The following is a 144,179-nucleotide window of genomic DNA, read 5'->3' as shown; positions in this document are numbered from 1 at the left end:
TATATATTATTATGGACTGATAGGAACCAATTCCTGCATGGTTGTTGGATACCCTATACTAACATCACGTACCAAATTTCAACCGAATGGGAAGAATTTTGCTCTTCCAAGGTGCTCCGGAGGTCAAATCTGGTGATCGATTTATATGGGGGCTATATATAATTATGGACCGATATCGACCAATTTTTGCATGGGTGTTTGAGGCCATATATTAACATCACATACCAAATTTCAACTGAATCAGATGAATTTTGGTCTTCTAAGAGGCTCCGAAAGCCAAATCGGGGGATCGGTTTATATGGGGGCTATATATAATTATGGACCGATGTGAACCAATTTTTGCATGGTTGTTAGAGACCATATACTTACACCATGTACCAAATTTCACCCGGATCGGATGAAATTTGCTTCTCTTAGAGGCTCCGCAAGCCAAATCGGGGAATCGGTTTATATGGGGGCTATATATAATTATTGACCGATATGGACCAATTTTTGCATGGTTATTAGAGACCATATACTAACACCATGTACCAAATTTCAGCGGGATCGGATGAAATTTGCTTCTCTTAGAGGCCTCGCAAGCCAAATTTGGGGGTCCGTTTATATGGGGGCTATACGAAAAAGTGGACCGATATGGCCCATTTGCAATACCATCCGACCTACATCAATAACAACTACTTGTGGCAAGTTTCAAGCCGATAGCTTGTTTCGTTCGGAAGTTAGCGTGATTTCAACAGACGGACGGACGGGCGGACGGACATGCTCAGATCGACTCAGAATTTCACCACGACCCAGAATATATATACTTTATGGGCTCTTAGAGCAATATTTCGATGTGTTACAAACGGAATGACAAAGTTAATATACCCCCCATCCTATGGTGGAGGGTATAAAAACAGCAACAAAATATTTCTATAGAAAAATTTGTCAAAATGTAATATCTACAGAAAATTTTGTCAAACTTTTATTTCTACAGAAAATTTTGTCAAAATTTTATTTTTATAGAAAATTTTCTCATAATTTTATTTGTATAGAAAATTTGGTCAAAATATTATTTCTAAAGAAAAGTTGCTCAAAATTTAATTTCTATAGAAAATTTTGTCAAACTTTTATTTCTATAGAAAATTTTGTCAAAAATTTTATTTCTATAAAAAATTTTGTCAAAATTTTATTTCTATAGAATATTTTCTCAAAATTTTCTTTGTACAAAAAACTTTGTCAAAATTTTATTTCTATAGAATATTTTCTCAAATTTTTCTTTCTACAAAAAACTTTGTCTAAATTTTATTTCTATAGAAAATTTTGTCAAAATTTTATTTCTATAGAAAATTTTGTCAACATTTTATTTCTATGGAAAATTTTGTCAAAATTGTATTCCCATTAGGGGTGTGCGCGTGACTGAAATTGTACTCACACTCACGCACATTCACGAATCAAAATGTTTATTCACGCACGCTCACGCACGATACGTGTGGTAGCCAACCCACTTACGCACATTCACAAAAGGAAAACCAGTACTTACGCAAGCTCACGTACGAACTACTTTTTAAGACTCACACTCACGCACGATTCACGACAATTCACGTGATTCACGAGACTCACGATATTTTCCAAACGGAAATCAGCAAAGGTAACAAAATTCAAAAATAGAAAATTTTGTCAAAATTTTATTTCTATAGAAAAATTTTTCAAATTTTTTTTTAAAGAAAATTTGTCAAAACTTTTATTCTATAGAAAATTTTCTGAAAATTTTATTTCTATAGAACATTTTTATTTCTATAGAACATTTTTATTTCTATAGAGAATTTTCTGAAAATTTTATTTCCATAGGAAATTTTGCAAAAATTTCATAGAAATTTTTTTCACTCATAACTTCCCATATTTTTCTATCGTAGAGTGCATGTTTCATAATTTCTAAGCTTACTTCTGTGTATGCAATATGCATGCTGTATAATCTTTATTAGCCATTTAATTGATATTTTAACAACTTTGTAATTTTTAACATTTAATAATTGGTTCGACAAGCAAGCCTGTTATAATTAAAGGTAAACATTCTATTGAAATATTGTAAATAAAGCTCTCATTTTCTAAAGTTAATAGTTACAGGTTTGATAAAAACAAAAAAACAAACTTGTATCACAACTTCACCGTCAGTTTAAAGTCATTGCTCCATACATATTCATTAAGTTTATGTGTCAAGATATCAATATGCTGTTTGCAGTTATTATAGAAATTTCTATTCAATGTTGTTGGATAAAAATTGCATTACAGTAGACTGAAATTGCAAAAAGTTTATTTTAAAAAAACTTTAATTTTATAGAGTTGATGCCTGTGAGTTTAAAATTTTATCGTAAATATAAAAATTTGCAGCTTGATTACAAAGACAAAACAGTGCCTTATTCTGAGTGACCATAGGTCTACTCTTAGTACCTTTCTCCTTGACATTTCTTAAGATTGTTGAGTCTGAACACAATGAATATACTGTCCTGTAAAATGTATTCAATCATAGCAAGTAGTTCATTTTCTGAATATCATGCATTAGCATTTAAGCCATATGTTTCTCATTTGCAAATGTTTGAAAGTAATCTCTACGTGATATATGACTTCAAACATTGAATTTAATTTGAAACAAAACGTGACTTGGCTTTGCGAAGTGTCAATCTCATTACATTCAATTCAATTTCCTAGAAACTCTATGATAAACTGGTTTTCAACATAGTGGAAACAATGTCGAATAAATTTCCATTTGAAAAAAAATCCCTTCAAGAGCCATTGTTTGCAATTCGTCGTGATTTTAAAATATTTGAATTTAAGTATTATCTGTATCATGCAATACAAATAATTAAATTAAATATTTTCACAGATCAATCTACGTGGCTAAAGCTTATTTTTTTTTTTAATTTTATTCTTCAAAGCCGAAATACCATCTAATTTTAGAATCAGATTCCAGAGATTTTTATTTGTATAGAAAAATTTTCTCCACATTTTATTTCTATAGAAAATTTTCTGAAATTTTTGTTTAGTTTGTTTATTTCTATAGAAAAAATTCTGAAAATTTAAATTGTACAGACAATTTTCTCAAAATTGTATTTCTATATAAAATTCTTTGAAAATTTATGAAAATGTTATTTCTACAAAAAATTTTTTCAAAATTCCATTTCCAATGAAAATTCTCTGAAAATTAGATTTCATTGATTTGAGTGCAGTTATTCTTATAGAAATTTGTTTGACAATTTCTTTTTTCTATAGAAATTTTTTTGAAAATTTCTGTTTTGTATAGAAAATTTTCGGAAAATTTTAGTTCTACAGAAAATTTTATAAAAATTTTATTACTATATAAAATTTTAGAAAATTTTAATTCTATAGAAAATTTTCTGAAAATTTTAATTCTATAGAAAATTTTCTGAAAAGGGTTTTTATAGAAACTTTTTTGAAAATTTTATTTTCATAGAAAATTTTGTTGAAAATTTTATTTCTATAAATTTTTTTTTGAAAATTTTATTTCTATAGATTTTTTTTAAAATTTTTTTCTATAATTTTTTTTTTAATTTTATTTCTATAGAAAATTTTCTGAAAATTTTATTTCCATAGAAAATTCTCTGAAAATCTACTAATCTACTATATAAAATTTTAGGAAAATTTTTTCTATAAAAAATTTTCGGAAGATTTTAGTTCTGCAGAAAATTTTCTGAAAATTTTATATCTATAGGAAATTTTTTTTCTATAGAAAATTTTCTGAAAATGTTAGATTTTTTTTTTTTTAATTTTATTTCTATATAGAAAAGTTTTTGAAAATTTTATTTCTATATAGAAAATTTTTTGAAAATTTTCTTACTACAGAACATTTTCGGAAATTTTGTTTTTCTATAGCAAATTTTTTGAAAATATTATTCTTATATTAATTTCTTTGAAAATTTTATTTCTATATAGAATTTTTTTTTTTTAAATTTCTTTTTTCATTTTGTTGTTTGTGATCTCAGCTTTAAAACCAATGCGTTGACTATACTACAAGAGTAGCTTAACCAACAGAGGAAAATAATGTTTGTCAAATTTATTTGGGCAAAGCCCTATAGACTGCAAGATGGGTGGATGGACGCACGTTTCGGAATTACTTCATTCCTCATCAGCATCCTCTACTTGCAGCAAAACTATCAACCAATTATCAGAATAAATTCAGGCAGTTCATTAAGCCCAACAATGAACCACACTTGAACCTTCCGAAAAAAGGTTTTGCATGATAGCCGCAAAACCTTGAAAATTTTATTTCTATAGAATTTATTCTCTATAGAAAATTCTGAAGATTTTGTTTTGTTTCTTTATTTGTACAGAAAATTTTTAGAAAATATTATTGCTACAGAAATTTTTCTGAAAATGGTATTGCTATAGAAAATTTTCTCAAAATTTTATTTCTATACAGAAAATTTTTCAAAAATCTTATTTCTATAGAAAATTTTCTGAAAATTTCATTTCATTAGAAAATTTTTTAAAAATTTTATTTCTAAAGGAAATATTCTGAAGAATATAGAAAATATAGAAAATTTTCTGAAAATTTTATTTCCATAGAAAATTTTCCGAAAATTTTGTTTCTATAGAAAATGTTCTCGGAAAATTTTATTTCCATAGAAAATTTCCCGAAAATTTATTTTCTATAGAAAATGTTCCGAAAATTTTATTTCTATAAAAATAATGTTCCCGATAATATTCGACATTTATTTGTGACCTTAGTCCAACAAAATTTTCTTTTAAGAAAATATGTCGAATTTTAGGTCAAATCACTTAAATTCAAGGACAAAACGACAACCACCCCGTATTGTTTTGATCAAAGTGCTTCGATGTATGTTTCGCCAATATCCAAAAATATTCTTGCTTCCTCAAAAATAGAGCGATTTGTTGAGGGTGTATTTATGATTCTAAAATCTACCATTTACAACCAATCTCCTATGAATTCGGCGCTTATTATCTTATGCTTTTTATACCCTCCACCATAGGATGCGGGGTATATTAACTTTGTCATTCCGTTAGTAACACATCGAAATATTGCTCTAAAACCCCATAAAGTATATATATTCTTGGTCGTGGTGAAATTCTGAGTCGATCTAAGCATGTCCGTCCGTCTGTTGAAATCACGCTAACTTCCGAACGAAACAAGCTATCGACTTGAAACTTGGCACAAGTAGTTGTTATTGATGTAGGTCAGATGGTATTGCAAATGGGCCATATCGGACCTCTTTTACGTATAGCCCCCATATAAACCGACGGTCAGATTTGGCTTGCGGAGCCTCTTGGAGGAGAAAAATTCGTCCGATCCGGTTGAAATTTGGTATATGGTGTTAGTATATGGTCTCTCACAACCATGCAAAAATTGGTCCAAATCGGTACATAATTATATATAGCCCTCATATAAACCGATCCCCAGATTTGACCTCCGGAGTCACTAAGAGAAGCAAATTTCATCCGATCCGGCTGAAATTTGGTACATGGTGTAAGTATATAGTCTCTGACAACCATGCAGAAATTGGTCCATACCGGTCTTAACTATATATAACCCCCATTTAAACCGATCCCCAGATTTGACCTCCGGAGCCTCATGGATGAGCAAAATTCATCCGATGCGGTTGAAATTTGGTACGTGGTGTTAGTATATGGTCTCTGACAACCATGCAGAAATTGGTCCATACCGGTCTTAAGTATATATAACCCCCATTTAAACCGATCCCCAGATTTTATTTCCGGAGCTATTGGGGGAGCAAAATTCATCCGACCCGGTTGTAATTTGGTACGTAGTGAAATTTGGTACATCGCGCTAGTATATGGCCGCTAACAACCATGACAAAATTGGTCCATATCGGTGTATAGTTATATATAGCCGATCCCCAAATATAATCTACCAAAATTTTATTTCTATAGGAAATTTTGTCAAAATTTTAATACTATAAACAATTTTGTCAAAATTTTATTACATTAGAAAATTTTGCCAAAATTTTATTACTATAGACAATTTTGTCAAAATTTTATTACTATACAAAATTTTGTTAAAATTTTATTTCTATGAAAAACTTTGTCAAAATTTTATTACTATACAAAATTGTGTCAAGATTTTATTTCTAGAGAAAATTTTGTCAAAATTTTATTACTATAGGAAATTTTGTCAAAATTTTATATCTATAGAAAATTTTGTCAAAATTTTATTACTATAAAAAATTTTGTCAAAATTTTATTACTATAAAAAATTTTGTCAACATTTTATTTCTATAGAAAATTTTGTCAAAATTTTATTTCTATAGAAAATTTTGTCAAAATTTTATTTCTATAGAAAATTTTGTCAAAATTAGATTTCTATAGAAAATTTTGTCAAATTGTATTGCTATAGAAAATTTTGTCAAAATTTTATTTCTATAGAAAATTTTGTCAAGATTTTATTACTTTAGAAAATTTTGTCAAAATTTTATTTCTATAGAAAATTTTGTCAAGATTTTATTTCTATAGAAAATTTTGTCAAAATTTCATTACCATAGAAAATTTTGCCAAAATTTATTACTATACAAAATTTTGTCAAGATTTTATTTCTAGAGAAAATTTTGTCAAGATTTTATTTCTATAGAAAATTTTGTCAAAATTTTTTCAAGATTTTATTTCTATAGAAAATTTTGTCAAAATTTTATTTCTATAAAAAACTTTGCCAACATTTTATTGCTATAGATAATTTTGACAAAATTTTATTTCTATAGAAAATTTTGTCAAAATCCTTTTTCTATAGAAAATTGTGTCAAGATTTTATTTCTATAGAAAATGTTTACAAAATCTTTTTTCTATAGAAAATTGTGTCAAGATTTTATTTCTATAGTCAAAGTTTTATTTCTATAGAAAATTTTGTCAAAATTTTATTTCTATAGAAAATTTTGTCAAAATTTTATTTCTATAGAAAAAATTTTCAAAATTTTACTTCTATAGAACATTTTAAGAAAATTTTATTTCTATAGAAAATTTTTTCAAAATGTTATTTCTATAGAACATTTTATTTCTATAGAAAATTTTGTCAAAATTTTATTTCTATAGAAAATTTTGACAAACTGAATTATTTACGTATTTCATCTGCCTTTTTTTGTTTAATATATAATCCGTAAGGACTAACTTACAATTGAGAACACGGTGTTAAGACGCTTTACGATACCTTGCCATCGGCAAGTGTTACCGCACCCCAAGTAATTCGATTGTGGATGACAGTCTTTAGTAAAGGTTTCTATGTATCCATGGTAGAGGGTACATAAGATTCGGCCTGGCCGAACTTACGGCCTAGGTTAGGTTAGGTGGCAGCCCGATGTATCAGGCTCACTTAGACTATTCAGTCCATTGTGATACCACAGTGGTGAACTTCTCTCTTATCACTGAGTGCTACCCGATTCTATGTTAAGCTCAATGACAAGGGACCTCCTTTTTATAGCCGAGTCCGAACGGCGTTCCACATTGCAGTGAAACCACTTGGAGAAGCTTTGAAACCCTCAGAAATGTCACCAGCATTACTGAAAAACTTTTTGGTGTTCGGTCGAAGCAGGAATCGAACCCACGACCTTGTGTATGCATGCTAACCATTGCACCACGGTGGCTCCCTTACGGCCGTATATACTTGTCCCTCCCTTACGGCCGTATATACCTGTTTTTTTTTTTTTTTTTTTTAATTTCATCCAAATCCGTTCGAATTTATATACATTTTTATAAACGGTGATATTCCAATTGTTCCTTTCAAATCATAAACATTTATTTTAATGTTAAACTTTTGCAATTTTAAATTACCTTGGTGATATTATCGATGTGGAAATTTCTTAAATCATTGCTTAACCACATATGAACTATCTCAAAAATTCCAAAAGTCATAACTTTAATTGCAAAGAAATGACATTTTACCTAACTGAGAATCTATCACAACCACAACGTAATTAACATCATAGACCATAAACTATCTGTGTCATGGAGCAATTGGATGCAATTTAATTTCGGCTTCTAGATATTGCGGTTAGATAAGGTTACTCGTAAATGGTCATAGGTATACACACCGGTAGATAATATATTGGAAGAAATGTCACAATAATTTTTTTTTTTGGAATGAGAAAATCATTATTCCCATTTTTATTAGAAGGATTTTAAATCGATTCTGGAAGATTTATAGTATTAGTTATATTGCCTTAGTTCTCAAATATAATTTAGGCCAATAAAATTATGGCTATAATAGGCTCAATAAACAGCAATTTTGTTTTTAATTTCCTTAAAATTTGACTCAATTTATTTTTAATTGCACTTTCCATTTCTAATTCGAATTTTTCGGATACACTTTTCATCTATTTAAATTTTATTTTTAAATATCAATCAAAGTTACTGTATTTATTTCTTTATTGAATGTAACTACCACCTCTTTCTCTGTTCATCTTTTGTGAGTAGCATATGTGGGTGTTTGTGTTTGCATTCTCATCTATCTATAAATTGGTATGCGTGTCTTTTGCGGTTATGTTGATTAAATTCTTTTATTGTGAAGAGTTAAACCCATGTGTTTGGTGGGTTAAATGCAATTAACCTACACCAACAACAGTAACCATTTAACATTAACAGTGCAAGGCTAAAACCCTCCAATAATAACAACAACAGCGATATAAACCACAAAGTTGAAGTGAAGAAAGTTAATGAAGAGGTTTGTGTGTGCGTGTGTGTGTGAGAAAGAGTAATTCGAATGATGAACTATCAGAGAGAATAAAAATACAAGAGAACGAAACTGTGAAGCGAAACTGCGTCAATAGGTGGCAGCCATGAGGAAAATTTATCTAATATCATGTAGTTTTTGTCGGCGTCACCCAGTTCAGTTCTCTTCTGACTTTACGAAACGTAAAGAAAATAGGATTTAAAACCTACTTTTTAGTAACAAATGTTCATTTTTATAAATGTTTTCATTGCATTAAATTTGTTTGCAGAAAATTTTAAATTATAACTGCCGATGCCTTTATAAACAATTTATCAAAACAGCGCTTCGAACGCAACGTCGGTAATACCAAAGCTGCAGGCATTGTGCGACATTTATACCGATGACATTTGTTGTTTTTGTAGAAGAGAAATTGTCATCCTCTTGTGTTTTTATTCTCTCTGGAACTATATCAAGCAGTGTTGCCACTATAAGGCAATTTTGTAAAATACACGCAGAGAAGGAATATGATCACCTCAACCATGTTTGGAGAGCACAATGTTATTTTTAGACGGTGACCATGGAGCTTTTTTGTCGCAAAAATGTTGTTTTCTCGGCAAACATATACATGGTTGCCGAAGTCAGACATAGTCTTTTTGAGAAAATAACATGGTTGCCGCAAACATGTTACATGTTCTCCGTCCAAAAATAACATTTTGCTCTCGAAACATGGTTGAGGTGATCATATTCCTTCTCTGTGTGCAGTTATGTCAAAATTTTATTTCTAAAGAAAATTTTATCAAAATTTTATTTCTATACAAAATTTTGTCAAAATTTTATTTCTTTGGAAAATTTTGCCAAAATTTTATTTCTATAAAAAATTCTGCCAAAATTTTATTTCTATACAAAATTTTCTCAAAATTATATTTCTATAGAAAATTTTCTCAAAATTTTATAGAAAAATTTATTAAAATTTTATTTCTTTCGAAAATCTTGTCAATATTTTATTTTAATAGAAAAATTTATTAAAATTTTATTTCTTTAGAAAATTTTGTCAAATTTTTTTATTATTTTGGAAATTTTATCAAAATTTTATATCTTTAGAAAAATTTGTCAAAATTTTATTTCTATAGAAAATTTTATCAAAATTTTATTTCTATAGAAAATTTTGTCAAAATTTTATTTCTATAGAAAATTTTGTCAAAATTTTATTTCCATAGAAAATTTTGTTAAAATTTTATTTCTTTGGAAACTTTTGCCAAAATTTTATTTCTATAAAAAATTTTGCCAAAATTTTATTTCTATAGAAAATGTTGTCAAAATTTTATTTCTATAGACAATTTTGTCAAAATTTTATTTCAATAGAAAATTTTGTCAAAATTTTATTTTAATAGAAAATTTTGTCAAAATTTTATTTTATTACAAAATTTTGTCAAAATTTTATTTCAATAGAAAATTTTGTCAAAATTTTGTTTTATTAGAAAATTTGTCAAAATTTTATTTTAATAGAAAATTTGTCAAAATTTTATTTTAATAGAAAAATTTATTAAAATGTTATTTCTTTAGAAAATTTTGTCAAAATTTTATTTCTATGGAAAATTTTGCCAAAATTTTATTTCTATAGAAAATTTTGCCAAAATTTTATTTCTATAGAAAAGTCTGTCAAAATTTTATTTCTATAGAAAATTTTGTCAAATTTTTATTTCAATAGAAAATTTTATTTCTTTAGAAAATTTTGTCTAAATTTTATTTTAATAGAAAATTTTGTCAAAATTTTATTTGAATAGAAAAATATATTAAAATTTTATTTCAATAGAAAATTTTGCCAAAATTTTATTTCTATAGAAAATGTGTCAAAATTTTTTATAGAAATAGAAAAATCTACCAATTGTGGCAACCGTGGTGGCAACACTGATTTTAACTAACAAACCGCAATGTATGCTTAAATAGGAGCATTAATGTATGTATGTGTGTATGCACAAATCAACTAATTATTTATCTCCCCACACCCACTATGTTCTTTAACAACACAATATAAAACGAAAAAAAAAGTTCGAAGACATGCATCAGAGAATTTATTCTTTGCCATAGAGGCAACTATCATACTTTCGTACATACACCAGTATTTTTCTTTAACAGACTCCACTCTCCCTCATTGGGCAATGGGTAGCCCCCTCTCATCATCAGCTAACTCTTAACGGTTAATAACTATGCTAAGATTCTTATTGCAGAGTGTGGTAGTGATAACGATAAACACACGCATAGTTGCAAAGAACTCTCATTTAACATATATGATATCGTTTATCATAGACTAACGCCCACCACTTCCCCTCTCTTGGCGAATAGTTTGTATAGGTGATGAAAAAATAAACAAACCCTATACTTAATTAAATTTCTCCTACATAACAATGTAATTTTACATGTGTAATTTGCTTTTACAATATTGTTCATGGTGTTGTTAGCTACCCCTAAAAAGAGAGAGAGTGTATATGTGTGTTTATGATAAAGAGGCTTCACGTATCTCTCTATTCGTTTAAGGTGATGAAACATCTGTTGAGTTGCACTTAATGATGTATGTAACTTGTTTTTTGTTTTTCACTCTCGCCACCACACACATAGAACATATGGTGAGCATTGTGTAAAATTTAAATGGTTTACACTGTAAATCATCTAACATGGATGATGCAAATTAATTGATAAGAAAGGAAAATAAACTGCTTATGTGTGTGTATGATCTTGTTTTATGTAGCAGGAGCCATGTGAAATATTTGAGGAATATCGTATTTAAAAGGATATTTAAATGTGGCGAGGAAACTCTTTGCAAAATTTTACACCAAAGCCGAAACATTTATTTATAAAAAAACATATTCTTTGTAATTTGATATTCAAAAGTACTTACAGTATGAAAAGGTTTGCCAAAAAAATAAAATTGCTGCTGCTGAATCCCAACACGTCTGGACTTAGCATAATTTGTGTGATACTGTAGTGTAAGGAAGGTGTCATGTCATGTTCCGAAGCTCTAAATGGGACAACAATTTCTGGTTGTTTTTTCTAAAGGGGTCCGGGATTTGTAAGATAATCCCACCTGAATTCTAAACCTGATTCACTCAGGGGATGCCCCTAAAATAATCTTTGCCGACAATCTTAAAACACTTTATAAAATCCTAAAACACTTAATATACTGATGCGTCAGAAGCACGTTTGTCACTCGTATCACAAATAATATACCAAAAGTTAAAGCTAATGTTACCACAAATCTACCAAATTTAAAAATATCTTAATTTGGAATATTGGTCAATTTTTGGAAAGAAATTTTTCATTATTATTTCAGCATTTACAATATATTATTTCTATAGAAAATTTTGTCAAAATTTTATTTCTATGTTATAGAACATTTTGTAAAATTAAATTCCTATAGAAAATTTTTGGAAAATTTTATTACCATAGACAAGTTTTTTTCAATTTTATTTCTATAAAAAATGTTGCCAAAATTTTATTTCTATACAAAATTTTATTTCTAAAAAAAATTTGTAAAATTTTATTCCTATAGCAAATTTTGCCATAATTTTATTTAAATTTAGTCAAAATTTATTTCTATAGAAAATTTTGTCAAACTTTTATTTCCATAGAAAATTTTGTCAAAATTTTATTTCTATAGAAAACTTTGTCAAAATTTTATTTCTATAGAAAATGTTGTCAAAATTTTATTTCTATAGAAAATTTTGTCAAAATTTTATTTCTATAGAAATTTTTCTTAAAAATTTATTTCTTTGGAAAATTTTGTCAAAATTTTATTTCTATAGAAATTTTTCTTAAAAATTTATTTCTTTAGAAAATTTTGTCAAAATTTTATTTCTATATAAAATTTTATCAAATTTTATTTATATGGATAATTTTGTCAAAATTTTATTTCTAAAGAAAATTTTGTAAAATTTTATTCCTATAGAAAATTTTGTCAAAATTTTATTTCTATAGAAAATTTTGTAAAATTTTATTCCTATAGAAAACTTTGCGATAATTTTATTTAAATTTAGTCAAAATTTATTTCTATAGAAAATTTTGTCAAGCTTTTATTTCCATAGAAAATTTTGTCAAAATTTTATTTCTATAAAAAATTTTGTCAAACTTGTATTTCCATAGAAAATTTTGTCAAAATTTTATTTCTATAGAAAACTTTGTCAAAATTTTATTTCTATAGAAAATTTTCTCAAAATTTTATTTCTATTGAAAATTTTCTCAAAATTTTATTTATATAGAAAATTTTCTCAAAACGTGATGTCTAAAGAAAATTTCGTCAAAATTGTATTTCTATAGAAAATTTTGCCAAAATTTTATTTCTATAAAAAAATTTGTCAACATTTTATTTCTATAGAAAATTTTGTCAAAATTTTATTTCTAAAGAAAATTTTGTCAAAATTTTATTTCTAAAGAAAATTTTGTCAAAATTTTTTTTTCTATAGAAAATTGTGTCAAAATTTTATTTCTATAGAAAATTTTCTCACAATTATATTTCTATAGAACATTTTGTCAATTTTATTCCTAGAGCAAATTTTGCCATAATTTTATTTAAATTTAGTCAAAATTTATTTCTATAGAAAATTTTGTCAAACTTTTATTTCCATAGAAAATTTTGTCAAAATTTTATTTCTATAGAAAACTTTGTCAAAATTTTATTTCTATAGAAAATTTTGTCAAAATTTTATTTCTATAGAAAATTTTGTCAAAATTTTGTTTCTATAGAAATTTTTCTTAAAAATTTTTTTCTTTGGACAATTTTGTCAAAATTTTATTTCTATAGAAATTTTTCTTAAAAATTTATTTCTTTAGAAAATTTTGTCAAAATTTTATTTCTATATAAAATTTTATCAAATTTTATTTATATGGATAATTTTGTCAAAATTTTATTTCTAAAGAAAATTTTGTAAAATTTTATTCCTATAGAAAATCTTGTCAAAATTTTATTTCTATAGAAAATTTTGTAAAATTTTATTCCTATAGAAAACTTTGCGATAATTTTATTTAAATTTAGTCAAAATTTATTTCTATAGAAAATTTTGTCAAGCTTTTATTTCCATAGAAAATTTTGTCAAAATTTTATTTCTATAAAAAATTTTGTCAAACTTGTATTTCCATAGAAAATTTTGTCAAAATTTTATTTCTATAGAAAACTTTGTCAAAATTTTATTTCTATAGAAAATTTTCTCAAAATTTTATTTCTATTGAAAATTTTCTCAAAATTTTATTTATATAGAAAATTTTCTCAAAACGTGATGTCTAAAGAAAATTTCGTCAAAATTATATTTCTATAGAAAATTTTGCCAAAATTTTATTTCTATAAAAAAATTTGTCAACATTTTATTTCTATAGAAAATTTTGTCAAAATTTTATTTCTAAAGAATATTTTGTCAAAATTTTATTTCTAAGGAAAATATTGTCAAAATTTTTTTTTCTATAGAAAATTGTGTCAAAATTTTATTTCTATAGAAAATTTTCTCACAATTATATTTCTATAGAACATTTTGTCAAACTTATATTTCCATAGAAAATTTTGTCAAAATTTTATTTTTATAGAAATTTTTCTTAAAAGTTTATTTCTATAGAAAGTTTTGTCAAAATTTTATTTCTATAGAACATTTTGTCAAAATTTTATTTCTATAGAACATTTTTTCAAAATTTTATTTCTATAGAAATTTTTCTTAAAAATTTATTTCTTTAGAAAATTTTGTCAAAATTTTATTTCTATAGAAATTTTTGTCAAAATTTTGTTTCTATAGAAAATTTTCTCAAAATTTTATTTCTACATAAAATTTTCTCAAAATTTTATTTGTATAGAAAATTTTCTCAAAATTTTATTTCTATAGAAAATTTTCTCAAAATTTTATTTCTATAGAAAATTTTGCCAAAATTTTCTTTCTATAGAAAATTTTCTCAAAAGTTTATTTCTATAGAAAATTTTCTCAAAATTTTATTTCTATAGAAAATTTTGTCAAAATTTTATTTCTATAGAAAATTTTGTCAAAATTTTGTTTCTATAGAAATTTTTCTTAAAAATTTATTTCTTTGGACAATTTTGTCAAAATTTTATTTCTATAGAAATTTTTCTTAAACATTTATTTCTTTAGAAAATTTTGTCAAAATTTTATTTCTATAGAAAATTTTGTCAAATTTTATTTCTATAGAAAATTTTCTTAAAAGTTTATTTCTATAGAAAATTTTCTTAAAATTTATTTCTATAGAAAATTTTCTCAAAATTTTATTTCTTAGAAAATTTTCTCAAAATTTTATTTCTATAGAAAATTTTCTTAAAATTTTATTTCTATAGAAAATTTTCTCAAAATTTTATTTCTATAGAAAATTTTCTCAAAATTTTTTTATTTCTATAGAAAATTTTCTCAAAATTTTATTTCTATAGAAAATTTTCTCAAAAATTTATTTCTATAGAAAATTTTCTCAAAATTTTATTGCTATAGAAAATTTTCTGCAAATTTTATTTCTATAGAAAATTTTCTCAAAATTTTATTTCTATAGAAAATTTTCTCAAAAATTTATTTCTATAGAAAATTTTCTCAAAATTTTATTTCTAAAGAAAATTTTGTCAATATTTTAATTTTAGGGAAAATGTTGTCAGGAACAAAACATCACTAATTAATTAAAGGTAAATTAGCCTCCGGTGATATCTCAATTCCAGAATTGTTTACTACCGGTGTCAATACAACATACATGGTAGTCTAAGCGCCTAAGATTATTTACTTGGCCATTTTTTCCAGTGCATCTACTAAATCGCATATGTTATTCATTAATCAATCCTCATATCCATATGTCATCTTAACATATCCAGTTTACCATCCCCTTTATTTAAAATTAAAACAAAATTCATACATTCCAGTGACTTGTGAATTTAAATTGATTTTCCTGACTTTTATTCTCGTATAAATTAATATGTTTAGCAAGATAAGCCCGTGTATATGTTGGTAATAGTTTCACATTAGTTTAATGAAACTCAATTCCACTTTTTCGTCCTATGGAAAAATTTAGTTCCATTAATTTTTTAAATCATTAATAAAATTTCTCTTCCATTTGGAATGTCACGTTTAGATCTTTTAAAAAGACTTATCAGGATAACATGACAGATATGGAAATTTTCAGTTTTTTAGTTTTCGTATTTAAGCCTTTGGTTGTTTTCATTTAGAGCTGATGCTAATTCATTTTGTGTTCAACATAGCTTAGCTTATATCCTTTCTTTTTTATTATATTGCAATGTTTCGCAGGATATGTTCTGAGAAAGATGTTTGAGTGTTAAGACTGTGTAGATGATTTGATAAGTCTTCATTTGCTTTAAGAGAATTGTAGGAGTCTTTTGCATATATTCGTATTTCTTTCATTCATACGAGGGATGATGGAAAGGATTTTATATAAACCATGGAAGGATTTCTGAAATGAATTTAAATATTGGCGAATTTGAAAGACTTATACAAATTAGTATGGACCATTGCGAATAACATAAGATGTGATTTAAATTAAATTAAAATTAAAATTTTAAGTAACTCGTACATATACCAGTATTTTTCTTTCACAGACTCTCTCTCTCTCTCTGTCTCCCTCTCACTCATTTGGTAATAATTAGCCCCCCCCTCATTATCATCTAACTCTTAACGGTTAATAACTATGCTAAGAATCTTATTGCAGAGTGTAGTAGCGATAACGATAAACACACGCATAGATGCAAAGAACTCTCATTTAACATATATGATATCGCTTTTCATTCACTAACGCCCACCACTCTCCTCTCCGGTTGAATAGTTTGTGTCATTTAAGATTGTATAGGTGAAGAAAAAGTAAACAAACCGTAACATAATTACATTTCTCCTACATAACAATGTAATTTTACATGTGTAATTTGCTTTTACAATGTTATTTGTGGTGTTGTTAGATACCCCTAAAGAGAGAGAGAGTGTTTGTGTGTGTTTGTGATAAAGAGGCTGCATGTATCTCTCTATTCCTTTAGTGTGGTGAAACATCTGTTGAGTTGCACTTAATGTTTTTTAAGTAACTCGGTTCAGCTTCCCTCCTTCTTCCACATCAAAATATTAGATGGAGGGATAACCTACTCTTACCTCAAAGGTATTTAATTTCACCTCAATAAGACGAAGGTCATAGTAGCCTTGTTGTGTGCTTTTTGACTCTAAACTAATAAGTGGTCATAGTATGAGACCGAGTGGCAATCGTAGTTCCCACACGATTCAAAAAAAAAATCTACCAAAATGTTCAGAAAATTTTACTAAAAACTACCAGACAAAAAAAAATATTTTGCAATTTTTTGTTTTGAAGAATTTGTCAACATTTCATAGTTTTCTATAGATATATATCTATATCTGATAATTGGTTGATAGTTTTGCTGCAAGTATAGGATGCTGATGAGGAATGTGGTAATTCCGAAACGTGCGTCCATCCAACCATCTTGCAGTCTATATGGCGTCGCCTAAATAAATTTGACAAACATTCTTTTCCACTGTTGTTTAAGCTACACTTGTAGTTTAGTCAATGCATGATTTCAATTTGAAATCAAAAACAAAACTTTATTTCCATATAGAAAATTTGTCAAAATTTTATTTCTATAGAAAATTTTGTCAACATTTTATTTCTATATAGAAAATTTTGTAAAATTTTTATTTCTATAGAAAATTTTGTCAAAATTTTATTTCTATAGAAAATTTTGTCAAAATTTTATTTCGTTGTAAACATTTTATTTCTATAAAACAAATCTTCTCAAAATTTTATTTTTATAGAAAACTTTGTCAAAATTTTATTTCTATTTTTATAATTTTTTTTTAATTCTGTTCTATAGAAAATTTTGTAAAAATTTTATTTTTATAAAATTTGTCAAATTTTTATTTCTATAGAAAATTTTGTAAACATTTTATTTCTATAAAAAAAAATCTTCTCAAAATTTTATTTTTATAGAAAACTTTGTCAAAATGTTATTTCTATAGAAAATTTTCTCAAAATTTTATTATTATTCACAATTTTCTCAAAAGTCTATTTCTATAATTTTTTTTTAAATTTGTTTCTATAGAAAATTTTGTAAAAATTTTATTTTTATAAAAATTTCCTCTAAATTTTATTTCTATAGAAAAATTTGTCAATATTTTAGTTCTATAGAAAAATTTGTCAATATTTTAGTTCTATAGAAAATTTTGTCAAAAATTAATTTCTATAGAAAATTTTGTCAAAATTTTATTTCTATAGAAACTTTTGTAAACATTTTATTTCTATAAAAAAATCTTCTCAAAATTTTATTTTTATAGAAAATTTTGTTAAAATTTTATTTCTATAGAAAATTTTCTCAAAATTTTATTTCTATTGACAAATTTCTCAAAACTCTATTTCTATAATTTTTTTTTTAATTTTGTTTCTATAGAAAATTTTCCCAAAATTTTATTTCTATAGAAAAATTTGTCAATATTTTAGTTCTATAGAAAATTTTGTCAAAAATTTATTTCTATAGAAAAATTTCTCAAAATTTTATTTCCATAGAAAATTTTCTCAAAATTTTATTTCTATAGAAAATTTGTCAAATTACTCTTAGTTTGAGAGGAACATTTTACAAAATCTACCAAAACATCTAAAATTCTACCAATCTACCAAACAGTAAAAAATCTACCATTTTTGGTTCTAAAACCCAAGTCTTTTATCTACCTAACGCTAAGAGAAAGTTCTGAGAACCCCAATGCCATACAAGTCAACCTAATCACTCTTCTCTTAGGGAACTTTGATATACTCTACAAATCTCACATTTTCTCTTTACGAGGTTTCTTTTCTTATGAAGAGAAGTTTTATAATCTTCAAGGGCATATCATCACAATATATTTCAAACGATCACATAACTACCACACCTCACCCTAAGAAGAAGAAAGCCCTCTCCGAGCAAATATCATATAATGTGGCAATACCTAATACCCCATTCCAATAATGTTGGCTCCACATTATTTTTACTGATTGAATTTGTAAAACCCACTTTAAGAAATGTGTCTATATTAAAAATATCCCCTAGTTTATCAACTCTCTCTCTAACTAACGTTATAGATTTAGAATTCTGTAAAGAGAATGCTTGTTTACAATTCTCTTTATTTCCAACTCACACTTTCTCTTCTTCTTATCTTTTGAAGAGTAACTTAAAAATCTCCAAGTACATATCATCGCAGTCCATTCCCACCAATCTCAGCCTATCTTCAGCCTCAACCACTATTGCCAATCTCCTAACATTTTAGAGAAATATCCGATCCTCGTATTCTTGTAATGTCTGCCCGTATGCCATTCCCTATGGATGTTCATATCATAGTTTGGCATTTCTGGTTCTATTAATGGTGTTGTCGTAGTTCGCGTTGTACCCATTGTATTAAAGTATAAAGTAGCTTATATGTCGTGTATATTATTTCCTTTACAAATGACTTCCCGTTTTAAGCTTCTCTGCACCCTGTGTATGTGTATACACGCTCTTTCCCAAATTCATCTCCATATACAAACACTTGGGACAACACCAAATATCCTGAACCAATATACACGAACAGAAACAATAGTGTACGTACAATAATGCTACTCTCATGAGGGGAAGCGAGTGCGGACGAGTTTTTAGTTCTTCATCTGTTGTTGTTGTTGCATGGCTATTCGCCTTGTGAGTCTAGCTCTCCTCTTGAGTATAACTCATGTGGTCTATGTTACAAGATTCCTTTGCCGGTATTCGGTGTCCTCCCCAAAACAGTAGATGTTATTGTTATTGCTTGTATTTTGTTAAATTGTATGGTGATGTGTTAGTTGACATGCTTAACATTATTATTATTATTCATGTTGGATGTTGATGATGTTAGATGTGTGGTAGCAACGTTCCTTATAGTTTTCCTTGGCATAGGAAGAAGGAAGTTGGACGATGAAAACGGAGACGGAAATGGAGTAGAAGTCAACATCATTTGCTAACGTCTATGGTTGGCATGTGTATAGGGATTGCAATCAGAATCAATATGGCCGCTTTTAGACTTTTCTTAACGGCACATGGAGAGATCTCCCATGCACGGTTGCCACAGTTGGTAGAATTCTACCAAAAATGGTAGATTTTTTACTGCTTGGTAGATTGGTAGAATTTTTATTGTTTTGATAGATTTTGCGATTCATAAATAGAAATACAATTTTGATGAACATTTCTATAAAAATAAAAATTTGACAAAATTTTCTACATATTCTATATAAATAAGATGTTGGCAAAATTTTCTATAGAAATAAAATTTTGGCAAAATTTTCTATAGAAATAAAATTTTGACAACATTTTGTACACAAATAAAATGTTCACAAAATTTTCTATAAAAATAAAATTTTGACAAAAATTTTTATAGAAATAAAATTTTGACAAAATTTTCTATAGAAATAAAATTTTGACAAAATTTTCTACAAAAATAAAATTTTGAGAACATATTCTATACAAATAAAATGTTGGCAAAATTTTCGATATAAATAAAATTTTGACAAAATTTTCTATAGAAATAAAATTTTGACAAAATTTTGTATAGGAATAAAATTTTGACACAATTTTCTACAAAATAAAATTTTGACAACATATTGTATAGAAATACAATTTTGACAACATATTCTACAAAAAATAAATTTTGACAACATATTCTACATAAATAAAATTTTGACAAATTTTTCTACAAAAATAAAATTTTGACAACATATTCTATATAAATAAAATTTTGACAACATATTCTATAGAAATAAAATTTTCATAAAATTTTGTACAAAAATAAAAATTTGACAACGTATTCTAAAGAAATAAAATTTTGACAAAATTTTCTATAGAAATAAAATTTTGACAAAATTTTCTATAGAAATAAAGTTTCGACAAAATTATCTATAGAAATAAAATTTTGACAAAATTTTGTACAAAAATAAAATGTTCACAACATATTCTATAGAAATTAAATTTTGACAACATTTTCTATAGAAATAAAATTTTGACAAAATTTTCTATAGAAATAAAATTTTGACAAAATTTTCTATAAAAATAAAATTTTGACAAAATTTTCTACAAAAATAAAATTTTGACAAAATTTTCTACAAAAATAAAATTTTGACAAAATTTTCTACAAAAATAAAATTTTGAGAACATATTCTATACAAATAAAATGTTGGCAAAATTTTCGATATAAATAAAATTTTGACAAAATTTTCTATAGAAATAAAATTTTGACAAAATTTTGTATAGAAATAAAATTTTGACAAAATTTTGTATAGAAATAAAATTTTGACACAATTTTCTATAAAAATAAAATTTTGACAACATATTCTATAGAAATAAAATTTTGACAACATATTCTAAAGAAATAACATTTTGACAACATATTCTATATTAATAAAATTTTGACAAAATTTTCTATAGAAATAAAATTTTGACAACCTATTCTATATAAATAAAATTTTGACAAATTTTTCTACAAAAATAAAATTTTCACAACATATTCTATAGAAATTAAATTTCGACAAAATTTTCTATAGAAATAAAATTTTGACAAAATTTTCTATAGAAATAAAATTTTGAAAAATTTTTCTATAGAAATAAAATTTTGAAAAAATTTTCTATAGAAATAAAATTTTGAAAAAATTTTCTATAGAAATAAAATTTTGAAAATATTTTCTATAGAAATAAAATTTTGACAAAATTCTCTATAGAAATAAAATTTTGACAAAATTCTCTATAGAAATAAAATTTTGACAAAATTTTGTACAAAAATAAAATTTTTACAACATATTCTATAGAAATAAAATTTTGACAAAATTTTCTATAGAAATAAAATTTTGACAAAATTTTCTATAGAAATAAATTTTTGACAAAATTCTCTATAGAAATAAAATCTTGACAAAATTTTGTATAGAAATAAAATTTTGACACAATTTTCTACAAAAATAAAATTTTGAAAACATATTCTATAGAAATAAAATTTTGACAACATATTCTATAGAAATAAAATTTTGACATAATTTTCTACAAAAATTAAATTTTGACAACATATTCTACATAAATAAAACTTTGAAAAATTTATCTACAAAAATAAAATTTTGACAACATATTCTATAGAAATAAAATTTTCACAAAATTTTGTACAAAAATAAAAATTTGACAACATATTCTAAAGAAATAACATTTTGACAAAATTTTCTATAGAAATAAAATTTTGACAAAATTTTCTATAGAAATAAAGTTTCGACAAAATTATCTATAGAAATAAAATTTAGACAAAATTTTCTATAGAAATAAAATTTTGACAAAAAATAAATAAAAATTTGACAAAATTTTGTATAGAAATAAATTTTTGACAAAATTCTCTATAGAAATAAAATTTTGACAAAATTTTCTATAGAAATAAAATTTTGACAAAATTTTCTATAGAAATAAAATTTTGACAAAATTTTCTACAAAAATAAAATTTTTACAACATATCGTATAGAAATAAGATGTTGGCAAAATTTTCTATAGAAATAAAATTTTGACAAAATTTTCTATAGAAATAAAATTTTGACAAAATTTTCTACAAAAATAAAATTTTGACAAAATTGTCTATAGAAATAAAATTTCGACAAAATTTTCTATTGAAATAATAATGACAAAATTTTGCAAAATATGATTTTTTTGTTTGGTAGTTTTTTGGTAAAATTGCCCAATTGGCAACAGTGCTCTAATGGCATGTCCTAAATAGACTGAATTTACCAAATATCTAGACTTCCTACAACATTGTCTACATTACTCGATATTCGACTTTTGTATCCCTATAATGTAATGTCATAGAGGTTTTCTATTTACTCCATCGCAAATGACATTATAGTCATTTGAGCAACGGCTCATATTTTGGCAACTTTAGGAATATTTACATATGACACTCGTAGACTGGAATATAACGAAGAATCGGCGTGAAAAAGACACCTACCCATATATACACCCCACTTGCCACTTTGTCACAATAGTTTCTCTGTTTGTCAGTAATGAGGTGATCACCGCATAACCGCGGTGAATTCAATTAGAATTTACAAAATAACCCACAAAAATTTATGTATATGTGTGTTTTCTTTTGATTAGACAACGCGCTGGTGTCAAGTTAATTTTCTCCCTGCTAAAGAGGTTCATTAAATCGCATAGGCAACTAGAAAAATGTATGAATAACATTCTTGTTGAAATGTTGTGGTTAGTGTAGAAAAAAAGAGTAAATTAAATAAAGTAGCAAATCTAAAGAAATTTAAGAAACTAAATAAATAAAAAAAAAACATAAATTAAAAATATGTAAAAAATTATAAAAAGTTATATATAGAAAGTTTTGTTAAAATGTCATTTCTATAGAAAATTTTGTCAAAATTTTATTTCTATAGAAACTTTTGTCAACATTTTATTTCTTTAAAAATTTTTAGAAAATTTCATATTTATAATTTTTTTTCCCTAGGACATTTTTTCAAAATTTTATTTTAATTGAAAATTTTGTCAAAATTTTATTTTTATAGAAAATTTTGTCAAAATTTTATTACTATAGATAATTTTGTAAACATTTTATTTCTATAGATAATTTTGTCAAAATTTTATTTATGTAGAAAATTTTGTCACAATTTTATTTTTATATAAAATTTTGTCAAAATTTTATTTCTAGAGATAATTTTGTAAACATTTTAATTCTATAGATAAATTTGTCAAAATTTTATTTATATATAAAATTTTGTCAAAATTTTATTTTTATAGAAAATTTTGTCAATATTTTATTTCTATAGAAAATTTTGTCAAAATTTTATTTCTATAAATTTTTTTGGAAAATTTCATATTTATAATTTTTTTTTTTCCATAGGAAATTTTTTCAAAATTTTATTTTTATAGAAAATTTTGTCAACATTTTATTTCTATAGATAATTTTGTCAAAATTTTATTTCTATAGATAATTTTGTAAACATTTTATTTCTATAGATAATTTTGTTAAAATTTCATTTATATATAAAATGTTGTCAAAATTTTATTTCTATATAAAATTTTGTCAAAATTTTATTTCTATATAAAATTTTGTCAAAATTTTATTTCTATATTTTATTTCTATAGAAAATTTTGTCAAAATTTTATTTCTATAGAAAATTTTGTTAAAATTTTATTTCTATAGAAAATTTTGTCAAAATTTTATTTCTATAGAAAATGTTGTCAAAATTTTATTTCTATAGAAAATTTTGTCAAAATTTTATTTCTATAGAAAATTTTGTCAAAATTTTATTTTTATAGAAAATTTTGTCAAAATTTTATTTTTATAGAAAATTTTGTCAAAATTTTATTTTTATAGAAAATTTTGTCAAAATTTTATTTCTGTAGAAAATTTTGTCAAAATTTTATTTTTATAGAAAATTTTGTTAAAATTGTATGTCTATAGAAAATATTGTCAAAATTTTATTTTTATAGAAAATTTTCTCATAATTTTATTTCTATAGAAAATTTCGTCACAATTCTATTTCTATCGAAAATTTTGTCAAAATTTTATTTCTATAGATAATTTTGTCAAAATTTTATTTCTTAGATAATTTTGTAAACATTTTATTTCTATAGAAAATTTTGTCAAAAAAATTTTATTAATATAGAAAATTTTGTCAAAATTTTATTTCTATATAAAATTTTGTCAAATTTTTATTTCTATAGAAATTTTTGTCATAATTTTATTTTTATAGAAAATTTTGTAAAATTTTTATTTCTATAGAAAATTTTGTCAAAATTTTATTTCTATAGAAAATTTTGTCAAAAATTTTTTTTTCTATAGAAAATTTTGTCAAAATTTTATTTCTGTAGAAAAATTTGTCAAAATTTTATTTCTATAGAAAATTTTGTCATAATTTGATTTCTAAGAATATTTTCTTATTTTTTTTTCCTATAGAAAATTTTGTTCAAATTTTATTTCCATAAAAAATTTTATTTCTATATAAAATTTTGTCAAAATTTCATATCTATAGAAAAATTTGTCAAAATGTTACTTCTATAGAACATTTTATCAAAATTTTATTTCTATAGAAAATTTTGTAAAAATTTCATTTATATAGAAAATTTTGTCAAAATTTTATTTCTATAGAAAAATTTGTCCAAATTTTATTTCTATAGAAAATTTTATCAATATTTTATTTCTATAGAAAATTTTATCAAAATTTTATTTCTATTGAAAATTTTGTCAAAATTTTATTTCTACAAGAAATTTGTCAAAATTTCTTTTCTATAGAAAATTTTGTCAAAATTTTATTTCTATAGCAAAACGTGTCAAAATTTTATTTCTATAGAAAATTTTGTCCAAATTTTATTTCTGTAGAAAATTTTGTTTCTATAGAAAATTTTGTCAAAATTTTATTTCTATAGAAAAAATTGTCAAAATTTTACTTCTATAGAACATTTTTTCAAAATTTTATTTCTATAGAAAATTTTGTTAAAATGTTATTTCTATAGAACATTTTAATCATTTAATCACATTAATATTGTTTTTATACCCACCACCATAGAATGGTGACGGGGGTATAATAAGTTTGTCATTCCGTTTGTAACACATCGAAATATCGATTTCCGACTATATAAAGTATATATATTCTTGATCAGGAAGAAATTCTAAGACGATATAAGCATGTCCGTCTGTCCCTCTTTCTGTTGTAATCACACTACAGCCTTCAATAATGGCGCTATTGCCATGAAATTTGGCACAGATTTGTCTTTTGTTTGCAGGCAGGTCAAGTTGGAAGATGGGCTATATCCTGATATAGTCCCCATATAAACCGACCTCCCGATTTGGGGTCTTGGGCTTATAAAAACTGTAGTTTTTATCTAATTTGCCTGAAATTGGAAATCTAGAGGTATTTTAGAACCATCAAATGTACCGAAAATGGTGCCTATCGGTCCATGTTTTGGTATAGCCCCATATGGACTGATTTCCCGATTTTGCTTCTTGGGCTTCTAGAATCCGTAGTTTTAATCCAATTTACCTGAAATTTGAAACCTAGAGGTACTAAAGGACCCTAAAAAGGTGTGGTGAAAATATGTGCGTACCGGTCCATGTTTTGATATAGCCATCATATAGACCGATCTCCCGATTTTACTTCTTGGGCTTCTAAAAATTGGAAATCTAGAGGTATTCTAGGACCATAAAGAGGTGTGTCGAATATATTGAGTATCGGTACAGTTTTTGATATAGCCCCCTTTAAACCGGCCCTCCGATTTGGGGTCGAGATTCTAGAACTACAATTAAATGTGCTGAATACTGTTTGTATCTTTCCATGTTTTGTTATAGCCCCCATTACACCGAACTCCCGATTTCACTCCTAGGGTTTCTAGAAATTGTAGTTTTTATCCGATTTGCCACAAATTGCAAATATACTGGCATTTTAGACCCATAGAAAAGTGTATATCATTTCGTTTTATCGGTCCATTTGGTAAGGCCTCCATATAGAACGATTTCACTTATTGAGGGTATAGAAGGCGCACTGATCATGAAAATTGCTTGAAACTGAATGTAAAATTTCCAGATTGTACTTATCGTAGTCATTTAAATAATTGGGATGAAAATCCACAGATTATAGATTTCAAATCAAGGCGTTATTTCATCATTTTCTTGCACACTTACAAGAGATGTTTATGATTCCTCTAAAACTCTAACAAAAATGGTTCTAATAAATTCAGAATCTGAGGTAGTCTTCATAAGTAAAATCTTTACATTTATCTGTGGAAAGCGTACTGGTTGAACTGATCTGCTTGGGAAAATATGTGTCATCAAACCCCCCTTAAATTTTCAAAGGAAACTATTATATTGGATTCATGGTGGCGGGTATTTAAGATTCGGCCCGGCCGAACTTACTACTTTATATACTTGTTTTACATCAAATATTCATCTAATATCGACTTCAAAAGCTCAAAGCGTAATAAAGACAACGCCCAATATTTGCAAAAAAAAAACTATATTCTACATCAATTTTCATTTCTATTACGCATTTCTCATTTCCACTTCTTTTCCCTCATTTCAATTTTCCTGACGTTGTGACAGATAAAATTTCGTTTTTATTTTATAATATTACAATAAAAAAAAAAACACCTGTTGCCGTCCCATCATCATGACATAGCCAATGTTATCTGTGATCCAGACCGGAAATATTATCAGAGAGTAGCATTTGACACATAATACTTTCAATTTCCGTTTTTTAAATAAACTGTGTCAGCACTTTTTACATTGTTGAAACATAAGCCAATTACTTCATATTCGTACTTGGAATATCCATTGGCTATGCAGTATAAGGTCTGCATAAAGCTCATCATGTCAAATACAGGTGTGGTACAAAGACCTACTCCACCATTAGAATTATCATTGAATTGAATTTGAATTGTTTTGATGGCGAATGGGAGTTATCTTTTTTATGAATGGACACATTTGAGTTGAAATCATGAATATTTCACAAATGTAGACAATAATAGAGGGTGTTAGAAATTAACACAAAAACATTTTAATTACGATATATGAATTAGCTAAAAGGCGGAGATATTGTGTGTTTAAATTAAATTATAGTGAAACATATACCTATTTATACCCTACAGAATGATGTGACCAGGGCATACACTTTTATTATGGTTTTTTATTTTTATTTAAATTTTTATATAATTAATTTACTATCCTACACAACGATGAGACCAGGGTATGAACGTTTATTATTGTTTTCGGTTATTGTTATTTAAATTATTATGCAATTAATTTACTAAAATGACTCTTGTCTGTATTATATTTCGTTTTCTTCAATATTAATATTTGTTTTTAATTTTTTACCTAACCTAACCCACAATGTTTATGTTAGAAAATGTTCTCATCTGCATCGAATTCCCCTTTTAAACCTCCTAGAAAAGGTCGAATTACAATAACGGTTTTTTTCTATCACCTGTCTTAGAGCTTGTTTGTGTAATACGGAGAGCAAAACATTCATGTGACGATTGTTTCCAATCTCTCCTTGATCTTATACTCTTAGTTCGGCGTCTTAGAAGAACTTCCCTTAAGAGCATTTCTCTTTCTTTAATGCTCTTAGGAGTTTATTCGCATGATTTGAAAGTACGAGGTGTGATAAAAATCATAACCGTTATTTAAAAAATTTCGTGAGTTTCGTATATTTGTACCCATTTCTGAGGATATTCCTGCAATCTCTCCGTGGTCGTATTCACATACTTTGAATTGTAGGAGAACTTCACTTTAGAGCATTTCTCTTGATTGATTGATTTCATGAATCTCCAATTCACAATCGATGGTATATAAGCTGATATGATAACATCGGTTTTCCAATGAATATTCTTTAAATTCTCTCAAACCAATACGACAAGCAAAACAAGATGGATACAAAACAATTAGAGTATTGTGTAATTGTGGCAAAAAAATAACAGACATTTCACCATTGTTATATTTGTTACAATAAATAGTACAACAATAAAAAAGTGGCTAAAAAATAAATATTGCTATTGTTTACATGGTCTATCATTTCATTTCTTCTCTCCAGCAGCGAGGCAATTACAATCGGACATTCGAAATGGAAATCGGTTTTCATCAACCATGGATGAATCTCCATTTATGGGTGGGTAACTTTACATTTCTATTTAATCGTAGGGTTAAACATTTTATTTTGTTTTTTATACCCTCCATCATAGGATGGGGGTATATTAACTTTGTCATTCCGTTTGTAACACATCGAAATATTGCTCTAAGACCCCATAAAGAATATATATTTTGGGTCGTGGTGAAATTCTGAGTCGATCTAAGCATGTCCGTCCGTCCGTCCGTCCGTCTGTTGAAATCACGCTAACTTCCGAACGAAACAAGCTATCGACTTGAAACTTGGCACAAGTAGTTGTTATCGATGTAGGTCGGATGGTATTGAAAATGGGCCATATCGGTCCACTTTTACGTATAGCCCCCATATAATGGGACCCTCAGATTTGGCTTGTGGAGCCTCTAACAGAAGCATATTTCATCCGATCCGGCTGAAATTTGGCATATGGTGTTGGTATATGGTCTCTAATAACCATGCAAAAATTGGACCACATCGGTCCATAATTATATATAGCCCCCATATAAACCGATCTCCAGATTTGGCTTACGGAGCCTAAAAGAGAAGCAAATTTCATCCGATCCGGCTGAAATTTGGGACATGATGTTGGTATATGGTCTCTAACAACCATGCAAACATTGGTCCATATCGGTCCTTAATTATATATAGCCCCCATATAAACCGATCCCCAGATTTGGCTTGTGGAGCCTCTAAGAGAAGCATATTTCATCCGATCCGGCTGAAATTTGGTACATGGTGTTGGTATATGGTCTCTAACAATCATGCAAAAATTGGTCCACATCGGTCCATAATTATATATAGCCCCCATATAAACCGATCCCCAGACTTGGGTTGTGGAGCCTCTAAGAGAAGCATATTTCATCCGAACCGGCTGAAATTTGGGACATGGTGTTGGTATATGGTCTCTAACAATCATGCAAAAATTGGTCCACATCGGTCCTTAATTATATATGGCGCCCATATAAACCGATCCCCAGATTTGGGTTGCGGAGCCTCAAAGAGAAGCAACTTTCATCCGATCCGCCTAAAATTTGGTACATGATGTTGGTATATGGTCTCTAACAACCATGCAAAAATTGGTCCACATCGGTCCATAATTATATATAGACCCCATATAAACCGATCTCCAGATTTGGCTTGCGAAGCCTCAAAGAGGAGCAAATTGCATCCGATCCGGCTGAAATTTGGTACATGGTATTGGTATATGGTCTCTAACAACAGTGCAAAAATTGGTCCACATCGGTCCTTAATTATATATGGCGCCCATATAAACCGATCCCCAGATTTGGGTTGCGGAGCCTCAAAGAGAAGCAAATTTCATCCGATCTGCCTGAAGTTTGGTACATGATATTGGTATATGGTCTCTAACTACCATGCAAAAATTGGTCCACATCGGTTCATAATTATATATAGCCCCCATATAAACCGATCCCCAGATTTGGCTTGCGAAGTCTCCAAGAGAAGAAAATTTCTTTCAATCCGGTTGTAATTTGGAACATGGTGTTACTATATGATCTTTAACAACCGTGCCAGAATTGGTCCATATCGGTCCATAATTATATATAGCCCTCATATAAAACATTCTCCAGATTTGACCTCCGGAGCCTCTTGGAGGAGCACAATTCATCCAATCCGGTTCAAATTAGGCACGTAGTGTTAGTATATGGTCGCTAACAACCATACCAAAATTGGTCCAAACACACAAAAATTGGTCCATATCGGTTCATTTCTATAGAAAATTTTGTTAAAATTTTATTTCTGTAGAAAATTTTGTCAAAATTTTATGTCCACTTTGTCAAACTGAATTACATACGTATTGGATCGATCTTTTTTGATTTAATATATACCACGTATGGACTTACATACAATTTAGAAGATGGTGTTAGGAGGTTTTAAGATACCTTTCCATCGGCAAGCGTTACCGCAACTTAAGTAATTCGATTGTGGATGGCAGTGTTTAGATGAAGTTTCTACGCAATCCATGATGGAGGGTACATAAGCTTCGGCCTGGCCGAACTTACGGCCGTATATACTTGTTTTTCCAATAAGTTTTACACAGTTTTTTAACACGAAGAGAAACAAGTATGTTATATACGGCACAAAGATCGGCAGGGCCGAATATTATACATCCACCACCATGGAACGCATAGACTAATTTTATTTTTAATATTAGAATTTTAAGTGATTTTGACGAAAAGGGGTACGTATCAGAGAGAATAAAAAGACAAGTGGACGAAACTGTGAAGCGAAACTGCGTCAACAGGTGGCAGTCATGTTCTCTACCGGCTTTAAGAAACGTAAGTAAAATAGGATTTAGAACCTACTGTGTAGTAAAATATATTCTTTTATATAAATCTTTTCATTCTATTAACTTTTTTGGCAGACAATTTGAAATTATAACAGCCGATGCCTTTATAAATAATTTATCAAAACAGCGCTTCGACCGCAACGTCGGTAATACCAAAGCTGCAGGCATTGTGCGACATCTATACGGTTGACATTTGTTGTTTTCGTAGAAGAGAAATTTTCGTCCTCTTGTGTTTTTATTCTCTCTGTACGTATCACGACCACCGTTGCTACTCGAACAAAAAAAATTACGAAAATTATACCGAAAATTATACCGAAAATCTAACAAATTTAAGAAATGAGTAGAATTTCAAATTTTTTAACGAATTTAGCTTGCGCCGAAAATGGAAAGTTACCACTTCTACAAAAAGGAGAAAATGTTGTCCAAATTTTATTTTATATCAAATTTTGCCAAATTTTTATTTTTATAGACAATTTTGTGAAAATTTTATTTCTGTAGAAATTTTTGTCAAAATTTTATTTCTATAGAAAATTTTGTCAAAATTTTATTTTTATAGAAATTTTTTTATTAAATTGTATTTCTGCAGAAAATTTTGTCAAAATTGTATTTCTATAGAAATTTTTATCAAAATTTTATTTCTATAGTAAATTTTGTCAAAATTTTATTTCTATAGAAAATTTTGTCAAAATTTTATGTCTATAGAAAATTTTGTCAAAATTTTATTTCTGTAGAAACGTTTGTCAAAATTTTATTTCTGCAGAAACGTTTGTCAAAATTTTATGTCTATAGAAAATGTTGTCAAAATTTTATTTCTGTAGAAACGTTTGTCAAAATTTTATTTCTGCAGAAACGTTTGTCAAAATTTTATATTATAGAAAATTTTGTCAAAATTTTACTTCTGTTGAAAATTTTGTCAACATTTTATTTTTAGAAAAAATTTTGTCAACATTTTATTACAGAAAATTTTATTTCTACAGAAAATTTTGTCAAAATTTTATTTCTATAAACAATTTTGTCAAAATTTTATGTCTATAGAAAATTTTATTTCTATAGTAAACATTGTCAGTTTTTTTCAGCATTTTATTTTTATAGAAAATTTTGTCAAAATTTTATTTCTATTGAAAATTTTGTCAACATTTTATTTATATAGAAATTTTATCAAAATTTTATTTCTATAGAAAATTTTATAATTACCACTTCTAAAAATAGGAAAAAGTGTTGTTAAAATTATATTCTATAGTAAATTTTGTCAATTTTTTTTCTATAGAAATTTGTCAAACTTTTATTTCTATAGAAAATTTTGTCAAAATTTTATTCCTACAGAAAATTTTGTCAAAATTTTATTTCTATAAACAATTTTGTCAAAATTTTATGTCTATAGAAAACTTTATTTCTATAGTAAATATTGTCAGTTTTTTTTTTCAGCATTTTATTTTTATAGAAAATTTTGTCAAAATTTTATTTCTATTGAAAATTTTGTCAACATTTTATTTATATAGAAATTTCTATCAAAATTTTATTTCTATAGAAAATTTTATTATTACCACTTCTAAAAAAAGGAAAAATTGTTGTTAAAATTATATTCTATAGTAAATTTTGTCAATTTTTTTCTATAGAAATTTGTCAAACTTTTATTTCTATAGAAAATTTTGTCAAAATTTTATTTCTATAGAAAATTGTATTTATATAGTAAATTTTGTCATTTTTATACCCTCCATCATAGGATGGGGGGTATATTAACTTTGTCATTCCGTTTGTAACACATCGAAATATTGTTCTAAGACCCCATAAAGTATATATATTCTGGGTCGTGGTGAAATTCTGAGTCGATCTAAGCATGTCCGTCCGTCCGTCTGTTGAAATCACGCTAACTTCCGAACGAAACAAGCTATCGACTTGAAACTTGGCACAAGTAGTTGTTATCGATGTAGGTCGGATGGTATTGAAAATGGGCCATATCGGTCCTCTTTTACGTATAGCCCCCATATAAAGGGACCCTCAGATTTGGCTTGTGGAGCCTCTAACAGAAGCATATTTCATCCGATCCGGCTGAAATTTGGTACATGTTGTTGGTATATGGTCTCTAACAATCATGCGAAAATTGGTCCACATCGATCCATAATTATATATGGCGCCCCATATAAACCGATCCCCAGATTTGGGTTGCGGAGCCTCAAAGAGAAGCAAATGTCATCCGATCCGCCTGAAATTTGGTACATGATATTGGTATATGGTCTCTAACAACCATGCAAAAATTGGTCCACATCGGTCCATAGTTACATATAGCCCCCATATAAACCGATCCCCAGATTTGGCTAGCGGAGCCTAAAAGAGAAGGAAATTTCATCCGATCCGGCTGAAATTTGGTACATGGTGTTGGTATATGGTCTCTAACAATCACGCAAAAATTGGTTCATATCGGTTCATAATTATATATAGCCCCCATATAAACCGATCCCCAGATTTGGCTTGCGGAGCCTCAAAGAGAAGAAAATTTCATCCGATCTGGCTGAAATTTGGTACATGGTGTTGGTATATGGTCTCTAACAATCATGCAAAAATTGGTCCACATCGGTCCATAATTATATATAGCCCCCATATAAACCGATCCCCAGATTTGGCTTGCGAAGTCTCCAAGAGAAGCAAATTTCATCCAATCCGGTTGTAATTTGGAACAATGGTGTTAGTATATGATCTTTAACAACCGTGCCAGAATTGGTCCATATCGGTCCATAATTATATATAGCCCCCATATAAAACATTCTCCAGATTTGACCTCTGGAGCCTCTTGGAGGAGCAAAATTCATCCGATCCGGTTCAAATTAGGCACGTGGAGTTAGTATATGGTCGCTAATAACCATACCAAAATTGGTCCAATCACACAAAAATTGGCTCCATATCGGTTCATAATCATGGTTGCCACTAGAGCCAAAAATAATCTACCAAAATTTTATTTCTATAGAAAATTTTGTCAAAATTTTATTTCTATAGAAAATTTTGTCAAGATTTTATTTCTATAGAAAATTTTGTCAAAATTTTATTTCTATAGAAAATTTTCATCATTGTCAAAATTTTATTTCTATAGAAAATTTTGTCAAAATTTTATTTCTATAGAAAATGTTGTTCAAATTTTATTCTGGGGGTTGCCCCTCGAGCCAAAAATATTCTACCAAGATTTTATTTCTATAGAAAATTTTGTCAAAATTTTTATTTCTATAGAAAATTTTGTGAAAATTTTATTTCTATAGAAAATTTTGTTAAAATTTTATTTCTATAGAAAATTTTGTCAAAATTTTTATTTCTATAGAAAATTTTGTGAAAATTTTATTTCTATAGAAAATTTTGTTAAAATTTTATTTCTGTAGAAAATTTTGTCAAAATTGTATGTCTACTTTGTCAAACTGAATTATATACGTATTGGATCGATCTTTTTTGATTTAATATATACAACGTATGGACTTACATACAATTTAGAAGATGGTGTTAGGAGGTTTTAAGATACCTTGCCATCGGCAAGCGTTACCGCAACTTAAGTAATTCGATTGTGGATGGCAGTGTTAGATGAAGTTTCTACGCAATCCATGATGGAGGGTACAAAAGCTTCGGCCTGGCTGAACTTACGGCCGATATACTTGTTTTTCTATAGCAAATTATGTCAAAATTTTATTTTTATACAAAATTTTGTCAAGATTTTATTTTTAATAGAAAATTTTATCAAAATTTTATTTCTATAGAAATTTTCATCAAAATTTTATTTCTATAGAAATTTTCATCAAAATTTTATTTATATAGAAATTTTTATCAAAATTTTACTTCTACAGAAAATTTTATTTCTATAGTAAATATTGTACATTTTTTTCAACAATTTATTTTTATAGAAAATTTTGTCAAAATTTTATTTCTATTGAAAACTTTGTCAACAATTTATATAGAAATTTCTATCAAAATTTTATTTCTATAGAAAATTTTATTATTACCACTTCTAAAAAAATGAGAAAGTGTTGTTAAAATTATATTCTATAGTAGGTTAGATTAGGTTAGGTTAGGTGGCAGCCCGATGTATCAGGCTGACTTAGACTATTCAGTCCATTGTGATACCACATTAGTGAACTTCTCTCTTATCACTGAGTGCTGCCCGATTCCATGTTAAGCTCAATGACATTGGACCTCCTATTTATAGCCGAGTCCGAACGGCGTTCCACATTCCAGTGAAACCACTTAGAGAAGCTTTGAAACCATCAGAAATGTCACCAGTATTACTGAGGTGGGATAATCCACCGCTGAAAAACTTTTTGATGTTCGGTCGAAGCACCCTGGTGGCTCTATAGTAAATTTTGTCAATTTTTTTTTTTATAGAAATTTGTCAAACTTTTATTTCTATAGAAAATTTTGTCAACATTTTATTTCTATAGAAAATTGTATTTCTATAGTAAATTTTGTCAATTTTTTTCAATAGAAAATATTATCAAAATTTTAATTCTATAGGAAATTTTGTCAAAATTTTATTTTTAATAGAAAATTTTGTTAAAATTTTATTTCTATAGAAATTTTCATCAAAATTTTTCTATAGAAAATTTTGTCAAAATTTCATTTCTATAGAAAATTTTGTAAAAATTTTATTTCTATAGAAAATTTTGCCAACATTTTATTTCTATAGTAAATTTTGTCAATTTTTTTCAATATAAAATATTATCAAAATTTTAATTCTATAGAAAATTTTGTCAAAATTTTATTTTTAATAGAAAATTTTGTTAAAATTTTATTTCTATAGAAATTTTTATCAAAATTTTACTTCTATAGAAATTTTCATCAAAATTTTATTTCTATAGAAAATTTTGTCAAAATTTTATTTTTATAGAAAATTTTGTCAAAATTTTATTTCCGTAGAAAATTTTGTCAAAATTTTATTTCTATAGAAAATTTTGTCAAAATTTCATTTCTATAGAAAATTTTGTCAAAATTTCATTTCTATAGAAAATTTTGTAAAAATTTCTATAGAAAATTTTGTATAAATTTCTATAGAAAATTTGCCAACATTTTATTTCTATAGAAAATTGTGTCAAAATTTTATTTCTATAGAAAATTGTGCCAAAATTTTATTTCTATAGAAAATTTTGTCAACAATTATTTCTTTAGAAAATTTTGTTAAAATTTTATTTTTATAGCAAATTTTGTCAAAATTTTATTTCTATAGAACATTTTGTCAAAATTTTATTTCTATAGAAATTTTTATCAACATTTTATTTCTATAGAAATTTTTTTCAACATTTTATTTCTATAGAAAATGCTATTACGTAGCATCCAGTCTAGAAAACAAATCTAAGCATCTTATATACAAACAAAGGCCGGACTAAACTGTTCACCCTTTAGTCTTATTTTAGTTTAAAAAATTCGACAATAACTTTTTATAACAAAACACATTATATTGTAACATAAACAACTCAAATGTAAACAAAACAAAATTTGAGGCATTCTTATTTTCTTATTTTTTACGATAATATATAATCGATTTCCTTATTTTTGCAATTCTGATATGGCAAAACAGGACATTATTCAATTTTACATACTCATAAATATTCGTCATAATTAAGCAAAAACCCTAAAACACTACATTCTTAAATTTTATTGCATAAGATGTCAATTTTGTATTTATAATAAATTAGCATTTAAGCGAAACAATTGGTTGAATTTATTTGAAATTATAACAGCATTTAGATATTAAATCAACAATCAAATGAAAATTATGACAAAACACACACCGATACAAACATTTATTTTTAATTACAAATTCATCATTCAATAAAATTATTAAATGGAACATTTACTCATCCGAAGAGCCTTTTTGGTGAATTTATACTAAACATATTTCCAGGCTACACCCACCCAATTATGACATCATATTTATATGCACATCTGTTATTACCTGGAGTTTCCGTTTATTGTCCAGCTTTTGGTAAAACCGGATATTTTTTGTTTATCAATGATAACATTTAGATTATTATTGATATAAATCTTCAATTAATTTTGTATTGCATATCCATACAAACAATGCAAAATGAATAAAGGGCAAAGTTTTTTAAAAATAAATCTGTTTATTTTTAAAAATTCAGTTATATGTGGTACAAATATAAATAAATGGTCATTGAACTAAACAAAAAAATAAAACAAGTTAGGATGATATGAAGTTCGAATGGAGATAAGATCATAATAAACCCAATCAGAGATGGCAACACTAAAAGTGTTGCCAATACAATAATGTCTCCAATTAATTAACAGTACTGTTGTCTCCCTGCTCACCATAGATGGCGCTTTTACATCTGTAAAATAATAATTTTTTAATATGTCTTCAATTTGATTAATTTCTTTACTCTATTGAAAAAATAAAATTTCCTTAAAAACTTTTTTCTTTGATTTTCGTCGACGTTTGTAGTTAGAGGTCTTTTTTTAGTTTTTAAATATTTTATTTATTTTTCCCAATATTTCGCGAAATTTATTTTTCTTAAAAAATATATAATTGTGTACAACCAGTTCTTAGTTCCCGTTCTCCATAGAGAAATTGAGCAAATCGTATATCAGTTTTGATATTGCCCCCTTTATAGACCGATCTCCCGATTTAATTTCTTCAGGGAATGGAAGCACGGTTACCACTCCATTTTAAGAAAATTTTACCAAAAAACTACCAAACAGAAAAACATATTTTGCAAATTTTTATTTCTATAGAAAATTTTGTTAAAATTTTATTTCTATAGAAAATTTTGTCAAAATTTTATTTCTATAGAAAATTTAGTTAAAATTTTATTTCTATAGAAAATTTTGTAAAAATTTTATTTCCATAGAAAAGTTTGTCCAAATTTTTGTTTTTATAGAAAAAAATGGTCAACATTTTATTTCCACAGAAAATATTGTCAAAATTTTATTTCTATAGAAAATTTTGTTAAAATTTTATTTCTGTAGGAAATTTTGTCAAAATTTTATTTCTATAGAAAATTTAGTTAAAATTTTATTTCTATAGAAAATTTTGTAAAAATTTTATTTCCATAGAAAAGTTTGTCCAAATTTTATTTTTATAGAAAAAAATGGTCAACATTTTATTTCTACAGAAAATATTGTCAAAAATTTTATTTCTATAGAAAATCTTGTTAAAATTTTATTTCTATAGAAAATTTTGTCAATATTTTATTTCTATAGAAAATTTTATCAAAATTTTGGTTCCATAGACAATTTTGTCAAAATTGTAATTCCATAGAAAATTTTGTCAAAATTTTATTTCTATAGAAAATTTTGTCAAAATTTAATTTCTGTAGAAAATTTTGTCAAAATTTTATTTCTATAGAAAATTTAGTTAAAATTTTATTTCTATAGAAAATTTTGTAAAAATTTAATTTCCATAGAAAAGTTTGTCCAAATTTTATTTTTATAGAAAAAAATGGTCAACATTTTATTTCTACAGAAAATATTGTCAAAAATTTTATTTCTATAGAAAATCTTGTTAAAATTTTATTTCTATAGAAAATTTTGTCAATATTTTATTTCTATAGAAAATTTTATCAAAATTTTGGTTCCATAGACAATTTTGTCAAAATTGTAATTCCATAGAAAATTTTGTCAAAATTTTATTTCATTCGTTTTTGTTTGTTATTGTTGGCTTCTCTTCAATCGTTATTGTTGTTTTTTTTTTTGTTTTTTGATCTCAGCTTAAAGCCATGCATTGACTAAACTACAAGTGTAGCTTAACCAACAGAGGAAAAGTATGCTTGTCAAATTTATTTGGGCAAAGCCCTATAGACTGCAAGATGGTTGGATGTACAGCTGTTTCGGAATTACCACATTCCTCATCAGCATCCTCTACTTGCAGCAAAACTATCAACCAATTATCAGAATAAATTCGGGTAATTCACTCAACCCAATGTGAACTACACTTGAACCTCCCGAAAAAGGGTTTGATAGTCGGCTACTGCCTAAACAAATTTGCCAGCATATCTCTTTTCCTTTGCCAAACTCAAATCATCGATTTGTATGTATTTGGCTGGGTTTGTTTTTGAGCGTGCTTCCTCTATCTTCATTCGTTTTGTTTGTTATTGTTGGCTTCTCTTCAATCGTTATTGTTGTTTTTTTTTGTTTTTTGATCTCAGCTTAAAGCCATGCATTGACTAAACTACAAGTGTAGCTTAACCAACAGAGGAAAAGTATGCTTGTCAAATTTATTTGGGCAAAGCCCTATAGACTGCAAGATGGTTGGATGTACAGCTGTTTCGGAATTACCACATTCCTCATCAGCATCCTCTACTTGCAGCAAAACTATCAACCAATTATCAGAATAAATTCGGGTAATTCACTCAACCCAACGTGAACTACACTTGAACCTCCCGAAAAAGGGTTTGATAGTCGGCTACTGCCTAAACAAATTTGCCAGCATATCTCTTTTCCTTTGCCAAACTCAAATCATCGATTTGTATGTATTTGGCTGGGTTTGTTTTTGAGCGTGCTTCCTCTATCTTCATTCGTTTTGTTTGTTATTGTTGGCTTCTCTTCAATCGTTATTGTTGTTTTTTTTTTGTTTTTTGATCTCAGCTTAACACTTGTAGCTACACTTGTAGTTTAGTCAATGCTACACTTAAGCTACACTTGTAGTTTAGTCAATGCATGGCTTTTTGTCAAAATGGACAATTTTGTCAAAATTGTATTTCCATAGAAAATTTTGTCAAAATTTTATTTCTATAGAAAATTTTGTTAAAATTCTATTTCTATCGAAAATTTTGTCAAAATTTTATTTCTATAGAAAATTTTATTTCCATAGAAAATTTTGTCAAAACGAACAGCATCACACGAACTCACATACAAAATCCCAGAAGATGGTTAGTGGCACTAACCGAAATATTGGAAATAAATATTAAAACAAATCAATAATCGATTGTTTCTATGACCTCAAGCCGAACAAAATTAATAATCAGAATAAACATAAAATAGGTCAATAACACTCAAAAATATTTTTAAAAAATTTTATTTCTATAGAAAATTTTGTCAAAATTTTGTTTCCATAGAAAATTTTGTCAAAATTGTATTTCCATAGAAAATTTTATTCCTATAGAAATTTTTGTCAAAATTTTATTTTTATAGAAAATTTTGTCAAAATTTGTGTCGACGCACCGGGATGATCTTGGTCTCCGCATAAAGGTGATCCAGGGGTGTACTGCGGAGATATGCTGTTGCAGTTCTAAGGGCAGTGTTCTGACAGGTCTGGATGTTATTCCACTGCGTGTCGCTTGTTTGAGGTGTCCTCACTGGCGTTGCATACTTTACCACTGACCGGTCAATTGCCTTATAAGTAGTCAGGTGTTGCCGGCAAATGACTTGAGGACTTTGATTCTACCGCGGAGCTTGTTACAGATTGCAATGGCATGGGCAGACGACTTAAAAAGGCTTTCGAATGTGACTCGGAGTATCTTGGGGTAGTTTACTGTCGGAATTATTTCACCATCGACTCTAACATTCAACTGCCTACGTACTTCCGCCGTCCATGTAGTGAGGATTGGCAGATTTACTCACATTTCTTGCAGTGAAATAACTGGTAAGATCAGCAATGAAGACGTTTAAACGATCGCATATGTCATCAACAATGGGCCCGGATGCCATGATTGTACAGTCGTCCGCATATGATACAATCTCGACGCCGTCAGGAGGGGGTGGAATCGAGGACAAGTAGAGATTAAACAGTGCCGGAGATATCACCCTACCCTGGGGAACTCCCTGTTTAACTCTACGGGGTTTCGACTTCTTGTCCCTGAATTCTACATACGACTGGCGTCCGCACAGATAATTCAGAATCCAACGCTTTGACGTACTTTCGATGTCCTCGAATAGTGTGGCATGGTTAACAGTATCGAAAGCCTTCGATAGGTCAAGCGAGGACCGTCCTATGACACGGCTTGGATTGTCGTCTGCGAGTCGCGCCGCTTCAGCTGGGAAGTTGGGCCTCACTTGGGCAATTCGACCAGCGGGTATGAAGCGAGCGGCTGCTGCGTTGATGATGTCCCGGAACACCCTCCGGGCAACATGTCATGAGAGGGGGACGGGAACTCACTGAAGCGGCGATCTGTATATTCTCTGAAGCCTTCGCAGTTGACTTTCTTTTGGTTTATAAACGTCCGGCGTTCAGAGGTTATGAAATTGGAGGGTCGGTTAATGGTGAGAATTATGGGGAGGTGGTCTGATCTCAATGAAATGACGGGTTGCTAGGAAACGTCATTTATCAGACCAGGCGATGGTAAAGATAAATCTGGCGAACTGTTGCAATCACCCATAATCCTCGTGGGAGCCTATTCGTTCATCGTGCAAAATGTGGAGTCTGCCAAAGCTATGCCTCTCTGGTCATTACCCAGGAGAGAATGCCAAAATTCAAGGTGAGCATTAAAGTCTCCCAGAACCAATCGGTTATGGGCTATAACCTGGAGCACAGCTACCAACCGGCGGTATATACACATTGTATAGCTCTAACTCCACAGCCGCAGACTTGACTGCTACCCTGGGATAGGCCTTTACTGCAGGGAACGGTGTAGTATGAAAGCCAGGCCACCACCTCCACTTCTAGTGCGATCCTTACGCAGCACATTGTATCCAGCATAATGGCGCAAGCTACAGGTCTCATTTAGCTTCGTCTCTTGGATTGCCGCGACCCTGATCCTCTTCCGATTTATAAAATCTACTATCTCGCTAATCTTACCACGGAGACCGTTGCAATTAAATTGCAAAAATGAGGATCTGGTACAACAATATTGGGTGTCACATGCTGCGGCGGTGAATATTGTTGTGCGGGAGATGTCGTGGGGTCGAATAGCCTGATGACCCCCTGCTGCTATCACTGGCACGTAGTCAGTATGACTATACTCCCGTAGCGATGTTAAGCCGGAACAGTTCCGGAAGTGCACCCATTCCAAGCACCGGGTACACCTCACCGAAACAGAACGATGGTGCATTTGGTTTCGGCAGACCGATGAGTTGGACCCATCGGGTCAATCCGGTGTCGCCGTCGCCACTCTATAGGAATACCAAATGAATGACGAGACGACTTAAAAGCGACAGACGACAAAAAGCGACGGCGAGAGCGAGGGCGACTTCAGGGATAAGGGTGATTAAAAATTCTACCAATCTACCAAACAGTAAAAAATCTACCATTTTTGGTACAATTCTACCAACTGTGGCAACCGTGAATGGAAGCCTCATTTTTATACCCACCACCATAGAATGGTGACGGGGGTATAATAAGTTTGTCATTCCGTTTGTACCACATCGAAATATCGATTTCCGTCTATATAAAGTATATATATTATTGATCAGGGATAAATTCTACGACGATATGGCCATGTCCGTCTGTCTGTCTGGCTGTCTGTCTGTTGTAATCACGCTACAGTCTTCAATAATGAAGCAATCGTGCTGAAATTTTGCACAAACTCGTCTTTTGTCTGCAGGCAGGTCAAGTTCGAAGATGGGCTATATCGGTCCAGGTTTTGATATAGTCCCCATATAAACCGACCTCCCGATTTGGGGTCTTGGGCTTATAGAAATCGTAGTTTTTAACCAATTTGCCTGAAATTTGAAATCTGGAGGTATTTTATGACCGTAAAGAGGTGTGCCAAAAATGGTGAGTATCGGTCCCCGTTTTGGTATAGCCTCCATATAGACCGATCTCCCGATTTTACTTCTTGGGCTTATAGAAACCGCAGTTTTTATTCAATTTACCTGAAATTGGAAATCTAGAGGTATTACAGGACCACAAATACGTGTGCCAAAAATTGTGAGTATCGGTCCATATGTTGGTATAGCCCCCATATAGACCGATCTCCCGATTTGTGGTCTTGGGCTTATAGAAACCGTAGTTTTTATCCAACTTGTCTGAAATTGGAAATCTAGAGGTATTTTAGGACCATAAACAGGTGTGCCGAAAATGGTGAGTATCGGTCCATATTTTGGTATAGCCCCCATATAGACCGATTTCCCGATTTTACTTCTTAGGCTTCTAGAATCCGAAGTTTTTATCCTATTTGCCTGAAATTGGAAATCTAGAGGTATTTCCGGGTCATAAAGAGGTGTGCCGGAAACGGTGAGTATCGGTCCATATTTTAGTATAGCCCCCATAAGAACGATCTCCCGATTTAACTCCTTGGCTTTCTAGAAACCGTAGTTTTTATCTGATTTGCCTGAAATTGTAAATATTCTGGTATTTTAGGCTCACAAAAACGTGTATCGGATTAAGTTTTTATCGGTCCATTTGGTAATGCCTCCATATAACATAGACCGACTTCACTTCTTGAGGGTGTAGAAGGCGCACTGATCATGCAAATTGCTTGAAACTCAATGTAAAATTTCCAGATTTTACTTCTACAGACGTTATTTTATAATTTTCTTGCACACTTACAAGAGATGTTACACAGAAAAAAATATCACCAAAATATTTCCAATTAAAAAGTTAATTGAAGTTGAAAATTTTTTTAATTAATAAATTAATTGATACAATTAACTTTTTAATCATGATAGAAACATTAAGTTAATTAAGTCAATGATTGAAAATTTTAAAAATTTTAATTAAAAAATCATCATAATGATTCCTCTAAAACTCAAACAAAAATGGTTCTTATAAATCCAGAATCTGATATAGTCCTCATAGGTGAAATCTTTAAATTTATCTTCGGGAAGTGTCCTCAAGCCCTCCTGAAATTTCAAAGGAAACCCTAATATTTGGTTCATGGTGGTGGGTATTTAAGATTCGGCCCGGCCGAACTTACTGCTGTATATATTTGTTTTTTAATTAATTTTATTTTGAATTCATAAAAGACAATAAATATTATTAATATTAGTGTTTATTTCGATATAATCCCAATTTAGACGGATTAGAATAATCCATAATTGTCCACTATATAAATCTAAAGAATTTAGGTTTCAAAACATATGAAAGGTGATATTTTCGTACGATAATAATTTTTGTTATATTAAGTTGCAATTGGTAAAATATTTTATTTAAAATTTTTTAAAATAAAGCTACATTTGCTTTCATGGTCTTTATAACACAGTTTATAAACACTGATATTGCCCACTGAGTTGACACTTTAACGTCACTATGTTTTTCGTTACCCGAGGCAGATTTATTTGGCCAGTGGACGTATTAGTACGTCAACACTAAAACGTCACTATTTGAGTAACAATAAATATTTCTCATTTTTGTTATTCTGCCTCTCTATATTTCTTATATTCGTAATACTAAAGTCATGTTCTGTGTGGACTCTACACTGTAGAGTATGTCTCATTGGTTTGTTTTCGCATCAATTGGTTGGAGTTTAAAAGGCTTTAAGCGTTGATCTTAAACACTCAGTTTCGATCAAGCTTCCACACGGGAGGTTTTAACAGCAATCATTAACGGTAGATTTGATTGCTTTTCTGTAAAAATAAAAAATATAATTTTAAAAAACAAAATTAAATACATTAAAATAAATAAATAACAGCAAAAGAATTAAAAAAACAAAATGAAATTATTAACTTTAGTGTTGTGTGTATTTGGTGTGGGTGTTTTGTCTGTTCAAGCTAAATTAGAGGAAAAATTTCATTGGAAGCAATTGGCATTCGATTGGCCAACGAAAGAAGCGGAAAGCGAAGCCCTAAAATCAGGTCAATATGTGGTGGAAAATAATTTACCATTAGGTGTGGAGAAATGGAATAACAAATTATTTATCACTGTACCAAGGTAAGTCCAGATCAGACGGACAGATATATGCATAAACAAATGTATATGGGAAGAATTGGATATGGCGGGACCGAGGGTAACGGTTAATAAAATGTATATGTTGTTGGTGGGTTTGGTCTTTTTTTTCCTTTACTGAAATCAAAAATATTTATAAATTGAAACAAAATCACATACAATAATGGTTTTGCATTCTAATGGCACCATTTTAAATTACCATAACATTTTTTGTATAATTAGCGGGTATTTGTGATTCTTGATTTCTTCATTTTTTTTAAATGCATATGCTTTTGTATTGAAATCTTGTTTCGTTCATTTCTATCCCTCCAATGAATATTTAATAGTTGGTTCCGACCACCAGCTGCTGGAATAAAGCACACAAACAAAAAGCAACGATGAAACCACCAATTTTACTACGAGTATTCAAGTGACGATGGTCATCTACTGATAGTGGTAAAACAATAAATATTTAAATAATTTAAAGAAAAAGTAAAAGTGAAAACAATATACATCAAATTATAAATGCAAAAAATTAGGCTACCATTAAAAATTCAAATTCTCACAATTTCAAATATGTCGATACTCCAGATTTTGCTCAAGTCGCAGTCGTACAAATCTTAATATTTTGGTAGATTTTGCAATTTTTTCCAATTTTCTGGAGAAATAAAATGTTGACACTTTTTTTCTGTAGAAATAAAATGTTGACAATTTTTTCTATAAAAATAAAATTTTGAAAATTGTTACTTTAAAAATAGAATTTTGACAATTTTTTCTACAAAAATAAAATTTTTACAAAAATTTTTTATAAAAATAAACTGCTGCTGTTTTTAGCAGACTTTTTTCTATGAGTGTTGGAATAAAATTTTTGACAAAATTTTTTATAAAAATAAACTTTAACAAAATTTTCTATATTAAACAAAGTTCTGAGAAAATTTTCTATAGGAATAAAATTTTTACAAATTTTCTGTATAAATAAAATTTTTACAAAATTTTCTATCTAAATACAATTTTTATTATTCTGTAGAAATAAAATTGTTTACAAAATTTTCTATAGAAATAAAATTTTGACAAAATCTTGTATACACCCAAAGAAATTTGTTAGTAGGGTTTAGCAGAAAAGTCTGCTAAAAACAGCAGAAAGTCTGCTGAAAAATGGGCCAGCAATCGGTGTTTGCTGAAATAGCAAACATTTCCTGCTATTTTTAATGCTCGATTACACTAAAACATGTCTTATTTAGGCAAAAACAAATAAAAATGTCAACTTAGGAGCTATCCTAACATAATTAAAACAATATTTTATGAATATTTATAGTATTTGACCAAAAATCCGAATATTTATAGAAGTGAGGCATAACAGCAAACAAAATGTTTGCTGATCGTATTTAGGAGCTTGTAAGTATATTACAGTGCAAAAATATACCAAAAACTACTTTTGGTTCTTAAATATGCTTTGGGGAAAAATTTATAACCTAAAAATTTTATAAATTGTTGTTCATTTGGCCCTGAAGTACAAAACTATAACAGCAGACATCGACTGCTGTTTTTAGCTGACATTTTTCTATGAGTGTAGGAATAACATTTTTGACAAAATTTTCTATAGAAATAAACTTTAACAAAATTTTCTGTATTAAACAAAGTTCTGAGAAAATTTTCTATAGGAATAAAATTTTTACAAATTTTCTGTAGAAATAAAATGTTTACAAAATTTTCTATAAAAATACCATTTTTATTATTCTGTAGAAATAAAATTGTTTACAAAATTTTCTATAGAAATAAAATTTTTAAATTTTCTATAGAAATACAATTTTGACAACATTTTCTATAGGATTCAAATTTTGACAAAATTTTATATAGAAAAAATATTGACAAAATTTTCTGTAGAAAATTTTCCATAGGAATAACATTTTGACAAAATTTTCTATAGAAATAAAACTTTGACAAAATTTTCTATAGAAATAATTCTTTGACAAAATTGTCTATAGAAATAAAATTTTTAAAAAATTTTCTATAGAAAAAAAAACTTTGACAAAATTTTTATAGAAATAAAATTTTGACAAAATTTTCTATAATAATAAAATTTTGACAAAATTTTCTATGGAAATAAAATTTTCACAAAATTTTCTATAGAAATAAAATATTGACAAAATTTGCTATAGAAAAATTTCTATAGGAATAAAATTTTTACAAAAAAAAACAAGTAAGGAAAGTCAACAGTCGGGCGGGCCGACTATATTATAACCTGCACCACTTTGTAGATCCGCATTTTCGATAGCATATCAAATCAGTCCAATGTGTTGGGTGCTATATATAAAGGTTTATGGACATGGCTAGATCGACACAGGGACCCCCCTGAGCATTATTGCCAAAGACGCCATGTGTCTATATCGTCTCCTTCTGGGTGTTGCAAACATATGCACAAACTTATAATACCATGTTCCACATTGTGGCGCAGGTTATAAATATTGACAAAATTTTCTGTAGAAAATTTTCCATAGGACATGTAGACATAAAATTTTGACAAAATTTTCTATATAAATAAAATTTTTATTTATATAGAAATAAAACTTTGACAAAATCTTCAATAGAAATCAAATTTGGACAAAATTTTCTATATAAATAAAATTTTTACAAAATTTTCTATAAAAAAATGTTAACAAAATTTTCTATATAAAATTTTTACAAAATTGTCTATATAAATATAGAAATAAAATTTTGACAAAATTTTCTATAGAAATAAAATGTTGAAAAAATTTTCTATGGAAAAAATTGACAAAATTTTCTGTAGAAAATGTTTTATAGAAATAAATTTTTTACAAATTTTCTGTAGAAATAAAATTTTTACAAAATGTTCTATATAAATAAAATTTTGACAAAATTTTCTATGGAAATAAAATATTTACAAAATTTTCTATGGAAATAAAATATTTACAAAATTTTAAATAAAATATTTACAAAATTTTCTGTAGAAATAAAACTTTGACAAAATCTTCTATAGAAATAAAAAGTTGACAAACTTTTTAATATAAATAAAATTTTTACAAAATTTTCTATAGAAAAAAATATTGACAAAATCTATATAAATAAAATGTTTACAAAATTTTTTACAAAATTGTCTATATAAATATAGAAATAAAATTTTGACAAAATTTTCTATGGAAAAAAATTGACAAAATTTTCTGTAGAAAATGTTCTATAGGAATACATTTTTTTAAATTTTTCTGTAGAAATAAAATTTTTGCAAAATGTTCTATATAAATAAAATTTTGACAGAATTTTCTATAGAAATACAATTTTGACAAGATTTTCTATAGAAATACAATTTTGACAAAATAAAACTTTGACAAAATCTTCTACAGAAATAAAATGTTCACAAACTTTTTAATATAAATAAAATTTTTTTCAAAATTTTCTATAGAAAAAAATATTGACAAAATTCTCTATTTAAATAAAATTTTTACAAAATTTTCTATAGAAAAAAATATTGACAACATTTTCCATAGAAATAAAATTTTGAAATTTTTTTCTATAGAAATAAAATTTTGACAAAATTTTCTATAGAAATTTTTACAAAATTTGCTATAGAAATAAAATTTTGACAAAATTTGCTATAGAAATAAAATTTTGACAAAATTTTCCATAGAAATGAAATTTTGAAAAAGTTTTCTATAGAAATAAAATGTTGACGAAATTTTCTATAGAAATAAAATTTTGACAAAATTTGCTATAGATATACAATTTTGACAAAATTGTCTATAGAAATGCAATTTTGACAAAATGTTTACAAAATTTTCTGTAGAAATAAAATTTTGAAAAAATTTTCTATAGAAATAAAATTTTGAAAAAGTTTTCTATATAAATAAAACTGTTACAAAATCTTCTGTAAAAATAAAGTTTTGACAAATATATATAAAAATAATTTTTTTCAAAATTTTCTATATAAACAAAATTTTCTATAGAAATAACATTTTGACAACATTTTGTATAGAAATAAAATTGTTCAAAATAAGTTTTTTGATAAAATTTTCTCCAAATTTAAAAGATTATTTTTGGTAGATTTTATTTATCGACTTCATGCTCACACATAAACCGATCTTTCAATTTGGGTTCTTGAACGTTTAGGTTAGGTTATGTTCCGATCTTCCAAATAACACCTATATAGACCGATATCAGGATTTTACTTCTTAAACTGCTTAAAGCCGAATTATTCCATCCAAATCCTGAAAATATGGAAATTTTTACTATATAAATTTTTTTGTTGCCCATATCTCCTCAACTAACCATCGTAGAACGAAAATAACTCGTGATCATTCCCGAAAAAATGATAATTCCACCCAAAACCTTAAAAAAATTGAAATGTTTATTATTCTATATATGGTTGTTCGTTCATCCACTTTATATTTCTCTCAACTTATTAAACCCCTCATCGCAAATGCCGCCTCGGCCATAGCAAATGATTCGCTATTTTGAAATCAATTAATTCTGTTAATCTGAATTTTGGCCAAAACGAAAATAACCACTAATCATGATGGACGTCAAAAGTTTTCTTTGTTAGTTTTGGTTGTGGTTGTCACAACAATATGCTACATAGATGACATTATTCCCAGTAGAATTTGTTACTAGTTAAATTTTGAAATATATAGGAATATGTGGAAATACGTGGAATTTTATGGGTATATCAAAAATATACGAATTATAAATGTACATACCTTGAATTCTTGTAGATAAAATTATTAAACTGAAACAATTATTGTTTTTAAAAACGTTTACATAGGAAAATGGAATGAGGGAATTTTTAGTCTAATGTCAGGTATGTAGATCTACCTGAAATTTCCGCTAGAAATGCATTGCTATATTTTGAAATAGGAATATGTGGAAGTACGTGGAATTTTATGGGAATACCAAAAATATACGAATTATAAATGTACATACCTTGAATTCTTGTAGATGAAATTAATAATCTGAAACAATTATTGTTTTTAAAAAATTTTGCATAGGAAAATGGAATGAGGGATTTTTTAGTCTAAATTTTATTAAATTTTATTTTTATAGAAAATTTTGTCAACATTTTATTTCTGTAGGAAATTTTGTAAATTTTTTAATGTAGAAAATTTTGTCAAAATTTTATTTCTATAACAAATTTTCTCAAATTTTATTTTTATAAACAATTTTGTCAAAAATTTTTGTTTCTATCGGAAATTTTGTCAAAATTTCCTTTCTATAGGATATTATCTCAAATATTTATTTCTATAGCAAATTTTGGCAACATTTTATTTCTATAGAAAATTTCGTCAAAATTTTATTTCTATAGAAACTTTTGTCAAAATGTTATTTCTATAGAAAATTTTGTCAAATTTTTTTTTCTATAGACAAATTTTGGCAAATTTTATTTGTATTGAAAAATTTTGCAAAATTTCATTTTTATAGAAAACTTTTGTCAAAGCTTTTGTTTCTATCGGAAATTTTGTCAAAATTTCCTTTCTATAGTATATTATCTCAAATATTTATTTCTATAGAATATTTTCTCCAAATTTTATTTGTATTGAACATTTTCTCAAAATTTTATTTGCATTGAAAATTTTCTCAAAAATTTATTTCGATAGAAAATTTTCTCAAAATTTTATTTCTATAGATTACTTTTGTCAAAATTTTATTTTTATAGAAAATTTTGTAAATTTTTATTGTAGAAAATTTTGCCAACTTTTTGTTTCTATAGAAAATTTTGTCAAAATTTTTTTATATAGAAAATTAATCAAAATTTTATTTTTTTTTTGTCAAAATTTTTGTTTCTATCGGAAATTTTGTCAAAATTTCCTTTCTATAGGATATTATCTCAAATATTTATTTCTGTAGAAAATTTTGTCAAAATTTTATTTCTATAGAAAATTTTGTCAATTTTTTTTCAATAGACAAATTTTGCCAAATTTTATTTGTATTGAAAAATTTTGCAAAATTTAATTTTTTTAGAAAACTTTTGTCAAAATTTGTGTTTCTATCGGAAATTTTGTCAAAATTTCCTTTCTATAGGATATCAAATATTTATTTCTATAGAAAATTTTGTCAAAATTGTATTTCTATTGAAAATTTTGTCAAAATTTTATTTCTATAGAAAATTTCGTCAACATTTTATTTTTATAGAAAATTTTCTCAAAATTTTATTTCTATAGAAAATTTTCTAAAAATTTTAGTTCTATAGACAAATTTTATAAAAATTTTATTTTTATAGAAAATTTTGTCAACATTTTCTTTCTAATCTAGATCTACCTGAAATTTCCGCTAGAAATGCATTGCTATATTTTGAAATAGGAATATGTGGAAGTACGTGGAATTTTATGGGAATACCAAAAATATACGAATTATAAATGTACATACCTTGAATTCTTGTAGATGAAATTAATAATCTGAAACAATTATTGTTTTTAAAAAATTTTGCATAGGAAAATGGAATGAGGGATTTTTTAGTCTAAATTTTATTAAATTTTATTTTTATAGAAAATTTTGTCAACATTTTATTTCTGTAGGAAATTTTGTAAATTTTTTAATGTAGAAAATTTTGTCAAAATTTTATTTCTATAACAAATTTTCTCAAATTTTATTTTTATAAACAATTTTGTCAAAAATTTTTGTTTCTATCGGAAATTTTGTCAAAATTTCCTTTCTATAGGATATTATCTCAAATATTTATTTCTATAGCAAATTTTGGCAACATTTTATTTCTATAGAAAATTTCGTCAAAATTTTATTTCTATAGAAACTTTTGTCAAAATTTTATTTCTATAGAAAATTTTGTCAAATTTTTTTTTCTATAGACAAATTTTGGCAAATTTTATTTGTATTGAAAAATTTTGCAAAATTTCATTTTTATAGAAAACTTTTGTCAAAGCTTTTGTTTCTATCGGAAATTTTGTCAAAATTTCCTTTCTATAGTATATTATCTCAAATATTTATTTCTATAGAATATTTTCTCCAAATTTTATTTGTATTGAACATTTTCTCAAAATTTTATTTGCATTGAAAATTTTCTCAAAAATTTATTTCGATAGAAAATTTTCTCAAAATTTTATTTCTATAGATTACTTTTGTCAAAATTTTATTTTTATAGAAAATTTTGTAAATTTTTATTGTAGAAAATTTTGCCAACTTTTTGTTTCTATAGAAAATTTTGTCAAAATTTTTTTATATAGAAAATTAATCAAAATTTTATTTTTTTTTTGTCAAAATTTTTGTTTCTATCGGAAATTTTGTCAAAATTTCCTTTCTATAGGATATTATCTCAAATATTTATTTCTGTAGAAAATTTTGTCAAAATTTTATTTCTATAGAAAATTTTGTCAATTTTTTTTCAATAGACAAATTTTGCCAAATTTTATTTGTATTGAAAAATTTTGCAAAATTTAATTTTTTTAGAAAACTTTTGTCAAAATTTGTGTTTCTATCGGAAATTTTGTCAAAATTTCCTTTCTATAGGATATCAAATATTTATTTCTATAGAAAATTTTGTCAAAATTGTATTTCTATTGAAAATTTTGTCAAAATTTTATTTCTATAGAAAATTTCGTCAACATTTTATTTTTATAGAAAATTTTCTCAAAATTTTATTTCTATAGAAAATTTTCTAAAAATTTTAGTTCTATAGACAAATTTTATAAAAATTTTATTTTTATAGAAAATTTTGTCAACATTTTCTTTCTAATCTAGATCTACCTGAAATTTCCGCTAGAAATGCATTGCTATATTTTGAAATAGGAATATGTGGAAGTACGTGGAATTTTATGGGAATACCAAAAATATACGAATTATAAATGTACATACCTTGAATTCTTGTAGATGAAATTAATAATCTGAAACAATTATTGTTTTTAAAAAATTTTGCATAGGAAAATGGAATGAGGGATTTTTTAGTCTAAATTTTATTAAATTTTATTTTTATAGAAAATTTTGTCAACATTTTATTTCTGTAGGAAATTTTGTAAATTTTTTAATGTAGAAAATTTTGTCAAAATTTTATTTCTATAACAAATTTTCTCAAATTTTATTTTTATAAACAATTTTGTCAAAAATTTTTGTTTCTATCGGAAATTTTGTCAAAATTTCCTTTCTATAGGATATTATCTCAAATATTTATTTCTATAGCAAATTTTGGCAACATTTTATTTCTATAGAAAATTTCGTCAAAATTTTATTTCTATAGAAACTTTTGTCAAAATTTTATTTCTATAGAAAATTTTGTCAAATTTTTTTTTCTATAGACAAATTTTGGCAAATTTTATTTGTATTGAAAAATTTTGCAAAATTTCATTTTTATAGAAAACTTTTGTCAAAGCTTTTGTTTCTATCGGAAATTTTGTCAAAATTTCCTTTCTATAGTATATTATCTCAAATATTTATTTCTATAGAATATTTTCTCCAAATTTTATTTGTATTGAACATTTTCTCAAAATTTTATTTGCATTGAAAATTTTCTCAAAAATTTATTTCGATAGAAAATTTTCTCAAAATTTTATTTCTATAGATTACTTTTGTCAAAATTTTATTTTTATAGAAAATTTTGTAAATTTTTATTGTAGAAAATTTTGCCAACTTTTTGTTTCTATAGAAAATTTTGTCAAAATTTTTTTATATAGAAAATTAATCAAAATTTTATTTTTTTTTTGTCAAAATTTTTGTTTCTATCGGAAATTTTGTCAAAATTTCCTTTCTATAGGATATTATCTCAAATATTTATTTCTGTAGAAAATTTTGTCAAAATTTTATTTCTATAGAAAATTTTGTCAATTTTTTTTTCAATAGACAAATTTTGCCAAATTTTATTTGTATTGAAAAATTTTGCAAAATTTAATTTTTTTAGAAAACTTTTGTCAAAATTTGTGTTTCTATCGGAAATTTTGTCAAAATTTCCTTTCTATAGGATATCAAATATTTATTTCTATAGAAAATTTTGTCAAAATTGTATTTCTATTGAAAATTTTGTTAAAATTTTATTTCTATAGAAAATTTCGTCAACATTTTATTTTTATAGAAAATTTTCTCAAAATTTTATTTCTATAGAAAATTTTCTAAAAATTTTAGTTCTATAGACAAATTTTATAAAAATTTTATTTTTATAGAAAATTTTGTCAACATTTTCTTTCTAAAGGCAATTTTGTAAATTTTTTATTGTAGAAAATTTTGCCAAAATTTTATTTCTATAAAAATTTTTCTCAAATTTTATTTTTATAAAAAATGTTGGCAACATTTTATTTCTATAGAAAATTTTCTCACAGTTTTATTTCTATAAAAAAACTAATCAAAATTTTATTTTTATAGAAATTTTGCCAAAATTTTATTGCCTTAGAAAATTTTGTCAAAATTTAATTTCTATAGGAAATTTTGTCAATTTTTTTCTGTAGAAAATTTTGTCAAAATGTTATTTCTATAAAAAATTTTCTCACATTTTATTTTTATAAAAAATTTTGTCAACATTTTATTCCTATACAAAATTTTCTCACAATTTTATTTCTATAAAAAAAATTAATCAAAATTTTATTTTTATAGAAATTTTGTCAACATTTTATTGCTTTAGAAAATTTTGTCAAAATTTAATTTCTATAGGAAATTTTGTCAATTTTTTTCTGTAGAAAATTTTCTAAAAATTTTATTTCTATAAAAAATATTCTCAAATTTTATTTTTATAAACAATTTTGTCAAAATTTTATTTCTATAAAAAATTTTCTCAAATTTTGTTTTTATAAACAATTTTGTCAAAATTTTATTTCTATAGAAAATTTTGTCAAAATTTTTGTTTCTATCGGAAATTTTGTCAAAATTTCCTTTCTATAGGATATTATCTCAAATATTTATTTCTATAGAAAATTTTGTCAAAATTTTATTTCTATAGAAAATTTTGTCAAAATTTTATTTGTATAGAACAATTTTGCAAAATTTAATTTTTATAGAAAACTTTTGTCTAATTTGTGTTCCTATCGGAAATTTTGTCAAAAATTCCTTTCTATAGGATATTATCTCAAATATTTATTTCTATAGAAAATTTTGTCAAAATTTTATTTCTATAGAAAATTTTCTCAAAATTTGATTTCCATAGAAAATTTTCTAAACATTTTAGTTCTATAGACAAATTTTATAAAAATTTTATTTTTATAGAAAATTTTGTCAACATTTTCTTTCTATAGGCAATTTTGTAAATTTTTTATTGTAGAAAATTTTGCCAAAATTTTATTTCTATAAAAAATTTTCTCAAATTTTATTTTTATAAAAAATTTTGTCAACATTTTATTTCTATACAAAATTTTCTCACAATTTTATTTCTATAAAAAAAAATTAATCAAAATTTTATTTTTATAGAAATTTTGTCAACATTTTACTACTTTAGAAAATTTTGTCTAAATTTAATTTCTATTGGAAATTTTGTCGATTTGTTTCTGTAGAAAAATTTGTCAACATTTTATTTCTATAGAAAATTTTGTCAAAATTTTATTTCTATAGAAGAATTTGTCAAAAATGTTATTTCTGTAGAAAATTTTGTCAAAATATTATTTCAATAGAAAATTTTGTCAAAATTTTATTTCTATAAAAAAATTTGTCATAATTTTATTTCTGTAGAAAATTTTGTCAAACTTTTATTTCTATAGAAAATTTTGTCAAAATCAAAATCTGTCAGCTAGATGAAATACATATCAACCACCCTTTATTCCGTACCAGCAGTTAAACAATTGAATTCATATATCTGCACTCGAACAGTTCGTTACAGCTTACTGATCGATTCGATTTTCACTGACAACTAATTACTTCGTTTTAAAAATATATTGAAAAAAAACTTTGAGTTTATTCTTTTATTAATTCCATTATATTGTGTGATAATTTATTCATTATATAATTGCAAATACCAGTTGCATGGAATGAATTATACTTATTTGCTTTTCCTTTAATTATAAACTTTCGAAATTTTTGATTTCCATAAAGTTCAGTTATTTACTAAAACCGAAAAAAGTTTCTATTTAGAGATATCTTGGAAAACTATTGAAACCGGTATTGCCAACATCGACCTTAAGATGCACATTCTGTTTTTAGAAAATAATGACAAAAATTACAGAAATACAACCGTTAATTATTCTCCAAATAAAAAATAAACAATAAATTATCTATAGACCATGAAAAAAATTTTATATACAATGACTTCAGCTTGAACGATGATCATGAATTCCAAAGAAATCATTCAGTAATTGTCATTTCGATTATACAATAATTACAGCAACTAAAAGCCAACAAACAGCCAAAAAAAATCTTCCAACTTTAAAATCTTGGAAACCTCGAAAGATTTATAAATAAACAATAAAACCACAAAACCAACCAGTCTGAGTACAACTTAAAACATTAAACAATTGTGGTTTGTAACTCGTAACACATATTTTTCGCACATTTCAAATGTGTCATTAGAGCCTCTAAAGAACCTGACCTGGTAAATGAATAAGATTGGCGTCACAAACAAATAAATGCCAACAACAATTCATTCATTAAAATCAGTGACATCAATAATACCACGTCTGGCTATGGTCCAAATAATAATAAAAAACGTGATGCTATTTTTTATTTATTTATTTCGTTTATTTGCAATAACCAGGGTATAAAAATATATCATGAGACAAGTTTTTTTTATAGAAACTTATAATAAACTTGTCTCATATACAGAAAATTTGTCGTGACACAAATTTTCGTATACAGAAAAATTTTCGTGAGGCAAATTTTCGTATATAAAAAAATTAAAAAATTTTCGTATACAGAAAAATTGTCGTGAGACAAATGTTCGTATATAGAAAAACTGTTGTGAGACAAATTTTCGTATATAGAAAAACTGTCGTGAGACAAATTTTCGTATATAGAAAACCTATCTTGAGAAATGATTTGTTTATTAAATAATTATTTTTCGTAGACAAACATTTTACTATTAAATTATTTCTATAGAAAATTTTGTGAAAATTTTATTTCTATAGAAAATTTTTGAAAATTTTATTTCTATAGAAAATTTTGTCAAAATTTTATTTCTATAGAAAATTTTGTCAAAATTTTATTTTTGCAGAAAATGTTGTCAAAATTTTATTTCTATAGAAAATTTTGTCAAAATTTCATTTCTATCGAGAATTTTGTCAAAATTTTATTTCTATAGAAAATTTTGCCAAACTTTTATTTCTATAGAGAATTTTGTCAAAATTTTATTTCTATAGAGAATTTTGTCTAAATTTTTTATTTCTATAAAAAATTTTGTCAACATTTTAATTCTATATAAAATTTTGTCAACATTTTATTTCTATAGAAAACTTTGTCAACATTTTCTTTCTATACAAACATTTGTCAAAATTTTATTTCTCAGACAAGGTTTCGTAGAGAAAACTTGTAGAGAAACTATCATGAGACAATATTTTTTTAGAAAAAATTTTTCCAAGTGTTTCTATGGATAAAATTGTCGCGAGAAAAATTTTCGTATATAGAAAAATTGTCGTGAGACAAATTTTCGTAAATAGAAAAATTGTCGTGAGACAAATTTTCTTATATAGAAAAATTGTCAGGAGACAAATGTCGTGAGACAAATTTTCGTATATAGAAAAATTGTCTGGAGACAAATTTTCATATATAGAAAAATTGTGTTCGTAGAGAAAACTTGTCGTAGAAAAACTATCATGATACAATATTTTTTTATAAAAAAATGTTCCATGTGTTCCTATAGGTAAAATTGTCGTAAGACAAATTTTCGTATATAGAAAAATTGCCGTGAGACAAATTTTCGTATATAGAAAAATTTTCGAGAGACAAATTTTGGTATATAGAAAAATTTTCGTGAGACAAAATTTCGTATATAGAAAAACTGTCGTGAGATAAATTTTCGTATATAGAAAAATTGTTCGTACATAGAAAATTTGTTGTGAGACAAATTTTCGTATATAGAAAAATTGTCGTGAGACAAATTTTCGTATATAGAAAAACTGTCGTGAGATCAATTTTCGTATAAAGAAAAATTGTCGTAAAATATATGTTCGTATATAGTAAAACTGTCGTTAGATAAATTTTCGTAAATAGAAAACTTGTGGTGAGACAAATTTTCGTAAATAGAAAACTTGTGGTGAGACAAATTTTCATATATAGAAAAAATGTCGTGAGACAAATTTTCGTATATAGAACAATTGTCGTGAGACAAATCTTACGTATATAGAAAAGTTGTCGGGAGATAAATTTTCGTAAATAGAAAAATTGTCAGGAGACAAATTTTCATATATAGAAAAAAGTTCGTGAGACAAATTTTCGTATATTGAAAAATTGTCGTGAGACAAATTTTCGTATATAGAAAAATTGTCGTGAGACAAATTTTCTTGTCGTAGAAAAACTATCATGAGACAATATTTTTTTATAAAAAAATTTTCCAAGTGTTTCTATAGGTAAAATTGTCGTAAGGTAAATTTTCGTATATAGAAAAACTGTCGTGAGATAAATTTCCGTATATAGAAAAATTGTCGTAAAACAAATTTTCGTATATAGAAAAACTGTCGTGAGATAAATTTTCGTATATAGAAAAATTTTCGAGAGACAAATTTTCGTATATAGAAAAATTTTCGTGAGACAAAATTTCGTATATAGAAAAACTGTCGTGAGATAAATTTTCGTATATAGAAAAATTGTCGTAAGACAAATTTTCGTATATAGAAAAACTGTCGTGAGATAAATTTTCGTATATAGAAAAATTGTCGTAAGACAAATTTTCGTATATATATAAATTGCCGTAAGATAAATTTTCTTATATAGAAAAATTCTCGGGAGACAAGTTCTCGTTTATAAAAAAAATGTTCATGAGAAAAGTTTTCGTATATAGAAAAATTGTCGTGAGACAAGTTTTCGTATATTGAAAAACTATAATGAGGCAATTTTTTGTTTTATTGAAAAACTATGCTAGTTTTTCCTACAATTTATCATAAAATATTTTTCGCTACGAAAACCATAATAGTAGCCGCTGCCTATAATTATAAAACTTTATTTCATTACATTCGTTTTAAATATTTACTTTTAGATGGAAATCTGGAGTTGCAGCTAGTTTAAATTATGTGGAATTGAATACATCTGAGCAAAGTCCAAAACTACGCCCCTATCCAAGTTGGCAGGCCAACATGGTACCCACAGATAAATGTGAAGATGAAAAAGGTTGCCCACTCAAAGATAACTCCACCATTATTTCCACTTTCCGTATACAAGCCGATAAATGTGATCGACTCTGGGTCTTGGATACAGGATTGGCAGATATTTTGGGTGAAGGAAAGCAGGTTACACCAAATGCTATTGTAATTTATGACCTGAAAACTGATAAACTGGTACGCCGTGTCCCCATACCCAAAGGTCAATTGAAAGAAGATAGTTTCCTGGCCAACATTGTAGGTGTCTTCAAAATTTCTTTTTTTTATGAATTTTCTGTATGAATGTTGCTTTCTCTTTTTCAGATTGTCGATTCAGAACGTTCCGAATGCTCAGATGCTTATGCTTATATTCCTGATTTGGGTGCTTATGGTGTTATAGTCTATTCGTTCCGTGACAATCGTTCATATCGTGTTAAACATAATTTCTTCCATTTCGATCCTTTGCATGGTGACTTTAATGTGGGCGGTGTAAACTTCCAATGGACCGATGGTGTCTTCGGCATGGCGGTTGGTCCTTTGAAATCGGATAATACAAAAGATATTTATTTCCATGCCTTGGCCAGTACCAAAGAGTTTATGGTCTCCAATAAGGTTTTGCAAAATGAATCGCATGTCACCTCTCCCGAGGCTTATTATGATTTCAAATATGTAGGAGATCGTGGCATGAATGGTCAATCCACGGCCGAAGTTTACGATCTGGAGACTGATGTTATATTCTACACCCAAGTCAATAAGGATGCAATTGCCTGTTGGAATACCAAAAAACCTTATACAACGGATAATCAAGGTCTAATTGATTCAGATTCACATACCTTGGTGTTCCCCAACGATATGAAGATCGATCCGGAGGGTACCCTCTATGTATTGTCTGATAAAATGCCAACCTATTTGTATAAGAAATTAGATCCCGCTGCTGTAAACTATCGCATATTGACAGGCACCAATCGTGATTTGATAAAGGGAACACCCTGTGATAATTAGAGAAAATCGAGAGGCAGAGTTACCTTGAGATTTCAAGATTTTTATTTTTAATAACGTAAACTATGATTTTAAGAAATCTTTTCAATATATAGTTATAGATTTTTGTACTTAATTTTTGTAAATTAATAAATATTGTTTATTTTAATAAATAAAGAAAACTTAAAACGAACCTCTGGCCGGTCAATTGTCTTAAAAGTAGTTGACAAGTTTTCTATCCTAAATAACGATGGCATGGGTAGATAATTTTGGTGTAGTTTGTTCCTGTATCATAGCCAGGACGATGACGACATTGACATTCAACTGTCTGTAGCTAAGAGTTTGGTATCAGATACACGGTTGCCACTCAAGCTAAAAATAATCTATTAAAATTTAGAGAAATGTTTGTCAAAATGTTATTTCTATAGAAAATTTTGTAAAAATGTTCTTTCTATAGAAAATTTTGTCAAATGTTATTTCTATAGAAAATTTTGTCAAAATGTTATTTCTATAGAAAATTTTGTCAACATTTTATTTCTATAGAAAATTTTGTCAAAATTTTATTTCTATAGAAAATTATGCCAAATTTTATTTCTATAGAAAATGTTGTCAACATTTTATTTCTATAGAAATTTTTGTCAATAATTTATTCATATATAGAAATTTTGTCAAAGTTTTATTTCTATAGAAAATGTTGTCAAAATTTTATTTATATAGCAAATGTTGTCAAAATTTTATTTATATAGCAAATGTTGTCAAAATTGTATTTCTATAGAAAATTTTGTAAAAATTTTATTTTTATAGAAAATTTTGTCATAATTTTATTTCTATAGAAAATTTTGTCAAAATTTTATTTCTATAGAAAATTTTGTCAAAATTTTATTTCTATAGAAAATTTTGTCAAAATTTTATTTCTATAGAAAATTTTGTCAAAATTTTATTTCTATAGAAAATTTTGTCAAAATTTTATTTCTATAGAAAATTTTGTCAAAATTTTATTTCTATAGAAAATTTTGTCAAAATTTTATTTCTATAGAAAATTTTGTCAAAATTTTATTTCTATAGAAAATTTTGTCAAAATTTTATTTCTATAGAAAATTTTGTCAAAATTTTATTTCTATAGAAAATTTTGTCAAAATTGTATTTCTATAAAAATGTTGTCAAAATTTTATTGCCATAGAAAATTTTGTCAAAACTGTATTTCTATAGAAAATTTTGTTAAAATTTTATTTCTATAGAAAATTTTGTCAAAATTTTATTTCTATAGAAAATTTTGTCAACATTTTATTTATATAGAAATTTTTTTCAAAATTTTATTTCTTTAGAAAATTTTGTCAAAATTTTATTTCTATAGAAAATTTTGTCAAAATTTTATTTCTATAGAAAAATTTGTCAAATTTTATTTCTATAGAAAATTTTGTCAAATGTTATTTCTATAGAAAATCTTTCCAAATGTTATTTCTATAGAAAATTTTGTCAAATGTTATTTCTATAGAAAATTTTTCCAAATTTTATTTCTATAGAAAATTTTGTCAACATTTTATTTCTATAGAAAATTTTGTCAAAATTTTATTTCTATAGAAAATTTTGTCAAAATTTTATTTCTATAGAAAATTTTGTCAAAATTTTATTTCTATAGAAAATTTTGTCAAAATTTTATTTCTATAGAAAATTTTGTCAAAATTTTATTTCTATAGAAAATTTTGTCAAAATTTTATTTCTATAGAAAATTTTGTCAAAATTTTATTTCTATAGAAAATTTTGTCAAAATTTTATTTCTATAGAAAATTTTGTCAAAATTGTATTTCTATAAAAATGTTGTCAAAATTTTATTGCCATAGAAAATTTTGTCAAAACTGTATTTCTATAGAAAATTTTGTTAAAATTTTATTTCTATAGAAAATTTTGTCAAAATTTTATTTCTATAGAAAATTTTGTCAACATTTTATTTATATAGAAATTTTTTTCAAAATTTTATTTCTTTAGAAAATTTTGTCAAAATTTTATTTCTATAGAAAATTTTGTCAAAATTTTATTTCTATAGAAAAATTTGTCAAATTTTATTTCTATAGAAAATTTTGTCAAATGTTATTTCTATAGAAAATATTTCCAAATGTTATTTCTATAGAAAATTTTGTCAAATGTTATTTCTATAGAAAATTTTTCCAAATTTTATTTCTATAGAAAATTTTGTCAACATTTTATTTCTATAGAAAATTTTGTCAATAATTTATTTCTATAGCAAATTTTGTCAAAATTTTATTTATATAGAAAATGTTGTCAAAATTTTATTTATATAGAAAATGTTATCAAAATTTTATGTATATAGCAAATGTTGTCAAAATTTTATTTATATAGAAAATTTTGTCAAAATTGTATTTCTATAGCAAATTTTGTAAGAACTTTATTTTTATAGAAAATTTTGTCATAATTTTATTTCTATAGAAAATTTTGTCAAAATTTTATTACTATAGAAAATTTTGTCAAAATTTTATTTCTATAGAAAATTTTGTCAAAATTTTATTTCTATAGAAAATTTTGTCAAAATTGTATTTCTATAAAAATGTTGTCAAAATTTTATTGCCATAGAAAATTTTGTCAAAACTGTATTTCTATAGAACATTTTGTTAAAATTTTATTTCTATAGAAAATTTTGTCAAAATTTTATTTCTATAGACAATTTTGTCAAAATTTTATTTCTATAGAATATGTAGTCAAAATTGTATTTCTATAGAAAATATTGTCAAAATTTTATTTATATAGAAATTTTTTTCAAAATTTTATTTCTATAGAAAATTTTGTCAAAATTTTATTTCTATAGAAAATTTTGTCAAAATTGTATTTCTATAGAAAATTTTATTTCTATAGAATATGTTGTCAAAATTTTATTTCTATAGAAAATTTTGTCATAATTTTATTTCTATAGAATTTTTTGTTTTCAAAATTTTATTTCTATAGAAAATTTTGTCAAAATTTTATTTCTATAGAAAATTTTGTCAAAACTGTATGTCTATAGAAAATTTTGTTAAAATTTTATTTCTTTAGAAAATTTTATCAGAATTTTATTTCTATAGAAAATTTTGTCAAAATTTTATTTCTATAGAAAATTTTGTCAAAAATTTATTTATATAGAAAATTTTGTCAAAATTTTATTTCTTATTTGAAGAGGTATATTTTGCAAACTCTATCAAAACATCAAGAATTCTATCAAGTTACCAAACAGTAAAAAATTTACCACTTTTGGTGGAATTCTAAACTGGGTTCGACCCTGTGTATGCAAGGCAGGCATGCACCACGGAGGGAAGAAATGCCCTAAGAGAAAGGAGATCAAACTGTACGTTGATATAGTGGGATCCCATTATTTTTTGCTCACCTGGATTATTTATTGTGGTACCATAGGTGGTGAACTCTCTAATCAATTAATGCTGACCAACTCTATGTTTAGTTTAATATCAAGGGCGGATAATCTACCGTTTAGATAGCCTCATGGTGTTCGGTCGATAAGGACATTGAAACCATCATCCTTTGTATGCATGGAGGCCTTGCTAACCATTGCTCCACTATTTACCCTTGCCTTCGTCTTTGCAGACGTAGGATGCAATGAATGAGGCCAAAGAAGGGTTAAAGAGTTTAGAGCAGTACTCAACCCATGGCTGCCCGGATGCTTAGCCATAGTTACCCTAATAATCGGTAAGTACTGAGGCTGAGTTAAATTGTGGCTCGTCTGTGTTTTAGCATCGATTTTCTTTACGAAAGCCAAACATAGTTTCGGCGTTAAAACAAAAACTCAAATTGTATAAAAACCAACTATAGGTATACAGAGGGTATATATCTCTTATAGCCCATTCACATTTGTCTCGAAATCTACTAAAAATAGATTTTAAATCCATTTTTATAAGGCAAATGACAATGTCAATCTAGTTAAAGGGGATTTTGGAAATGTAATATGAGATTCTACATGGAATGAAATCAAAATTTTTTAATTCTACAAAATGTTTGGAAAAATTATATTCTCAATTATTCTATATTTTCGTTACAATATATCCTCAAAACTCTTATACATCAGATTTCAATAAATTTCCAGCAAGTTGAACTTTTTCGCCAGGTTTGAATGCTGGCATTCCAAGGTATGGACATGTGGAACAACGGAAAGCATCTCCTAAATAGCACTGGAAAGTAAATGAAAATTTCAATAAATTATCATACTCTGCTCACAAAAATAACAATTCTCAACTTACACTGCCACAACTAGACTTTGCATTTTGTGTCTCAACTTTAGTGTTTTGTTTTTCAGCTTCTAATTCTTCAGCCAAACCGCAGGAACAGTTTTTACAAGCCTTTCTTTTACCGGTGGTGCCGCAAACTTGAGAAAAAGACGAAACATATAACATTAATAAACTCTCATCAGATTGTGTAAACTTCCCTACTTTCTTCACTGGTGTACAAAACTCCTAAACTTTTTTTAACCCATGCACGTTTGAACTCTTACCTCTTAACGATTCGGGATCCGGTTTCTTTTTATCCTCTTCATCCAACAAATCATCTTCGTTGATCAAGTCTTCCTCTTCATCACCATCAATTTTCCACACTGCCGCCGGTTTGGCTTCCGATTTAGCCTTTGCAAATGACAATTTTACAGCTGAACCTGTCTCATAGCCTGGCTTCTCACATGTAATTGAATTTCCGGTTTCTGTGGTATTTACAAAGCCTGACAACTTAAGTTCTTGCAAAATACTCTCCTTAGTGCCCACATATGTAAGTAAATGTAATTTTCCTTTGGGTTTTAACAATTGCAATAGTTTGCCAAAGGCATCGGTTAGTTGGGCGTTCTCGATAACTAGTAAATCAAAGGATCCATTTCCATACGATGCTGTAAAATGAAAAAAGTAATAAAGTCAACGAACTGCAAAACATTCTAGAATGTTATAATTACCAAAAGTTAGACGGTTAATGTTTTCAACTTGCACTTCGCCACCGGTAGCTGTTTTCAGTTCATTTACTTGTTTTTCCAAATTATCTGAGGTAGACCAAATATATAATGTTTTCTGTAATCCCTTGAATTGTTCCATGTTATTTTATAACTGGTGGAAATAATGTTACTGTAAAAACAAGCGTCCTTCTATAAGTAATGATCGTTTATTTGGCCGTCAAAGGGCAAGAATTTCACAAAAACTCAGCTGTGGCTATGATGACTAAACACATTCCTTCCTACATTTATGTACATTGAACATAGCTAAACACCTCGATATAAAATAATATTTGAACATGGCAATACTTTTGAACGTGTTGATACACTGATACTGCTAATGTCATTATCTCCGTTACGTACATATCGTAATTTAACCATCGAACTGTGAGCTGTGTATTATAACAGATCGTTTTTTTCCGTTGTCAACAAGTTCAGCGGTGCCAACTCTGAGAATTTTTCGTCATTTTGACGATTTTTGTAAATTTGGCCTGTGACGATTTTAAGCACTTTTTAAGTAGTTATGAGTTGACGATTTTTGTAAATGTCCCATTCAAGTGTTTCCTTTTAACGTTTTTATGACATAGTAATCGTGATAAAACTACTAAAGGTACTACATCACAGTCAGCTGTTCACAGCTGAGTACATAGACCAAGAAAATATAGAGACATACCTTGATAATTCACCATGGTTTTGTTTATTTACAGTGCGCAGTCATTCCACTCAATTGCGCAGTCAAGTGACTCAATTTATTTTTGGAAAACGAGAATAACCGTATAAATTAGTCAATTTGCATTACAAAAAAGGTGTGGATAAATAGTATTTTATAAACTTTCACAATAGTTGGTGTTTCAACGAGAGAACAAAGGAAAGAAAACAAATTAAAGCCAAATTAAAAAATCACTCAATTGCAGACGAAAAAGAGCCCTCTACGGTGTGCAGACAAACTACAGCGCTGTGAATTCACTTGAGATGTCTATACATTCCTTGGTCTATGCTGAGTACATCCAACAGTCAAAAACATGTCTTGTTACTATTGGTTACATTTTACATTCCACAGGTTACTATTGTCACAAATATATATGTTTACTATTGGTTACGTAGGTTACTATTGGTTACGTAGATTCTATTGGTTACATTTTACATGCCACAGGTTATTATTGTCAAAAACATGTCTGGTTACTACTGGTTACATAAGTAACTAACATTAAAATGTAAACAAAACAAATTGAAAATATTTAATATCTTTTGTTTACTAACATTAAAATTATAAACAAAACTGACATTTGGATGTACTTGAATTTTGTTATTCTTTTTTTTTTGTAATACTGCAACTACCTGGGAATTATTGTACCATGATAGTAATATAATATTTTTTATTTTTAATTTATAGTAATAATAATAAAAATTATACATGAGCAAGTAATAGGGATTTTAATTCGCTTGGACAATAAGAAATTTTTCTGTCAAGAAAAAATTATAAACAAAGTTGAATGTTTAAAAAATAGTCACAATCAGAAATGTTGTTTTTAGTCATATCTTAAAAAAACAAGAAGCTAGATGACTGACTTATGCGCTTTACAGACTATCAGTTATTCCGGACGACATTCCGTGTCGAACATATCCCATATATTGTGCACATTATAAGTTAAGTCCGAAGGCATAATCGATACTGCTGCATGTTTATGGGATCGATAACACATTTACCGATTATTTAGTCATCGCCGACAAGTCGTATCGATCCGACACATTGCAAGATTCTTTACAAACACCGACATTCAATTTCTTGTTTTTTTTTAATAAAACTTTTATTTTAGTCCTAATGAGCTTTACAGACTATCAGTTATTCCGGACGACAGTGATTGTGTCGAACATATCTCATATATTGTGCACATATAAGTTAAGTCCGAAGGCATAATCGATACTGCTGCATGTTTATGGGATCGATAACGCATTTACCGATTATTTAATTATCGCCGACAAGTGGTATCGATCCGACACACTGTAAGATTCTTTACAAACACCGACATTTTGTCCGGAATAACTGATAGTCTGTAAAGCGCATAAAGCGCATAAATCTTTATTTTCGGCTGTTTATGGGTGACGATTTTTTGACGAATCTTTTGGGACGTAATGACGATTTCGAGAGTTGGTACCACTGGTCATGTTATCCCGAGAAAGATTTTTTTGATAGTGGACTGCTAATACACCAACGCTACCAATGTTCGATGTTATCAGCATCGCTATCACAGACTCTTAAATGGCACTATAACATCAGTAATGGGAAATTTACCATTTTTAAAGATACTTTGACATCATTAGGTCTGTTTTCTTTTAGCACTAGATATGCTAAGCCGTTAAGGACTAAAAGAAAACAGAGTACTCGTTTATCCAGGACATCTCCAAAAATATGCAACACTGTCATCAGCTGTTTAAAAACCAAGGCATATTAAAGAGGTAAAGTCATGCAATCAGGTGACTAATATCTACATTCATCTTGTCAAAGGATTTGTTTACGTTTAGTAGGTTTGTTTACATTCTTTGTGTACATAAATATTACAATACAACAACACTATACATACACAAAATGTCAACTTAAGTGACCTGCAATTTTAGTTTGACTTTCTAAATATCATGGGGTGTACACACGTTTGCTCGTGACTTTACTTTTAATTAATATGCCTTGTTTAACAAACAATCACAGAAAAGAAGTGAAATCTTGCATTTTTAATGTATGAAATGCTCCAATTAGTAATAAATATTTACTGCTGCGATTATTTATGACACTGTATCACTTTGAATTTCATGTTTTTCGAAAAAATAATCGCAATAAATTGCTATTGTGAATCGATGAAGCGTCACTTTATCCAAATACAATCTGGCAACATCGGCGCGACTTGCACTGATGAGATGTTCTGGGTAGAACACCAGTGTAACGATGTTCTGGATAGCCCATATAAATGTTGCATCCAGTGCAAAAAGAAAAACAGCCCTATTGTTGTAAGAGCCATTTTGATATTTTGCGAAACATCCCTGCCAACAATTTTTTTAATTTGACGGATTGGATTTTGTAGCGATAAGGACATTTTGAAATGATCTAAAAGCAATAATTTATGAAATCTTACACCCAGAAAACAAATTCGTTGCCTTAACCGAATTATTTGCCAACCGAAAGCAGGTGGTTCCATCAACTATCAATGATATCTGTCAGTACAACTAATATTTGGCAACTGTAACTGTATGGTAGTATGTTGGATCAACTTTGCATTGGTTGTCGCAATCTCAAATTAATTGTTTTGTTTGTTGGTGCAACCACCCTCGATTTTCTTTATTATTATCCTAACCAAATTCCAATATTAAATGAAATGGCAGATTATATTGAGATTTGATTAATTTATTACAAGATTTACAATCATAATAAACTACGAAAATAAATACAAAAGGTGCTAACAACAAAGGCTTTTGATCTACATATATGTGAGATCAATTTACATTACAATTTACAATTTCTTATAGGTAATGTTTGTATACCAATGACAGATGGTTATTAGGTTGCAATTAAGTGGTCAAACTACAGAACCTAATTCAATTATACTTGCCAGAAATTTCTTCCTTAAGCCTCTAAATGTAAATACAGATCGACTTAGGCTCGTCCTGTGTGCTTAATACAATAAAAAAAGCTCGCTTGCCGTAAAAAGTATTTGTGTTTGTTAGTGTATGAAGCCTGCAATTTTTATGGAAACTTTTGTAATATTCCTTTTTTATTAATCGGTGCGATACTTACCTGAAGGCAACTTCTTTTCTATGGGATAGACTTTATTCAATGTATTGCGTACTATTATCAAGTAATTGCTGTTCCCCGTTTTGCAAATTTTGTAGCGTCATACCATTTACCATGTCGATGTTGATATAAATATTTATTTGTTGCAACAACTACCTTACGCCCGTCCTATAATTGAACTAAGATTCTATTAGCATACTCAACTTTTGGTTGTACCAACCATTTGTTGATTCGCATGATGTAGGACTCACTACGCTGGTGGTTAGCTCAACAATTTTATGCAGCATAAAACCAAATTTATCGTCATTGGTTATTGTAACCAATTGAATGGTTATAGGAATTTCGTTTTGATCCTGTGAACTTTTTTATGGTCGTGTTGGATGTATAATGGGGAAAATAATCAAAACATTGTTCTTGTAACAAAAAATAAGTTACTGACATCATATCCTCATTGTAATGATCGAATTGCAACCAACCATTTCTCTGGGTGTATATTTATACCTTTGAACATTATTTATTAGGTGCGTTAAATAGTTTCAGAATAGACGCATAATAAAGACACTAAGGGTCGGTTTCACAATGTCTTGTTATTATTTATCGTGTAGATAAAACTGCTGATTCCATACAAAAATTTTACCAACCAGTTAATTATTAATAGGAGGATGGGAAACTGGCCATAAACCAACGCTTTAATTTAGTAACTTGGAACGACACAACTTCCAAAAATGAATTTAATAGGGAACATATAATAAAGAAAAGAACAAATCAATTGATTTATATGATGTGCTTTAATTCCATCTATTTTAATAAAGTAACCGGAAAATTTTCAATTATAGTTATTGCGTTTTTGGATTTGTATGCTCTAATGATAGTTTTTTAAACATCCCAATAAACACAGAATGAGCGTTTTTCAAATGCAACACCTTTTCAGTTTGAGGGTAAATATCATTTTCAACATAAATTCAACTTGACTTGAAACAGCTCATCTTCAATACATCTTCAAATTGTTTGCGAATTACAACCAATTTGGCAAAATGTTGACGAAAACTTTGAAAATGTGTTGAAGATAATTGGAGAAAACTTTGACAAAACACAACCCTGAAATGCAACGAAAAAACCACATGGTTTTCAATACTACTTTGGACAACAAAGTTCGTGGAAGAAATACAAAAATGTGGAAAGTTTTTAATAATCAATTGAAATTGCTTATAATAATTGGTAAGTAAAACTAAAACACGAAATGAAAACTTTAAGGAAGTCACTAAAATCAAATCTCTTTGCAGACAACTAAAATATTTGAATGCTGATTCTTGGACACATTAAGAGACTGGCCGATGAAAAATGATAGTGGCTTATCGAGAAGAGAAAGTTTCCATAAATCAAAGTGCAACCAAAAAAACTTGGTATTTATTCTTTTCCATATCAACAACTACTGGATGATAATTCGCATCACATCGATAGTTTAATTTACATCGCATCATCGGTTTAATTTGTTATTTTGTGAATTGAAATTGCTGGAAATTTATTCCAATTATCTAGTCATCAAGTTCCTGAAAATTGCCAGTATTTTAATAACAACAATTTTGTAACACCAACGTTCTTGAGGAAAACACGAGGTACGTGGTCAGTTGGAAGAAATACAAACTGGTAAGTCAAAATAAAAAGTGAAATGAAAACATAATGGAAATCACAAAACTCGATTGTTTTGCAGAAAACTAAAATCATTGGATGGTATATTCTTGGAAGATGTTGGCCGATGAAAAACCGATGAAGGGAACAACAAAGAAAAGTTTTCAGAAAACTTACAAGGTGCAACCAATTAAAACAAAGTGCAACAATTCCTATATCAAGAACTTCTGGATGAAAATGTGCATTACATCAATGTACATCCCGTCATCAGTTTGATATTTTGTGATTTCCTCTTGCTGGAATCTATTCTAACACACAAGCCAGCAAGTTCCTCGATAGTAATTATTTCAAATTGCCAGGATATTAATTAATAGTTATTTGACACCAACATTATGGAGGAAATGGAATTATACATGTAAAAATGTTTAAGATATTTAAAGTTGTATTCATAGTTTTATTTATTAATACGTTTAATAAGATAATTACATTTTGATTGGTATTATATTATTATTTTTATATATTATTAATGTTATTTTTAAGATTATTATATTTGTTAACGAAAAAAATAATAAAATTTACAAAATCTCTAGAAATTTAGTATTGACTCTCAGTTAGAACTAGGATTGACTTTCATACAAATTGTGGTTTGAAAGTATTCGCAACAATGCTAATTTTTTATTTTTATCACATTGAAAACTGTTTGAGAAATTATTGAGTAGCGATGCATTTCAATTTGAGGATTACAATTGAGAAATTATTGCTATTGTGTTGAATTTTACTGTTGAGGGTAATGTCTGTTTTTTGTTGAGAACGCGATTTTCTCAACAATTTCTCAACTTGAATATTACCCTAATCCTTTGAAAAAATGTTTGAAAAATTATTGAATTTTAGTATTTTTCAAACGTTTGTGTTTATTGGGATATGCGCAACACTTATTATTCTGTGGTATCAATAGGTCTGTTCGCGTACTTTTCCAGTAAAAATCAAATATATCCAGTAAAAACTAGCAAGAGAGTAAGAGTGTATTTTACACACTTTGCTTAAAATTGCTGAAAAGTACACGAACGGTATCCAGTAACTATTTGCACATTGAAAATTTCAGCTGCTAAAACATTGAAAACAAAAAAAAACGAATCCTGTATATTTAACTTCCAATCGTAGTTGCCGAACATGTACATTATATTGGTACTTTGTTTGTTATCAATAACCAGATGACAACGTATGCTCATTAGCGTAGCTAGACAATTTGCCTAGGGGGGGCTATAGCCCCCCTAGCTAAAATTTGTAGACTGAACTTATAGGTTCAATTAATGTTTTATTTCATAAAATTGAATAAAAAATTAGACATCAAAATAACTCGACAAACAATTTATAATAAAGCAACTAAAAGTCGTTCCACACTTTTCCCAGCAAAAAAATTGTGAGTTGTTCTAAAGGAACAACTTTAAAAGTACTTCCAAAAATGTCCTCAATTATTTTAACTACACAGGAAGTTTTTTTACTTATTTTTTTTCATATTTTAATGTGTAATTTTTTGTTTTCTTTTTTTTCAAATAGTTTAAAAAAAGAGTAAGAATAAATAAATTGGTACAAATTATTCAAATTTTGCCATAAAACTGCTAAATCCATTATAGAAAAATCGATAATTTTTGAAATTATTCCAGGAAAAACGTTTCAAACAAGCGTCAGAATGCATTAAAAATCATAAAAACAATATAAAAATTATTTATTTGGGAACAAATTTTTTAATTCACATTCAAAACACTGAATTCGGATCTCACCTTAAGAAGTGATGCAAATTCATTGCAACGGCTGTTGAAACGGTGGACATTTGTCCTATGACAAGCTCATATTACATTCATTGCTTCTCCGCCAATTTTGCACCACTTCTAGACCCAAAAAGAACATTTTCACTACTTTTTTGGCAACGCTTTTTCGATTCGATTGTTCATGAAAGTCTTTAGCGGAAATTTGTGCGATTGTATATACTTGTTTAATTTTTATAAAAATTAAAAAAACTATTGACATTTATTGAAAAATGGAAAATCATAAATAGAGTTTCAAATTCTGGGGGGGGCTAAAATTTTTCTGGGGGGGTCTAAGCCCCCTCCCCAGAGGCCTTCCTACGCTTATGCGTATGTTATGGTTTGGAAGATTTTACTGGGAAAAAAATCTCTAGCAAAAACTTGCAATTTCTCTATCTCATAATGTTTTGTGAAAATGGAACACATTGGCAACATTGCTTACTTAAAGAACCGTTATACATTGTATTTCACATATTGTTTTGTTTATGTGTTTAGTCATCCTTAAGAAATATTCCTCAGCTTTTTTGCCAAAGCTCCCATAAATTGTGAACAATTTGCCAATCATAGTTCCAAGACGCTTCTTTTCCCATCAGCGTGTATAGATTGCGATATCCATTCACATAAATTAATGAATGAAACCTAGGCTAAAAGAAAACTAACAAAATGAGGGTGAGTATACTACTGTGGGCAACAATAAGTAAGACTTGTTAGTTTAAATCGGCACCAAAATCAATCGTAATTATTTTTCCACGTTGGTGTGACTATTTGGAGTGTTACGCGTCGTTTGCGTGAAGCTATTCAAAGGGCCGGAATTATAGGCTGACAACTCTTTGAGTTTTCGCCATGAGAATCCATATCCTGTAATTGATACTTCGTTGCTTTTCTCCAAAAATGAAATTGATATCTTTCCACAAACAGCGTATTCGCTTGATTTATTTCGTTTGCGAAGCCTCTTGGAGGAGCAAATTTTATCCGAAATTGAAAATTGGCAAGTGGTGTTAGCTAACAATCATGGAAAACTTATTCCCTTTCGGTCCATAATTATATTTAGCCCCCATATAAACCGATCACCAGATTTGGCTTGCGCGTCATCTAGTTGGAGCAACATTCATACGATCCGTTTGAAATTTTGTGGTTATGTTAGTATATGGCCTCAACAAACCATGCAAAACCCGGTCCCCAGAGTTTATTTATTACTTAATTTATTATAATTACAAATTATAATAAACTGTTTGTATGGGCCTAAGAGTTTATTTCCGGGGCTTTCAGGTGTTGCGATCTGGTTGTTTTGATGTTGATATGTAGCCTCTAATTACCATGCAAAAATTGATCCATATCGGTCCATACTTCAATACCCCCATACAAGCCGATAACTCCATTTTATTTACGAAGCTTCCTGGAGGTGCAAATTTCATTTGATTCGGTTGAATTTTACCTGATTTTATTTCGATTGTTGTTGATGAAAGTCTTTAGTAGAACTTTCGGCCTGGCCGAAATTATGGTCGTATATACTTGCTTTTATATCGCTTACATTCAACCTCAATAGATGATATCACTGAAAATCATCATAAGCGCTTGCAAGCTTTCGTCCGCTTATAATGAATTTACCGTCTCTAATTCGTTTCATTAGCGCAAGGTGACCACACACTCTTCCAAGTTCTCGTAGGTTAGGTTATGTGGCAGCCCGTTTTATCAGGCTGGCTTACAATATTCAGTCCATAGTGATACCACATTGGTGAACTTCTCTCTTATCACTGAGTGCTGCCCGATTCCATGTTAAGCTCAATGACAACATGGAATCGGGCAGCACACAGTGATAAGAGAGCTCTCTCTGCTCATCATTTCGAATGGTGGCACGATCTCAGTGGAGCTCCCAAAAACCTACAGTATTACGCAAATTAGAAAATTGGCTAAATCATTTCTTTTCTTTCAGATATTACGATCTCATTATTTACGTCTTCAAAAGAATGCAAATTCTTCGGCGAACGTGACAAATGGTTCCTCGTCCCAGGGACGAAAGGTATAAATATATATGGTCAAAATTTATATGAAAACACTAAATTCATTCTCTTAACAGGTCGGCATCAGGTCCGCGCCATACAAAAACAATACAAACCAATATGACCTACGATCGCAAAATACAGAGCACAGGACTTTGAATAGAAAGGAAAGCGTATTAGTAACTAATATAGACTATGGACAGCAGCGACGGCGCCATTCATGTAGCTCCACGGTTTCTTCAGCAACATCCACTTCAGATGCCTCTTCATCATCTGGATCGTCATCCTCATCAGCTTCATCCTCTTCGTCGTCAGATTGCACAACTACCGTAGCGAATACAAATTCCTCAGGATATGAAACATCCAATAATAATAATAACGAAGAGATTATAACGCTAAATGAAAATGAATTTAGAGCGGCTATAGAAAAAAATCTAAATAATCAGATACCAAATGTACAAACTACCTATCTTCAAAAAAAGTTTGACCAGACTAAAATGAGAATTCGATTCACAAATGTTCCACAAAATGTTGGTAAAATCAATGTTATCCTCGAATATAAAGATGTCGGTCCACAATGGTTAACTGCTATCTATCGTAAATATGAGAACTATTTATGGCGTAAAACGATACGTGATCCACCCAAACGCAAATCTCGATGGTATTATATTTGCATGTTGTGTGACAAACAGCTATGTTTATTTGATTCCCTGAAGAGTCACCTAAATAATCATTTGGAATTATATCCTTACGTATGCAAACTTTGTTCCAAACAATACACCAATCGTAATCCTATAATAAGACATTTAAAAATTCAACATGAAATATTAAACGATTTTCAAAATTATATTGGCCAATAGTGGAACATGTTGAAAGACAGCTTAGAATTACATGAAGCTAGTGTAGCCTGTTGATCAGGCGCTATTGACCGAATTAATAGGTTAAATCCATAAATCTTTTTTTAATTAATTACTTTTTGTTTCTATACTGACATCTTTTAAGAGTATATTATTTTTTTTTTTTTTGCACTAATAAATCAGCAATATCAATTATTTTTTGCTGAAACATACCATACACAAAAAGAAACAAGAAGTATCATTACGCAATTCCAGTAAAAACGGTGCATCAAGAAAAGCAAGAAAAATGTTTTTTTTTTCGGATTCGGAAGTAGCACAAATTCGGAACAATTTTACATCATTTTAAGTATCTGCTGCACTGACATTGCATTCATTCTTAAAATTTGATGGCATTTAAGTATTTCGGATTAGGAACAAATATTTTTTTCTTTCCTCTTTTCGGATCTATTTCTATGCAAACGTGTTTCGAACAATAATAGCACATTTAGGACATGGTGAAATTCATAAAAGTTAATTTATTAATTGCGAAGTTTTCTATGTATATAAAGAACTTTATGTGAAGTGAACATTAATTCCATCTCTAGAAGAATATTTTTGAAGCATTAAAAGTAATGTCATTGAAAGAACTTCCTAAATTTTTGCGACGGATATTCCTCAATGTTCCGATATTCTTGCCACTTGGTTCAGTAAAATTTATGTTAAAGAAAACTATCATAAGATTATATCTTATAATATTAATTTTCTTAAAGACTACATATTATTATTATTTTTTAAGTTTTTAAAATACATAATCGAAAATGTGTATTGTACCCGCAACCAGACAAAATATTTTAGTTTTACACTTTGTTTTACCCTATTATTACTTTGTGCATATATGTAAAATATTACACTATAATGCCAATATTTTAACAAACATTTGTATTTATCACTGAAATAAAATATATAGATATCTTTACTAAACATGCAATGAAGGATAGTAATTTCTCTACTAAAAACTTATGTTTTAGATCACTGTTATTGCTTTTTTTTTTTGTTCGCTTATTTTCCTCAATAGTTTTAAATGAATGTAAAACATGTAACACTCTTAATTCAGACAAAATTTGTGAAAATAAATTTAAGTTTTTTATTAGACTCAAACAAAAACTTGCAAATTTCATTTACGAAATAGACTACGAACTACTGCCACATCCACCTATTAAAATGAGACTATATAGTGGACTCGGATGAGGCCCTTTTCATGGTAATTAAAATAATATCGGTATGAACTTATATTTATAAATATAAGTTTGCATTTTAGCGTAGTGTTTTGTCAAAGTTTTCTCATATTATCTTCAACACCTTTTCAAAGATTTCATCAACATTTTGGCAAATTGGAAGTAATTCGCAATCAATTTGAAGATGTATTGAAGATGAGCTGTTTCAAGTCAAGTTGAATTTATATTGAAAATTATATTTACCCTCAAACTGAAAAGTTGTTGCATTTGAAAAACGCTCATCCTGTGTTTATTGGGTAGTATTAAAGAAAATGTCTTCGGAAAGCATTCCCTTACAAAGTGATAGTAAGGCTGTTTTCAATAATGCGCTGTAAACAACGTTTGTAATAATTAAAATTTAAAATACATTTGATGAGCACCTCTGTAACTGTATATGACCGTTTAGGCTTGGTTGTAAAAAATATTAAAAATATAAATGTACTAGTTGTCCCAATCACTTCGCCCAATACTGTCTCGTGTGCTTACATTAACGTTATATACGCTCTATAACGTCTCACTAATTCAGCATGTTGCACTGCTGTCAAACTGAGAAAACTAAAATTTACCACTGGCAATACTCAGCCGTCGCCATCTTTCTTTTCCCGAGTTCTTTTTCTCTGAATATAAGACCGCGTGGACGGTATTTTCTAAAAGGTTAGTGATTTTTTACAAAAATTTCGCTAATTCATTTACAAAACAATAAAAATCCTATGGATATGTGATGAATATGTTTAGTGGCAATGTGTTTTATGTGATAAACATGGAATTTTATGGATTTTCCTCATTGTTTCTCTACAGGGAACCACACACAACAACATGACTAATTCCAAGGGTTATCGTCGCGGCACCAGAGACATGTTCTCTCGCCCCTTCCGCAAGCATGGTGTCATCCCATTGTCCACCTACATGCGTGTCTTCAAGAACGGCGATATTGTGGACATCAAAGGTAACGGTGCTGTTCAAAAGGGTATGCCTTACAAGGCCTATCATGGCAAAACTGGCCGTGTCTTCAATGTTACCCCCCATGCTGTTGGTGTTATTGTAAACAAGCGTGTGCGCGGAAAGATCCTACCCAAGCGCATCAATGTTCGCATTGAACATGTCCATCACTCCAAGTGCCGTGAGGATTTCTTGCGTCGCGTCAAGGAAAACGAACGCTTGTTGAAGGATGCCAAGGCTAAGGGTACCTGGGTTAATTTGAAACGTCAACCTGCCCAACCCAAAAAGGCTCATTTCGTCAAACAAATCGAGGAACCAATTGTTTTGGCTCCCATTCCTTATGAATTCATTGCTTAAGTTATGTTTAACATATCTGGGGGTGATAGAAGGATTTTTGTTTGAAGTAATTTTTTACAAGCTGTTGTAGATCGGAGATGCTTTTCTATGAAAATTATCCTGTACATTTTAAAGGAAGACAAAAATAAAACAAAGAACTAATAGTGAAAATACAACTAAAGTGGAAACATTGGTCTTATATTTTTATATGTTTAACGTTATAGGTAAGTTTTTTTTTTATTTATGGTAAATAATGCTGTTGAGATATTGTTTACCACAAAGTAAACACATGGACATAAATATGTAGATTACTGATAGAGCAAACAGTATGAATACGATAGAAAGATCAATACCAAAAATCGGTTGCTTTGAAAATGGATATAAGTCAACATATCTGCAGCTACAACTACAAAATCGAATATAGTATTCAGGACATCAATAACATAGGATTCATTTGTTATATTTTGAAGACGCATTCCTTAGATGGATAATGAGAAAATTCAATTTTTTTCTAGATGTGATATAGGCCAATCCAAGCATAGCTTTTTTTTGCATTCTGTAAATTTTTGATTAAGGGTGTTCAGTATCGTGGAATGTGGTTAGCACTTCAATAATAAAGTCAAACTTCTCTACAGTGAAATTTTATACAATGAAGCCCTCTCTCTAATAAACAAATTGGAAAAACTCTGCTGTTTTCCTTTCCATTTTCTTGCAATCTGATATAATTTCTGTATAATGAAGTTTCTATATAATGTAATTTTCTGGTCCCGTCAAGATTCATAATAGGAAACTTCGGCTGTATAATAAAATTAATAATTTATGATTGTTATGTTTTTATAGATTTGGATTCCGTATATGGGATTGCAGCTTAGATTCGTGAAGAATCTAAGAAAAAGAATAAAAAATAAATTATAACAAAATGTTTCTCTTGACACTTTTTATCATCATTCAGACAAAAATACATGCTTTAGAAATATTTTTTCTAAAATAAATATTTGTTCGAATAGAGTTTTTATTGTAGTGTCTAAAACCTACTGCAGAAACAGAGTTTTGTAGGTTACTCATAACTTTCAAAGAAACCGCAGAGTTCTACGTATCTGTTCAATTATAATTTTTTCCGGATTTGAAGCATAGAGGATGAAATACTCTAGCCTAATGTCGAGCTGTGTTTTATTTAAGTAGGTTGGAGAACCAAAGTCACAATATGGAATGAAACACTAGTTTTGTCCAGCGTAAATGAAATGTGCGACTATACTATGAGATTGAGAAAGCAAGTGAGCAGATGACGTCTAACATAGATTGCCTGGTCGGGCGGTGGTCGACTTCTAAAAACAAACATGCTTACCATTTACGCTATAATTACCCCGTGAATCATGCCCAAACTTTTCTGGTATAACACATTATCTATATGCTCTCTCTCTTAAAACTCTGCACTTTCTGCTCTAGGCACAAAATATCAATCTTGACTTTCAATTCAGGCCCATTTTGGACTACACATTCCATAATAAAAACTATTTATTAAAAATTTAAATGCAAAAAAGTTAAACTGTTACGGTAGGTTAGGTTAGGTATATTGGCAGCCCGATATTTCAGGCTCACTTAGGCTATTCAGTCCATTGTGATACCACAGTGGTGAACTTCTCTCTTATCACTGAGTGCTGCCCTATTCCATGTTAAGCTCAATGACAAGGGACCTCCTTTTTATAGCCGAGTCCGAACGGCATTCCATATTGCAGTGAAACCGTTTAGAGAAGCTTTGAAACGCTCAGAAATGTCACCAGCATTGCTGAGGTGAGATAATCCACCGCTGAAAAACTTTTTCGTGTTTGGTCAAAACTGGGTTTGAACACACGAAACGATTCACGTACATATCATTCAAAGTCACAAACCTTTCAAATTTCGTGAATCGTTCTCTGGTTTAGAGTTTTGGTGAAAAAGCTGATAAAGAATTTTAAAAAAATTACCGTTACACATTGTTACTTTACGTTCAATAATTGTTGCTACGCTGCGAGTGTCATCAATGCAGTGTGAATGACAAATACACGTAAACATATGGCAAATGTCAATAAATCTATTGAAGTAATTTTATTTTTTTACAATTTTTGCCAAAAATACGTGATTTTATGGAATAGTTTACACTATGGATAATGCGGTTGAAATCCTAAGCAATATTTTATTGCCTCCTTGCTTTTGTTACTTTTGTAAATTTCAAATTGGGGCAGGTATGGATTTGAGGCAGCATTACGAGGAATACCATCGTAAGGAATTTCTCGAATGCAACTCGAAGGAGAGTGCAAATAATAATTATCATGAAGAGGTGAACTATGAATTGTCCCCTGGTGGGATAGGTGATAATATCTCTCTGGATAAAACGAAATTGAAAAATCGTAGAACGAAATTTCAGGCCCATGAGAAACCTCATCAGGTAGTTGATGTATTAATTCATCTTTTGATAACAATTCTTAAATATTCATTTTTTGACAGTGTCACATATGTAATAAGAGTTTCACCCAAAGGTCTTCCTGTATACGACACGTAAGAGAGTTGCATGAACAACCACAAAGATTGGCCTGTGATCATTGCGAATTGAGGTAATCGTTTCTTCTTAACTTATTTTATTACACGGCGGTTGTAGTGGCTACAAAACGTCTATTTGTCTCATTTGTTTGTATTCCAGATTTAATAATCAATTCAATTTGCGCAATCATTTGAAGAAAGCTCATGGTGTTATATTTGAAGCATTTAAATGTCCTCACTGTCCTCGTGTGTATAATAAACAAATTTCTCTCTCCAAACATATGCTTTCTGCTCATAAAGATATCAATCAAGAATCTACTGAAATGGCTAATGGGATGTCGGTGCCAATAGAAAACGATCCTCATATATTAGCCGAGAATGTATTAGAAGAACTGAAACAACTTCAGGCAGCTATAGCGGTAACACATAATGATGGTTGTGAAGTGGATGATAATACCCACAATGAAACTAAAAATACCTCAATAGATGATGCTATAGTAGATGAAATAACTATAAAAGATCGTTTAAATCCTTATGGCAAAGTAGAAATATACAAAGTGCAACGGATCAAAAGAGCCGAAGGATTTTACTATATATGTGAATATTGCAGCAAGGAATTTAGAAAAAAATCTGGATACATAAGGTATTGGAGAATATGTTTTTGTTAAAAAATTTCTTTTTCATATTCGTATTTTCTTTTATAAGGCATCGTCGTACGCATACAAAAATACGACCTTATATATGTGTAATGTGCAAGAAATCATTTCCCACTCAAAATGAATTGAAACGACATTGTTCAACACATATTTTAAGTGAGGAACAAAAATATTATAAATGTCCAAAATGTTTCGAAGGATTCTCTACAATAACTGGATTCGATAGGCATATAAGGTAATAAAGGCATATTAGTATTTTGATATGTTTGAAATTTATCTAGATAAATTTATCAATGATTCAATTCATTGAAAGGTTTATAACAAAAAAATGTCCTCTTTTTTTCTAGCTTACACTCACCCGAGTTTTATATAAGTTTCAATTGCAAAGAATGCCCCAAAGTATTTCACTCATTAAAAATGTATTTAAGTCACAGTCATGCTGACTATGAATTGACAATGTTAAAGACATTACTTCCACCTCCTATATGCATGCTTCAGGGTGAAGAAAAAGAATATATAGATAATAAGGAAAAATCAAATGGTAGTTTCAAATGTTCCATATGCGGCTTAGAACAACATTCGCAGCAAGCTCTAATACAACATGAAAAACGACATAAAAATTTGTTGAAACATCAATGTTCAGTTTGTAAAAGGTGAGTTAAAATTTCAATTTGAATGCAAGAAAATAATGCACGATTATTAAAGAAAAACTAAAACTTGTATTAGCTTTAATTTAAATTTTTATTTTTTGTGACCTCCTTTAAGAAGAAGATCCCCTTTCATTGGCCTGAATACAGAGATAGGTTGTGTTAGAAGTCAATTTTGACTATTAAAAATATTCTATTAAATAATTTTAGCCACTTTATAAAAAGTAGAATTGCTGCGTTTTGGGCAATACAAATACTTTGCAAACAGCGTTGCCATTTTGGTCCGAACGGACCAAAATGGCTCCAAAAGATTTCTAATTTTTAAATTTGGTCCCTTTTGGTCCATTTTCATATATTTGGTCAGATTTATAAATTTTTTCTAGTATTTAAAATTTTTATCACATATTCAATAGTATCTATGCACTGAAAAAAATATTATCGTGAGGCCGAATATTTCATGTTATTAAATACGAATGCGAATTTTACTTAGCATAGAAGAATCATTTCTCTGATATAAAGTTTATTCCTTGTCCAAAAGTCGATAAACTTTTCAATGAAGTCGTTTATTCGACTTAAAATTGGGTATCCTAACATGAAAGAAAATTTCATTTTACTTAAGTCAACTTCTGGAAAAATCTGCAAAATTAATGAAATCGTCTATAGTATTGTTGACTTTTTGCATCTTGAGTATAAAACTAAAAAGCGTTTAAAAATATATATTTTAACATTTTATTTTAAAGAAGTGGAATATTAGGATTGAGCTATATAAGAATATGGACCGATATGGACCACATTTTCCGCATAAAATTATAGGTGCGAAGCAACACTACAGCAAATTGGATGAAAATTCGGAAATCTATTGTATTCTCTCAAGTAGGGTATTCAAGGGGCAAAGGCAAATTAAACCAAATGCGTGACTGTCGTGGTCTTTAACTTCCTCTAAGTGGGAAGTTTAAATCAACTTTTTGTAATACAGCATTTGGACTTTTGATGTCAACTAAAATTGTCTTTAAAGTTTGACCTTTTCAAAAAGTATATTTTCTCAAATTTTAAAAACGTTAAAAAGTTGACGTTTTGACTATTATGTCAACCGCTAAATCATATCATTCCTTTCTGGTTTACTTTACTTTTTTTATAAAAGCACTATGTACAACAATAAAATATGTTTTAAGGCATTTTTCTTCGAAATTGAAATTTGGTCCGCTGGAGGGAATTTTGGTCCGATTTTGGAAAAAATTTGGTCCAAAATAGAATTTCAATGCTGTTTGCAAGTTAAAAATACTAGTCTTGCCTTTCTACTTTTTGACCAAAAAAGAAAAAAAAAAAAAACAATTATCGCAAAGGTGGTTTTTCCAAATGTCGAGAAAATGATTAAACGATTAGATCAGAGCTTCCCAACCCAATTTGCTTCGTGCCCCCCAAAAAATGTATCAATTTCGTTGCGCCCCCAACCTAAAACAAATTTTGTTTACCCAAACAAACAGAAATAAATATTAACAAAAGCTGAAAATATGATTAACAATAATTAATTAAATAATTAAAAATAAAAATGTTAATGAATATTAATATAAAAATAGATTATCAATTAGTGGAAAATTTGACAATTATTCCTTTCATTGGCTAGATTTTTAATATTTGGTACTATTACTGATAAAGTACGCCTTACTGATAAAGTACGCCTTAAATAGATTTTTAATATTTGGTACTATTACTGATAAAGTACGCCTTAAATCAGTTTCAACATGAAGGCAAGACTGACATTTTGACTTTATGTCTAAAAGTGACGAAAATGGTTTCAAAATTTTTAAAATGTATGAATACAAAAGTGGGTTCTGGATCTGATATTTTAGCAAGAAATTTAACCGTAGCAAATAAAGTGAACGACCAATAATGGAACCTACAACAAATTATAGAATTGCATGTAAATTCTATTCTTTCCTCACTGTGGTTATAAATGAACATTTCGAAATGTACGAATGGTATGTTCTTTTGTAGTATGTTATTGATGTTTTGTTGAACTTAACAATTTGCGTTGTTTTAACCAATTTAATGATACAAAACCTGCTCAACGAAAAATGACGCTGCACCCCCCTATTTGGGAAGCTCTGGATTAGATAATTGATATTATAAATTTTTGTGATTGATTTTTGTTTCAATTAAAAAAAAAAATAATTAAAAAAATTTGTTGAATCAATTAAATTTTTAATTGAATATTTTTTAAAACTCAATGAAGACTTTAATTGGAAAAATGTTCATGACTTTTTTTTGTGTAAAGGTCAGTACTATGTTTTCTTTTCGCGGTTACTTTATTAAAACAGTTCAATTAACTCAATTGATGAGCATTTTCGTGTTCCTCTAAATTTCGGCAAGACTTTACAAGAACATGTTTGTTTTCATTTATAATTTTAATTAATTAAGGAAAAGTAATCGCGAAAGTAAAGTGGTGTTTCAACTCGAAAAAGGAACATGGTACCCATCTTAACTTACGTTATAACTAATAAATTTCCCCTTTAAGTTGAACTCACAACTAAGACGCAATTCCTTCTAACAAAAACTAAAAACAATTACAACTGGCATCATTTTTATTTAAAATTCATTTTACTACTTAGGCATACCATAAACCCTATTTATAAAAACATGTTCTCTATATTTCATATTCAGATTTTATGCTTCCCTATGTACATTGCGAGTACACACCAGAATTCATAATAATAATCGCAAATATAAATGTCGCCAGTGCAATAAAAAGTTCCAAACAAAGTATGACCTAAAACGACATGATCTTATTCATAAGCAATCAATCAAAAATTTTAAATGTCGCTATTGTGATCAACAGTTCAAAACTGTTTCATATTGTCGCAGTCATATGATGACACATTTAAAGCAATTGATAAAAACCAGTGTTAATGGTGCAAATGATACATCACAGCATCGGAAGATTACCCTACAAACTGTTATACAAAATAACAATAATATGGGTATAATTGTAAATGATATGAATATAACGAAAAAACCAAAAATACAGAGACCACCTAAAACACAGGAGCAGATAGTGTGCCTAAAGTGTGGACAACAATTTCGATTTAATGCATGGCTCAAAAAACATATGGCAGAAAGTCATTCACAGGAGAAACCATTCAAATGTGATATTTGTATGAAAAGTTTTCGAATAATGAAAACTCTAAAGCAACATATTTTAATACACCAAGATGGTGGTTTGCCAAAACCAACATGTCAAGTTTGTGGAAAGCCATATGCCAATCAGAGATCATTGAAAATTCACCTACGCCTGCATACCGATGAAAAACCATTTAAATGTGAAATGGATCCATCATGTATGCAAACCTTTCGGACATCGGGTCATTTGGCAAGTCATCAAAAATCAAAACATCGTCATCTAAAAACGTAATATATATTTTTTAATTCATTGCATTATAAAATAAATAAGCTAATATTTATTATTTTCATATACAAAAAAAAACTGTTTACAAATTCATTCACTGTTGTTTATCTTATTTTTGTAAATATTATAATAGTATATATTATAACTACTATAGACTAATTGGCCATTAAAGAAAAAACCAAATTTAAAATTAAAAACATAAAGATTTTATCAATATTGAGAGGAATCCATTGTATTTATATATACGTGTGTTGATCACAACACACTAATTTAGGGAAGTTTCTGATTAATAGTTTTCATCAATGTTGTTTTTTTTTGGTGTAGTTAATAAATAAAATTTTGATGTACATACTATATATGAAAACCTGGTGAAAGTCCATAGGTAAATTGATTTTCTTGACTCTTTGTCAAACTTGTCAATCTTTGCCGTTTATCTGATAATATGAAATCATCAATATCATGATCCATCATTTCGGAGTCACCACGTTTACGAGATGAAGTTGGGGCGGTATTAGCATCTGTTATTTGAGATATATTATCAACAGCACCATTGCAATCTTCTGCCTCACTTGCTTGATAGACTAAATAAATTGGTGTAATACGTTGACCAGAACTGAAATTGAAAAAAATATATATTATTATAAAACTTTATAAAAAGAGCATCAAACAAAAAAGACAGTGATTTAAAGTATTGAAAAACTAATTGGCAAGTAAAAAGTCAGTGTGGTTCAACAACGTTTAGCATATGTAGCAGCCACTATTAATTTTTGGATGGCAATGGATTTTAATTGAGTTTCGCCACTATTACGTTAGGTTAGGTTAGGTGGCAGCCCGATGTATCAGGCTCACTTAGACTATTCATTCCATTGTGATACCACATTGGTGAACTTCTCTCTTATTACTGAGTGCTGCCCTATTCCATGTTAAGCTCAATGACAAGGGACCTCCTTTTTATAGTCTAAACGGCGTTCCACATTGCAGTGAAACCACTTAGAGAAGCTTTGAAACCCTCGGAAATGTCACCAGCATTACTGAGGTGGGATAATCCACCGCTGAAAAACTTTTTGGTGTTCGGTCGAAGCAGGAATCGAACCCACGACCTTGTGTATGCAAGGCGGGCATGCTAACCATTGCACCACGGTGGCTCGCCACTATTCGCTACCAGAGTATTTTCGTGAAAATAAAGTGAACTTTAAAATTTATGTTATTATTGCCTTAACGTTAACTGAGCTTTAACAGAGCTCTGCTAAGTGCTTAACAGAGGAAAAAAAAAAAATGATGAAATTATTTCAGAATTAGATTCTTCTCACTGAGCCCTAAAATTTGGTATATGGGTGTATACCGCCACCTCCATAATTTTTGCGCTGTGGGTCACATTTGATTTTAACTTTAAATCATTCGCCACTTAAAGTGAAAATATCTCGAATTTTAGCAAAGAACCTGACGAAATTATTTCAAAATTAACAGAGATTATCTATGTAAATGTGGCTCGAAGTGTATGCTACAATAAAGAGAATTATTGTGGATACCTTAGAAATAATTACTTACACTTTCAAAAGATACGGATCAAATGGAAAGAAAGTATCCAAAGTCTCTTCGGGTGTTGCAGTCTCATTAGAATAAACCGTTGCCAATTTTCGTCGAGCATTACGTTCCAAAATGGCATGACAATATGCCAATTGATAAGCTCTTGTGACACCTGCGAAAGCGGTGGCAACAGCTGGTAGACATACCCGCAATGGATTAAAATTGCATGTAACCAAAGCGGACAAATGTAACGATTGTAAAAATAATAAACCTGTAAGTTGAGAGAGAAAAATTTTATTATAGATATTTTAGTATAAATATTACTACAGTAAAACGACTTTGATACTTACTTTTCTTATCCACAGTTAAATCCCGCGAACGGAATGCTATCACATAAAATATTGCTTGGCATACTGAGAAAAACACCAAATTTGCTTTTAGGGAACCATTTGAACGATACTGATCACAATCACGTATATATTTATGAGCCCATGCACATAATTCTTTGAGGTAATGTTTTACTGTGCTGTAAAAATTAATTGAATCATATTGTTAAAATGGAACGAAATTTATTTTATTTTATTATTTGGTTCTAAGACAATTTTTCTGAATCAATTTTTTTTGTAATTTATGTCATTTGATCACTATAATTGGCGATGTAGACGATTAGTGAAATTAGAAATATTGAATTTAATATTTTTTAAAATTGAAATTTCGACTGATTCAAAATTCGTAAAATTAACTTTTTTTGACATTCAAAATTTTGGACTAATGAAAATCGACTACGTTATTCGATATAACTCGAATATGGAGCGCAAATCTCATTGAGAAGGCAGAGAAATCACAGTAGCCACTAGCTTCAAAAATAGTCTACCAAAATTTTAAGAAAATTCTACAAAAAAATTACTAAATTAAAAAAAAAAAACATTTTGAAGCTGTTGATTAAATTTTGGAAGTTATCGCCGACCTGGAAAATATTAACTTAATTTTCAACGTAAAAATTTTCACGAACAAAAATTTTAATTGAGTTTTAAAAAGTATTCAATTAAAAATTTAATTGATTCAATAATTTTTTTAATTGACACAAAAATTAATAGTATTAATGTTTTTAATGGATAATTAATTTTTAAATTGACCTTCAATAAATTTTTTAATTGATACTAAAATTTCTGTGATCGAGGACATTTCAATTAAAAAAATAATTTCGTGATTGAATCAAAAAAAAAAAAAAAAAATGGTGTGTACATATCACCATTATCACGAACGTGAAACACAAACCCATTTTATAATATATCAAAAATTTTGTGTTTGGCTCAAAGACAAATCCAATTAATTTAGGAAAACTAATGTTTTGGTTTACTTACTTTATGCTTATAAATTTTGACCGTGCTAAGAAACTAGCCATATATCCCACTGAAGCTTGTCGAATAACTGCCGAACAATTTGGATTTTTAATTTTATCCCATAAAGAGGCCAAAAACGTCTCCGCTAAACATGGCTAAAAATACATACAAATGTGATTGCAATATAAAATACAGAGTAGTAAATTTGCATTCATACCTTTAAACTGCAAAAATAAAATAATATAAATTGTGCATGGTGGGTATTGTGGATGGGTAGTATGACATTGTCAAAGGCTTTTATCATTATCCGTAGAAATGTTAATGATTCCAATGTTTTTTGTTGGCGTTCAGAGTCATTGAGTATGTGCGATGCAGGACTTTTCGTATCCAAAAAATTGAAAATTTTCATCATGCATATATCCAAAGTATGGGCTACCGGGTGGTTCATGGGTTTGTCAAGGTTTGGTTCTAAAAATAAAGATTATTTTTAAAAAATCATTGTCTATACCATTTATTATGGCATACTTTTTTCACAGTCATCCATTTCAAACATTTCCTGTTCCTCTTCATCGTCTCCCTCATCATCTTCATCATCGCTCTCCAGTTCTTCTATGGCGGCTCGCGGTGCATGGACATCCAATATGATGAGACTAAAATGTACAAATCCAAATAAGTATATTGCTTCCCAATGCCGAATTTTATACTTACTTTTGCATTAAAAGCTGTATTATGTTTTCTGCGAATATAGGCTTATATTCCATGAGTTTTAACATATTATGTACATAACCCACAACAATATGAGTGGCTTTTTTATAATATGGAAATAAGTTTTCAATAGCATCTAATGTTGCATCGAAAGCCATTGGTATAGCATTGAGTATACATTCTAATAAATGATGAATTGCCTGCAATCCATCGTCCAAATCTGCGGTTGGTGTGCCATTTACCCACAATCCTATGTCGTTATCAGTTGGTATCCATGATGCAATTATTTTGGTTATACCAAATGATAAATACTTATTGTGGGCCACTAATATATCTAAACAAAAGCCGCTGAAAGCTTTACGGGCTTCACAACTTCTACTTATCCATGTTTGAGATAGCAAGGATTCAACAAGAATTGTATATTTTGGACTTAATTTATTGGCAATAGAACGAGCATCATTGAAAACGGCTGTAAATTCGGTGTCCTGAAATGAAATATATTATTGAACTCATTTTATTTGACTACATCTATTGGATGGTCACTTACATCTAAAGTGTTCTCCGTCAGAAATGCTACAAATTCGTTCATCGTTTCATAGTTTTGTCTCTCATCCACAGCCTTCACCACTTCCAAAATACCCTTTTTCTTGGGCATTTCAAAGCGCACTTTATTCATAATTGCGTTTTTTGTTTTTTCCCTTTCGGAAGTCGAATATGTCTTCAGTATCGACGAGAGCGACGTTTTGCCACTGATAATCGACATATTGGAATTGAAGGCCATGCTGGAGTTCGGTTATCCGTGAAGCTTAATTGATTTGGAAAAGCTTTTTTATTTTTTAAAGAAATATTTAACTATTTCACAAGATTGATCAATGTAAATTTTATGAAATTCATTCAGAGAATGGAGTACTAGAAAGCTATTGAAGGTGAAGTTTTACCATCTCTTTCCGGAAACATAAACCATATTGCGCAGTGATGTGTGAGGTTAATGAAATTCCCTTATATAAAACCGATGAGTTTTCACATATGCTGAATACTTTTCAAAAATTTTCGAACATTCACTTTTAGTCTAATCTCTTGTGAATCTTTTTCAAATAGCTTTGGTTAATTATTTTATTAGTAAATGTTTATTTTTTCTTATTTTGTAAACGTGTGATTTAAGTTTTCTAGTGCACGTTTTCATTTTTCCAAGAGAAATGACAATATTGACAACAGCTCAACGAAATTTTTTGACATTAGTGTTGTAAACGTAGCGTTTTTTTCGAATAAATTGTATCGAATAGATAACTCTCCACACTGTCTACTATTCAATATATGTAGGGATGCCATTCGGGATATCGCGAATCTCGAAATCCTGGGTTTTTTTATTTTGAATCGCGATATTTTTTGGAAAAAAATCCCTGAAAATTCCGTGATTTGAAAATCCCGGAATACGGGATTTATTAAAATCGATCCCCGAATGACAGCCCTAATGTTTATGATGAAATACAAGATTTAACACTATATATAAAAAAATCCTTAAAATGATTAGTTGAGTACGAATTTGAGTATGAAAGTGTTTTTAATATATTTTTGTATTAATTTTTTTGTTTTTGTTTCTTTTTTTCTTCATAAAGTTGAATTGGACTAAATTTTCGTTATGCGCTTTACAGACTATCAATTATTTCGGACGACAGTGCTCGTGTCGAACATATCTCATATATTGTGCACATTTTAAGTTATGCGCTTCACTAGTCTGTCCATTACATCTCTTTTAAAGAGAACATGTTCTCTTTTTGTGTTCGTATCTTTTTGTTCACTATCTTTTTTTGGTGCCGTATTTTTATGTCCAACAGTGCTCTTTATGTACTCTATTTCAAAAAATAAATCCAAGATTGATGGAATTTTATTTATTTAGTAGGAATTCGCCACTAATTGTTTACTGGGTTAAATCTGTTGACAAATTAAAGGCCGGAACACAATTGCGACGTTTCGACGTACGGCGTAAAAATTAGAAATAGATGTAATTGAACGTACGACGTAAATGCGCCAATACGTTGTCGTCGTCAATTTATTTTGTTTATTTTTTAAGGAAGTGTGATTCTTTTTGTTTTTTATTGTTTTATTATATATTTGTTTCGTTGTTTCTATCATTAGAAACTATTATTATTTTAATTTTAACATCAATAAAATTATTAATTATTTAATAAAATTTTTTTTATTGTAAACTCTTTTTTAGTTAAAATGTTCTCTTTTTTTAAAAGCGAAAGTTCTCACCCAGAAAACAAATTCGTTGCCTCAACCGAATTATTTGCCAACCGAAAGCAGGTGGTTCCATCAACTATCAATGATATCTGTCAGCACAACTAACATTTGGCAATTGTAACTGCATGGTAGTATGTTGGATCAACTTTACATTGGTTGGCGCAATCTCAAATAAATTGTTTTGTTTGTTGGTGCAACCGCCCTCGATTTTCTTTATTATTATCCTAACCAAATTCCAATATTAAATGAAAGGGCAGATTATATTGAGATTTTATTAATTTATTACAAGATTTACAATCATAATAAACTACGAAAATAAATACAAAAGTTGCTAACAACAAAGGCTTTTGACCTACATATATGTGAGATCAATTTACATTACAATTTACAATTTTTTATAGGTAATGTTTGTATACCAATGACAGATGGTTATTAGGTTGCAATTATGTGGTCAAACTACAGAACCTAATTCAATATATACTTGCCAGAAATTTCTTCCTTAAGCCTCTAAAAATAAATACAGATCGACTTAGGCTCGTCCTGTGTGCTTAATACAATAAAAAAGCTCGCTTGCCGTAAAAAGTATTTGTGTTTGTTGGTGTATGAAACCTGCAATTTTTATGGAAATTTTGTAATATTCCTTTTTTATAAATCGATGCGATACTTACCTGAAGGCAGCTTCTTTTCTATGGGATAAACTTTATTCAATGTATTGCGGACTATTATGCTGTTCCCCGTTTTGCAAATTTTGTAGCGTCATACCATTTACCATGTCGATGTTGATATAAATATTTATTTGTTGCAACAACTACCTTACGCCCGTCCTATAATTGAACTAAGATTCTATTGGTATACTCAACTTTTGGTTGTACCAACCATTTGTTGATTCCCATGATGTAGGTCTCACTATGCTGGTAGTTAACTCAACAATTTTATGTAGCATAAAACCAAATTTATCGTCATTGGTTATTGTAACCAATTGAATGGTTATGGGAATTTCGTTTTGATCCTGTGAACTTTTTATGGTCGTGTTAGATGTATAATGGGGAAAATAATCAAAACATTGTTCTTGTAACAAAAAATACGTTACTGACATCATTTCGTCATTGTAATGATCGAATTGCAACCAACCATTTCTCTGGGTGCTCTTTTGAAAATTATCCATATGGAAACCCTACGCTTCACAGACTATCAGTTATTCCGGACGGAATGTTGGTGTTTGTAAAGAATCTTACAGTGTGTCGGATCGATACGACTTGCCGGCGATGACTAAATTATCGGTAATACCCATAAACATGCAGCAGTAGCGATTATGCCTTCGGACTTAATGCACACTGTAAGATTCTTTACAAACACCGACATTCCGTCCGGAATAACTGATAGTCTGTAAAGCGCATTAAGTATGATAGTAATTTGAAATTGCTTTTTAATTTACATTTATGTTCTTTTGTTGGAGTTTTTTTTTTATTAAACCAAATTGGCTTTTTGTGGTAAAATTTTTCTGTGCTGTAGTTATATAAAATTATCCCGGGATTCAATATTTAAAAATCCGGAATCCCGAGATTTTTAATACTCGATTTCGAATGACATCTCTAGTCACTATCGGTGTATTTCCATACACAAATCTAAAATTGGTACGTTCTGTGTAGAGTACGTACCTTTGTGTTATTATCCCATCACTGACTCACATGTGCTGTTGTTTGTATTTCTTCTTCTTCTTGAATTTCTTTTGCTCTTTCCTTACGAGAACATTGCCACAAAATGTCCTTATTTGTGCTTGATACAGCGGGCAACCAAGATCTATTAAAGTCCGAGTCTGTTTCCGCGCCAAAATTCAATTCTAAACAAAGAAAAATAATAAATGATGCCACTTCAAAGACTAGTAACAGAGTTACAATTGCACATGATGCCAAAGACGTGGAGGAGCAAAGCAATGCAAAGGAGAAATATGACTTCTTTGGTAAGGACAAGAATGAAATTTTCCAAATCGTAAAACTAAGACTTCGTTATTAGGTCTTCCACCACCCAGTGTTGATATATCCGATGTCATTGGAAATACCTTAGCGGTAAGTCGTAGAAAAACATCTAAGGTGGAACAGGAAATGGATCAAGTAATTTTAAAATCGGATGAAGCTAGCCGCAACAAGAATGAAAAGAAACCAAGACTGAAACGTATGGTAGATCTAGATCATTCGGATTTCAATGAATTCACAGGAAAACGAGACGAATCCCAAATATTCAAAACGGATGTACAAAAAGAGTTGTCAAAATCAGAAATGGTATCAAATTTGGAACAGCTCAAAGAATTGCCAAGTATAACCCAAAAAAGGCAAAGAGCACTGAACAGGGTAAGTTAAAACAATCAATAAATTAAAAAAAAAAAAAATGTTGCTAAACACGCTGATGATATATTCGACATCATAATCCTTTTTGTGTGAAAAAGGATTTCAGTGCTTGGGCAATATTGCTTGAGGCGTTCATATATCAAAGACTCGCATGAGGATAAGCGATAACGCTAAAGATGTTTCAGCCGTTGTAATCTTAGCAATTGTTATTAAAGTACCAAACAGTTGCTGTAAGGCCAGCGGTATATAAAACAACACCAATAGACTATTGCTAGTTAGTAGATTCAAGCTAGCAATTTATTTCGTGTTAATAAAAACAATTAAGACATGAAACTGTGTTTCGCCTATACCTCTCTTTACCGATATATAACGTTTAGATATTGCCGGAAAGCCAATATTGATGACATCTTTAGTAACCTGATTAAAAGCAACATATATAATTTAATAGCCACGAATTTCTTCAATACATTAACTATCTGTTTTGTATTTCTCAAAAAGATTGAACGTTCGAAAACCAAAGGCAAAAACTGGTTCAACATGCCCGCAACAGAGCTAACTGAAGAGGCTGAAAATGATTTGAAACTTCTACAAATGCGTTCTGTTTTGGATCCCAAACATTTCTATAAGAAGAACGATTTGAAAGTATTACCTAAATATTTCCAGGTATTTATATATTAATAAACATTCTATAATGGACATAGCTAATATTAGTACTTTTCTCCAGATCGGTACAGTACAACATTCTGCATTGGATTATTATAGTGAACGTGATGTACGCAAGAATAAGAAACACACGTTGGTTGATGAACTATTGGCAGACACCGAAGCTCAGAAGTATATTAAACGCAAGAATAAAGAAATTGTAATGATGAAACAGAAATATGCGCAACGCAAAGCCATGAAGAAGATGAAGAAACTTAAGAAGAATAAATAGTCAGTTTTTCATTAAGATTGGTCATTTATTTTTTCCTTATTGGCATCAATGTTTTGAAGAATTTCTAATGCTAAAGATTTAAAACTTTTGGCATATTCACCATCCTTATATTTGAGTACCATAGGTACACCGACATCACAGCATTCTGTTATATTTCCATCCATAGGGATAGATGTTAATATTTTTGTATTCATTTGTTTAACAAATTTTTGGGTATTATTTTTAAATATCTCTATCTTGTGGTGACAATTTCCACAAATCGTATGACCCATGTTTTCGGCCAGACCAAATATAGGAACGCCAAATGTTTTGTACATTTGTGCTCCTCTGAGCGTAACTTCCAAAGAGGCAGTTTGTGGCGTACTTACTAGAAGCACACCAGTAATTGGTACATTTTGTGTTAATGACAGATGTATATCACCAGTTCCTGGCGGAGTGTCTACTATTAAAATATCCAAAGGTCCCCAAACAGTTCCTTTCAAAAGTCGCTGCAGGGCAGACATGACTAATGGTCCTCGCCAAATAATAGCATCGCCTTCTTTAGTTAACATACCCATGGATAGACACTTAACTCCATAGTTCACTGGAGGTATTATATGGTTATTGTCATTCACCAAAGGTTCCTCATGAATGTTCATCATAAGTGGTATAGATGGTCCAAATACATCAGCATCCAAAAGACCCACTCGTTTTCCCATCGATGCTAATGATACCGATAAGTTGACTGCAACTGTAGATTTTCCAACTCCTCCTTTTCCTGATGCTACTACAACAATATTTTCTACTCCAGGTAGATTTTTTCTCTTTGGTAATCCTCTGGCCATTAACGCTTCCTGGTGTGGTGATACTTTTGAAGAAATCAAACGCTGTTTTATTTTTATAATAGTTATATTTCGGCTAATTTTTTGAGCTTATTATGATAACATACCTTTGTCATGGCCAATGTCACTTGATGTCTGCCCAACATATTTATTTTTAAATCCAAAGGATAAACCGAAATTGTTGATTACATATGACCACACAATCAAATCGGAGCCTTCAAAACATAAATTTGAGGCGGTAGTCATAGCGACCATTGGCGGCTCAGAAATGTATTATTTCAGTGCCGCTTTTCAATGGTCGCTTTAGATGTAAAAACATCAATTTTGTACGATAGTCAAAATACCGTCTAATCTTGTAATTTGATCGGCGTACCCATATTCTAGCCCAGTAATTTAATAAAAAAAGTTTGTACTTTGAGAGAAATTTTTGTTATTTCTCTTATTTACTACAAGTAAAGGAAAACAACTCGGTTTTATTTGCACTTGACAGATATTCTTTTGTATATGCATTTGACAGACAGTGTACGTCATGCGTAACATTTTAAATAAAGCTTCTATTGATACCGTTATAATTTTGAAGTTTTATTGTTTACTGCACGGAATGTCCGCCAAAACACGTTTTTTCCTTTAATAAAATTGTCTTTCATTAGAAAATATAATTTTTCCTGAACAAATCTTTGTGAAATCTGTGAAAGACCATGTATGACGCAGTGAAGCCTCTATCAAAATATTTACAATTTAAGTCTGTGAGAATATATGATTTGATCTTTACGTTGCATTCCAAATGCACGGTGGTCATATTACTGACATGTACCATTCTCCTTTCCGCCAAACAATATTTTGGAGAACCAATCAATTGTATTAGTGACGAGAAGCAGTTGGATTATGTGAATTCCTATTGCTGGACTATGGGAACATATATTTTGAATTATTACGATATAGAAGAATATTTTGCGTATTTGTCAAACAGTACCAAACTCGAAGATCGGATGAAGGCAATGGAAATAGCAGAAGGTAAGACAAATTGGTAACATAATATTATCAAAGTTAAGACGATGAAAACCTTAAAATAATTGGGCCACCACCACAAAGATGACATCGATGTTCCCAAAGATCATTCACGGATATCGCAAAAATTCGACTGAATTGTCATCTTAATGCAAGGGACATGATATCTATACGAAACCCTGAAAGAAATAATCTTACCTCGAATTATTCAATATAATTCCATTGTAGTTCGCTTGACCATAAAGTACAAAATATAACAGCGTCTAAAACTTTATTAAGTTTTCAAAAAAGGAGTTGGACCGGTTCAATAAATCTGAATTTTTTATTCATTTTTTAAACAGGAGTTGGACCAGAAATTATTAATAAATCTGAACGTGTATACATGCGCTACTATCAATGGGTTGTTATTGTATTGCTTATCCAGTCTTTTGTCTTTTATTTTCCATCGTTCCTATGGAAAATTTGGGAGGGTCAGCGATTAAATGAATTATGCTCTGGTATAGGTAAGACGATAGATACAAGTCCCTACATATATATATAGGTAATGTCACAATATTTTTCTTGTTTTTTTTCAGGAACTTCTTTATTACCCGATGATACTTATTTATCAAAGAGAAAAAGTTTGCTAACATATTTCAGCTCCGATTATAAAGATGTACATTTCTGTTATATTGCTCGATATGTCTTCTGCGAGACACTTAATTTTGCTATAAGCATTATCAACATATTGTTCTTGGATCTATTTCTTAATGGATTTTGGGTAAAATATAGTCTTGCTATAGCTGCTTTGCCACAATACAATTGGGAACGTTGGAATGCAATAACATCGAAAGTATTTCCGAAAATATCTAAATGTATGATGGCCAAAACTGGACCTTCTGGAGGCAAGACAACTTTTGATAGTTTGTGTCTACTACCACTGAATATTTTGAATGAAAAAATTTTCGCCTTTTTATATTGCTGGTTTATTGTGATGTGCGCTATGTCGGGTATAAATTTAATTTATCGTTATGTAATGATATACAATCCGTCCTTCCGTTTACATTTGTTACATTGTCGTGCTCGCTTCATGCCCAGATCTTACATAAGGAATGTTATTTCGGACTTTTCTTTTGGTGACTGGTTTGTTCTATTCAAAGTGAGTAGAAATATAAACCCTGTGGTATTCCGAGACCTTATGCAAGATCTCTACGAAAAATGTAATGCAAAAAAGCCTATGGATTTAAAGATCTGAGAAAAATACCTTCTTGTTTTCTCGTTATTTATTTTTTGTTACTTTTATTATTTTTTTGTAAAAATGAACTACTTGATATTGAATTTAATAAAAATATTTTTGTTTCTTAGATGTAAGATCTATAATAGCCTAGGTTATTAATATTCCTACATACGTCCCAAGTACGTATGTAGAGAACTAACTAAAAGACTATCATGCATTTGAATGCTATAATTTAAGTAATTAAATATTAAACTATAAGTATTATACTCAAGTTGATGATGTACCGAGACTACTTCATCCCTTTTTTGTGCCTTGAAAATGTGAATTACTACTTTTTTTATTATGTATCCAAAAAACTGGACTTACGAACATCATATATTTCAATTAATATTTTTGTATTACATATTCTTCCATTTCATTCCATCAAAATTCAAATATTTCGAGATCAGTGAACTATAAGAAGATCTACTATTTTCTGTTATTTTTTACTCGACTACTTTGCATTATTTTATAATTGGCTTAAAAACAAGATAAATGTGAACTTAATAATAAATAAATATTGTAGACAACAAATATAAACGTGACAATTTGCTTCAATTTTTTTTTGCAGATTTTATATATTTTATATAATATATATAATCGCCAATATAAAAAAAATTGGTTTTCACCATATTGTGAAACTACTTTCGGAGGGAGGTCTATTCATTGAGCTGACATTTGGATAAATAGTATAAGTGAGCATAAAATAACGGCTATCATTCCTAACTTACAACCTATCATTTCTTGGTTTCAATGGACGTTAGTAGTACACCAAGATTAAACTATTTGGAGTGTTCCTTGAGCTGGATCTCACGACCTAAATAGTGAAGATCGACCTAGACATTGCTGAGGGCAGTATTCTTACAGTACATAATTTTTAATTAGATTTTTCTATATTATTTCCCACCTCTAATTACATGTATGAAGTCCATACTATCGACCTAGAGCCCTCAATAGGCCTATTTTTTTTTGGTACTCTTTCGAGCCAAAAATAATTACCAAAGTTTGGAGAATATTTTACCAAAAACCAAACAAAAAAGATTTTGTCAAAATTTTATTTCTATAGAAAATTTTGTCAAAATTTTATTTCTATGGAATATTTTGTCAAAATTTTATTTCTATGGAAAATTTTGTCAACATTTTATTTTTATAGAAAATTTTGTCAAAATTTTATTTCTATAAATTATGTAAATTTTTTCTATAGAAAATTTTGTCAAAATTTTATTTCTGTAGGAAATTTTGTAAAAATTTTATTTCTATAAAAATTATGTAATTTTTTTTCTATAGAAAATTTTATTTCTATAGGAAATTTTATCAAAATTTTATTTCCATAGGAAATTTTATCAAAATTTTATTTCTATGGAAGATTTTGTCAACATTCTATTTTTATGGAAAATTTTGTCAAAATTTTATTTCTATAAAAAAGATGTCAAAATTTTATTTTTATAGAAAATTTTGTCAAAATTTTATTTCCACAGAAAGTTTTGTCCAAATTTTATTTCCACAGAAAATTTTGTCAAAATTTTATTTTTATAGAAAATCTTGTCAAAATTTTATTTTTATAGAAAATTTTGTCAAAATTTTTTAATTTTGTCAAAATTTTATTTTTATAGAAAATGTCAAAATATTATTTTTATAGAAATTTTGTCAAAATTTGATTTTACTGGAAAATTTTGTCAAAATTTTATTTTTATAGAAAATTTTGTCAAAATTTTATTTTTATAGAAAATTTTGTTAAAATTTTATTTCTGTAGAATATTTTGTTTATTTCTATAGAAAATTTTGTCAAAATTTTATTTTTATAAATAATTTTGTCAAAATTTTATTTCTACAGAAAATTTTGTCAACATTTTATTTTTATAGAAAATTTGGTCAAAATTTTATTTCTATAAAAAATTATGTAAAATTTTTTTCTATAGAAAATTTTGTCAAAATTTTATTTCTATAGGAAATTTTGTCAAAATTTTATTTCTATAAAAAATTATGTAAAATTTTTTTCTATAGAAAATTTTATTTCTATGGAAGATTTTGTCAACATTTTATTTTTAGGGAAAATTTTGTCAAAATTTTATTTCTACAGAAAATTTTGTCAACACTTTATTTTTATAGAAAATTTTGTCAAAATTTTATTTCTATAAAAAATTATGTAAAATTTTTTTCTATAGAAAATTTTGTCAAAATTTTATTTCTATAGGAAATTTTGTCAAAGTTTTATTTCTATGGAAAATTTTGTCAAAATTTTATTTTTATAGAAAATTTTGTCAAAATTTTATTTCTATAAAAAATTATGTAAAATTTTTTTCTATAGAAAATTTTATTTCTATGGAAGATTTTGTCAAAATTTTATTTTTATAGAAAATTTTGTCAAAATTTTATTTCTACAGAAAGTTTTGTCAAAATTTTATTTACACAGAAAATTTTGTCAAAATTTTGTCAAAATTTGATTTTACTGGAAAATTTTGTCAAAATTTTATTTTTATAGAAAATTTTATTAAAATTTTATTTCTATAGAAAATTTGTTAAAAATTTATTTCTATAGAAAATTTGTTAAAAATTTATTTCTATAGAAAATTGTGTCAAAATTTTAGTTTTATAAATAATTTTGTCAAAATTTTATTTCTACAGAAAGTTTTCTCAACATTTTATTTTTATAGAAAATTTTGTCAAAATTTTATTTCTACAGAATGTTTTGTCAAAATTTTATTTCCACAGAAAATTTTGTCAAAATTTTATTTTTATAGAAAATTTTATTTCTATAAAAAATTATGTAAAATTTTTTTCTATAGAAAATTTTGTCAAAATTTTATTTCTATAGGAAATTTTGTCAAAATTTTATTTCTATGGAAAATTTTGTCAACATTTTATTTTTATGGAAAATTTTGTCAAAATTTTATTTCTATAAAAAATGATGTCAAAATTTTATTTTTATAGAAAATTTTGTCAAAATTTTATTTCTATAAAAAATTTTACATAATTTTTTATAGAAATAAAATTTTGACAACATTTTATTTTTATGGAAAATTTTGTCAAAATTTTATTTCTATAAAAAATGATGTCAAAATTTTATTTTTATAGAAAATTTTGTCAAAATTTTATTTCTACAGAAAGTTTTGTCAAAATTTTATTTACACAGAAAATTTTGTCAAAATTTGATTTTACTGGAAAATTTTGTCAAAATTTTATTTTTATAGCAAATTTTATTAAAATTTTATTTCTATAGAATATTTTGTTTATTTCTATAGAAAATTTGTTAAAAATTTATTTCTATAGAAAATTGTGTCAAAATTTTAGTTTTATAAATAATTTTGTCAAAATTTTATTTCTACAGAAAGTTTCTCAACATTTTATTTTTATAGAAAATTTTGTCAAAATTTTATTTCTACAGAATGTTTTGTCAAAATTTTATTTCCACAGAAAATTTTGTCAAAATTTTATTTTATTATAATTATTTTATTATATAATTATGTAAAATTTTTTTCTATAGAAAATTTTGTCAAAATTTTATTTCTATAGGAAATTTTATTTCTATGGAAAATTTCGTCAAAATTTTATTTTTATAGAAAAAATTTTCAAAATTTTATTTCTATAAAAAATTATGTAAAATTTTTTCTATAGAAAATTTTGTCAAAATTTTATTTCTATGGAAGATTTTGTCAACATTTTATTTTTATGGAAAATTTTGTCAAAATTTTATTTCTATAGAAAAATGATGGCAACATTTTATTTTTATAGAATATTTTGTCAAAATTTGTTTTGTCAAAATTTTATTTTTATAGAAAATTTTGTCAAAATTTTATTTCTACAGAAAGTTTTGTCAAAAATTTATTTCTACAGAAAATTTTTTCAAATATTTTTTTATAGAAAATTTTGTCAAAATTTTATTTCTATAAAAAATTATGTAAACTTTTTTTTCTATAGAAAATTTTGTCAAAATTTTATTTTTATAGGAAATTTTGTCAAAATTTTATTTCTATGGAAGAATTGGTCAACATTTTATTTTTATGGAAAATTTTGTCAAAATTTTATTTCTATAAAAAACGATGTCAAAATTTTATTTTTATAGAAAATTTTGTCAAAATGTTTTTTTATGGATAATTTTGTCAAAATTTTATTTTTATGGATAATTTTGTCAAAATTTTATTTTTATAGAAAATTTTGTCAAAATTTTATTTTTAATTTTATTTTTATTTTTTATATTATATTTTATTTCTGCAGAATATTTTGTCAAAATTTTATTTCTATAGAAAATTGTATTTATATAGAAAATATTGTCAAAATTTTATTTTTATAAAAAATTTTGTCAAAATTTTATTTTTATAGAAGATTTTATTAAAATGTTATTTCTGTAGAATATTTTGTTAAAAGTTTATTTCTATAGAAAATTTGTTAAAAGTTTATTTCTATAGAAAATTTTGTCAAAATTTTATTTCTATAGAATATTTTGTCAAAATCTTATTTTTATAAATAATTTTGTCAAAATTCTAACAACAACAATTTATTCATAAAAAATGTAGAATTTCACATATTTTCCACCTTCGTATTTAAAATCTACAGTTTTAATTCATAAATTGTTAAAGGAGCAACAAGTATTTGATAGAGTGTTTATTTATGGCAGCTAAAATCATTTTATGAACAAAATAATCACAATAAATTGATATTATGAATCGAAAAAAATGACATTGCGAAATTTTAACCTTTGACTTGATAAAATACCATTGCAACGGTATTTTGGATAGCTCATACAAATGTTGCATACAGTACTTAAAGAAAATAGCGCTATCACATTGTTCAGTAAACCAACTTGATAACGTTACGTTACTGCAGTACGTATCCGACTAATTAAACTCAATTCTAATATCGTTATCGAATTTCCATCACATCACTAAGTCCTAATTGTGCAAAAAAACGACGAAAATTTTCCAGCGGCCAGACCAGCCACTAATAATATTAATAAATTTAACAGAAAAATCAAGCGAAATTGCGAATACAAATCGATTTATTATTTAGTGTGAACCATTAATTGATTCTACATTTTTGTGTTATTCAATCAAATGAATGGGATATCGAAAAAAATTGTAAGAAACGAATGAAATATAATTTTCGATTGGAAAGAAAAAAAGAAGAAAGAATAAGGTGCGTATAACGAGCTACTAAAGAAGACAAGGAAGATAAGAAAGATAAATTATTGTGAAAGATGAAAAGAAAATATAAAAAATAAAAAAAAAATGCAATTAAATTCAATTAAAATTGAATTAAAGTTGGAATTAATAGATATGCACAAGTAATGGCAGAGAGCAGTAGCAATAACAACATCAACTACCCAGTGAGTGAATGACAAAGGCAATAGTGTGATGATATTGAGTGTGACAGTATTACTGATGATAAAAGACAAACAAAAAATATGTGTTTTTTTATCGTAACTTTTTGATATTGTAGAAGGTATTTTCTTTGTTGTAAAAAAATTGACCATAACTATTTTAGCTTTTTTAGTTTAGCCTACCTACCCCCCTGACCTGAAGGAAATATGCATGCCATCAGCAAACAATGACAAGAACATCAAATGTATGCAACAATAACATAACGTCATCATTTTGCAAACGCATACTGGGCATTATAAACAAAAAGGCAGAAGGGTGGTGGTGGAGGTGGAATTGGTGTTAATTTGCTGCTGGTGTCAATTTTCTTAACACTAGTTTTGTATTTGTAATCCCACCTTTTCGTTCCCCTAAGTAGAGGGGCAACTGAAAAATTGGCACATTGTCGTCGACATCTTCCGAAGACGATTCGACCACATCTTCAACTCCATCATGTTGTTGTTTAGATCTGTTGCCCTGGTCCACGGCTGGTCAGTAATGATGCATTTAAATCATTGCACCATAGTATAGAATTTATCAATGGAATTCCTTCTTCACTTCAATATGTTTTATTTTGTTGCCTTTGTTTTACCTATATATTTTTATCACTTGAACTAAATTGGTGTACAATAGCCCGACGGAAGTTTTTATGGCCTAATAAAATAAATAATCGGTCGGATAAATTTTTGTGTAAAATTTTTGTGTAAATTTTTTTTTCCAAAATATAAATCGATACAATTCATAATGCATACATGCTTCGCATACAAAGGGTCATGTGTTCAATCCTAGTTTCAACCGAACACCAAATATTTTTTCTGCGAACACCAAATATGTTTCCCCCTCTCAGTATCGCTAATAAGGTTTCTGCGCGTCTAAAGTTTCTCCAATTGGCTTCACCGTAATATGAAACAGCGTTAGCACATAGCTAAAAAAGGAAGTCCTTTGACATTGAGACTCAGGCAGCATATAAAACACACGACATTTTTAATATTTTGTTTTAATTGTGATACAACAGCCCTAGATTACCGTTTTTGTTTGTTTCGAGCATTTATACCTTTTTCATCAGCATTTTTGCTGTTTGAGGGGGATTTTCTGCTGTACATCCTAATACTTTTTTGAAACTAAACTAGTTAAATGAAATCAAAATCACTAGTAATAAACTTTACTGGTGCAACTCTACGAACTGGCATCTGTGCTCTAGTTTGTCGCACCGTTGTGCAATGGTTAGCATGCCCTCCTTGTATGCACAAGGCCGTGGGTTCGATTCCTGTTTCGACCGAACTCCAAAAAAATTGTTTCAAAAATTCTCTAAGTGGTTTCACTATCGTTCGGTCTCGGCAGTAAAACGAAAGTCCCTTGTCATTGATCTTAACATGGAATCGGGCAGCACTCAGTGATAAGAGAGAAGTTCCCCACTGTGGTATCACAATGGACTGAATAGTCTAAGTGAGCCTGATACATCGGGCTGCCACCTAACCTAACCTACCCATTTTTTGAAATAGAATTATCAGAAAAATCTATTATTCCATATATTTGAAAAGTTTGTCCCAGATTAGTTCATGAGGACCTGTCTATAGTGTAATCCTACTAAGTTGTCCTAGGACGCGTCCTTTGGAATGAATCTAAGACGTATTCTAAAGTGTAAATTTACCCCGTCAATGACAAATCCATGTTAAAGTGACTGGTACTTTCCATACGTTTTGACCAGAACTCGGACTGGTCCATACACACCAGGGACTAGTTCTGTACCGGTCCTGGGGTTGATCCATTTCCCATAGGGAAGTTGTAATATTCCTTTCTAGCATGCAAAGCATCGTGGGCTCAAAGCATATTCTGCCAGAATGCCCAGGACATTTATTAGCGGAAGCTGATGTTCTCAGAAATTGTGACAAAATGTCAATAAAATTCCGTTTTCTCTATAGTCCGCTTCTGCATGTCAGTTTTAAGCCCATGCTGAGGTGAAATACCAAATATTGAGTAGGGTCATTGATTTGAATATTAAATTGAGCTGATATAAGAAACATTCGATATTTTACCTCAAGCGATGTTCATGAGAAATATGCATGTGTTATTTGTACTTAAAATTCGACTAAAATCAAAAGTCAGATTTTTAGAAAGTGCGGCTCAAATCGACCAATCGATTTTTGAAAAAGCCAAGATTGAATTGAAAAATTAATCCCCCATGTTCCGATATTCGAAATCGCAAATCGCAACAATTTAGTTTTCTTATAACGAAACAATCGAGATACTCTCCATTGTAATTTGAACTTCTTACTAAAGAGAACTATATCACCAAGATTTAAGTTTATAGGTTTCAGAGTTAAGAAATTATAGCCAAACGAAACTTTTGCGATATACGATTCCGAATATGGGGACATGGGGGAATGTGGTGTAGATCTTTAGGCTGACACCGAAATTATTCCGTATGTTCCGATGTTGCAAATTAAAAAAAAAAACGCAATATTTATGGTTCATAAAAGACTTGTGCAGTATTGCCTATATTTCACCACGAAAACCAAAGAGCGCTATCAGCGCTTGGTATATTCCCAACATTTTAATAATAAATTTTTTCTCGAAAAAGCTGACCATCACCTACTAAACTTAAAAGTCTATATTACGATTATTTTGATTTGTTAATAGCCGATTTGTCGACTTTTTTCACTATCACCATGACAACTCGGGTCAATTTTCAAGAAACCAAAAAAATCTATTGGACAAATTTGTAGATTTTCAAAAGTCCAGATTTCGACATTTGGAAATTTGGCAAAACTTCCATTTTTAACATTTAGATCTCTAGACGATCAATCTTCTAAGCTGCTTCTTCTATGTTTTTTGTATAATTTGTGTCCATCATTGAAATTAATAGAAACTGTATGCCCTATTTTTTAACACTTTGGCCAAAACAAAATATTATTTTGCCTGTCGGGCTCCGGTACACATACAAAATATCATTTAAAATTCTTCTAACGTTTAAATTGCGACCGTGCTTTTCCATTAATATAAACTGTTTTGTGCACTATAGGTATTGCTTTTTTATTCTTATTATACATTTTTTGTATAAAATTATCTTCTCTTTTTTTCATAGATAACTTTAACAAAATACACCACATATAACTATACTAGTAGAAATAGTTTGTATTAACATCTGAATTTGTTTTGGTGAAATTTATTAAAAAAAAAAACAAAAGCATCGAAATACCGTTTATTTTTGGAAACAATAGAAATTTGCATATTTATTTAAACTGAATCCGAATATTTTATTTTCTACAATAATTGTTACTTTTGATTGGGTTGACTTTTGTTCCATGCTGCTGTGGGTAGCTTTTTTCCTTTTATCTACTTGATCGCTTGTTTATTTAGACTCTTGGACTGATGCGAAGAATTTAAAATAAACTCGCAAACTATAATGACTAGAGTTTATGAAAAAGTAAATATTTCAATATTGTGTCCAATACGGGGTAAATACTTATGAAAATGAATTTTATTTCTATACAAAATTTTGTCAAAATTTTATTTCTATAGACAATTTTATTCTGATTATTAACAGACTAACAGACATGAGCATTGTAAGGAGAAAGTCTATCACATTGTAAAACATAATATCTCGCTGAAGATGATCACCGATGGTGTATCGAAATATCCGAGATCAGCAATATTTCAATAAAAAGTAATGAAAAACATTAACACCAGCATTTTTCATTAGTCTATCACCTCAAGCCAAACAAATAATCCCACAATTGTAAAATTCCAAAGGTCAACTAACAAAACTAAACAAAATTGTATTTCTATAGAAAATTTTGTCCAAATTTTATTTCTATAGAAAATTTTGTCAAAATTTTATTTCTATAGAAAATTTTCTCAAAATCTTATTTCTATAGAAAATTTTCTCAAAATTTTATTTCTATAGAAAATTTTCTCAAAATTTTATTTCTATAGAAAATTTTGTCAAAATTGTATTTCTATAGAAAATTTTGTCCAAATTTTATTTCTATAGAAAATTTTGTCCAAATTTTATTTCTATAGAAAATTTTGTTAAAAAAATTCTATTTCTATAAACAATTTTCTCAACGGGGTAAATACTTCTGAAAATGAAATTTATTTCTACAGAAAATTTTGTCCAAATTTTATTTCTATAGAAAATTTTGTCAAAATTTTATTTCTATATAAAATTTTGTCAAAATTTTATTTCTATAGAAAATTTTGTCCAAATTTTATTTCTATAGAAAATTTTGTCCAAATTTTATTTCTATAGAAAATTTTGTCCAAATTTTATTTCTATATAAAATTTTGTCAAAATTTTATTTCTATAGAAAATTTTTTCAAAATTTTATTTCTATAGAAAATTTTGTCAAAATTTTATTTCTATAGAAAATTTTGTCAAAATTTTATTTCTATAGAAAATTTTGTCAAAATTTTACTTCTATAGAAAATTTTCTCAACTTTTTATTTCTATAGAAAATTTTCTCAACATTTTATTTCTATAGATAAATTTGTCAAAATTTTATTTCTATAAAAAATTCTGTCAAAATTTTAGTTCTATAGAAAATTTTCTCAACATTTTATTTCTATAGAAAATTTTGTCAAAATTTTATATCTATAGAATATTTTGTCCAAATTTTATTTCTATAGAAATAAAAATTTGACAACATTTTTTTTCTATAGAAAATTCTCTAAAATTTTATTTCTATAGAAAATTTTCTCAACATTTTATTTCTATAGAAAATTTTGTCAAAATTTTATTTTTATAGAAAATTTTATTTTTTATAGACAATTTTGTCAAAATTTTATTTCTATACAAAATTTAATTTTTATAGAAAATTTTGTCAAAATTTGATTTCTATAGAAAATTTTGTCAAAATTTTATTTCTATAGAAAATTTTGACAAAATTTTATTTCTATAGAAAATTTTGTCAAAATTTTATTTCTATAGAAAATTTTGTCAAAATTTTATTTCTATAGCAAATTTTCTCAACATTTTGTTTCTATATAGAAAAATTTCTGAACATTTTATTTCTATAGAAAATTTTCTCAACATTTTATTTCTATAGAAAATTTTGTCAAAATTTTATTTTTATAGAAAAATTTGTCAATATTTTATTTCTATAGAAAAACTTTGTCTAAATTTTATTTCTATAGAAAATGTTCTTTTTTTTCGAACGGTCCCATCGCCCACTTTCCCGTCCCTTCCGACCGTCAGGGCCTCGTCCCCATGACGTAGGGACAGTGTACACACCATGATTCGGACCATGGCGGGGTGGAGGCAGAGGGATTTGACCAGCTACAGAGAAGGACTCATCAGCCGGGTATATTAAAAAAATTGTATTACTATAGAAAATTTTCTCAAAATTTTATTTCTATAGAAAATTTTATCAAAATTTTATTTCTATGGGAAATTTTGTCAAAATTTTATTTCTATAGAAAATTTTCTCAAAATTTTATTTCTACTGAAAATTTTCTCAAAATTTTATTTCTATAGAAAATTTTCTCCAAATTTTATTTCTATAGAAAATTTTGTTAAAATTTTATTTCTACAGCGAATTTTTTCTTAATTTTATTTCTATACAAAATTCATGAAGTATATTTTAGCTGGAGAGGAATATTTTGCAAGATCAACCAAAACAGCAAGAATTCTTCCATTCTACCAAACTGTAAAAAATCTACCATTTTTGATAGAATTCTACCAAGTATGGCAACCGTGCTTGTGAGTCCCAGAATCATTGCGTTCGTAGCCCAATGTTGCCACTGTTCCTTGGTCTTCAGTATGTTTTAATGTATTCATGATTCGTTGACAAAAACGAAACGGCTCAGATTGCTCTTAAACACCGTCCAATATTGTGGAGCAAATGCAGCTTACTCGCAGGAAATATTTCATACTATCTCGCGCACCTGCAATCGCCTTTCTGTATTTTTTAACAGTACATATAACCCAAAAGATTTTAATTATCGCCCAAAATCTATTTCGAATCATCGAACGATATTCGGCCTGCGACAAAAATTAAAAATCCGATTTGGGTTAAATTTTGACGGTAGCCGTTTAGGAAAAATGTGAAAATCTAACGTCCTCGGTTGTAACGGCTTACAAAATATAACGAATATTATTCTCTCCTCCGATTAATATTTAACCATAGGATAGACGACCGGTTAGCAAAATTTTTGTATTGGATCTTCTGTTTTATGGTCAAGATAAATTTTGTTTTAATTGAGATTCGTTACAAAAAAAAACATGTTATTCGTTTTTTTTGTCTTATCGAACGGTCCCATCGCCCACTTTCCCGCCCCTTCCGACCGTGAGGGCCTCGTCCCCATGACGTAGGGACAGCGTACACACCATGATGAGGGATTTGACCAGCTAAAGAGAAGAACTCATCAGTCGGGTATATTAAAACACAAGATCAAATATTAGGTTATTCAATAAAACTGATGTATTAGTTATCCAAATATGCTAAAATTCAAGACTTAATCATTTCAATACTAAGGTTAGTGTCAACTAGATGATTCATTAAACAAATGAATTACATACTTTTTTAATTCACATTCATTTTCTACTGCTCATATCTGTGAAAAAGAATTTAATATGACCAAAATTGTTTTATATCACGCTCTCGTTTAATTTATCATATGACAACACAATGCATTGTAAAAACAAACGTCATCAATTTGATTGTAGCAAAAATTCACATTGCAATGTGGACAAATGCATACCATACATATGTATTTATTTTATATGTTTCCAGGATTGTTTCCAAATTTAATATTTTCAAACCCCTCTTACTCTACTGTCTACATTCTATAGTATTTCTTCGCATAATGTCGTCATACAGGTTAATTATGCCATACGTTTTGTTAGCCTACTACAATCAGTGCATACGTTGCCTAGGTTTCCATACTGCATATCAGTGTTGTCGTAGGCATTATTTATGTATATTTAAGCTTTGTCTACCAAAACTGCCCACCAAGCATGTGTATGCATTTTTCTTTAAATTGTGTGTTTTTGTATCGACAACGAACGAATATATTTTTCTTCCCTTAACATGGCTTAGAGTAATAGTGGGTGGTGGGTGTATGTTGTTTGAGCACATTCATTGATAAAAATTTTGGAAGTCATAGATTTGATGCTAATGCTTTGTGTTAAAGCCAAAACTTATGGAATATATGTTTTGGATCATTAATTTTCAAATTATAAATAATTTCTCCAAACAAAAATTAATTCTTCTTAGGTTTTGATTTTACTTTTGATATTTCTATGGGAATGAAGAAATTTTTTTTTTTTTTTTTTCATTCATTTATTTAGCAATATTTATGCTATTTTTAAGTACAATTATATGTATAAATATCTACTTGAATTGGATTTCATTTAATTAAAATTTTTGTTTTACGTATGTAATAACTTTTTGCTTAAACCTATACAAATTTGTTTCGATTTTTATTTCATCCGGCATATTATTATACATTCTTAAGCCATTATAGAGCAGTAAATTTTGACCAAAAGTTGTTGAAGAAAATCCTAATCTAAAATCAATAGCATTTCTCAGGTTATAGGGCTGGGCATCTGCTACGTAAACTATATATTCACGCATGTAATTTGGCATCAATCCATTCTTTATTTTAAATATGTATATCAAGGCGTTCATCATAATTCTCTGATTCACAGATAACCACTTCAGTGCATCTAGCATGTCGCTTATATGTGTTAAAAAGTTACACTTGAGGATAGTTCTCATTCCCTTGTTTTGAAGCTTCTGTAGTCTTCCTTTCCATTGTAATGTTCCCATGAACAATATCGTTGAACAATATTCAAAGTGTGGCTTAATTGTGGTATTATATATATTTATAGCAGAAATAGTTGATACTTGATTACGTATCCTTCTTAAAAAGGAAATCTTTTTGGCTATCTTTTTACAAATATAGTTAAAATGCGCTTCGAATTTAAGATGTTTGTCAATTATTACTCCTAAATATTTGATTTCTTCTACTTTTTCTATTTCTACTCCTTCCATACAAATATTTTGAGTAGAACTGCCGTTTAATACCATTGCTTTCGTTTTGCTTGTATTAATCTTAATCTTGTTCATCTTTAAATACGTTTCAATTCCTTTAAGGTCTTCATTTACTTTTCGCACACATTCTTCTGCATCCTCTCCACTTACATACAACAGAGTATCGTCAGCAAACATACATACTTTTGAGTTTGCAACAACTTTTTCTAAATCATTTATATATATGAGAAAGAGAAGAGTTCCAAGAACTGCACCTTGAGGTACACCAAATTCATTAGATATTGGAGCTGATATGTAATTTCCACACTTTGTTCTCTGCGTTCTATTGCTTAAATAACTTCTAAACCATGCCAACTCAGTCCCTTTGATTCCATATTGTTCTAACTTCTTTATCAAAATGTCTCTATTTATTACTTCAAACGCTCGTTTAAAATCGAGAAAAACAGCAACTATAGCTTTTCGTTGGACCATTTCGATTTTCCATCCTGATACCACTAGATTTAGTAAGGCTTCGCAGCTATGATTTTTTCGGAATCCTGATTGCATTGGATATAATAATTGATTACCTTCAAAGTAATTGCTTAATTGGTTGTATACTATCTTCTCCATTAGTTTACTCAACGTAGATAACATATTTATGGGTCTTATTTCCGCAGGATTAGTAGTATTTTGAACTTTTTGAACTGGTACAACGCATGACTCTTTTAAGCATTTGGGAAAAATTCCATTTTGGAGGGATGAATTTATTATTCTTTGTAAATGTGGTCCTACTATATCAAAGTTTTGGGTGAGCATATTTACTGACAACATATTTTGATCTTTCTTGTTGTTCATGGTTTTCATTGTGTCCTTTATTTGAGTTAGATCCAAAATTTCGAATCTAAATTTTAATTCTGGATTTACGTTTATGATGTTTTCATAATTTATAAAATCAATTCCATCAGATATATTTTTGATGCTTTGGATGAAGAAGAAATTCAAACCTTCAGCTATGTCTTTTAGTGCTGCTTTCTTTAAATAAAAAATATTTCAAAATTTGCAACAATTAAATGTCTTCTAAATTTTTTAATTTGTCTATGCCATTCCTAAAGTGATAAACACACTATTCGAAAAAATGGGGTTTTGTTATATAATACACAAATTCTGGTTTACGAAATTTGAAAATTACTCGCACACAAAAAGAAATTTCTGATTCAATCACGAAATTAATTAATTTTTTAATTGAAATGTCTACAATCACAGAAATGATAATATCAATTAAAAAATTAATTGAAAGTCTATTAAAAAAATTAATTGAAAGTATTAAAAAATTAATCGATACTATACATTTTTTTGATTGATTTTTGTTTCAATTAAAAAAATTGTTGAATCAATTAAATTTTTAATTGAATATTTTTATACCCTCCACCATAGGATCGAGTTAATGTACCTTTGTCATTCCGTTTATAACACATCGAAATATGGCTCTAACCATGCAAAAAATTTGTCCATATCGGTCCATAATTATATATAGCCCCCATATAAATCGATCCCCAGATTTGACCTCCGGAGTAAAATTCATCCGATCCGGTTGAAATTTGGTACGAGGTGTTAGTATATGGTCTCTCACAACCATACAAAACTTGGTCCATATCGGTCCATAATTATATATAGCCCCCATATAAACCGATCCCCAGATTTGCCAAAATTTTATTTCTATAGAAAATTTTATCAAATTTTATTTCTATAGAAAAATTTGTCAAAATTTTATTACTATAGAAAATTTTGTCAAAATTTTCTCAAATTTTTATTTCTATTAAAAACTTTCTAAAAATTGTATTTCTATATAGAAAATTTTCTCAACATTTTATTTCTATATAGAAAATTTTGTCAACATTTTATTTCTATAGAAAATTTTGTCAAAAATTTATTTCTATAGAAAATTTTGTCAAAATTTTATTTCTATAGAAATTTTGTCAAAATTTTATTTCTATAGAAATTTTGTCAAAATTTTATTTCTACAGAAATTTTGTCAACATTTTCTCAAAATTTTATTTCTATATAGAAAATTTTGTAAAAATTTTATTTCTATAGAAAATTTTGTCAACATTTTATTTCTATAGAAAATTTTGTCAAAATTTTATTTCTATACAAAATTTTGTCAAAATTTTATTTCTATAGAAAATTTTGTCAAAATTTTATTTCTATAGAAAAATTTGTCAAAATTTTATTTCTATAGAAAATTTGGTCAACATTTTATTTCTATAGAAAATTTTGTCAAAATTTTTTTTCTATAGAAAATTTTGCCAAAATTTTATTTCTATAGAAAATTTTGTCAAAATTTTATTTCTATAGAAAATTTTGTCAAAATTTTATTTCTATTAAAAATTTTCTAAAAATTTTATTTCTATAGAAATGTCAAAATGTTCTCAAATTTTTATTTCTATAGAAAATTTTGCCAAAATTTTATTTCTATAGAAAATTTATTTATTTATTTATTTAATCAACCAACGCCCTTCTGGACAACATGTTGATAGAAATTCAATCAATAGAGCTCTAGTATTCCAAATAAAAACTTAACCTTATAATTAAAACGAAACTAAAAAAAAACTTAAAATTAAAATCCTAACGCACAACCCTTTATACATAGCAAACAAGAAATTAAAACGCATTGAGTTTGAAATTGTCAGTGAGATGATAAATATTTGCATTATAGAGTAGATAAATAATTTTACAAATTCTTTTTAAATGTAAAAGGAGTAATAGAGAAATTTTTAAGGTGGTGAGGTAGCGAGTTCCATAACCTGGCTACACGTACAGAAAACGATCTCTCAAAGACAAGATGGTGAAAATGATCCAACAGCACCTGTGTATTTCTAGTCGTATTCAAAAACGTTATTGACTCCATCAAATACAGTGGTGAACCAAATTTCACCACACAGAAGAAAAAATACAAGCATCTCAAGTTTAAAAAGTTGTCAAATGAACAACCCAAAAACTGAAAAGAGTAGAAGTCGTAGTTATCACGCGCATGTGAGCCATAAACGTATCTTAAAATACCATGAAAACAAGAATGTAATTTACGTAAGTTCGATGCATTAGTACCTGAATAAACCTCCAGTCCATACACAATATTCGGCATGAGTTATTTTTTTCAAAATTTTGTCAAAATTTTATTTCTGTAGGAAATTTTGTCAAAATTTTATTTAATATATACCCCGTATGGACTGACTTACAATTTAGAAGACGGTGTTAAGAAGTTTTAAGATACCTTGCCATCGGCAAGTGTTACCGCAACCCAGGTAATTCGATTGTGGATGACTGTCTTTAGTAGAAGTTTCTACGCAATCCATGGTGGAGGGTACATAAGATTCGGCCTGGCCGAACTTACGGTCGTATATACTTGTTTAAAACTCAATTTAGACTTTAATTGGAAAAATTTTCGTGAAATTTTTTTTTTTGTGAATGAGCGTTCAAAATTTTTATTTTAGCTTTCTCTTATAGTATATTAAATTTTATATCGTCATTGAATTTTAAGTTCTATGTTGGCATAAAATTTTTCCATTTTGCGAATTCATAAACCAGAATATGGGAGACCGTTTATTTTTATAAATTTTGTTTTATTTTAGGCGATCTATGTAGCATTTTTTTGACATTGCGTGAGTATTGTATTAATTTAAATATATTTTAGTTCATATACAATGGCTTTTTCAAATTCATATTTTGCATGCAATTTCATCGTTACTAAAAAGCAATCATGCGATCGTGGTTAGGGTTTCTAACTTTCATAACCTCTGCTCCTTATTTCTGTTATTTTCGAAGAATTTGGCTACTTTGACTGCATATTTTTTGTCAAGTTTGTTTACATTTTTTAAATAAATTTTGTAGAATTGACAACTTAAAATTGTTATAATTTTGAAAACTATGTATTGATATTCCAAGGCGATAACAGGAAAGAGGACACGTTTCAAAATTCATCAGATTTTAGAAAATTCTAAAGGTTTTAAAAAAAATTTTTTGAATTTTCCAAAACAAAAAAAAATGTGGTACCCTCAACCAATTATACCGAATTAATTTTGCTCCATAAGTCAGGGGCATTAGGGTATTTTATTATTTTTTTTTTGTTTTTCAGAACATGTGTTTCCTATAGTTTATTTATAGTGTCACATTCGTGTGGTTGATGCTTTTTAGTATACTAAAAACTCTCTGAATAGCGCTTACATTTAGAATTATGCGTAATCATAGATGAATAGCACCAAAACATTTTCAGCTGTGGTTTCTATCCTTTTTAAATGATGATTTCTGCAATGTTTCGAATTTTATCTCATTTCTTTGAGTTAACCCATTATGCACCTTTTTTGTGCCTCGGCTAGTTAAATTTATCTTCACGCCGCACTTCTATGAAATCTTTTTGTTTATGTCATCTTTATGATGCTTGGTTTGTTGTTGTTGGTGGTTTTGTCGGTTTATAAAAATAACATCATCACAATTACCCAATCGAATATATACAGAAACAGAAAGCAGCTTGTACATCATATGAAATGTTCTAAACAAAAGGCCTGCCATGATAGGTTGCAGAAACAATTTTTTTCCCTCATATGGACACATTTCTGATACTCCAATGTCTGTTCTGTTTGTTGTCTACGAAATATACATTTCTTCCCCGGTATTTGGTTGTTTTTTTTTTTGTTTTGGTGCGAAACAGTGTAGATTTCTATGGAACAAGAGGTGGCGACGGTAGATCTATTTTTAACAACAAATTTCCCTGTTTTTTTTTGTACTTTTCAGAAGTTGGTCAAAGAATTGATTTTTATTTTCAAAATTGTTGGCAATGATTGCCTAGGCAAGAACGAACGATGTTATTGCCATACCATGATGGGATGCACTTATCCATTAATTTTATGCAATTTCTATGGATGTTTATTATTTCGTTCTTGTTTAGATGGATAAACAAACACAACAAATGTTCGTTCTCTTCTCTCTTTCTTTCCCTACTGCTTGATGTGATATAAGAAAAATGTTTTGAACCACTGCTCTACTGGTTTGTGATGTCAGACTTCGTCACAAAAGGTTAATCAACTTTTTAATGCGGTCGGTCGGTGGCTGTTGCTACAATGCATGCATGAATTTTTCGTGGCAGATACAAGCATATTTCAATTGATAACAAAAACAAAGACAAAAACGACAAAGCGTATTTTATTTGACAATCATAGTCAACGAGTATAACAGAATGCAGTTGCTTTTAAGAATTTTGAACCATAAGGTATATTAAATATATTTGTCCAAACATTTGATTTTTATAGTCAGTTATCCTTTTCATTTCAAATTAATTCTGTCAATTTCGTGATTGAAGTTTCAATTTAAAAATTAATTGGATCAATTAATTTCGCGATTGAATCAGAAACGAAATGCTGATATGATTTATCTGGAATTTGTAATCTGGTGTTTGTCTTAAGAAAATTGGAAACTTTTTTCCGGAATATATTTTGTTTAATAAGCGGCTATATTCCAGTCGATTGGTCCAAAATTGTCCTGGGCGTCTCGACAGCTTCATTCTCTTAGCTTGAGCTACAGCTGCGGTCTACATAAAAGCACCATGCCTAATTTTATATTTACTCTGTTTACATCGGATTAACCCTTTCACTACCGAAATAAACCTAATGTTAAAAACTTTTATTTTTCTACTGTTTTTATTTGTACTAACAGCATGTAGAACAAAAATTGTCATTTTGAAAATGACAAGAGCTATACGAGCTTGTTCTGAAAACTTGATTCTTCAATTTTGACCAAATAGCCTTACGAAAATAAGTGCTATTTGGCCTATAAGATTTTTCAAAGAAAAAAATACAAAAAAGAACCCGAAATAGTTTTTGTATAAATGCCCATTTACTAGAAACATACAGTAGAGAAATTGTCTCAAATTTATAAAAATTTATTTTGGACCTCGCCAATATGAACAATATTTATAGCTTATTTATATTGAAGCCTCTACTTTAAAATAACATCGAGATGTAAAACGAAACTAAGTGGGAAAATAGAATTTTATGACTTTTTCCAATGTTCTTCTAAGTGGACATCGGTAGTGAAAGGGTTAACTGTCGCGCTGATTTAACGCAAAACAAGATAATAAATTCTTTATATTTGATTTTTTTCGCCAATAATTCATAAACAAAAACTTAAAGACTAACCAGCAAGATAATAGCACTTCAATCATTTTTTACCGCGTCACAACGTCTTTCCATGGAATCTACAAAATGCTGACATTTCAACTTTTTTGAAACTCGGAAATTTCTGTACAGCCTTCCAAAGACCTTCAAGGCTTGTTGGTTTTATTGTAGATTTTCGATAGGGTTCAAATCAGGAGACTGTGATACTCCATTACATTAACAGAATTATCGCTGAACCACTTTTTTGATATGGATAGCATAACTTTATCAAGAATTTTTATATAAACCGATGCAGCCATTTTGGGTTTGGTCCCATATGAGGGACCAACAAATTGATACGAAAAGAAACCCCATGCCATAATACTAAGACCTCCATATTTTAGTTATTTATTCAAAAATTCAGTATAGTTTTTGTAGTAAGGTGGCCTATGGACAAACCATCTGGTACCACGGTTACTCGTGCCAAAAATAATCTACCAAAGTTTGAAGAAAATTTTACCACAAATCTACCAAACAAATATTTTCAATTTTTTTTTCAATAGAAAATTTTCTCAAAATTTTATTTCTATAGAAAATTTTGTCAAAATTGTATTACTATAGAAAATTTTGTCAAAATTTTATTTCCATAGAAAATTTTGTCAAAATTTTATTTCTATAGAAAATTTTTTCAAAATTTTATTTATATAGAAAATTTTGTCAAAATTTTATTTCTATAGAAAATGTTGTCAAAATTTTATTTCTGTATAAAATTTTGTCAAAATTTTATTTCCATAGAAAATGTTATTTCTATAGAAAATTTTGTCAAAATTTTATTTCTATAGAAAATTTTGTCCAAATTTTATTTTTATAAAAAATTTTATCAAAATGTTATTTCTATAGAAAATGTTGTCAAAATTTTATTTCTATAGAAAATTTTGTCAAAATTTTATTTCCATAGAAAATTTTCTCAAAATTTTATTTCTATAGAAAATTTTCTCAAAATTTTATTTCTATAGAAAACTTTCTCAAAATTTTATTTCTATAGAAAATTTTTCTCAAGATGTTATTTCTATAGAAAATTTTTCAAAATTTTATTTTTTGTATTTATATAGAAAATGTTGTCAACATTTTATTTCTATAGAAAATTTTGTTAAAATTTTATTTCTATAGAAAATTTTCTAAAATTTTTATTTCTATATAAAATTTTCGCAAAATTTTATTTCTATAGGAATTTTTTCTCAAAATCTTATTTCTATAGACAATTTTTCTCAAAATGTTATTTCTATTGAAAATTGTGTCAAAATTTTATTTCTATAGGAAATTTTGTCAAAATTTTATTTCTATAGAAAATTTTCTCAAAATTATATTTCTATAGAAAATTTTGTCAAAATTTTATTTCTATAGAAAATTTTGTCAAAATTTTATTTCTATAGAAAATTTTGTAAAAATTTTATTTCTATAGAAAATTTTGTCAAAATTGTATTTCAATAGAAAATTATATTTCTAAGAACATTTTCTGAAAATTTTATTTCTATAGAAAATTTTGTCAATATTTTATTTCTATAGAATATTTTCTCGAATTTTATTTCTATAGAAAATTTTCTAAAAATTTATTTCTCTAGAAAATTTTCTCAAAATTTATTTCTATAGAAAAATTTGTCAATATTTTATTTCTATAGAAAATTTTCCCAAAATTTTATTTCTATAGAAAATTTTGTCAACATTTTATTTCTATAGAAAATTTTGTCAACATTTTATTTCTATAGAAAATTTTCTTAAAAATTATATTTCTATAGAAAATTTTGTCAAAATTTTATTTCTATAGAAAATTTTGTAAAAATTTTATTTCTATAGAAAATTTTTATTTCTATAGAAAATTTTCCCAAAATTTTATTTCTATAGAAAATTTTGTCAACATTTTATTTCTATAGAAAATTTTGTGAACATTTTATTTCTATAGAAAATTTTGTGAACATTTTATTTCTATAGAAAATTTTCTTAAAAATTATATTTCTATAGAAAATTTTGTCAAAATTTTATTTCTATAGAAAATTTTGTAAAAATTTTATTTCTATAGAAAATTATATTTCTAAGAAAATTTTCTGAAAATTTTATTTCTATAGAAAATTTTGTCAATATTTTATTTCTATAGAATATTTTTTCGAATTTTATTTCTATTGAAAATTTTCTAAAAATTTATTTCTCTAGAAAATTTTCTCAAAATTTATTTCTATAGAAAAATTTGTCAATATTTTATTTCTATAGAAAATTTTCCCAAAATGTTATTTCTATAGAAAATTTTGTCAACATTTTATTACTATAGAAAATTTTGTGAAAATTTTATTTCTAAAGATAATTTTCTCAAAATTATATTTCTATAGAAAATTTTGTCAATATTTTATTTCTATAGAAAATTTTGTCAAAATTTTATTTCTATAGAAAGTTTTCTCAAAATTTTATTTCCATAGAAAATTTTCTCAAAATTTTATTTCTATAGAAAATTTTGTCAAAATTTTATTTCTATAGAAAATTTTCTCAAAATTTTATTTCTATAGAAAATTTTCTCAAAATTTTATTTCTATAGAAAATTTTCTCAAAATTTTATTTCTATAGAAAATTTTGTAATTTTCTCAAAATTTTATTTCTATTTTCTCATTTTTTTTAAATTTTCTCAAAATTTTATTTCTATAGAAAATTTTCTCAAAATTTTATTTCCATAGAAAATTTTCTCAAAATTTTATTTCTATAGAAAATTTTTCTCAAAATGTTATTACTATAGAAAATTTTGTCAATATTTTTATTTCTATAGAAAATTTTTCTCAAAATGTTATTACTATAGAAAATTTTGTCTAAATTTTACTTCTATAGAAAATGTTGTCATAAATTTTACTTCTATAGAAAATGTCATAAATTTATTTCTATAGAAAATGTTATTCTCAAAATGTTATTTCTATGGAAATTTTTTACAATTTTGATGTGCTATAGCAAACTTGCTTATAGGAAAGAAAAGGAACTTTTCGTGTAGTACGGGCATTTAGGCTGTTGTTTCAATGCCTGTGGCGAATAGTTTTCATGTTTGCCGGCACACCCGTTTTTTTCAGCTCCACAGCTGTTATACATGGATTTGATTTAGTCGTCCGAACTAAACGTTTTATTATTAAGGGTGACAAAGCTTGTTTTCTAACACGACATTCAATTCATTGCTCATATCTTAGGGACATTTATTAACATTTTAATGGAACAGCCCAGCTATTCCTCTTAAAGACAGTAAACTGAGTATTATGTCATTGGTATGTTATGTTCAAATAATAAGCACAGAATTTATTTTTTAATTGTAAATAATGAAATATACACACATATACATTTTTTTCTGATTCAATCACGAAATTATTTCCTACTGTTTTTACAAATATTAGTTAAAATTTACTTTTTATTAAAAGATTGTGCGCTAGGTTATGTTAAGAGTTAGTTTTAAGCAATTTGATTGGAATTGTATTAAATCTATCAACATTTAGTCCATAGAGGCGTTGGTGATTAAATGAATAAATAAATAAATAAATAAAAATTAATAGATCCAATTAATTTTTTAATTGAAATGTCTTCTTCAATCACGAAAATGATAGTATCAATCACAGTTTTAATTGGGCATATACAAATACATTATTAAAATTTAATAGATTTTGTTAGCAATTTTCAATTAATTTTTATACCCTGCGCCACATTGTGGAACAGGGTATTATAATTTAGTGCATATGTTTGCAACACCCAGAAGGAGACGAAATAGACACATGGTGTCTTTGGCAAAAATGCTCAGGGTGGGCTCCTGAGTCGATATTAGAGGTGTGAACGTGACACGAAATTGTCGTGACTCACGAACATTTTCGTGACTAACGCGTGAGTCGTGATTCGGCCCCGCCCGACAATAGACTTTCCTTACTTGTTTTTATTGATTCAATTAAAAATTTAATTGATGGTGATTGCAAAACTCAGTTTGTTTTTAAATAAAAACGTAACTATTTTCAATTACTTTCTTAATTGACTAAAAAAATTTATGTAGCTCGAACTGTAGGTCCGATTATTAATAACTGAAACAATTTTGATAGCTATGTTCCCAACTGGCATATGAGTATATAGCAGGATTCTTGGTTGTGGGGTAAAACCTAGTAAAAAGGTAGTAAAAGCGACCGCCAACTTTTATTAATATTGGCCGTTGAAGAATGCCGGTTAAAGTTGCAAACAGGAGTAGGTAAAGGAACAAAACTATTATTTTACACCTATTTTTATACCCTAAACCACATAGTGGTCAGGGTATAATAAGTTTGATCGGCCAAAAAATGTGCCTACCAGAAATATTGATTTTAGGCCCCATAAAATATATACCGATCGACTCAGAATCACCTCCTGAGTCGATCTAGCGCTTGGCTAAATATAATCTTCTATACCTCTAACTGTATGTGCGCAATTTCGGTTCAGATTTAGATATAGCTCCCATATATATGTATCGTCCGATTTTGCCAAATTTGGCCGTAAAACCCTTATTTATCAACCGATCGTAACCAAGGTTGGATAAATGTAATCTTCTATAGCACTAACTGTATGTGCAAAATTTCATCGAAATCGGTTCAAATTTAGATATAGCTCCCACATATATGTATCGCCCGATTTTGAAAAATTTGCCTCTAATAACCTTATTTTTGATCATAGGGGCCTCATTTAATATCTGATCGTACTCAAATTTTACACAAAGTGACCTTCTGGGGTATCAATCATACCTGCAAAATATTATGCAAATTGGTTCAGATTTAGATATAGGTCCCATACATGTATATGTATCGCTCGATTTTGTCATATTTGGCCATAATACTCTTATTTATTAAGCTATGTTATTCAAATTTCAAATTTTGATGTACTAGCTGATCGTATTTAGACTTACATGTAGCTCTTACATAAATCTATTGCCCTATTTGCAGAAATTTGGATTTATTACCCACAACTAATTGACCGATTTCCTCTTTTTTAATAATGGACTCAATATTAGTGGCATACTAACTCTTTTGGTGCAAAATAAACTATAGCTCCTAATATTAGACATTTATTATTATTATTATTATTATCTTTATTTGTAATTTGAAGCCTTAAAGGCCAATTGAGGTAAATTACAATTAATCTACTAAAGAATAACTCCTCGAAACAAAGTTTTACTTATAATCTAAGATGGTTAAAGGTATGGAATTAAAGTTATCACAAATATAAACTTCTTAAGTCTAAAGAAAAAAAAAATACAAAATTTTATAATTTTCAATAAAAAAACTACTCTAGCAATTATTATTAATATATATTTTTTTATTGTTATTATTATTTTTATTTTTGTATTTTTTTATATCTTTTTTTTTTATTTATTTTTAATCGTTTTCTTTTAAATCAATATTACTATTGCGAATAAATATATATATTTAAAATTTTTATTGTCGTCTTCAGTGACACCTACTCTTAATTTCTGCTCAGATTGTGAAAAGACACCCATAAACATGTACCCCCCCTTTATGTTCTCCAAAACCTATACCAATGATACCCCACAAAGGCTTATATTTACTAATTCAGTAGGGGTGGTTTAGGGTATAATATAGTCGGCCCCGCCCGACTTTCTACTTTACTCACTTGTTTTTAATTCAAAAGTAAAGTAACCTTTGCTTAAATATTTTAGTTTTCTTTTATGTACATTTCTCTTGGTTCAATCAACTGAAATCATTTTGTTTTAATTGTTTGACATTTATTCATCTTGGCACGGATCATCCTTTAAATCTCTCTCTCTCTCTCTTGGCAAGTGGGTAAGCACTCAAATTATTTTTCTGCTTTTCGATCTCTTTTTCGTTTTTGCATTCAAATTCAAATTGCTACTATGGATGCACATACACAGATTATAAAAATCCAATCACAAGAATGTCCATTCATTTTTTTTAATAATTAATTCATGCTGTCGTTTTTATTGTTCAGCACTCTCAGCTTTTCCTCACTTCTTATCGATAAAATATTGAAATTCCGATATATATACAAGTTTTACTAATCCTGACATTTTTTATTTTGCAGTTATGGTTTTAGTAAGCAACGAATGGCAAAAACAAAGTGAAGATGAACAGAAATCGTCCACAGTCGTTGTTGCCACATCAGCTACTGGAACAGAATCTATTACACCACCCATTACCACAGCAGCAGAAACAACAACAACAACAACTGCTGTTGCTATTACATCAACAATATCACCGGCAACAGCAACAATTGTTAATACCGATAGCATTGTTGTTGAAACTATAGCAGTAGAGGCGGTTAATTCTAAATCGCCAACAATAGCATCATCGTTAAAGCCATCAACAACAACTACAGAAGGAGGTACAACGGGGACTGTGTCCACCAACGCATCTCCACCGCTATCAATAAAATTTGCTGGAAACGATAACAACAACGAACGACAACATAAAGATAAAAATCCAACAATAACCGAGAAAATTGCATGCAATAACAACAGAATAAACGATAACAGCAACTCGGGCGAAAGTACGGAAAAATCCAACAACGACCCAGCAGCAGTGACAAATAATTTGAAAGAAGACGATTACATAGCATCGGTCTTAAATTATAGCAATATAAAAATTATGGCCGAAGAAAATACAAAAGAGATGGGTTTGAAAGAAGACCAGGAAACCGAAACCGAACCAATAGAAAATAATATTACAAATCCGAATGAAACATCTCTGGACTTGGCATCCAATTTGATTGTGAACAGTTGTGATGATAAGACATTGGTAAAGGATTTGAATGAATCTAATTCCGTTCCAAATTCTAATGCAAATACCTTACAACCATCAGTGAAGGTAAAAACACAAAGCATTCAAAATGCCAAACCGACACAGCCATTGAGTTGCCCATTTACTCCGCAGGACTTTAACAGTGCTTTACAGTCAGCATTGAATGCTTCAGCTACGGGAAATACAAACAGTTCAACGGCCGCAGCAGGTTTGCAGCCGAATTTTCTTAGCCAATTATCACTGACGGCGAATGTAGCGGGACTGCAAAAGAATGCCAAACCACAGATGAATTCATCATTTGCCTTGTCTTCCGCGGCGACGGTGGAAAATACACAAATAAAACCTGATAGCAATCTCCTAGATGCCTCTTCGAATAATGTGACAACGGCATCTTTAGCCACAGTCGTACCTAGCATTGAAAACAACACAAATGATCAAGCAAAAATCGTTTTGATATGCGAGGGAAATTCCCATCCATTTCAGACGAGAACCATATCTCTAATACCGAAAATTGAATGCATGGTGGGACGTTTGATAGCCAAGAGTAAAGTTTCCGAAAATAATGCAATTTTCGAATGCAAGGTCTTATCGCGCAAGCATGCAGTCATCTGGTATACGCCCGATGGCAAATTCTGGGTAAAGGATACAAAATCCGCCAACGGCACATTTATCAACGACAATAAACTGGGCGACGAAGAGGCCGAATTGCATTTTGGTGATATTGTAAAATTTGGTGTCGATGTTGTAGAGAACTCTCGCAAAGAGGTTCATGGTTGTATAATAGCCTGTGTAAAATTGTACTTGCCCGATGGCCGAGAAGCCATTTCAATTGATTCGCCCGCCCATCGTAGTCCCTATTCGGGAGAGGGTCGAATTAGCTATGATGATTTACATCGTTTGAATCTATATATTCAAGAAACGGCACAAAGGGAAAAGGTATTGACCTCAAAATTATGTAGCATACAAAACATCTTGGATGCAACACGTAAAAATTCCGCCCTGTGTTGGCAATCCATGATAACGGAAGACCAACTGTTGCATCGTATACATTCTTTGGAAAAGAAATTGTCATTTATGGAGAAAAACGTGCCTGAAAATGTATTGAGAAATGAGGTATGTATCACAAATTTTCAAGTGATATTTGATCATTCCAATGCTACTGATAATGACAATTTTTGTTTACCTTTGTTCTCTTACAGGTTCTTAAACTTTTGGATGACAAAAACTCATATACAAATACAGCCAAAGAGGCCTTACGCAAAGTTTACCAAGAACGTTGCGATGCCGTACAAATGTTAGCCAAAATGGAATCGGCTTACACTCAATCCAATAATGAGTGTGCAATACTCCGTGATCAGATAATGAACTCTAAACAGACTTTACAAGAAGTCAATACACGTTTGTTGCATTTGGAAACGGAATACAATGATTTCCGTGATGATGTCACACGCCAGCAAAAGGAGGCTAAAGAACGTGAGGAACAGCGTATTTCGGAATTAACCGAGAAATTAAGAGAACGTGAATTAGAATGCGATGAATTGAAGAGAAAAATATCCGAACTATTAATAAAACGAGCCGATCTTTTAGACGACGAGGAAAAAATATTGGAAAATCAAGCAATAGAAAAACTAGATGCCGCTATAGCTGATATGGACTTGGGTGACTACGACGACGACGACGATGACGATGATGAGAATGATGAAATTCTCGAAGTAAACAGTGATCAGAAAGATAAAAGTAATGCAATCGACAGTGAGGCTAGAGATGATTTTGATGCCATAAAATCGGAAAAGGGTTCCAACGGCGATGAAACCGCTTCCACAGAAATTAAAAAACAAACGAATTTATCTACGAAACCTCCTTTAAGTTTGACTTCCATATTTGGCGATGCTACCAATGGCATAGAGGGCGATGACAAAGCGAAGGTAAATTTAATACTATATGCACCGAAACAATTTGAATGCTTTTGAAAAATTCCAAAAGAAATACAAATCGAATCATTGAAGCAAATTAGGTACAAATACGAACGAGACTGAGTTCCACCAATGCCTTGATTTTTTACCACAGAAATTAAGTTCCACGAATGTGATTTTATAGTCTACCCATGGGTTTAAATTGTCAAAAGATGTAAATCTCCTAATTTCCAACGTAAAGGAATATACAAACGAACTTTGTTTTATTACACATTGGTCATGGATATTTTTAATTTTGCTACAGGAGTGTGCGTGGGTATGGACATTTTGTGGTAATTGTATCCATTAGATCAAACCACACATGTCGCAAATGTAAATAAAATAAAAGATGTGCACATGGAACATCTCTACTCTCGAAACATGTTTCCTCGTATTTCAAAGTTAATCAGGATGTCCCCACCACAGTAATGGGAGTAACGTATATTTCATCATTTCTGTAAACTCAAACAACCAAATCGGACCATATAAAAAGTTCTATATCACATCCACGGTTGTCACACGTGTCAAACTTATTTTCCAAAATTTGAAGAAAATTTTACCAAACAAAAATTATTTCAACATTTTTGATCAAAAATTTGTCAAAATTTGATTTCTCTAAAAATTTTGTCAAAATTTTATTTCTATAGAAAATTTTGTTTTATTTCTGTAGAAAATTTTGAAAAAATTTTATTTCTATGGCAAATTTTGTCAAAATTTTATTTCTATGGAAAAATTTTGTCAAAATTTTATTTCTCCAGAAAATTTTCAAAATTTTATTTCTCCAGGAACTTTTGTCAACATTTTTTTCCATAGAAAATTTTGTCAAAATTGTATTTCTCTAGAAAATTTTGTTAAAATTGTATTTCTCTAGAAAATTTCGTCAAAATTTTATTTCTATAGAAAATTTTGTTTTATTTCTGTAGAAAATTGTGCCAAAATTTTATTTCTATAGAAAATTAGTCAACATTTTATTTCTATAGAAAATGTTGTCAAAATTTTATTTTTCTAGAAAATTTTGTCAAAATTTTATTTCTCCAGGAAATTTTGTCAACATTTTTTCTATAGAAAATTTTGTCAAAATTTTATTTCTCTAGAAAATTTAGTCATAATTTTATTTTTCTAGACAATTTCGACAAAAATTTATTTCTATAGAAAATTTTCCCAGTGTTTTATTTCTATATACAATTTTCTCAAAATTTTATTTCTTTAGGAAATTTTGTCAAAATTTTATTTCTATAGAAAATTTTGTCAAAATTTTATTTCTATAGAAAATTTTGTCAAAATTTTATTTCTATAGAAAATTTTGTCAAAATTGTATTTCTATAGAAAATTTTGTCAAAATTTTATTTCTATAGAAAATTTTGTCAAAATTTTAATTCTATAGAAAATTTTGTCAAAATTTTAATTCTATAGAAAATTTTGTCAAAATTTTATTTCTTTAGAAAATTTTGTCAAAATTTTATTTCTATAGACAATTTTGTCAAAATTTTATTTCTATAGAAAATTTTGTCAAAATTTTATTTCTATAGAAAATTTTGTCAAAATTTTATTTCTATAGACAATATTTTCAAAATTTTATTTCTATAGAAAATTTTGTCAAAATTTTATTTCTATAGAAAATTTTGTCAAAATTTTATTTCTCCAGAAAATTTTGTCAAAATGTTATTTTTCTAGAAAATTTTGTCAAAATTTTATTTCTCCAGAAAATTTTGTCAAAATTTTATTTCTCCAGGAAATTTTGTCAACATTTTTTTCTATAGAAAGTTTTGTCAAAATTTTATTTTTCTAGACAATTTCGACAAAATTTTATTTCTATAGAAAATTTTCCCAAAGTTTTATTTCTATATACAATTTTTTCAAGATTTTATTCCTTTAGGAAATTTTGTCAAAATTTTATTTCTAAGAAAATTTTGTCAAAATTTTATTTCTATAGACAATTTTGTCTAAATTTTATTTCTATAGAAAATTTTGTCAAAATTTTATTTCTATAGAAAATTTTGTCAGAATTTTATTTCTATAGGAAATTTTGTCAAAATTTTATTTCCATAGAAAATTTTGTCAAAATTTTATTTCTATAGACAATTTTGTCAATATTTTGTTTCTATAGAAAATTTTGTCAAAATTTTATTTCTATAGACAATTTTGTCAAAATTTTATTTCTATAGAAAAATTTGTCAATATGTTATTTCTATATCTAGAAAATTTTGTCAGAATTTTATTTCTATAGAAAATTTTGTCAAAATTTTATTTATATAGAAAATTTTGTCAAAATTTTATTTTTAAAGAAAACTTTGTCAAAATCTTATTTCTATATAAAATTGTCAAAATTTTATTTTTGTAGAAAATTTTGTCAGAATTTTATTTCTATAAGAAATTTTGTCAGAATTTTATTTCTATAAGAAATTTTGTCAAAATTTTATTTTTCTAGAAAATTTTGTCAAAATGTTATTTCTATAGAAAATTTTGTCAAAATTTTATTTATATAGAAATTTTGTTAAAATTTTATCTCTATAGAAAATTTTGTTAAAATTTTATTTCTATAGAAAATTTTGTCAAAATTTTATTTCTATAAAAAATTTTGTCAAAATTTTATTTCTATAGAAAAATTTTACAAAATTTTGTTTCTATAGAAAATTTTGTCATAATTTTATGTCTATAGAACATTTTGTCAAAAGTTTATTTCTATAGAAAATTTTGTCAAAATTTTATTTCTCTAGAAAATTTTGTCAAAATTTTATTTCTCTAGAAAATTTTGTCAAAATTTTATTTCTCTAGAAAATTTTGTCAAAATTTTATTTCTCTAGAAAAATTTTGTCAAAATTTTATTTCTCTAAAAAATTTTGTCAACATTTTATTTCTCTAAAAAATTTTTGTCAAAATTTTATTTTCCTAAAAAAATTTGTCTAAAGTTTATTTCTATAAAAGATTATGTCAAAATTTTATTTCTACAGAAAATTTTTTCAAAAATTTAATTTCTATAAAAATTGAAGTACATTTTAATTGGAGGGAAATGTTTTGCAAAATCTACCTAAATATCAAGAATTCCACCAATTGTACCAAACAGTAAAAAATCCACCATTTTTGGTAGAATTCTACCAATGTGGCAACAGTGATCCCATCCCATTTCAACTGAAATTCGATTAGTAGGCTTTGATTAACATCTAAAGACGATTTGACCCAATTTTCAAAAATTGAGAAAGTAGATTTTGGAGACAACTGCTTTTCGACGTTTTCTTTTTTTTCAAAAAAGTCTATTAGAGAGGAAAAACTAAAGAGAGGAAAAACTTTATGTTTGGATATATCATTCGCTATTAAAAAACGTTGGATGAATGCCTTTATTATTGGCAATCAATCTAATTTAAAAAAACATGTTTTATATATAATCATATATACAAAAAATCCACATTTTTCTCTTTAGGATAAATCTCCTAAAATAACAAAATCGAAAAAGGCCAAAATGCTGGCATCGCTCAACCAAGGAAAAACCTCACCACCTAAACGTGTGAAAGAGTCAACCATTATGAAATGGTTGCAAAATTCCGATCTAAATAAGAACGAAGGGTCGCTAGATATCTTCAAGGCTATCTGTAATGAAAATGAAGATGAAACAATAGATTCCAGTGATGAAGAGGAGGATGTTTGCGACGCCAAATTTAGAGAAATAAAAGTAGGCGAACAGCAAGCAAAATCCACAAAAAAATCAAACGATTTTACGAAAAAATTAAGAAATGTCGAACAAAATCTTAAAGAGCTAGAAGCCGAAATTGAAAATCTAAATGAAGAATCTGAAGAAAAATGCGGCGGCGGCGATATGGAGGAAGGCGGTAATAAGGATCAAAAGAAGAGTTCGGCAAAAATAAAAGATGTCTATGAATTTGATGAGAATAGTGATGATGATGATGAAGAGAGTGGTGCTTCTGGTGGGGAAGAGACTTGTATTATAAAGCGTAATGGTGGTAAGACCGCTTCAACGTCAGCTACAAATAAGGTGCTTTCCAAACATAATAAAAACTATCAGCTATTAAAATCTAGCGTTAATATGTTAATAGAGGCTTACAATGAAATTAAGGACTCTGTACGCGATGGTAATCGCCCGGGTGATAGTGGGAAGGGTTCATCATCACCACCCCCATTGGTTAAGTTACAAACCCAAAACCCTAAAGGAGGTAAAAGTCCAATTACGAGCAATGATAGTCGTTTACTGGAAACTCCCGACTCATCAAGGACCTCATGTGAAGATATTGACCAAGATACGGATAGCATATCCGATGTTGAAAGTATAAGCCTCAACTCACCAGTTAATAGTAGTTCACATAGTACGATAAAACAAATTGGTGGAGGCCCACATGCTCACACAACAGCCAATGTCTTACTTGAAGAACAATTAAGAGAATATAAACAACAAGTGGGCAAATTAAATGAAAAACTCCAACAAACTGAATTGGAGGCTCATCATACATTGGAAATAATGCAGGTCGAATGTGATGATGTCAAACAGAAAATGCTAACTTTGAATAAAGTAATCGAGGCCTTAAAAGAGGATAAAAAGGCTTTGGAGCAAGTAATCAATGAAAATAAAACTAATGCCTATAAAATAGAAAATAAAACATCTACTACCACCACCACCACCACCAGTGCTTGTTCTGAAGTTATTGATAGCCAAAGAATTCAGGATATTGAAGATGATGTAATGGAAGAAGATGATTTGGCCAATATCAATGTCACTGCTCTAGAACGCGAAGAAGAATTGATTACCTACAAAGAACGTTTGGAGGAGCAACAAAAGCAAAATATTGAATTGCGCAATGAAATTGCAGCACTTAAGCTAAAACCTGGTCGAGGCAATGCTGTTGTTGTCACAACAACCGATTTTTTGCTAAGACTTTTTTTGCCCTGTGGTTTTATTATTTTAGCTATTTTAGTATATTTGATATCCACATATTTCTAGATTATGGTTTCTTAAAAATTTTCATTTCATAGCCTTTATTAGCATCAATGTCCTTCAATGTCCGCTCCCCACCATACAACCATCATCATAATCCTGTCAAATATATATCTCATCATTTATTGTCCAACAAATCGAATCCTTTATCTTTTCTTTTCCTCTTCACTCCACTCCACATCATCTATTTATATATATATGAGTATAAATTTGTCGTTTGTTAAGGAAATCTTCAGTTATTAATTACTAATTATTAAATCATTTTGTTGTTATTATTTTGTCCTTTAAAAATTTATCTATATTTATACAAGATTTACATATATAATTATAAAAAACAAAACAAAAATATTGAAAAGAAACGCAATGAGAATATATATATGAATGACATACATTTAAATATATTGCATAAATTCAACAAAATCTATAAAAAAAACTATATTAAATATAAATAAAGGAAAGGTAACGAACAAAAAATTGCATGCTAATAGTAATTCAAATCATTTTTATACATTACTATATATATATATAGAAACATACATAAATATATATATTAAACAAAAAAAGAAAAACACAAAACAAAAGAGCCATTTAAATAGAATTAGTAATACACACCAATAACACACCATAAATATTTATAAAATTAAAAAAAAAAGAAAAAAATAATGAAGGCCTGTATCAAATATAAATATATCAAAAATATACCCCACTATTGTAAGTTTTTTTTAGTTTTATATATATATAAATGTTTTGGATATGTTTAATAATTTTGTGAATATTAATTAATTTATTTATTTTTTTGGTAACTCAATAGTCAAGATTTTGTAATTAATTGTTTGTGTCCAAAGCACTTAATCTTCCTAGATATTTTTCATATTTTTCATAGTCCACCAAATTAAAATGAAAGTGAGACAGTTAATATTTCTAACTTTATACTTCGGTTTAAAAATAGTCAGGTTCGAGATTAATATTGGGTTTAATTCTTTCTATTAAATTCCGTATGTCGATTTTCTTCATTGATCATCGATTGGAATGAAATGTCTTACACATAAAAAAAAAAATCTGATTCAATCACGAAATTAATTGAACTGTGGGCGACAATCGTATGAAATTTTGTAGAATCTTGAGTAACACCAGCCATTATAAATTGAGATTCCATTTGCTTGAACTACAGCAATGGGTCCGATTGCCAAAATGGTGGAGCCTTAATTGCTACACGATAAATTTCCGCTGATGTTGAAGAACTTTCTCCGGGATTTGCCATTTTTCTTTGAATCTCCACAATAGTATGACAAACGTGTTCCACAAATAATTTTCGAGGTCACCAATTTGTAGTGGTTAGTAGAAAATATTTCAATTAAAACACACGACAATTAATTTTTTATAAAAAAACGTTTATTTTTAGCATCGCAACACGAATGAATAAAATTTCTAGTTTACTGATAATAATATGTAAAAGAATACAGAAATCGAAGCTAACTTGATTAAACATATATTATTTTCTTTCAAGTGAAATTCAAAAAATCTATATAATGCAAGAACAAATTTTCCATGCTTACTGCAATGTAAAAATGAAAAATTCAAACATTGAAATTAAAAATTAAATATGAAAAACTGTGGCAACTAGATTTGATATTTAGATATATTTGAAAAGTGAATTTTTCTCCACTAGCTAAGGGTCACCACAGAACCAATTAATTTTTTAATTGAAATGTCATCAATCATAGAAAAAAATTAATTGAAAGTCATTTAAAAAATTAATTGATCCAATTCAAAAATTAATTGATACTATTAATTTTTGTGATTGATTTTTATTTTAATTAAAAAATTTTTTGAGTCATTTAAATTTCTAATTGGATATTTTTTAAAACTGAAAATTTTTTCCTGTGCATGTCTTAAGGTGAGTATTAAGTTCGAGTTTAGCTGCTAATTTTCACTAAAGTGAAAACTAAATCAGTAAAAACAAGTCATAAAATTATACATATTTGTTGCAGATTTCATTATAATTTGATGGGGAACATCTCAAAGCAAATTTTCATAAAGTTTGTATTCTTTAAAATGGATTATTAAAGAAAAGTAATCGTGAAAAAGTGACGATTTTAGCGGCTACACTCGATCTTAATACCCACCTTTAGGTGTGATGCATTTCACCTTTGTGCAATAGGTGATGCAGCGTATATAGTTGTGTTTATTAATAGATTTCATTCCAGTCAATGAGGATCTCCGAACACACACAAAAAAATGTTTTCTGATTCAATCACCAAAATAGTAGAACCAATTAATTTTTTAATTGAACTGTCTTCAATCACAGAAATGATACTATCAATTAAAAAATTAATTGAAGGTCAATTAAATAATTAATTGAGCCATATAAAAAAATGATACTATTAATTTTGTGATTGATTTTTATTTAAATTAAAAAATTATTTTTAATCAATGTTTTAAGACTTTAATTGAAAAAAAAATTTTTTTTCGTGAAAATTTTTTCTGTGTATGTCCTAGGTGTGGTGCATTTCACATTTGGTCCAATAGGGTATGCCGTGGATATAGTTGTGTTTATGAATACATTTCATTCCAATCGATAATGATCTCCGAAGCAGATCGAAATATGGAATAAATAAAAAGAATAAACCCCAATAACGACAGAGATAATATTTCTTGATTAATCGATTTTTTCTTATTGGGTATTTGACATTTGGATGTACTTCAGCAGAATTTTACAATTACAGTGCACTCGCGGTAACGTGAACTAATTAAAACCAAGAGAGTTCACGTTTTGCTTCAGAACAAAACATAGCCATATTCGGGATGTTTACACGTTCTAGCGTGATAGTCTTTTATTTTTTGTTATTAGTAATATTAAAAACTTAATTTAATTTCATGAAAAAATATCAGTGGGTATGGAATTATAAAGCAATTTAAATTAATAATTAAAATTCACGAAAAAAAGCCAAATTAGATCACTAAAAAATTCCGTATGTGTATTTGAAATTGTACTTGGCATCTGCTTTAAACGTCAAATATCATGTTTTTCAGCGTTAAGGAGTAGTTAGTGTATGAAAAAGCCTATTCACGATATGCAAAGTTCATGTTATGCGGTGTTCACGTGACCGCGAGCGAACTGTAAGAAATTACTTCCATAAATATCGATTTTTCGAGTTTTGTTAAGAGTTTTGCAAGTACTGCGAGCGTCCCCTAACACCGAAAATTATTAATAGTAGTGGACAATTTTAAGAGAACATTTTCATTTATTTTTGAAAAAAAAAAAATACTCACTTGAAAAAATTTTCACCTTTGCAAATAAACTTTTTTTGTTAACAATTAGAATCTGTCATTTTTACTATTTTTCCATTGCCGTAATTTGATTAAAATTTTATACTATGTGAGGATTTTTGAAATTTCCCTCTTTTTAATACTTTTAATGCGCAGCTAAAGGCTAAAGACACTACCTTCGAGTTGAAAATCACTTTATTTTCGCAGGTTTGCAAAATAATTAATAAATTAAAATAAATGAAAACCAAAATATTCCTTGCCTAAACTTAGATGGAAGAATTCCATACACATCCATTGAGTAAAATTCTGTGCTTTCAAATTATTGTAATAAAATAACTACCCAACAAAAAAAGCTTCCCCAAAAAAGTAGTGAAAACGTTTTTTTTTGGTTTCCGGAAGTGGTGCAAAATTGTCGCAGAAGCGATGAATTTAACATGTGATTGTCATAGAACGGATGTCCACTATTTCAACAGCCGTTGCACTGAATTTGCATCACTTCTTAAGGTGTGGTCCGATTTCAATGTATTGAATGTGAATTATAAATTTGTGTCATATTTTGCCAAATAAATATTTTTTATGATTTTTACACACAAAAAAAATTTTTTCTGATTCAATCACGAAATTAATTGATCCAATTAATTTTTTAATTGAAATGTCTTCAATCACAGAAATGATAGTATCAATTAAAAAATTAATTGACAGTCAATTAAAAAATTAATTGATCCAATTAAATATTTAATTGATACTATTAATTTGTGTTATTGATTTTTATTTCAATTAAAAAATTTGTTGAATCAATTAAATTTTTAATTGAATATTTTTTAAAACTCAATTAAGATTTTAATTGGAAAAATTTTCGTGAATTTTTTTTCTGTGTAATGCATTCTGACGCATATCTAAAACGTTTGACCACAAATTTTTCTAGAATGGATTTATAATTTTTTTTTGAAAATATTTTTTGGCAAAATGTTATTTATTTTTTATTTCCATTTATTTAAGCAATTCAAAGCCTTTACAGGGTCAATAATTTGTACAAAAAAAATATTTAAAATTTCTTATTAAAAATATGAAAAAAACGAGTTTTAAAAAATTGAAATTCCTGTGTAGTTAAAATTAATAATGGCGATTTCGATTGGGAAAAAAAGGTGTGACATTCTCGAAATTGATTGCCAAATATAAAGGACACTGTCATAGATTTTGGATCCTGTATCCCTCACAATATTATGAATTAACAATAACTTTGGAATGACACTATTATTTGAGCGAAAATACAATGAGGGAAAAAAGTAGTGTAACACCAGGGAAACATATTTTTTGCGAAACGCCCTAAGAACATCTTAGGGAGGGCATTTTTGGATTTGCTTTTAAAGTTGTGCCTTTAAAAGAGCTTGCAATTTTTTTTTGCTGGGTATCTAAATGCCAATGAGAAAACCGAACATAGCAACGACCCTAATTAGTAAATTTTGCAAATCGATTTGTAATCTTGCAAGTCGATTTGTAAAGCGTTGAAATATAAATTTGAATTTTATTTGAAGAGAGAAACTTATACAATTTGTAATCAAATTGTATAAAGGTTGAATTACACACCATGCGTCAATCCGTGCGTTGATGGAAGGGTTGATTTGTTTCTGATTGCGGCAGACTATTCGAGCTTTTGATTTCAAGTTTCGGCTTTTTTAAAATTTTGAAAAATCTTTTTCAAAAGTTTAATTTTTAAAATCGACTTTACAAAATTTTCAGTTTGAATCATGATGGTTGTCGATTAGTCAAAAGCGGATCACTTGATTTTGAATACCGTGTGCATTTTGATACGATTTTGACGATTAGAAAAATACTATTTGTGTTTATTATCGAAAATTATATATCGATTTATAGAATTTGAAATTCGCATAATTTTGTTGTATAATTTTCACATAACACCGCACTCAATTTGTCTCCTTTTCTATTATTTAGGACCTCAACAAAATCGAGACTTTTAAGGAAATTAATAGATCTATTTATTATGGCTAGAAAAAATTGATATTGTAGGACCTCTTCCAAATAGAAACTTTAAAGAAAAGTAATAGATCTCTTTACGATGGTGAGTAAAAATTGATATTGTTTGAATAAAAAGTGTTTTGTTGTACCCACCGGAAATATTGCCAAATTATAAATATATATAAATAAAAAAAAATATTTTCTGATTAGGATTTTTTTTCGAATTCATTGCACACATGAGTAACTCCTAAATTAGTAAATAGAATGAAGTCCTTTGTATATTTAGCTTTTTTCCAAATTAAAACTATAATCACCTCGGTTTAAATCATATTTTAGGATAGTCTAAAAAGTTTACAACATTTTTTAATTTTGCATCGGGCGTATTATTGTTTTTTTTTTGTAAGTAACTTCATAAAAAGTTGCCTGTTCGTTTGTGTTTTGTTACCCCAAGATGGAATAAAACTTAAAAAAAAAACAAATTAAATTTATTTTTTATCTATGTTTGTTACTAAATATATGCATTAAATGCATAAATAAGTATTGTGCTGTATCGTTAGTTCTTCTTATTTTTGTTTTTTGTTTAGCTTATATAAATTGTAAGGATTAGTTATTATTGGATAGTATTCTTATATTTTCTCTGTCATTACACCGTTAAAGAGCAATCATACAGTTCTAAGAAAATTACTTTTAATGGAATTGCTCAACGCCTATTGTTTATGATCGCACAAAAAAGAATTTGTCGAAATTCATTGAAATTAATTTCTAATTGAAATATAGTATCAATTAAATGATAATATCAATTAAAAAAATTAATTGAAAATCAATTTAAAAATTAATTGATTTACTTAAAAAATTAATTGATACTATTAATTTTTGTGATTGATTTTTGTTGCAATTAAAAAATTTGTTGAATCAATTAAATTTTTAATTGAATATTTTTTAAAACTCAATTAAGTCTTTAATTGAAAAAATGTTCGTGATTTTTTTTTCTGTGACCCTGCAAGTTTCTCATGGTAACTGTCCCCAAATCTTTCGCAACGAAATACCTTGTTAATATTTTTTGAATTTTAAACATATTTGCAGCTATTTTTCTGATTTCTAAATATACTCATAAAATTTTAAACATATCCAAAACTTATATCTTATCATAAAACACCCAACGTCGTAACCTACCAATATTTTTGCATTTGTAAAAAAGAAAAAACGAAACAAACCAACCAACAATAACAAAAAAGCAACAAGAACCTGAAAATTTATTAACACAAAATACAAAATTGTTGAAAGCATAGAAAAGGTAGAAACCATTTGTTGATTATTGTAAGTTTACTTTTTTTGCGCTCTTTATATTTAGATAATTTTTCATTAGTTCTAATTCTTTATTAATTTCATACAATTTCAGTTAACTAACTGTTAAAATTCGTTCTAATGCGCATTCTTCAATTGTTTGGCCTAAATCGAAAAAAATTATTGTTATATGTTTTTGAAACGAAAAAAAATCCCGACTTACACATCTTTAACAACAACCCCCTCCTTCTATATAGTTTTTCTTTTGTTATAAAAGAAACACAGCCTAATTAGCTGTTTAAATTATTTTTAACATTACAAAAAAAATGTGTTTTTATTTTATTTCTACTAAGAATGAATATGCCACAGCAAAGTTAGAATAGATTTATTAGGTCCTCAATCAGTGAGTTGGCTTGACTGTTGATTACAAAGCCACAAAACGAGAAATAAATCCAAGTTTAAATCAATGCTGAATAAACAGAGAATATTATTGAAATCATGCTAAATTATTGTAAAATATATGAAATAATACAGCAAACAGAAATCAATTATTATTAGTATTTAATTACCAAGAAAATATATACAAAAACCCCAAAAACAAATAAACAAAATTTATAATAATAATAAAAAAAGAAGAAAGTATATCATTCTAAACAAGCGTAGTTAGAAATTAAAAAAAAAACGAACGTAAGTTTAATTATAATTTAATTTATTATAATATTCGCATTTTACCCGAATGCATTAAGTTTTCTTTTTTAAATTACATTCTAATATGAGAGTATTGGGATTTTCACAACTGGTCATGAATTCATTGATGATAATTGTTTTAAGAAATAAATAAAACGGCAGACGACACGGGTACAATTAATGCTTATGAACATGTCCATCAATTTTAAAAAGGTTATGGTATGACCTTAGTTTTCCGGTTGTAAATTGCCAACTCTTCCACCTATCCGTTAAAGTTAAATTTAGGCAGATATATCTGCTAGAACCGGAGTTATACGCTGTTGAATTTAATATTATCCGTGGAAAGTGAACTTTTGCAGAGTAAACTATTATATTTTGTTTAAATGTTGATTTTCGGATAGAATAAAACAGAAGCGGTTTTACACCGGTTATAGGAACGTGGTTGTAGTGAATCGATTTTTTTTGGAAAATCACATTTTGCAAAAACAAAAGAATTCGGTTGAATCCTCGGTTTTAACAGGTTGGCTGATAAGTCCCCGGTCTGACACATAGATGGCGTCGCTAGTATTAAATGCATATTATTTTTATATAGTACCAACCTTCAAATGATTCGTGTCAAAATTTGACGTCTGTAAGTCAATTAGTTTGTGAGATAGAGCGTCTTTTGTGAAGCAACTTTTGTTATTGTGAAAAAATGGAAAAAAAAGAATTTCGTGTTTTGATAAAATATTGTTTTCTGAAGGGAAAAAATACGGTGAAAGTAAAAACTTGGCTCGATAATGAGTTTCCGGACTCTGTCCCAGAGAAATCAACAATAATGGATTGGTATGCAAAATTCAAGCGTGGTGAAATGAGCACGGAGGAAGGTGAACGCAGTGGACGCCCGAAAGAGGTGGTTACCGACGAAAACATCAAAAAAAATCCACAAAATGATTTTGAATGACCGTAAAATGAAGTTGATCGAGATAGCAGAGGCCTTAAAGATATCAAAGGAACGTGTTGGTCATATCATTCATCAATATTTGGATATGCGGAAGCTCTGTGCAAAATGGGTGCCGCGCGAGCTCACATTTGACCAAAAACAACAACGTGTCGATGATTCTGAGCGGTGTTTGCAGCTGTTAACTTGTAATACACCCGAGTTTTTCCGTCGATATGTGACAATGGATGAAACATGGCTACATCACTACACTCCTGAGTCCAATCGATAGTCGGCTGAGTGGACAGCGACCAGTGAACCGTCTCCGAAGCGTGGAAAGACTCAAAAGTCCGCTGGCAAAGTAATGGCCTCTGTTTTATGGGATGCGCATGGAATAATTTTTATCGATTATCTTGAGAAGGGAAAAACCATCAACAGTGACTATTATATGGCGTTATTGGAGCGTTTGAAGGTCGAAATCGCAGCAAAACGGCCCCATATGAAGAAGAAAAGTCTTGTTCCACCAAGACAACGCACCGTGCCACAAGTCATGGAGAACGATGGCAAAAATTCATGAATTGGGCTTCGAATTGCTTCCCCACCCACCATATTCTCCAGATCTGGCCCCAGCGACTTTTTCTTGTTCTCAGACCTCAAAAGGATGCTCGCAGGGGAAAAAATTGGCTGCAATGAAGAGGTGATCGCCGAAACTGAGGCCTAGTTTGAGGCAAAACCGAAGGAGTACTACCAAAATGGTATCAAAAAATTTGAAGGTCGTTATAATCGTTGTATTGCTCTTGAAGGGAACTATGTTGAATAATAAAAACGAATTTGGACAAAAAAATATGTTATTCTTTGTTAGACCGGGGACTTATCACCCAACCTGTTATGAAGAAAATAAATAAAGAAAGCAGTTGTAACAACAATTTGTGTGTAAAAAGTGCCGCAGGCGAAAATCGTCCTAAATTTAACTACCCTGCCAGCATTTCAAAGTTCCATTTCATCCTCATCGCTACCATAGACTCGTAAATGTCACTACAACAATCGACAAACGTGGAGGGGGAAGCATATAAAAAAGTACAAAATGTACATGAAAGTATTTTGCCTTCACTATTGTTAGAAGATCCATTTTATATTTTGTGAAACGCCAAGCGAAACTAGCTTATTATAATTTATTTAAATAAAAAGAAAAATGAACATAGTTATTATGCATAAAATTCTAAAATTCTGGTGAACAAAGTGATAGTTTTTCAGATATTTTTCCAAACACGCTGTCTCCATCGAGAATAAACACACTGCCTGATAGGCGCTGCAACATCCCTGCCAGCATTTGAAAGTTCCATTTCATCCTCATCGCTACCACAGACTCGTAAGTGACACTGCAGCAATCGCCAACCGTGATGGGGGAAGCGTATGAAATGTACATGAAAGTATTTTGCCATCACTATTGTTGGGAGCCACCGTGGTGCAATGGTTAGCATGCCCGCCTTGCATACACAAGGTCGTGGGTTCGATTCCTGCTACGACCGAACACCAAAAAGTTTTTCAGCGGTGGATTATCCCACCTCAGTAATGCTGGTGACATTTCTGAGGGTTTCAAAGCTTCTCTAAGTGGTTTCACTGGAATGTGGAACGCCGTTCGGACTCGGCTATAAAAAGGAGGTCCCTTGTCATTGAGCTTAACATGGAATCGGGCAGCACTCAGTGATAAGAGAGAAGTTCACCACTGTGGTATCACAATGGACTGAATAGTCTAAGTGAGCCTGATACATCGGGCTGCCACATAACCTAACCTAACCTAACCATCACTATTGTTACAAGAGCCATTTTATATTTTGTGAAACACCAAGCGCAACTAGCTTCTTATAATTTATTTAAATAAAATCGATAATGAAGTGCTGAAAACCCCCAAAATTTTTGAATTAGGGGGCGCTTCTGAGAATCCCCACTACGTCGAAAACTGTCGTATACGATATCCAAAACTCCTCGGAAAAGCGCCGTCACTATTGAGAAGTTGTACCACGCCAAGTAACTACAAAAAAGTATCGCATGAGTGCAATTATTAGGTGCCCTTCTGGATACATTTAGAAGGACGCCAATAAGAGCCCTTTCAAACAATCAGAAAAAGTGCATTTTAAGATAGTTGTAAAAGAATCATTGTGGTCAAGTAAAACACGATTGTTTAGATGTTTATTAATTTTATTAAACATTTATAAATTCTCATAAATATAACATTTATACGACTATCACATCACAATTAACATATTTTTGTGCATTAATAAAATATTGATGTTGAGTTACAATTTGCAAGTTATGCGCTTTACAGACTATCAGTTATTCCGGACGGAATGTCGAAAAAAACTATCACTTTATTCCATTTGGAAAGTAAAGAATTGTTCACCAATATACCTTTCACAATTTTAAGCGAAATAACAATGTTTTCAGCACTTCATTATCGTTTTTATTTAAATAAATTTTAAGAAGCTAGTTGTGCTTGGTGTTTCACAAAATATAAAATGGCTCTTGTAACAATGGCAAAATACTTTCATGCGAATAGTGATGGCAAAATACTATCACAGTTGGCGATTGTTGCAGTGTCACTTACGAGTCGGTGGTAGCGATGAGGATGAAATGGAACTTTGAAATGCTGGCAGGGAGCACGCCGATGTTGCTTCTTCACTTTGTACTCTGTTTTAAATGTAAACAAACTTCTTTCAATAACATTTTTCACAAAAACACCAAAAAATGACATACAAAGTATTGTAAAAAGCTTGAGTTGAAAGTGGTTTATTTAATGTATATGTTATGTACCTTTTTTTAATTTTTAAATAAATTATTATGAAATTAAATGTTTTTATTTTATTTGAAAAAGTGTGCTCTTCTTTTCGTATGGTATCTTTTTATAAACTGAATGTGCTCTTTTTGCCTCTTCAAAATCTGGCATCCCTACCTTTAGGAGTAACAGAGAGAATAAAATACAAGAGGACGAAACTGTGAAGCGAAGTTGCGTCAGTAGGTGGCAGTCATGAGGAAAATTTCTCTAATATCATACAGTTTGTGTCGGCGTCACCCAGTTCAGTTCTCTGCCGGCTTTACGAAACGTAAGGAATATAGGATTTAGAACCTACTTGCTAATAACAAATGTTCTTTTATATAATTCGTTTCATTCTATTAAATTTGTTGGCAGACAATTTGAAATTATAACTGCCGATGCCTTAATAAAGAATTTATCAAAACAGCGCTTCGACCGCAACGTCGGTAATACCAAGGCTGCAGGCATTGTGCGACATCTATACGGTTTACATTTGTTGTTTTTGTAGAAGAGAAATTTTCGTCCTCTTGTATTTTCATTCTCTCTGAGAGTGACACTTCACTTCTTCATTGGCTGTTTTGTGGTCTCAACCTTTACAATAAGGCTGTTTTCTTTTAGCACTGGATATGCTAAGCCGTGAAGGACTAAAAGAAAACAGAGTACTCGTTTATCCAAGACATCTCCAAAAATATGCAACACTGAAATCAGCTGTTTAAAAACAATCACAGAAAAGAAGTGAAATCTTGTATTTTTAATGTATGAAATGCTCCAATTAGTAATAAATATTTAATGCTGCGATTATTTATGACACTGTACCACTTTGAATTTCATGTTTTTCGACAAACTAGTCACAATAAATTGCTATTGTGAATCGATGAAGCGTCCCTTTATCAAAATAAAATCTGGCAACATCGGCGCGACTTGCACTGATGAGATGTTCTGGATAGAACACCAGTGCAACGATGTTCTGGATAGCTCATACAAATGTTGCATCCAGTGCAAAAAGAAAACAGCCCTAATATATCTAACTCATTGTGAATAATCTGGTTTCTCCAAGTCAATCTCTCAAATAATCGCCGTTGTGATGGGCGACGATGGAACGCTTTTCAAGTAGAAAATGGTAAAGACAAAAGCCAGTTCAACAAAACTTGACGCCTTCAAAAATGTATATGTTCATTTCGTTTCATTACAATTTCAAGTTGACATCAAAAATATATCGAACGGAAAAACCGAGAAGAATTGTAGATAAAAATGTTTTCCCATTAACTCTTAAATGAAATGGGTCGCCGAATTTATGTTATTATGTTAAAGTGAGCAAAATAGGCTGACAAATAATGAAATGTTTTAAACATTTTATTGTTAGTTTTACTGCAATTTTATATGAGAAGTGAATTATTTTGTCTTTACCCGAGTGTATAGTGATGAGTAAGTGAGTGTGTTTGTGTATGAGTTTAACGAAAAGAAATGAAAATTTCTCACCAACACATGTGATGATAAAGGCATATGGTTAGTTCCCAACGAATGGTTACCCAACATATTAGTAGGTAACCGTCGGCAACAACACTTGTCATTTGTGCAGCACTCGGTTTTTCGTAAACAAAATATCTATTGTTTCATGTTTTTTTTCCAATATATTTATGAAAATCTTACTTAATACCGTAAATAATTGTGAAAAAGTTATCTTTAAAAAGAATATATTTTATGTCATATTGATTTTTTGTCAACAAAAAAGTAACATAAAAAATAATGTATTGGAACAAGTAGAAAAAAAAAAAAACAATGCAAAAACAAAAAATATGACTGATGATGTCAAACTTTGAACTTTGTAGAAGAATATGATTTTTTATCCTGTTTTTTCTTGTGTGATCATGATTTTTTAATTATTTTACCATATAATCTTTCTATTTTGTAAAAATGGTGGTGTAACTGCGCTCTTTCCAATGTGTTTTATGTGAATTTGTCGTCTCCAATTGGAATAATAGGAAAAAAATTCATAATCTCCGAAAAGACATTTTAATAAATCCATAAATCACTACTATTATTTATGTCATCATCATCATCGTCAGATTGTTGTTGCGTGCGTGTTGTGTGATTGTCAAAACTTCAGTTGGTGTGCAACACTACGTCGTCTACTGGCTAACAAAACCATAAGAAAATATTGAGAGGATTACTTTTGGAGAATTGTATATCAATGAGGTAAGTCATAAAATCATTTTGTTGTAATTACGATTTACATATTTCAACTGCAGGGTATCGTAGCACATGGACTAGACTTCGGTATCTACTTGTCTACTAGGTTATAATGCCATATGAGACGTGTACTGTTGTCTTGCTGTTCGATTGAAACAAAACTCATAATCGATGGAAACAGCCACCTAGTATGTGTTAAGGCAGAAGTAATTTTAATTGGTAATTGACTTTTACCTGAAAAATGAATTGAGTTGAGTGTATTAATGAGAAAAATTATTGAGACAAATTATTCCATATATCAATTGGAACTAGAATGGCGGAACCTAGTCTTAGCATACATTTTGATCCTAGGTTAGGTATAGCAACAGTCCAGTATTGTAGGATCACAAGTGGTTTTTAATATTCCATTTGTTCTTACTTCGGTCTTGCTTGTACATCTTATGACTGGTTTTGTTGGCCCAATGATAAAAAATGATTTCATATTGGACACCCTTTTCCGATACAGAATCTGTAGTAAATTGCTAAATTGTTTAGTTTTGAAAAAGTCACAGAATATGTTCATGTTCGTGGATATAATTGAATTCTACGTTCATTACTCATTGAAAATTTCTTACTCCAACTTTTCTAATATTTGACACTAGAACCTAGAATTAAACAATCAAAATAAATTTCCACCACTGTTTTTTGGAATTCATTAAATCTTCTACCAAAAAATTGTTAATGATTGTATGCATATTAAATAGGTTTGTACCTCGTGATTGGCATACATAATGGATTTATGATTAGATAATTTCTCTTACACCTAAATAATTTCTCTACAGAGGGGTTTCCAAATTTATTTGTAAAACTTTTACGAAAGGTGAAAGGAAACAAAATTGTTGAGTTTTTTCTTTTGTTTCTTCATTGGTTTTATATTCGGTACTAAATTAAAATAGGCCTAAAATTCTTTGTTATGTCGACAAAAATGATTTTTAGATTTCTGTAGAAATAAAATTTTAGAAAAATGTATTTCTTTGCATCATTTTCCTTCATATTATAATCATTGGCATTTATAGTTTGTATAATTTTTTTAAGCACATATATAATTCATTTTTTCTTTTGTTGTTTTCCATTTGTACTCCAGCAAAAACAAAGTGCTTCGAAGAAATTCTTATCACTTTGTTGATATGTTCATAAATGAATTTCCTATGATTTTTATATACTCCTATGGGGTTTGGTCTATAGTTAGATCTGTTGTAGAATAACACACGTTCCATTAAAGATAAAACAAAAAATATCTTGATGTAGTGGTTCCAATTCATATTATGTATACATTTTATATTACCAATATTAAATTCGTAATAAAATAATGATGCCTCACTTAAGTGATAATGGTACATATTGCAATTTTCCAATTTCTAACATTTTTGAGACCGCCTTGTTTATCCATATATATATATATATATA

At 28.3% G+C, this 144,179-nt stretch overlaps 11 protein-coding genes, 2 long non-coding RNA genes and 1 other non-coding gene across 25 annotated transcripts in view; 11 read left to right on the top strand and 3 right to left on the bottom strand.

Annotated features, from left to right (window-relative positions):
* The first annotated feature begins 43,942 nt into the window (after positions 1 to 43,942).
* yellow-c (L-dopachrome tautomerase yellow-c) lies at positions 43,943 to 59,643 on the top strand. Its single transcript, XM_075293329.1, has 3 exons — positions 43,943 to 44,328; positions 58,373 to 58,730; positions 58,797 to 59,643. The coding sequence occupies exons 1-3, from the start codon at positions 44,111 to 44,113 to the stop codon at positions 59,472 to 59,474; spliced, it is 1,254 nt and encodes a 417-aa protein (XP_075149444.1). The 5' UTR covers positions 43,943 to 44,110; the 3' UTR covers positions 59,475 to 59,643.
* A 3,762-nt stretch (positions 59,644 to 63,405) lies between these two features.
* Positions 63,406 to 64,648, bottom strand: CIAPIN1 (cytokine induced apoptosis inhibitor 1). Its single transcript, XM_075293330.1, has 4 exons — positions 64,384 to 64,648; positions 63,940 to 64,320; positions 63,689 to 63,813; positions 63,406 to 63,619 (listed from the first exon to the last, which is right to left on the bottom strand). The coding sequence occupies exons 1-4, from the start codon at positions 64,517 to 64,519 to the stop codon at positions 63,506 to 63,508; spliced, it is 756 nt and encodes a 251-aa protein (XP_075149445.1). The 5' UTR covers positions 64,520 to 64,648; the 3' UTR covers positions 63,406 to 63,505.
* Positions 64,649 to 69,075: 4,427 nt separating this feature from the next.
* Positions 69,076 to 70,419, top strand: LOC142223430 (uncharacterized). The gene is made up of 3 exons (XR_012718723.1): positions 69,076 to 69,415; positions 69,481 to 69,844; positions 69,909 to 70,419. It is a non-coding gene; the product is annotated as an uncharacterized LOC142223430 (long non-coding RNA).
* A 1,651-nt stretch (positions 70,420 to 72,070) lies between these two features.
* Positions 72,071 to 75,487, top strand: LOC142223428 (uncharacterized). The gene is made up of 3 exons (XM_075293328.1): positions 72,071 to 72,300; positions 73,565 to 73,651; positions 73,709 to 75,487. The coding sequence occupies exons 1-3, from the start codon at positions 72,295 to 72,297 to the stop codon at positions 74,489 to 74,491; spliced, it is 876 nt and encodes a 291-aa protein (XP_075149443.1). The 5' UTR covers positions 72,071 to 72,294; the 3' UTR covers positions 74,492 to 75,487.
* A 777-nt stretch (positions 75,488 to 76,264) lies between these two features.
* Positions 76,265 to 77,204, top strand: RpL21 (ribosomal protein L21). The gene is made up of 2 exons (XM_075293326.1): positions 76,265 to 76,395; positions 76,540 to 77,204. The coding sequence occupies exon 2, from the start codon at positions 76,558 to 76,560 to the stop codon at positions 77,035 to 77,037; it is 480 nt and encodes a 159-aa protein (XP_075149441.1). The 5' UTR covers positions 76,265 to 76,395; positions 76,540 to 76,557; the 3' UTR covers positions 77,038 to 77,204.
* Positions 77,205 to 79,065: 1,861 nt separating this feature from the next.
* Positions 79,066 to 84,332, top strand: LOC142223424 (uncharacterized). The gene is made up of 6 exons (XM_075293322.1): positions 79,066 to 79,441; positions 79,501 to 79,607; positions 79,694 to 80,176; positions 80,239 to 80,424; positions 80,537 to 80,842; positions 83,498 to 84,332. The coding sequence occupies exons 1-6, from the start codon at positions 79,157 to 79,159 to the stop codon at positions 84,243 to 84,245; spliced, it is 2,115 nt and encodes a 704-aa protein (XP_075149437.1). The 5' UTR covers positions 79,066 to 79,156; the 3' UTR covers positions 84,246 to 84,332.
* On the bottom strand, positions 84,235 to 89,020 carry Tif-IA (RNA polymerase I-specific transcription initiation factor RRN3 homolog Tif-IA). 3 transcript variants are annotated; one of them, XM_075293324.1, is made up of 9 exons: positions 88,753 to 89,020; positions 88,362 to 88,638; positions 87,818 to 88,299; positions 87,635 to 87,759; positions 87,327 to 87,577; positions 87,131 to 87,264; positions 86,117 to 86,292; positions 85,788 to 86,037; positions 84,235 to 84,852 (listed from the first exon to the last, which is right to left on the bottom strand). In XM_075293324.1, exons 2-9 carry the CDS (start codon positions 88,593 to 88,595, stop codon positions 84,591 to 84,593), a joined length of 1,914 nt encoding a protein of 637 aa, XP_075149439.1. In that variant the 5' UTR covers positions 88,596 to 88,638; positions 88,753 to 89,020; the 3' UTR covers positions 84,235 to 84,590. The 3 variants fall into 3 exon arrangements, with proteins under 3 accessions (XP_075149439.1, XP_075149440.1, XP_075149438.1); XM_075293325.1 differs by having other exon boundaries at positions 88,362 to 88,619; XM_075293323.1 differs by having other exon boundaries at positions 88,362 to 89,020.
* A 2,744-nt stretch (positions 89,021 to 91,764) lies between these two features.
* On the top strand, positions 91,765 to 93,352 carry LOC142223422 (uncharacterized). The gene is made up of 4 exons (XM_075293320.1): positions 91,765 to 92,018; positions 92,072 to 92,406; positions 92,902 to 93,066; positions 93,128 to 93,352. The coding sequence occupies exons 1-4, from the start codon at positions 91,820 to 91,822 to the stop codon at positions 93,335 to 93,337; spliced, it is 909 nt and encodes a 302-aa protein (XP_075149435.1). The 5' UTR covers positions 91,765 to 91,819; the 3' UTR covers positions 93,338 to 93,352.
* LOC142227719 (small nucleolar RNA U85) lies at positions 92,522 to 92,830 on the top strand. The gene has a single exon (XR_012720004.1). It is a non-coding gene; the product is annotated as a small nucleolar RNA U85 (small nucleolar RNA).
* On the bottom strand, positions 93,342 to 94,555 carry Nubpl (NUBP iron-sulfur cluster assembly factor, mitochondrial). 2 transcript variants are annotated; one of them, XM_075293318.1, is made up of 2 exons: positions 94,266 to 94,555; positions 93,342 to 94,184 (listed from the first exon to the last, which is right to left on the bottom strand). In XM_075293318.1, the coding sequence occupies exons 1-2, from the start codon at positions 94,411 to 94,413 to the stop codon at positions 93,349 to 93,351; spliced, it is 984 nt and encodes a 327-aa protein (XP_075149433.1). In that variant the 5' UTR covers positions 94,414 to 94,555; the 3' UTR covers positions 93,342 to 93,348. The 2 variants fall into 2 exon arrangements, with proteins under 2 accessions (XP_075149433.1, XP_075149434.1); XM_075293319.1 differs by having other exon boundaries at positions 93,342 to 94,203; positions 94,266 to 94,548.
* A 182-nt stretch (positions 94,556 to 94,737) lies between these two features.
* Positions 94,738 to 96,961, top strand: LOC142223420 (innexin inx5-like). Its single transcript, XM_075293317.1, has 3 exons — positions 94,738 to 95,172; positions 95,508 to 95,669; positions 95,742 to 96,961. Exons 1-3 carry the CDS (start codon positions 94,857 to 94,859, stop codon positions 96,398 to 96,400), a joined length of 1,137 nt encoding a protein of 378 aa, XP_075149432.1. The 5' UTR covers positions 94,738 to 94,856; the 3' UTR covers positions 96,401 to 96,961.
* Positions 96,962 to 101,306: 4,345 nt separating this feature from the next.
* Positions 101,307 to 136,764, top strand: Slmap (Sarcolemma associated protein). Of its 6 annotated transcripts, none has more exons than XR_012718720.1 (5): positions 101,307 to 101,554; positions 121,985 to 123,813; positions 123,900 to 124,625; positions 128,071 to 131,726; positions 132,094 to 136,764. XR_012718720.1 is itself a non-coding variant. In XM_075293316.1 (5 exons), exons 2-5 carry the CDS (start codon positions 121,987 to 121,989, stop codon positions 129,598 to 129,600), a joined length of 4,017 nt encoding a protein of 1,338 aa, XP_075149431.1. In that variant the 5' UTR covers positions 101,307 to 101,554; positions 121,985 to 121,986; the 3' UTR covers positions 129,601 to 136,764. The 6 variants fall into 6 exon arrangements, 5 of the variants coding, with proteins under 5 accessions (XP_075149431.1, XP_075149428.1, XP_075149429.1 ...); XM_075293316.1 differs by having other exon boundaries at positions 121,985 to 122,766; positions 122,833 to 123,813; positions 128,071 to 136,764; XM_075293313.1 differs by adding an exon at positions 113,381 to 113,410 and having other exon boundaries at positions 128,071 to 136,764.
* LOC142223055 (uncharacterized) lies at positions 104,927 to 105,459 on the top strand. The gene is made up of 2 exons (XR_012718525.1): positions 104,927 to 105,233; positions 105,298 to 105,459. It is a non-coding gene; the product is annotated as an uncharacterized LOC142223055 (long non-coding RNA).
* Positions 136,765 to 141,715: 4,951 nt separating the features above from the next.
* Positions 141,716 to 144,179, top strand: part of LOC142223414 (serine/threonine-protein kinase GA29083) — a 98,642-nt gene continuing 96,178 nt past the window's right edge. Inside the window, exons 1-2 of one of the 4 annotated variants that reach the window (XM_075293308.1) lie at positions 141,716 to 141,853; positions 142,526 to 142,739. In XM_075293308.1, the coding sequence (XP_075149423.1) occupies positions 142,735 to 142,739 (5 nt within the window). In that variant the 5' untranslated portion in view covers positions 141,716 to 141,853; positions 142,526 to 142,734. Of the gene's footprint in view, positions 142,050 to 142,525; positions 142,740 to 144,179 lie in introns of all 4 variants that reach the window. The other 3 variants (XM_075293309.1, XM_075293307.1, XM_075293306.1) reach the window with 3 other exon arrangements.

This window comes from Haematobia irritans, chromosome 2 (genome assembly GCF_050003625.1).
Source record: "Haematobia irritans isolate KBUSLIRL chromosome 2, ASM5000362v1, whole genome shotgun sequence".
In the NCBI taxonomy this organism is placed as follows: Eukaryota; Metazoa; Arthropoda; class Insecta; order Diptera; family Muscidae; genus Haematobia; species Haematobia irritans.
Note: the sequence above shows the minus strand (reverse complement) of the source record. Positions and strands in the feature narration are given on the sequence as shown.

Excerpts from the sequence above, each read along its gene's own strand:
- RpL21 (XM_075293326.1), top strand. The coding sequence starts at position 76,558 with ATGACTAATTCCAAGGGTTATCGTCGCGGCACCAGAGACATGTTCTCT.
- Slmap (XM_075293312.1), top strand. The coding sequence starts at position 121,987 with ATGGTTTTAGTAAGCAACGAATGGCAAAAACAAAGTGAAGATGAACAG. Across the intron at positions 123,814-123,899 it reads AAAATGTATTGAGAAATGAG|GTTCTTAAACTTTTGGATGA; the intron begins GTATGTATCACA and ends GTTCTCTTACAG. Across the intron at positions 124,626-128,070 it reads AGGGCGATGACAAAGCGAAG|GATAAATCTCCTAAAATAAC; the intron begins GTAAATTTAATA and ends TTTTCTCTTTAG.
- LOC142223424 (XM_075293322.1), top strand. The coding sequence starts at position 79,157 with ATGGATAATGCGGTTGAAATCCTAAGCAATATTTTATTGCCTCCTTGC. Across the intron at positions 79,608-79,693 it reads TGTGATCATTGCGAATTGAG|ATTTAATAATCAATTCAATT; the intron begins GTAATCGTTTCT and ends TTTGTATTCCAG. Across the intron at positions 80,843-83,497 it reads CAATGTTCAGTTTGTAAAAG|ATTTTATGCTTCCCTATGTA; the intron begins GTGAGTTAAAAT and ends TTTCATATTCAG.
- LOC142223428 (XM_075293328.1), top strand. Across the intron at positions 73,652-73,708 it reads CCTCGTCCCAGGGACGAAAG|GTCGGCATCAGGTCCGCGCC; the intron begins GTATAAATATAT and ends TTCTCTTAACAG.
- yellow-c (XM_075293329.1), top strand. The coding sequence starts at position 44,111 with ATGAAATTATTAACTTTAGTGTTGTGTGTATTTGGTGTGGGTGTTTTG. Across the intron at positions 44,329-58,372 it reads TTATTTATCACTGTACCAAG|ATGGAAATCTGGAGTTGCAG; the intron begins GTAAGTCCAGAT and ends ATTTACTTTTAG. Across the intron at positions 58,731-58,796 it reads ATAGTTTCCTGGCCAACATT|ATTGTCGATTCAGAACGTTC; the intron begins GTAGGTGTCTTC and ends TCTCTTTTTCAG.
- LOC142223422 (XM_075293320.1), top strand. The coding sequence starts at position 91,820 with ATGTCCTTATTTGTGCTTGATACAGCGGGCAACCAAGATCTATTAAAG. Across the intron at positions 92,019-92,071 it reads GGAGAAATATGACTTCTTTG|GTCTTCCACCACCCAGTGTT; the intron begins GTAAGGACAAGA and ends CTTCGTTATTAG. Across the intron at positions 92,407-92,901 it reads GGCAAAGAGCACTGAACAGG|ATTGAACGTTCGAAAACCAA; the intron begins GTAAGTTAAAAC and ends TTTCTCAAAAAG.
- Tif-IA (XM_075293323.1), bottom strand. The coding sequence starts at position 88,595 with ATGGCCTTCAATTCCAATATGTCGATTATCAGTGGCAAAACGTCGCTC. Across the intron at positions 87,760-87,817 it reads ATACAGCTTTTAATGCAAAA|TCTCATCATATTGGATGTCC; the intron begins GTAAGTATAAAA and ends TGTACATTTTAG. Across the intron at positions 87,578-87,634 it reads AATGGATGACTGTGAAAAAA|AACCAAACCTTGACAAACCC; the intron begins GTATGCCATAAT and ends CTTTATTTTTAG.
- LOC142223420 (XM_075293317.1), top strand. The coding sequence starts at position 94,857 with ATGTATGACGCAGTGAAGCCTCTATCAAAATATTTACAATTTAAGTCT. Across the intron at positions 95,173-95,507 it reads GGCAATGGAAATAGCAGAAG|GAGTTGGACCAGAAATTATT; the intron begins GTAAGACAAATT and ends TTTTTTAAACAG. Across the intron at positions 95,670-95,741 it reads TGAATTATGCTCTGGTATAG|GAACTTCTTTATTACCCGAT; the intron begins GTAAGACGATAG and ends GTTTTTTTTCAG.
- CIAPIN1 (XM_075293330.1), bottom strand. The coding sequence starts at position 64,519 with ATGGAACAATTCAAGGGATTACAGAAAACATTATATATTTGGTCTACC. Across the intron at positions 64,321-64,383 it reads CATTAACCGTCTAACTTTTG|CATCGTATGGAAATGGATCC; the intron begins GTAATTATAACA and ends TTCATTTTACAG. Across the intron at positions 63,620-63,688 it reads CAAAGTCTAGTTGTGGCAGT|TGCTATTTAGGAGATGCTTT; the intron begins GTAAGTTGAGAA and ends TTTACTTTCCAG.
- Nubpl (XM_075293318.1), bottom strand. The coding sequence starts at position 94,413 with ATGGTCGCTATGACTACCGCCTCAAATTTATGTTTTGAAGGCTCCGAT. Across the intron at positions 94,185-94,265 it reads TGACATTGGCCATGACAAAG|TATCACCACACCAGGAAGCG; the intron begins GTATGTTATCAT and ends TTTCTTCAAAAG.